The sequence below is a fragment of the Bubalus bubalis genome, chromosome 6, assembly GCF_019923935.1.
Source record: "Bubalus bubalis isolate 160015118507 breed Murrah chromosome 6, NDDB_SH_1, whole genome shotgun sequence".
NCBI classification, from domain to species: Eukaryota; Metazoa; Chordata; class Mammalia; order Artiodactyla; family Bovidae; genus Bubalus; species Bubalus bubalis.
In genome coordinates this window covers 3,519,484-3,663,662 of record NC_059162.1, presented here as the reverse complement: position 1 = coordinate 3,663,662, position 144,179 = coordinate 3,519,484, and the positions used below count along the sequence as shown (strand labels likewise).

Sequence of the window (144,179 nt, the reverse complement as noted above, 5' to 3'; positions counted from 1 at the left end):
GGGACCCCCAAAGTATTCCAGCCTCCAGAAGGCAGAGCCAGATGAAGTCCTGTGTTCAGGCCTGGTTTAGAAATCACACTCGTGATGTTCTGCATCATCCCAGTACTTTCGCATATGACACAGGTTGCCAAGGTTAGTAATGGTTAAACTTTGAGTTAGTATGACTTAGGATGGATTTTTTTCTTCTGCCGGTAACTTTTCTTTGAATACCAGGTTTTCATGTGTACATGTTGTCTTCAGAAAGAAAATATCCTTCCTTGGTAAAAAGAAATACATAGAGTTTAAGTTAGCTATGAAATGATTCCCTGTGTGTTTTAAAGAGATTTTCAGTGGTTTATTCCAAGTCTGTGCTATTTAAGAGTTGATACTTACATTTCAGAGGCTGACCCGTTTACTTGGAAGATCCGTGATTCAGCTCTGTGCACATCCGTCATAGACTTGCTCCCCTCCATCCACCTGAGAGGGAAGAGTGGTACCACCTCTCCCCTTCTTGGCTGGCTGTCAGCCACCGGCAGGGCAAAGAATACATGCCTCAGACTTGGCATGTTCTGTCCATAAAGCTCTCCACGGGAAATTCTGTAAGTTCATATTTTCCCTCCTCCTGAGAGATGCACAAAGGCCAGTCATAGTAATTTCAGTTTTTCAGTTGAGAAAATCCAGCTACTGGGCATGAAATCCCCTTGGATTTCCCCGTTATATGGAGCAGGTTTGTGCTCCCATCTTTTAAGACAGATCCTCCTGGGCTGTGAGCATCTGATAGATTTCCCAAACTCCCTTTAGAGTCGTCATGGGTGGACTCTATCAGCTGACAGGAGAGGGGCTGAAAACATATTTCATGAACGCTCACAAGTTAATCACCTTCCAAAATGAAATTACCCAAACGGACCACAAGATAAGCCTGGCAACAATTAGAGCTTGTTTCCTTTTGAGTCAATCACAGTAGCAAACATGTCTCCTTTGTTGTACTCACCTGGCGTGGCTGGGGTGTTGCAGCCATCCTGCCTGTCAAGAGGAGGAAGCAGAGGAGAGGGGACCATTTGGTTAAAGATCCTCTCATCCCACCCACCTCCCAGTGTGCCCCATCATCTTGAGCACCAGCCTATACACCCATTCAGTAAGCAGATGGTCCTGGGGCACTTTCTATGGCTCTGACCTGTGCTGCCTGATGGGCTGCAAGGTTGCGTCCTGCCAGTCCCTGCCTGCCCCCACACCCACAGACTGCTGGGGGAGACAGCCAAGAAAGCAGAGGTTTCAGAACAGAACAGCGGGTGCTTCAAGATCGACACAGGTGCGGTGGGAGCACAGAATGATGCCTTCAAGTATGACCCAGCTGGGGGTGCTTTCCAGTCATTCCAAAGTGAACGGAATGATGCCCGCAAAGAAATTGGTCATGGAATCCTTGAAACACAGCTTTGCCTTCTAGCATTTTGCCTTAAATCCCTTCCCTCGGTATTATATCTCCGTGTCTCAACTGCCCTATATGTCTATTGAGTTAAATTTGATAAGCCTGTTAAGCAAGGCTTTCAAACTTTATGGGTTTTTATTGTGCTTTGAACATTATCGTTTTTTAAAACATGAAATACTTGATTTGATCGGTCCATAATACTGCATAAATAATCAGTGGAAAACACACCATGGTAAAACGTTCTGACATGGGATGTGCAAGCCCATTGTCAGGACGAGCCAGTACAGCATCACAAGAATGGATGAGAAGAAAATCCCCAGTTGCATCCCTTATATTACCTTTCAAGGTAGTGCTTGAGCACACGCTGACTAATAATCAATAATATTAAAAACCAGTAGTAGTTTAATACGAATCACAGTACTCGGCGCCTACAAGAAGCTGTCCCACATCTGGGTTTGACAACAAACCTGTAAGCAGGTCGGGTTCTATCGCTCATATTTTACAGACACCGAAACTGAGGCTTGGGTGAATTGCTGACCCGCCTCTGGCGGGCTGAGCTCCGGCCCCTCCCCTCTGCCTCGGGCGGCTGGTGCGCCGAGGTCGGTGCCCAGCCTCTCCCGCAGCGCTCGGCCCTGAGCGCTCCCGAGAGGGGCCCTCCGTGGAGGACAGGCGCTGACGGAACTCGGGGCTCCCCGGGCGCTCCGGCCCCGCCCCGACGGCTCGGCCGCTCGGCCTTAGCGCGCGGCGTTAGATAATCTCCGGGACGCCCAGCGTGCTCTCCCTGCCAAACCGCAGGGAGGGACGTGGCCGATGGAGGGAAGGGGCTGGGAACCGTTTGTTGTTTTTTCTGAATTAAAAGAAAATTGGGGAACAGAGCAAGGGAGGGAGCACAGAGTTCAAGGGAGAATCTGGCGAGTCACCTTGGCAGACCCCTGGACCACTTCCAGAACTCTCTCTTGGAAAGGGTGAGGCTGCCGAGTGTGTGATGAGTGCTCAGTGAGCATTCATTGTGGATGATGGATGACTGGCCTGGAATCCTTCCACACCACAAATTTGTTCCTCTGTACACCCAGGCAACCGAGAAGCCAAAAGAGGTGGGGAATCGGGGTGCTGCCTGAACGGCACTTTCACTCTGCTGCTGGCACCGGCGCCTCCAGCGCTCAGCCTCGCCTGCTTGACTCCTCTTTGACGCCCCTCCCTCAGTCCCTCTGGTCCCTGCAAGCAGAGCTCGGAGTTAACTTCTTGTCTCCACCTACGCTCTCACAGTCCCGGCCGCAGCCCAGCCTCCGCAGGCAGCGATCTGCTAGAGAGTCTTCAGGCTAGAACTAGCGAGGACATCCTCCCTGCTTCCCTGCCTCCGGCCCGCCCCTCTGCTGCCCGAGGGGCCGCGCGGGCCACAGCACAGCTGCCAGAATCGCGTTTTCGTTGCCTGGTTTTGATCATGTAACATCCCCACTTGGAAGACCAGAGTGAGTCCCTGTGGCCTTATATGTTAAGTCTCAATTTCTAACCATGCATTCAGATCCTCCCCCACAGCCCCCCATCTTGCTTGCCCTACCCAAATCCTTCCAATGTAGAGCTGCTCAGATCCTGCGAACCTTCATAGCCACTCCCTTCCCTGCCCCGCCACTTGGTCATCTGGCCGGTATTTATCGAGCGTCTACAAAGTGAAGACACTGAACCATGGGCTGCAAATATAGACCAAGAAAAACAAGCTACCTCCTCCCTCACAGACTGTAGAGTCAAGGGAGCAAGACAGTTAAGACAAGAAATTTTCTTGCTCCCAATTGCTACTGAAAGGACATAGCACACTTTTAAACCTGAGCACAATTGTGTAAAATAAACCAATAAGCAGGCGTGCGCAGATGAAGGACTGAAAGGAAGTGCACTAATATAGTCGGCCCTGTTAAGTATCCACATTGAGGTAAGCATCTTCTTGCTCTGCTTTAGGTACTTTCCAAAATTTTAATACTGATCACATATTCGTTTTATAATAAGCAACTGCTTTGTGACAGCAGTTATCAAAAAATAAGGACTCATGTTGATGTATGCAAATCCAATACAATATTGTAATTAGGCTCTAATTAAAATAAATAAGTTTAAAAAAAAGAAATTACCTTTTTGTGATTAGAAAGGCCATGTCATTTCTTTTAAGAAAGTTTTGCAGCTGCAGAAAACATAAATAAGAAAATAAAAATCATTCACAATTCCAATACTAGCACATAACAAATATCAGCATTTTATTATGACCTAACCATTATATTTTTTCCTAAAATTAGCCTCATATTATGCACAGTGTTTCACAACCTATTTTTTACTTGATGTGTTATACGTAGTCTCCATGGCATTGAGATGTTTCACTTCAACAGAATGTTGTGAGTTTTTCACATCATTGTAATATATAACATATGAACCGTAATTGGTTTAATCAGTTCTTATACCTAAATGATGATATTTGTCCCTAAAGAGGGAGAATCTTTTGGAGTTTGGAAATAGGCTCAGACAGGGATTCGATTCCTGGCTTTAACCACTTGTGCAATATATTAATAATTTTAAGTACATTAACTAATTGTTCCTAGGTGGTGTTTTCCTCACAAAGCATGTATCTTCTATACAGGGTTATGGCGAGAACAAAATAAAATAATGCTTTTTATAAGAAAATTATAATAAATAATATTACTTACTTAAATACTTAGATTACTGTACTTAAATAATAAATTATAATGAAATCATTGCTTTGGCATGTCTGCACCTAGGTATTTGTTAACTCTGATTATGTCCTTGGAATACATTCCTAGAAGTAGAACTTGCAGGTGAAGTGGTTTGATCATTTTAAAGTTTTTTGAGGCATACCACCAAGTTGCACTATTGAAAAAAGTGTATAAATTTCACTTAAAAGAAGGAGGAGACAGGGGGAAGTTTTTGAAAATGAAGTTGCCTCGAGCCCTGTGCGCCTGTGCGGTCACGGGTGTGTTCCAGAACAGGGACTTGGATGAACCCTCCCAACTCTTCAAATGTGACCCTCTGCTGCTCCCCAGCCTTCTTCCCACCAGCTGCAGTCCCTCCCTGTCCTAAAAGCTCCCTAGATGGATCCTCTATGTCTTCCCCCAGGGAACCCTTCTATAAGATGCAGACACAAAGAACAGATTTGTGAACACAGGGTGGGTGGGAAGGAGAGGGCGGGCAAATTGAGAGAGTAGCATTAAAACACACACATTACCATATGCAAAATAGAGAGCCAGTAGGAATTTGCTGTATGACTCAGGGAGCTCAAATCCGATGCTCTATGACGACCTAGAGGAGTGGGATGGGGTGGGAGCTGGGAGGGAGGTTCAAGGGAGAGGGGACGTATGTATACTTGTGGCTGATCATGTTGATTATGACAGAAACCAACACAAGACTGTAAAGCAGTTATCCTCCAATTAAAAAGAAATAAATTTTTTAAAAGACTCTTTTCTACTTAACATTTAGCTATTTCTTTACTGTGTGTTGCTTGAGATTTTTGCCATCTCTGCCACATGCTCCCACTCTCTCCTCCACCGGACTGTCAACTTCCGAAGTTCAAAGCTAAGCTAGGAAAATGAAATCGATTTTAGCTCTTTAGGTAACCATTTGCTGTTTTGAAAGAGAATAAATCATCCCCAGGTCAAAACTATTCAGGAAGAGCTGAAAAATACGAAAACACCATATTTAAAGATGCCACTTTTCAGGTGAGGAAATTGGGGCTGCAATAGGGCCTGAGCCCTTCCAAAGGTCACAGATAAGCCATAGAGCCCCCTCTATTGACATTCGCGGTCACTCTGCATTCCTCCTACCACAGGGCCACCTCCCACCAGCTTGCATGCTTTATTGCTCATCCTGAGCCCCATGTTATCCAGCACACTATCTCAATTTGAAAAATCTTGCCCTTGACTCTTGTTTTCATGCAGCCCGCGGCCCTGCTATCTGTCCAGATCATTTCTGTGCTTGGACACCGCACTCCCACCTACCACCCTTCCTTGAACCGGGGGAGATAACAGAATCTGTGCCCACCCCGGCATTCCTGCGCATCCCAGACATGAAAGCAGTTGTGAAGCATGCGGAATCCTCCCCGATTTATTTCTTTTTACCTTACATCCTTTCCTCTTTGATGTCAAGAGACTATTTGAAAGAAAAGAATCTAACCTGACCTACTACCCGGAATGCCAAGATAAACAATTATTGGGCTGATGGAGGGCGGTCAGCAGACGGTGGACGAGGATGCACTGGACAAGGTTGGGCTGGTTTTCTAAACTCCTGTTCCACTTCAGGGCTGACCAGCAGGACCTTTACCTGGAAGCTCCCAGGGCTCCCTACTTAACAAGGTCCAGGGTCCCACAACCCACCCAAAGAGAGAGAGGCTCCTGTCTTTCCCTCAGACCCTCATCTCTTAGCAGAGGTCAGTAAGAGCCCTGGAAACTTCCCAGAAGTAAAGTAGATTCAAAAGCACTGAGAATTGTGAGGCTGTGTGGTACTGTGGGATGGGTAGAAATGAGGAAGGGAGGAAGGAGGATATGCCCTCTTCCCAAGCCAGCTACAGAGGGATGCTAAAATGCCTCCAGGAGACACTGAGGGTCATGTGGAGCTCCAGTCTCTCCTGCCTAGAGCCCCTGCCTGCCACGACCAGCATCTCCCCAGTAGCTTAAGGCAAGTTCTGCTTTGTGCAGCAGAATGGTGTTGGATGATGGAAGTCAGTGTGGGCTTTGAAAAGGGCCATACTTTGGTGCATCAGGATTTGAGTCTCGCCCTGAACAGCAGGCCACCCTCATACAGCCCTTTATCCCCTCCCTCTCCTCTTCTCACTCACTAGGTCACTGATACTTTCTTGTTGCTCTTCAAAAAAGCCAAGCTACTTCCTGTCTCAGGGCTTGGCACTTGCTGCCACCCCTGTCTGTGTGGCTTGTGGATCTTAGCACCCCAAGTGTATGCCAACCTGTACACAGTATGAAGGCTTATTACCTGCCCTGCCTGTGGACGGCGCTACTTCAATGCACACTCATACAGCTACACACACATCCTCTGAACGGGATACTCTGCCATATCTTAGCATTCCCGGCGCCTTCTTCTCATTCACCTCTCTGTCAGTCGTCTCCTCGTCAGGAGGTCTTTCTTAGCCACTCTGTCTAAGCAGCACTGGCCTCCTCAACACAGGTCACCCTCGTTTCCCTTACTTTGCACTATTGTCTTCCTCATGGACTCTTACCTGTGGGCTCCCTTGTTTGTTTTTCTCTTCTTTTCTCAGAATGTAAACTCCAAGAGAGCAGAGAACTGTTTCATTCATTGGCACATCCTGAAATCTAGGTCAAAAGTGACTTATAGCAAGAGCTGAATATAATACACACATATAATCAGTCTCGAAGAGAACTTCCACTTGTGTTTTTGATTCCTAGGAAAGACTCTTATGTAACCTGGGAGGGTCTCAGTTGCTGAATCTCATGCCTCTTCTCCCTGAGCTTTTTTATTTAATTTTAATTCATCAGTGTTTCAGTGGACCTGCCGTCAGAGCAACTTTGCAGGGCTGGGACGGCACTCCCCACCAAAATCCAGGGCTCCCTCCTGTGAGAATGGTGACGATTCTTCTGGAGGAGCCTGGTTGTAAGAGGAAGTCTTTGCAAATGACTGCTCAGGGACCCATAATGTAAACTTACACCCCAAGTCAAAAGCATGTATTGCAGAATGATAAATCTTTTGTAAGTCATACCTCAAATTCCATTGTTTACAGAGGAAGTACTATTGCTGACAAGCATAAGCCATTTAGAAATATGACAGGAGTTATGAACCCTGCAAGAAGGAACCATCCTTGAACTGGAACGCTTGACCGTGGAATTTCTTTCTATTTGCTCAGACATTTTGGTAACCCATTGGAAATGTTTCTCTTTGGCGTTTGACTAGAGAAGAAGCTAGTGACTCAGAAGGGAGAGGAGCTCGTGTAACAGGGAACTGTCAGCGGCAGCCATGTGGTGGGAGGAATGCGAGCCAGTCTCTGAACGGAGTCCAGGAGGCTGGGCTCCAGTCCCAGTGTGGCCAGGTCTCTTTCTGCCACCTGGACAGTTATAAGTCCTTGCATATAGGGGTGGGGATTACTAGTTCTCATCAAGGTTTCAGATTCTCTTCTCCTTCTGAGCATGTGTCCCTCTAAGTTAGATGTATTCTTGCAGCGGAAACGTGAATGGAATGATGTGTGTGAATTCTCGGGGAGAACATTTGAGAGCCTGTGATTCCCGTGTTCTGTGTACCTGCCTCTCTGAACTTCAAAGCCTGTTGCCGAGCTGGTTATGGGTCCCAGAGTGCCTTCGATCAACAGAGTCCCATGATCTACCACCCCTCCCTTGAGCAGGCAGTGTGTGGGAGAAACTAAGCCTTGCCTTATGCATTAAGATTTTGAGGTTTGTTATAGCAGCAAACCTAGCCTATCCTGACCAATACCGTGCATCTAATAAGCCAGGTGCTTCCACCTATATTACCTCCTGTAATGGCACTGTGACCCTCTGGGTCTCACTTTACACTTGAAGACATGGAAGCTCAGCGAGGCCAGACTTCAAAGCTCAGATTCAAAACCTGATTTGAAAACTCATTCCCTCTCCATGATTCTATGACATCTCATACTCTGGAAGTGGGGCTTCTCAGGTGACTTAGTGGTAAAGAATCCATCTGCCAATGCAGGAGACGTGGTTTGATCCCGGGGCCAGGAATATTCTCTCGAGGAGGAAATGGCAACTCACTCCTGTATTCTTGCCTGGAAAATTCCATGGACAGAGGTGGGCTACAGCCCATGGGGTCGCAAAGAGTTGGACACGACTGAGCACACACACACTGGAAGAGACTCAACTTTTACATTTCTCCAGACCCTGTGAGGCCCACAGCCCTTGCTCTGCAGCCATGACTGAGTTGGATTTGTTGTGGTCTGTGGCCTCATGGGCTTTATGATTTAATGTGGGAATCAGAGAGACAAGTAAACACTTTTTCTCCCTTAAAGAGTAGGTTAAAGAGCAGGCACAGCATGAACCCACGGAGGAGCAGCGCTGTGTGGCTGAGTGGGGTTGCAGGGGTCCGGGATAGTGGCTGGAGGCACCGTGCGGGTGGGCGTGCAGGCTCCAGCCAGGGCAGCCCGACAGTCACGGAGGATGTACGATTGGCCTGAGTGTCGGAAGACTCGGGCCCCAGGCCTGGGTCTGCCAGTCTTGGTGAGTCACCTTTCTGGGCCCACCGCCCAGATGTAGGAGAAGCATCTTGGATCTGGACGCTGCCTACACATGAGCATCACCTGGGGAGCTTTAAAAAGGCAAACATCCAGCCACCCTCAGAGATCATGATTCATGGGCTCAGGCAGCATTCATGCCTGCGTAGTTTTCTAGGTAAAGAATCCACCTGCAAGGCAGGAGACCCAGGTTCAACCCCTGGTTTGGGAAGATCCCCTGAAGAAGGGAATGGCCACCTACTCTGGTATTCCTGACTGGAGAATGCCATGGACAGAGGAGCCTGGCAGGCTACACTGCATAGGGTCACAAAGAGCCACACTGTCTCAGTCTCACAAAGCTGGTTTTCAAGAAAGGCTTTTTTTTAAAAAGGTCTTGATGCATGAGCGGACATGATTATTCCAGGACACTTTTCTGTTATTTTAGTGGCCACTGGACGAGCACTGTGGGTATTTGTTTTTGGTCAGGAGTGTTCCAGGCATTTTCGGAATTCACCTCAGACCTTGGGGAGAAATGGGTCTGAGGCCTTCCTCAGAACTTTGGGGGCCACTCAAAGTCAGAGGCTCCAGAGGGACAGTGGGATTCCTCAGGGCACCAAACCCACTTCCTGAGTGACAGCATTGTGAATAAGGCCTCCTTTTCTGGGACAAAGAGCTGATAGGACCGGGAAGGTGAGTAAGCAGAAGACTTCCTGGGGACTGCACCTCAGCGTGCATGGAAGGTGGGCTTCTAGGCTGGAGAGGTTTCATCCTGAAGATGGCCCTTGTGCTTCAGTCCTGGATAAGTCTTCTCAAATCCCATCCACCAGGCTACATTCTCCAGACCCACACAGAACTAGCAGCCAATCTCCAAGCTTCTGCAGATCTGGCTCTCAATAGCCCTGCTCCAGAGCCTCCTTCCCATTACATTTGTCCTCCTGAAACCAGGGGCATTAGCTGTGGACTTGGCTGGAGGAGAAACCACAGAAGCGCCAGAGAGACAGCACAGAGGACCTCCAGCTTCCCCGCAGCCTCTTGGCAGAGCTCAGGGTGGCTTCTCAGCTGGCATGCTGCAGCCAGGCTGCTGGGCACTTGCCCAGCCGTCATGCCACATCCCACGGCAGAGGGCAGGGCATGTGGTAGCTTTGGTGTGTGAGTATATTCCAGTTCCTAGGAGTCTAGTAGGATCACAATGCAAATTATCCATTCAGTTAAGGCAACCAAAGTCTCACACATGCTTCATCAACACAGGTAGAACTACTTAATATAACGGAGGAAAAGCCACACCTGGCCCCCATAGTGGCTTCCTGAGCCACACCAGAAATATCCAGGGCAGTGTCAGTAACATGGTCTTTCTCTCCAAGGCCAGTCTCTTGACTGAAGGTACTTAGGGCATCCATCAGCTGTCTTTGCTGCTCCTGGCATAGCAACATCATGCAACCTCCATCTCCTCCACACACAATGCCAGGGAGGTTCAGGTTTTGGACACAATCTTGGTGACACAAGCCACACCTATATCTTAGCCACCATCTCTGTGATGTGACTTGGGACTTGTTGATGAAGCCAGCTAGTAGTACCAAATAACTCAATTATCTGCCCTTCACAGTACTGAGGCCTATCTTTCTCATCCACTCACTTAGTTTCTACATCTTGCCAACCTTCAAAAAGGATTTGAAGAGATGCACCATGAATGACATTGTTACCCATCAAACTATTAAGAGAAAGAAAGGAGGCCAGATCAGATCAGAGATCAGATCAGTCACTCAGTCGTGTCCGACTCTTTGCGACCCCATGAATCGCAGCACGCCAGGCCTCCCTGTCCATCACCAACTCCCGGAGTTCACTCAGACTCACGTCCATCTAGTCAGTGATGCCATCCAGCCATCTCATCCTCTGTCATCCCCTTCTCCTCTTGCCCCCAATCCCTCCAAGCATCAGAGTCTTTTCCAATGAGTCAACTCTTCGCATAAGGTGGCCAAAGAACTGGAGTTTCAGCTTTAGCATCATTCCTTCCAAAGAAATCCCAGGGCTGATCTCCTTCAGAATGGACTGGTTGGATCTCCTTGCAGTCCAAGGGACTCACAAGAGTCTTCTCCAACACCACAGTTCAAGAGCATCAATTCTTCGGCGCTCAGCCTTCTTCACAGTCCAACTCTCACATCCATACATGACCACAGGAAAAACCATAGCCTTGACTAGATGGACCTTTGTTGGCAAAGTAATGTCTCTGCTTTTCAATATACTATCTAGGTTGGTCATAACTTTCCTTCCAAGGAGTAAGCGTCTTTTAATTTCATGGCTGCAGTCACCATCTGCAGTGATTTTGGAGCCCAGAAAAATAAAGTCTGACACTGTTTCCACTGTTTCCCCATCTATTTCCCATGAAGTGATGGGACCAGATGCCATGATCTTTGTTTTCTGAATGTTGAGCTTTAAGCCAACTTTTTCACTCTCCTCTTTCACTTTCATCAAGAGGCTTTTTAGTTCCTCTTCACTTTCTGCCATAAGGGTGGTGTCATCTGCATATCTGAGGTTATTGATATTTCTCCCAGCAATCTTGATTCCAGCCTGTGCTTCTTCCAGCCCAGTGTTTCTCCTGATGTACTCTGCATATAAGTTAAATAAACAGGGTGACAATATACAGCCTTGACGAACTCCTTTTCCTATTTGGAACCAGCCTGTTGTTCCATGTCCAGTTCTAACTGTTGCTTCCTGACCTGCATACAAATTTCTCAAGAGGCAGATCAGGTGGTCTGGTATTCCCATCTCTTTCAGAATTTTCCACAGTTGATTGTGATCCACACAGTCAAAGGCTTTGGCATAGTCAATAAAGCAGAAATAGATGTTTTTCTGGAACTCTCTTGCTTTTTCCATGATCCAGCAGATGTTGCCAATTTGATCTCTGGTTCCTCTGCCTTTTCTAAAACCAGCTTGAACATCAGGAAGTTCATGGTTCACATATTGCTGAAGCCTGGCTTGGAGAATTCTGCATTACTTTACTAGCGTGTGAGATGAGTGCAATTGTGCAGTAGTTTGAGCATTCTTTGGCATTGCCTTTCTTTGGGATTGGAATGAAAACTGACCTTTTCCAGTCCTGTGGCCACTGCTGAGTTTTCCCAATTTGCTGGCATATTGAGTGCAGCACTTTCACAGCATCATCTTTCAGGATTTGGAATAGCTCAACTGGAATTCTATCACCTCCACTAGGTTTGTTCATAGTGATACTTTCTAAGGCCCACTTGACTTCACATTCCAGGATGCCTGGCTCTAGGTCAGTGATCACACCATCGTGATTATCTGGGTCGTGAAGATCTTTTTTATACAGTTCTTCTGTGTATTCTTGCCATCTGTTCTTAATATCGTCTGCTTCTGTTAGGTCCATACCATTTCTGTCCTTTATTGAGCCCATCTTTGCATGAAATGTTCCTTTGGTATCTCTGATTTTCTTGAAGAGATCTCTAGTCTTCCCCATTCTGTTGTTTTCCTCTATTTCTTTGCATTGATCTCTGAAGAAGGCTTTCTTATCTCTTCTTGCTATTCTTTGGAACTCTGCATTCACATGCTTATATCTTTCCTTTTCTCTTTTGCTTTTCACTTCTCTTCTTTTCACAGCTATTTGTAAGGCCTCCCCAGACAGCCATTTTGCTTTTTTGCATTTCTTTTCCATGGCGATGGTCTTGATCCCTGTCTCCTGTACAATGTCACAAACTTCATTCCATAGTTCATCAGGCACTCTATCTATCAGATCTAGGCCCTTAAATCTATTTCTCACTTCCACTGTATAATCACAAGGGATTTGATTCAGGTCATACCTGAATGGTCTAGTGGTTTTCCATACTTTCTTCAATTTAAGTCTGAATTTGGCAATAAGGAGCTCATGATCTGAGCCACAGTCAGCTCCTGGTCTTGTTTTTGCTGACTGTATAGAGCTTCTCCATCTTTGGCTGCAAAGAATATAATCAATCTAATTTCGGTGTTGACCATCTGGTGATGTCCATGTGTAGAGTCTTCTCTTGTGTTGTTGGAAGAGGGTGTTTGTTATGACCAGTGCATTTTCTTGGCAAAACTCTATTAGTCTTCGCCCTGCTTCATAGGCCAAATTTGCCTATTACTCCAGGTGTTTCTTGACTTCCTACTTTTGCATTCCAGTCACCTATAATGAAAAGGACATCTTTTTTGGGTGTTAGTTCTAAAAGGTCTTGTAGGTCTTCATAGAACCGTTCATCTTCAGCTTCTTCAGCATTACTGGTTGGGGCATAGACTTGGCTTACTGTGATATTGAATGGTTTGCCTTGGAAACGAACAGAGATCATTCTGTCGTTTTTGAGATTGCATCCAAATACTGCATTTCAGGCTCTTTTGTTGACCATGAGGGCTACTCCATTTCTTCTGAGGGATTCCTGCCCGCAGTAGTAGATATAATGGTCATCTGAGTTAAATTCACCCATTCCAGTCCATTTCAGTTTGCTGATTCCTAGAATGTCGACATTCACTCTTGCCATCTCTTGTTTGTCCACTTCCAATATGCCTTGATTCATGGACCTGACATTCCAGGTTCCTATGCAATATTGCTCTTTACAGCATCGGCCCTTGCTTCTATCACCAGTCACATCCACAGCTGGGTATTCTTTTTGCTTTGGCTCCATTCCTTCATTCTTTCTGGAGTTATTTCTCCACTGATCTCCAGTAGCATATCGGGCACCTACTGACCTGGGGAGTTTCTCTTTCAGTATCCTATCATTTTGCCTTTTCATACTGTTCATGGGGTTCTCAAGGCAAGAATACTGAAGTGGTTTGCCATTCCCTTCTCCAGTGGACCACATTCTGTCAGACCTCTCCACCATGACCCGCCCATCTTGGGTTGCCCCACGGGCATGGCTTAGTTTCATTGAGTTAGACAAGGCTGTGGTCCTAGTGTGATTAGATTGACTAGTTTTCTGTGAGTATGGGACAGGTATTGAAAAAGGCTGGGGTGAAGAGGAAGTAAAAGATGCTTGCTCCTTGGAAGAAAATCTATGACAAACCTAGAAGTGAAGTGAAGTGAAGTGAAGTGAAATGAAAGTCACTCAGTTGTGTCCGACTCTTTGAGACCCCATGGACCATACAGTCCATGGAATTCTCCAGGTCAGAATACTGGAGTGGGTAGCCTTTCCCTTCTCCAGGGGATCTTCTCAACCCAGGGGTCAGACCCAGGTCTCCCACATTGCAGGTGGATTTTTTACCAGTTGAACCACCAGGGAAGCCCATGACAAACCTAGACAGCATATTTAAAAGCAGAGATGTTACTTTACCAACAAAGGTCCTATAGTCAAAGCTATAGTTTTTCCAGTGTAATGTATGGATGTGAGAGTTGGACCATAAAGAAAGCTGAGCACTAAAGAACTGATGCTTTTGAACTGTGGTGTTGGAGAAGACTCTTGAGAGTCCCTTGAACTGCAAGAAGATCAAACCAGTCAATCCTAAAGGAAATCAACCCTGAATATTCATTGGAAGGACAGATGCTGAAGCTGAAACTCCAATACTTGGCCACCTGATGTGAAGACCCAGCTTATTAGAAAAGACCCTGATGCTGGGAAAGATTGAAGTCAGGAGGAGAAACGGACGACAGACAGAGGATGAGATGGTTGGATGGCATCACCGACTCGATGGACATGAGTTTAAGCAAGCTCTGGGAATTGGTGATGAACAGGGAAGCCTGGTGTGCTGCAGTCCATGGGGTCACAAAGAGTCAGACATGACTGAGCAACTGAACTGAACTGAAATGGGGTGAAGAGGACAGATAAGAAGAGTGGTTGCACCAGAAGACCAAATGGAAGTTCTCACAATCTGGTGCAAAAGTTGACCTTAAGCATCCCAATGGCCAACAGAAAAGACAGGAACAAGGATATATCACAATGCCCTTTGTTTTCTGTGAGAGACAATATATCAGATGGTGTGGAATGGCAAGCATTTCCTAGCTCTGAAAGGATGAGAACATATTATTTTCAAGATCTTTGTATTAATATCACTGAACAATGAAATGGTATCTACCAAAGTAGTTTCACCAAAATAGCCCTGTCAAGAAAGAATAATGATAAATTGTCATTTTTGTGGTGATATTTCTATAAGAAGCTAGAGTAATATGTATTAAGATTATAGTCTGCAGTGCTTGGGTTGGATGTTTGCTATTGTGGATCTATATTTATGGCATTTATGGGGCATGAAATGGCTTCTAGAGGGGTCAAGCCAAGGATTGTAATGTGGGTTTCAAATTGCACAAACCGTTAGAAGCAGGAAGGTGAGAGTGGGCAAAGTATAGAACAGCTGAGGGTGGCTGAGGGAGAGAGTTCAAGAGCCAGGTTCCACTCCAACCGGGGACATGCCACCTTTGTTCTACTTGGGAAAAACTGCCAGCACACAAGCGCGTACGGAAGCAGCCCACAGTCATCTGGCTCCCCCGTAGCACCCAGCATTTCTTGCTCAACGTCCCCTTTGGGCGTCCCTGGCTGTATCACTCTTCCTTTACCTTCTTCGCTGGTTAGTCACATCTCCTCAAGGGTGCATATTCTCCAAATTTCTTCCTTGAGCCTCTGTTCTCATCCTGGGGGAGACCTTAAACCCCCGTGTTCTTGCTTTCCCCTGGGGTAGGAAGGATGCACCCTCAGCATCTCAGACTCACCATCCCCTCACTGCAATTCTTGACCTGCTTCGCATGCCCTGTGACTCTCAAAATCCCTCAGGCGTAGCATCTCAACCTCATCTGTGTCCTCTATCCAGTTAACTGCCCTCACCTGCCAGTGAAGTGAGGTGAATTTTACTGTCTCAAATTCTTTTTCCCATCCTCTCCCACTTCCTGCCAACATCCTACTTCAGGTCCTTAGGTCCTCTGTTGCTGTTTAGTTGCCAGGTCATGTCCGATTCTTGGCTAGCCCATGGACTGCAGCACACCAGACCTCCCTGTCCCCACCATCCCCTGAAGTTTGCCCAAGTTCATGTTCATTTCATCAGTGGTGCCATCCAGCCACCTCATCCTCTAATGCCCCCTGCTCCTTCTGCCCTTAATCTTTCCCAGCATCATGGACTTTTCAAATGAGTCAGATATTCACTTCCCTCTCAACCACGGGATCTACTCTTTTTTTTTATTGGAGTAAAATGCATATAACGTAAAATGTACCATTGTAACCTTTTTAAAAATAGACTGTACTTTTTAGAGCAATTTTAGGTTCATAACAAAATTAAGCAGAAGATACAATATCCCATATCCCCGCTACCCCCACACATGCATAGTCTCCGCCATTACCAACATCCTCCAGCAAACATGTATGTTTGCTACAATTGAAAAACCTACATCAGCACAGCATTATATGTCCATTATGTGTCTCAGATTCCATAGTTATTTTCAGTTCAGTTCAGTCGCTCAGCCGTGTCCGACTCTTTGCAACCCTTTGTTATTTTAGGGCTCACTTTTGGTGTTGACAAATGTACGTGCATTGTAACCACTTTTAAGTGTACAATTCAGTGGCGTTAACTATATTCACACTATTGTGCAACCATCACCACTATCTATTTCCACAATTTTATCATTACTCCAAATAGAAACTCTATCATCTTTAAGCAGTAACTTCCCATTCCCCAATTACCCCAGCTCCTGTAATCTCTAATCTTTCTGCCTCAGTGAATTTGCCTACTTTAGAGATTTCATAGCTGTGGAAACATATATTTTCCCTTTCGGGCCTGGTTTCTTTCACTTAGCACAATATTTTCAAGGTTCGTCATGTTGTAGCAGGTATCAGAGCTGCTTTCTTTCTTATAGCTGGATAATATTCCATTGTATGGATATACCATATGTTAAATTTATCCATTCATTTGCTAATGGACACTTGGGTTGCTTCTGCCTTTTGGCTATTGAGAATAATGCTGCAATGTACACTGACATACAAGTATGTGTTTGAGTCTCTGTTTTCAAATCTTTTGGTAGTATACACAGTGGTCACTTAGAATCTGTGGAGGATTGGTTTCAGGACCCCTAGTAGATATCCAAATATAAAATAAGATGCTCAAGTCCCTTATATAAAATGGTGTCATATTTGCATAAAACCGATCCACATCCTCTCATGTACTTTAAATCATCACTAGATTATTCACAATACCTAATATAAATGCTATACATAGTTGCTGGCATGTGACAAATTCAAGTTTTATATTTTAAAACTTTCTGGAACTTTTTTCAATAGTCTCAATGCATGGTTGGTTGAGTCTGTGGATGAGGAACCCACAGGTATGGAGGGTGGACCGTGCGAAGACAAGGAATTGCCCACTCTCCCCTTTCACACACCCGGTTTCCACTGAGTAAACCACCTACCAGTCCTTGACTGGTAATTTCCCGTTCCCAGCACCCCGTATATACTGATCTCTCCTCCACATCTGGAAGTCCTCTCCAACCATGTTAGGTAGAAAAATGCAAGATAAAGTCTTGTCCTAATCCCCAGAATCTTGAATATTACCTTATATGGCAAAAGAAGTGATAAGTAATAATCTTGAGAGAAGGACTTTATGAATGTAATTCCATTTATCCTTGTAAGAGGGAGGCAGAGAAGTATCAGACAGACACACACAGAAGCTAAGTCACTGTGAACAGGAGGCAGCGCTCAGCAAGCCAGGAAACGTCAGAACTGCCCGGCATCCAGGAGCAGCCAGAACAGTGAGGAGCGAGTTCCTTTGGAGCCTTGGGAGGAAGCACAGCCTTGTTGACATCTTGATTTGGGTCTTCTGGCCCTCAGAACAGTGAGAAAATAAATTTCTATTGTTTTAAGCCTCCAAATTGTAACTCATATGGTAAGCCCAGGACACCATGATATCATCTTTCAAAGCCCTTCTCAGACCTCACCTTCTCCATGAAACCTGCTCTAATTACCTCCTCTGGAAACTACAGCTTCCTTTCCTGAGCCCTGTTATTCTTTGCTTGTACCAGTTTACGAGACTTGTCATAATCTGTTTTGTAACATGGTTATAAATGTGGGTGTCTGGATTTTAAAATCCCTAACAGCAGGCACCAAGCCTTCTATACCAAAGTATTTATTTATTTTTTCTGAAGTATTCAATTTAAATGCACACATTAGGTACTTAGCATGACCAGGCTCTGTTCAAGAGACCTAAGCCCTCCATTTGGAGTACATGCTTTTCTGATTCTTTATTTTATAAATAATTTATTCATTCAAATCAACAAATATATATTAAACACTCTGTGCCAGAAACTGTTTGGAGTTCTGAGGACACAAAGGTAAACAATTTAGGTGCACCCAAGTCCTTGACACACCACAAATAATTTTCCTGTCTTCGTGAGGGAGACAGAAAATAAACACATATACATTTGTAAGTATTTAATGACAAAAAATGACAAATGTCTTGAAGAATTTCAGAAGTGATATATAAATGCATGCTCATTGTGAAAAGAAATAAAGAAGATGAAAAGTACACCTTAGTACCATCTCCAATTCCACTCTACTCTTGGTAGTAACACTTGTTAACAATGTACACTCTTTCTATCTTTTCCCCATGCATTTATGTACACCATATAACCCATATTCAGTTCAGTTCAGTTCAGTTCCTCAGTTGTGTCCAACTCTTTGCGACCCCATGGACTGCAGCACGCCAGGCCTCCCTGTCCATCACCAACTCCCGGAGCTTACTCAAACTCATCCATTGAGTCAGTGATGCCATCCAACCATCTCATCCTCTGTCATCCCCTTCTCCTCCTGCCCTCAATCTTTCCAAGCCACAGGGTCTTTTCCAATGAGTCAGCTCCTCACATCAGGTGGCCAAAGTATTGGAGTTTCAGATTCAGCATCAGTCTTTCCAATGAACACCCAGGACTGATCTCCTTTAGGATGGACTGGTTGGATCTCCTTGAAGTTCAATGGACTCTCAAGAGTCTTCGCCAACACCACAGTTTAAAGGATCAATTCTTCGGTGCTCAGCTTTCTTTGCAGTCCAACTCTCACATCCATACATGACCACTGGAAAAACCATAGCTTTGACTAGACAGACCCTTGCTGGCAAAGTAACATCTCTGCTTTTTAATATGCTATCTAGGTTGGTCATAGCTTTTCTTCCAAAGAGCGAGTGTCTTTTAATTTCATGGCTGCATTCACCATCTGTAGTGATTTTGGAGCCCCCCAAAATAAAATCTGTCACTGTTTCCACTGTTTCCTCATCTATTTGCCTTGAAGTGATGGGACCAGATGCCATGATCTTAGTTTTCTGAACGTTGAGTTTTAAGCCAACTTTCTCACTGTCCTTTTTCACTTTCATCAAGAGACTCTTTGGTTCTTCTTTGCTGTTTGCCATAAGTGTGGTGTCAGATTCAGTTATTTTTTTTAAAAAACAAAATAGCATTTTATGCATCACCCTGTTACTTGGCATAGAATTTCACATAGAGTAAATGTCTGTTCTACACATAACGTGTGTTTGATGAGTATTAAATTTCTTAAAGTTTTCCTAAGGCCCACCTAATGCTGAGCATCAGGGCCAGGTCCTTCTGGCCTCTCTATTAATGGGTTCAAGCTCTGGCAAGCCCTTTGAGTACAAAGAAGGGATGTGAACTGGGCAGCAGTCAGACACCTGGGGGGAGGTTGGCGGCTCCTCCCACAGGCACCCGAAGTTCATTGTGTAGACAGTCCTTTCTGTCCCAGTCTCCAGCACTCCATCACTCAGTACTCCCCGAGCTGAAGATTCAGGAGACTGCCAGATCAGAGCCCTTGCCCCAGTTCTGAGAAGTATCATTTATTCCCTCAGTAGACATTTGCAGAGTAGATATAGACTAATAGTATGCCAGGCTCTGGCCATGTTTGCTCGCAAAATATTCCCAAGAATGGAGCAGAGTGGTGTATGAGACAGATAAAGATCCAGGAGTCTACATCTTACTTGCCACTTGGTTTCATCTGCCCTGGTTTCCCTGAGGGAAAACAGTGCTGCGACATCTGCAGCTGCTACAAAAGATGCGCTCCTACCTGCGTGGGAGACCCCAGACAGCCTGGCTCCACCCTGTGGGAAATTTTCCTATGTCCGTCTAAGCCTCTGTTTGCTCCTCTGCTGTATCCCACAGGAGCCTGGCTGGCTAAATGACCACATTCTGTGTGTGCCTGTGTATGTGTGAGTACATGTGCACGGACTCGCCACATACTCCTTGCTGTGGCACCCATGATACGATGGACGGGCTCTCAAGAATCCTTGAGTTAGAAAGAACATGCCCAAAAGCATTTCTCTGCCTCCAGGAAGACTGTGTCTAGGTCATGGACAATAGCTGGGTGTTTTCCAGCTTTTAAATCTCATCAAGGAAATGGAAATATGTCTGATCCCATCCTGGACCAAATTTCAACATACACTTTTGCAGACAACTTCCTAGGGTGTCACCTGACTTCCTCCTAACCACACTGCCTCCCTGCATTGACCACATGCCCCTACATGCGAGATTTTGCCTTCTCGTCATTACTGAAAAATTTTCAACTTTGCTTCCAGCTCATTCCTCGTATAGGACTAACTTACATTAAATAGTTGACAACTCAGTTTTCAAAGGAGAACTGCAAGTCACTTTTCAAATCCACAGGAAATATTTATTCGTTTTTGTTCACCTTTAATCTTTGCACATTTGCACATTTTTTTTCACATGTGAATTGGTGCTCTGTAACCCAACTGAAGGGCTCCTGAGTCAGTGATCCTGTTTCTAATTACTGAACATCTAGAAGCAGTTCCAGACAACTGCTCAGAATTACGTTCCCACCACCAAAACCTGAGGGACAGAATTCTCGGTTACAAGACGCCGGAGTTAAGGGTTGAAAGACAACGTCTATTATAGCCTTCTGTTCTCACTCACTCATAATTGTCCCCAAATTGTCCTTTTGCTCCAAATCATTCCACGCTGTTTCCACCCCAGGGATGAAACTGCTTGGAAAGTTTGAGCAAAAAGTGGTTTAGCCAGTTTGGAACCAGGCATCTTGAGAGGAGAATATCTTTCTCCAGCTTTAAAATAAATAACGTGTGTCTATAGCTGTGAACAGCCCCTAAACAGCTGTCCCCTTACAACATTGGCTCTCCAGCATGGGTGGTCAGCTTTTTCCAAGGGAGGAAGTGTCTGTGAGTAGAGCAGAAATCCAGAATTTCAAGAGAGAAATCATAGGCAATGAAAGTATGGATTTGCGCTTTCTGTTCTATGATGTGGCAATGGGGGGCAGGGAGACATATTATCTGCAGAATGCACGCAGTCCTCTTTTCCCGGGATTAGCTGTCTTATTTGCAAAGGAGGCTACATAGTGGTGAATGGTATGTGATTTAAATGAAGGCGTTCTTGAGTTTGAGCTCCATCCCTTACTATGTGGCCTGGAGTTAGTAATATAACTTCCCTGAGCTTTGCTATCCTCATCATTAAAACGAGGCTCAGGTGGTACCCACCTCACAGAAGTGCCTGGAGGACAGACTGAGGTCCTACACATGAGACGCCAGGTCCGTGTCCAGTAGAGCATGCGTGCAGCAGAGGTCATCACAGACAAGTACACACGGGTGACTGCAGCCCGAATGTGCCAGTTGTGTTGCCATCTTTCCCTGTGGCCTTCCAGCCTCCATTCCCAACCGCTTTGGTGCCCATATCTCATTTTTCATTTCAGTTTAAGAAGCTACCCCTACACATTCTCAGCCCCTGTGATTCAAGTGTCGCTGTTTCTACCACCACCCCTACAAGTGTAGCTGGAACGCGATTCCAGTCAATTAGAGGCTGTGAATGCCTGCTTCAGGATTTACACTGGAATAGGAGGAGAGAGAAACACTCTTCTCTTTTTCCCGGGTTGCTGCTCTGCCAGGATGCCCAGTGAGAGCTCCTGGTAAGTCATCTTTGGTCAAGCTTACCAAGAATGGTTTCAATAGAAAGAAAGGCAGACCCGAGAGATGGCACAGGGCATTCAAAACCAGGTGTCTTGATCCTGCTGTGCCTGAAGCTGGACCTGCCTTTAGACTTTTCTGCTTGTGGAGACAATGTGTTCCCTTTTTTTTGCTTAAATCATCTTGAGTTGGGTCTCTGTTGTTTATACTGGTTCTCTTCAGAACAAAAACTCAAGGCTAAGAGCCACCAACAATGGCTGGAACTTCATTATATGTTTGGAAGACACTTGTCCTCTACCTCTGATCTGCTGGCAGCTTCAGACAAGTCCTTTTGCTCTCTGAGTTCTCAGCAGTCAGATCAGGCCACTGTGAGAAGTGACCACTGGGGCTCCAGTATCTTGAGAGGCAGTGATTTGAGGGAGATACAGCATGGAGGGGATCAGCGTCACAGAGGAGAAGTTAAGAGCTGGTTTCAAATTCTTGCTGTGGGACCATGGACAAGTTACTGACCTCCCCAAGTTTCAGTCTCTTCAACTGCATTATGAAGATATTCTATCTAGCGAAAGGAATTGCTCTCTTCCTAATTTCACATTTCCATCCCAGCCCAAAGCTGAAAGGCTTCTGCTTCTCGACCAGAGATGTAAACTGGGAAAACCTTTTAGCTTCCCTCTCTTCCCTGTCACTTGCTCCTCCTCATGGGAGGGAAGGTGACTAGCCTGACTAGCGGGAATGGAGCAAGTCAACACTCGCTCAGCCTTGTTACCTCTTGGGCGAGGTGGACCAGCACAGCCCGGCAGGCTGCCTGATGCCACTTATGTTCACGTGTATGAGCCACGTGTTGCCCAGATCCGTGGGATGGACTTTTGAGCAGGGCCAGTCTCACCACCCAGGGTGCCCTTTGCCAGCTTCTCCACCTGGGAAGGGGCTGGGGTAAATCGGGTCAGCCTGCACTGTGGATCTGGACATCTTTAATTCAGGAAGAAAGGCCTGTCATATTTCTAGTCCAAATCTACCCCTTACAAAGCAGATACTTGAACTCTCACTTGGCTCCTGGAGTCTGTGGTTAGGTTAATTTTCCACATACTTCAGAATGAGAACATGTTTCACTAACTTTGGGAAGAAAGAGATTTCTCCAAGACTCCAGATTTGCACACCATAAAATGGGAAATAGATTTGACTGCATCAAAATTAAAGATTCTGTTCAAGATAATAAATGATACTAGATTGGGAGAACGCACTTGTAACATCTATAGTTTTCAAAGATGTAATATATAAATTATTTAAAGAACCCTTGCCACTCAGGAGGGAAAAGGAAATGGCAACCCACTCCAGTATTCTTGCCTGGAGAATCCCATGGATGGAGGAGCTTGGTGGGCTACAGTCCACGGGGTCGCAAAGAGTCGGACACGACTTCACTTTCACTTTCACTCACTTGCCACTCAGGAAGCAACATCGAAAAACAAAATAGAACGTTGGACGAAGGACATATATATTAGGCACGTGCCAAAAAAGAGTGACGCAGGCCAGGCCTAATTGTTAATTAAGATAGGAAGCAAACCAGAAACGTTTGGATGCTTTCAAGTTTTAATTCAGTCACCTCCTTATTCTCCACCCAACACATTGTCATTCAACCCACAGATTTATCATCTATATGTCAGCCCTTTTCTTGTGATTTACTTCCCGTGCCCAAGCAAACCTGCACGCTTCCCCCAAACACTTTTAGGGGCCTTACCTGTACCCGTGTGTCCCCTTCAGAAGGGGAGGATGGTTACTTCAATACCCTCTTAGGGTAGCAATGACCGGCAGTGATAACAATTAGTCAAAATCCCATTGGTCACCTGAGGCTCTAAACAAGCAGCCTCCTTTCTGTTCTTTGGCAGCTGCGATGAGCAGCAGCCTGGTCCAGTTTTGAACCAAAATTTTCTCATAGGATCTGAGCATGCATGATATATTCTGTTTGTTGCCAAGATGTGAAATTTATCTTTTGGAGGAAGTTGCATATAAATCTTGTTGTAATTTATTTAAGTAAAAAGATAACAGGAACAACTTGCTTAGCCCCCTGGTTTCCTGTGAGAAAGAAACAAATAACCAATTTTCAGAATGTTGGGGGCCTAATCACTAAGGAGAATTTGGTTGCATCCCTTAGAACACTCAGAGAAGGCAATTACACCCCACTCCAGTACTCTTGCCTGGAAAATCCCCTGGGTGGAGGAGCCTGGTAGGCTGCAGTCCATGGGGTCACTAGGAGTCGGACATGACTGAGTGACTTCACTTTCACTTTTCACTTTCATGCACTGGAGAAGGAAATGGCAACCCACTCCAGTGTTCTTGCCTGGAGAATCCCAGGGACTGGGGAGCCTGGTGGGCTGCTGTCTATGGGGTCACACAGAGTCAGACACGACTGAAGCGACGTAGCAGCAGCAGCAGCTTAGAGCACTGTAAATAGGAAATTCATGGTAGAGGAAATCTGAATGGCTAATGGGAACATTGAATGGAGCTCAGCTTTTCCAGTAATAAAAGAAAAGAAATTCAGAGAAAGATCTCACTTGATGTGCAACATATTTGACAAAATTGAGAATTTGACCAAATGAAAGGAAGGATATATAGAAATGGGTCACTCAAGCTCGGGTGGTAGCATTTATTGGTGAAATTCGTAGAGAAAGAGGTAGAAGTATGAGTGAAATAAGCATGTGACTACTCTGCAATTAGGCAAGTCCTACCCCTTGTACATACCCCAGAGAAACTCCCATACGGGTAAACAAGGAGCTTTGAACAAGAGTGCCTGTCATGGGAAAGGATTCTAGACCAACGACGACTCTACCAGAATAATGTGCAGCTATCAGAAGGAACTGGCTAGAGTTACACAGAACATCACTGATGGATCTCAAAGATTAATGCTGAGTAAAACAAAGGAGGATAGATCAAAAGGAGATCGATAGCAAAAAAATCATTCTGTACATTTTTAAAACATACAAACAATACTGCATAATTTCCATAGATGTCATATGTAGACAGAACAAAACAGAAAGTGGATTTTCAGGGACCTACTAGAAATACATAAGGAGAAGCTACCTTTGGGAGGATTTCTCCTTGAGATAGCAGATGTGGGGGAAAAGAAACAGAGGTGCCGTGAATGGTTTGCTTTTCAATCGACTGAGAAGGATAAACAAAATTCTGTCCGCTGGGGTTAGGAACCAGCTACACTGCTCTATCATCTGACAGAACACTAAACCCACAGCAGGAACAGGTGTTCAATTAATAATTTAACAATCTTTAATGTGTTTGTTTTATACTTTAGATCCTGGACTTTCTAAGATAAAAGATCTTTCAGAATTTTCTCTAGAATCGGTGTTGAGAGATCAGGGTGATCTCCTACTACCTTACGAGGTCATGGAATAGAAGATCAATCAATTTCTAAGAGGTAGAAGGAAACAGAGTTCATCGCATCAAAATCTTTGACTTTGCCGAGAAGGGATCTGAAGTCCTAAGAGGTCCAGTGACTCCCCAAGGTCAGAAAAGGAGCCTGCTGCGTGAGACCAGAAGGGGACGCCAGGCTTCTCCCCTCTTGTCCTTTGCTTTTTCCACTAGGTGGCCTGACATTAGCATCGCTGCCTCCAGGTGTGCTGGGACTTCAGCTTGCCCAGAATGCCCACAGCTGGCTTGGCACACTTTGGAAGGAGTGAGCTAGCACTTTTACACTGCACACTGCAACTGGCTTGTGGCAGAGAAAAAACAATAGATCCTATAACACAGCCCCACTGAAAACTCACATTCTATCACCCTCCAAAATCTCCAGTTCTACCTCCGAGAAAGAAGTCTGTCAATGCTGCCTTGGAAACATCCGATGCTGCAGAGTAGTAGCCAGCTTTAAATCACCCCTGATGTGGCCTTGCCCTTGGACTTCATATGTAATACTGGTGGCTTAGCCGCTTACAGGTCTGTAACCCCTTTACCAAGAAGATGATTCCTTCCCAGCTTAGATGGACTCCTGTTTCTCAGCAATCTCCATGAGATTCTCGAGCCTTTCTCCTTTGAGATCTCTCTTCTAGGCCTAATTCTCCAAAGCGAAACCTCCATTGAGTGAATGTCTATTTGGCCTTCTGAGTCCATTTCAGGTTCATTTTTCAAACTGTTTTCTCTTTTAAAAGTCCCGCCCCTCCGGGTTGCCGCTTTCCCGGGAAAGTGCCTGTGATGCTCCGAGCCGGCAGCAGAGGGCGCGCAGGGCTAAACAATCTTGGCACCAACCTTCCAACTCGGGCTGAGCGGGTTGAAAGCGCTCAGCAGCCGCTCTGACTGCGAAGATCCTCCCCTGGGGGCCTGGACCTGGGCCAGCTAAGTGTGGTCGGAAGCGGCTTGTGCACTCCAAAACTGTCACGGGAGAGATTTTCATGGAGTTTTCCATGGAGAGGGGTGAAAGCTTCTCTTCCCTGGCTGGGAATGAGCTCGACCTCTTCCCGAGTTCGCACAGGGTCCTTTCCCAGATTCGGCTTTCCTGTCTGCCTTGGGGATAGTGGGAGGGAAGTGTTTTCTATTCTGCTCGCTACGCAGTCCCTCCTAGGAACGCCCTCAACTAATGCCGTATCTGGGGACCCAATCTCTCTACTGCAGGAAGGCATTTATAGATTTATTGTCTGGAGCCCTGAGATCGTTTAGGGGACGGATCCTCCAAGGTCTGAGTCCCAGTCTTTTGAATTACATCAGTCGTGGCAAATTAACATTCACAGAGGGTTTACTTGATTTTTTGTTGTTTTTTTAGAAGCAGCCAAAAGACATTCAGACCCAAATCTATTAAATAAAGGATGAAATAAACTTGGAGGTATGAAAGTACAGAGCCTGGTGTATAAGGAGCTCTGGGTAGATGAGGGTGACCTGTGACTCTGGATTCACTGGTAGTTATTGTAGTTGTTGTCATTTAGTGAGTTTTTTAAAGTAATTTTTATTTGAGTATAGTTTGCTTTACCCTATTGTGTCAATTTCTGCTGTAGAGCAAAGTACGAATACATTTCAGTTCAGTTCAGTTCAGTTCAGTCGCTCAGTCGTGTCCGGCTCTTTGCAGCACACCAGGCCTCCCTGTCCATCACCAACTCCCGGAGTTCACTCAAACACATGTCCATAGAGTCGGTGATGCCATCCAGCCATCTCATCCTCTGTCGTCCCCTTCTCCTCCTGCCCTCAATCCCTCCCAGCACCAGGGTCTTTTCCAATGAGTCAACTCTTCACGTGAGGTGGCCAAAGTATTGGAGTTTCAGCTTTAGCATCATTCCTTCCAATGAACACCCAGGACTGATCTCCTTTAGGATGGACTGGTTGGATCTCCTTGCAGTCCAAGGGACTCTCAAGAGTCTTCTCCAACACCACAGTTCAAAAGCATCAATTCTTTGGTGCTCAGCTTTCTTCACAGTCCAACTCTCACATCCATACATGACCACTGGAAAAACCATAGCCTTGACTAGAGAGACCTTTGTTGGCAAAGTAATGTCTCTGCTTTTGAATATGCTATCTAGGTTGGTCATAACTTTCCTTCCAAGGAGTAAGTGTCTTTTAATTTCATGGCTGCAGTCACCATCTGCAGTGATTTTGGAGCCCCAAAAAATAAAGTCTGACACTGTTTCCACTGTTTCCCTGTCTATTTCCCATGAAGTGATGGGACCAGATGCCATGATCTTCATTTTCTGAATGTTGAGCTTTAAGCCAACTTTTCATTCTCCTCTTTCACTTTCATCAAGAGGCTTTTTTGTTCCTCTTCACTTTCTGCCATAAGGGTGGAGTCATCTGCATACTGAGGTTATTGCATACTGCATACTGCAAGCTGAGGTTATTGCTATTTCTGCTTTGCAAATAAGTTTATGTGTGCCATTTTCCTAGATTCCTCATATAAGCGATATTATACAATATTTGTCTTTCTGTTTCTGACTTACTTTGCTCAGTATGACAATCTCCAGGTCCATCCATGTAGCTGCAAATGGCATTATTTCATTCCTTTTTATGACTGAGTAATATTCCATTGTGTGTATATACCACATCTTCTTTACCCATTCCTCTGTCAGTGGACATCTGGGTTGCTTCTGTGTCCTGGCTGTTTTAAGTAGAGCTGCAATGAACATCGAAGTGTGTGCATTAAGTTTTTGATGTAGAACCATGAGACCATTTTTTTTTTTTGGTGGCCTCTAAAGCAGCTCTGAAGACAAATGTAAAAGATAACGATCCAAACAAAATATCATTTCAGCAAAAATTTTGACAATTTCAATGTGATTTATTTGCCCAAGTTCCACATTTATTAAAAACACCTTTCCTTATTATTTTGTTTGCTTATTGTGTTTATTAGAGCACAGTTGGTAAAGAATCCACCTGCCAGTGCAGGAGATGCAAGAGTTATGGGTTCAATCCCTGGGTCAAGAAGATCCTCTGGAGAAGGAAATTGTAAACCATTCCTGTATTCTTGCCTGGAAAATTTCATGGACAGAGGAGCCTGGCAGTCTACAGTCCATGGGGTCATAAAGAGTCAGACACGACTGAGCCAGTGAGCACATGCATTGTGTTTATCAATCTCTTAATCTATGTAGACTTCTTGGCTATCAAATATAAAGGTAGTGCTGAAGAATTGATGCCTTTGAACTGTGGTGTTGGAGAAGACTCTTGAGAGTGTCTTGAACTGCAAGGAGATCCAGCCAGTCCATTCTGAAGGAGATCAGCCCTGGGATTTCTTTGGAAGGAATGATGCTAAAACTGAAACTCCAGTACTTTGGCCACCTTATGGGAAGAGTTGACTCATTGGAAAAGACTCTGATGCTGGGAGGGATTGGGGGCAGGAGGAGAAGGGGACGACAGAGGATGAGATGGCTGGATGGCATCACTGACTCGATGGACGTGAGTCTCAGTGAACTCTGGGAGTTGGTGATGGACAGGGAGGCCTGGCGTGCTGCAATTCATGGGGTCGCAAAGAGTCGGACATGACTGAGTGACTGAACTGAACTGAAGATAAAGGACCAGAGGTCTTGGAGTTCTGTGGCACTTGCTTTGCATCATCCTTGAGGGTGGCTGAGGCCCTCATTCTGCCTGCCTGTGGATCCTGGGGCAAGGCATGGGTCTACAGAGTCTGTTTCTTCATCTTTAAAAGAGAGCCAGCAAGTGCTCCCCTGCCTATTACCCTGAGGCCAGATTACAATCACAGATTTTTATGTGTTTTATGAACTCCAGAGTGCGGTAGGCATTTCATTTCTTAGTATCTTGTGGTTCTTGTTCTATTTTCTCAATTACAAGTTCTTGAAGGCAAAAACCATGCCTCAACTTCTTTGGTCATGTGCCATGAAGAGTAACTCAGAAGACAGTGGGGACACTATACCTTCTGTTAACAGTCTACCTAGGCTGGTTTTCTGGCTTGTGGCTACAATGATGGGGCTCCTGGGCTTGCTACAGGACTTCTATTTGCAGTGGGCTGCCATCTATTGAGAATGGAGTCAAAGGTACCAATTCCACTAAACATGTATTGAACAGCACCAGAAGTCTGCTCAGATCTGGTATGGATACACAGTTGAGTCAGTCAGGATCTCCACTCTCAAGGAGTTTATAAGTAAAGTTGATAGCACACACAAATGGCCAATAATGCCAAGTACCATGTTAGATGTACTCAGAAGGAGGCACAAAATAATGAAAAATTGCAAATATGGAGTGACCAGGACAAGCTTCCTAGAGATGTGGCCTTTGAGCTGGCCTTACAGGATGAATAAACTTGGATAAATGAATCTGATACAGTGGTCATGCCAGGCAGAGAAGATCATCTGAGCAAAGACATCACCAGCAGACTGTTAGAGAAAGGTTACGCTGGCAGGAGGTGAGTGCAGGGGGACATGTAAGAAAGAGAAAGCTAGCAAGTTTTGCTTTGGGGCCTAGCCTTGGGGCACATTTGTTGTCCTGCTAAAAAGAATGGGTTCATCTCAAATCCGAAATGAAATCATTACAGCTAATGTATTGGTCAAAGGGCTCAAGATGGGCCATCTGGGTTGGTTCCAAGGGGACTCCAAGGGGCAAGTGGCATGGTGTTTCGAAGGCAATCAAAAAAAGCAGTCAAGGTGGTGCATGTCTGAGTCCTGGTTCTGACCGGTGCTGTGGAGTTGCAAGGGCTTCCCAGGTGACGCTAGTGGAGAAAAACCTGCCTGCCAATCCAAGAGATATAAGATACACGGGTTTGATTCCTGGGTTGGGAAGATCTCCTGAAGGAGGGCACAGCAACCCACTCCAGTATTCTTGCCTGGAGAATCTCATGGACAGAGGAGCCTGGCAGGCTACAGTCCTAGGCTCACAAAGAGTAAGACACGACAAGCGACTTAGCACACACACACATCGTATTGCAAAATCTCTGAAGATAGACAGGGAAAGGTTTTCTTTTCTTCCATACAGCCCCCAAACTGCCCTGTGGCATCTTCATTCTTTCCCCATTGATGGTGCCCCAGGCAATGCTCAAAATACCTCATTTCAGTCGTTGAAACATCTGGTGGAATCTGAACTTCAATTTCACATTGAATTCAAGCCCCTTCCTGTAGCCGGACATGAAAACAGGGACATGAGCTGGGAGGAAGATGAAGGAAGACAGGAAGATGGATTCCTGTCTTCAGAGCACTCTGGTCAACAGGAAGGCATCAGTCTGTATGCTTACAGGTATTCCTCAGGCCTTCCAGGCACTCTCACTCCCATCAGGCTGGCTCTGTGTTTCTGCAACCTAGCCAGCACCCAGCTAGGAGCAAGGGACCAGGCTCCCCTTCTTGTAGATACCCATGTCCAGTCTCACTGAGGGCGTTCTTTTCTGTCTGTTTCATTAGGGTTGGATGTGCGGGTCCCTTCCCCCTTCCAGGCCCCCTGAAGTGGTGGGGTAAAGCCACAGGACTACCCCTGAGTACCCTTTATTCTCAAGAAATCTCCTCTTAAATTTAAATCTATGAATTTAGGCTCAAGAAGTATAAAGTAAAAGTTACAGAATCAGCTCATCTTTTTTTCTTTTATTAAAGTACAGTTGCTGTATATATTACATGTGTAAAATACAGTGATTCCCAATTTTTAAAGGTTTTACTCCATTGATTGTTATTATAAAACATTGGCTATTTCCCCTGTGCTGTACAATAAATACTTGTAGCTTATTTCATACCCAATAGTTTGTACCTCTTAATCCCCTACCCCTATATTGCCCCTCTACCCAACTAGTTTATCCTCTATATCCGTGTCTGCTTCTTTTTTTTGTTATATTCACTAGTTTATTTTAGATTCCACATATAAGTGATATCATACAGTACTTTTCTTTCTCTGTATGACTTAGCATACTTCACTTAGCATTATGCCCTCCAAATCCATTCATGTTGCTGAAAATGGCAAAATTTTGTTCTTTTTATGACAGATATACCACATCTTCTTTATCCATTCATCTGTTACGGACACTTAGGTTGCTTCCAGTCAGTCTGTTCAGTTGCTTAGTCGTGTCTGACTCTTTGTGACCCCATGGACTGCAACACACCAGGCTTTCCTGTCCACCACCAACTCTTGGAGCTTGCTCGAGCTCATATCCATTGAATCAGTGATGCCATCCAACCATTTCATCCTCTGTCAGTCATCTCCTTCTCCTCCTTCCTTCAGTTTTCCCAGCATCAGGGTCTTTTTAAGTGAATTGGTTTTTCCCACCAGGTGGCCAAAGTATGGGAGTTTCAGCTTCAGCATCAGTCTGTCCAGTGAACATTCAGGACTGATTTCCTTTAGGATGGACTGGTTGGATCTCCTTGCAGTCCAAGGGACTCTCAAGCGTCTTCTCCAACACCACAATTCAAAAGCATCAATTATTTGATGCTCAGCTTTCTTTATAGTCCAAATCTCACATCCATACATGACTACTAGAAAAACCATAGCTTTGACAAGATGAACCTTTGTTTGCAAAGTAATGTCTCTGCTTTTAATACGCTGCATAAGTTGGTCACCCCACTCCAGTACTCTTTTTTTTTCGTTTTATTTTATTTTTTAACTTTACAATATTGTATTGGTTTTGCCATATATCAACATGAATCTGCCACAGGTATACATGTGTTCCCCATCCTGAACCCTCCTCCCTCCTCCCTCCCCATTCCATCCCTCTGGGTCGTCCCAGTGCACCAGCCCCAAGCATCCCGCATTGTGCATTGAACCTGGACTGGCAACTCATTTCATATATGATATTATACATGTTTCAATGCCATTATCCCAAATCATCCCACCCTCTCCCTCCCCCACAGAGTCCAAAAGACTGTTCTATACATCAGTGTCTCTTTTGCTGTCTCATATACAGGGTTATTGTTACCGTCTTTCTAAATTCCATATATATGCATTAGTATACTGTATTGGTGTTTTTCTTTCTGGCTTACTTCACTCTGTATAATAGGCTCCAGTTTCACCCACCTCATTAGAACTGATTCAAATGAATTCTTTTTAATGGTTGAGTAATACTCTATTGTGTATATGTACCACAACTTTCTTATCCAGTACTCTTGCCTGAAATATCCCAGGGATGGAGGAGCCTGGTGAGCTGCCGTCTATGGGGTCGCATAGAGTCTGACACGACTGAAGTGACTTAGCAGCAGCAGCAAGTTGGTCATAGCTTTTCTTCCAAAGAGCAAGCGTCTTTTAATTTCATGGCTGCAGTCACCATCTACAGTGATTTTGGAGCCGCCCAAAATAAAGTCTCTCACTGTTTTGTTTCCCCATCTATTTGCCATGAAGTGATGGGACCAAATACTGAGTTTTAAGCCAACTTTTTCACTCTTCTCTTTCACTTTTATCAAGAGGCTCTTTAGTTCCTCTTTGCTTTCTGCCATAAGGGTGGTGTCATCTGCATATCTGAGGTTATTGATATTTCTCCCGGCAATCTTGAGTCCAGCTTGTGCTTCATCCAGCCTGGCACCTCACATAATGTATTCTGCATATAAGCTAAATAAACAGGGTGACAATGTACAGCCTTGATGTACTCCTTTCCCAATTTGGAAGCAGTCTGTTGTTTCATGTCCAGTTCTAACTGTTGCTTCTTGACCTGCATGCAGATTTCTCAGGAAGCAGGTAAGGTGGTCTTGTATTCCCATCTCTTGAAGAATTTTCCACAGTTTATTGTGATCTACACAGTCAAATGTTTTGGCATAGTCAATAAAGCAGAAGTAGATTTTTTCTGGAACTCTCTTGCTTTTTTGATGATCCAATGGATGTTGGCAATTTGATCTCTGGTTCCTCTGTCTTTTCTAAATCCAGCTTGAACATCTGGAAGTTCATGGTTCATGTATTGCTGAAGCCTGGCTTGAAGAATTTTGAGTATTACTTGGCTAGCATGTGAGATGAGTACAATGGTGTGGTAGTTGGAACATTCTTTGGCGTTGCCTTTCTTTGGGATTGGAACAAAAGCTGACTTTTTCCAGTCCTGTGGCCTCTGCTGAGCTTTCCAAATTTGCTGACATACTGAGTGCAGCACTTTCACAGCATCATCTTTTAGGAACTGAAATAGCTCAACTGGAATTCCATCACCTCCACTAGACCTGCTCATAGTGATGCTTCCTAAGGCCCCCTTGACTTCACATTCCAGGATGCCTGGCTCTAGGTGAGTGATCACACCATCGTGATTATCTGGGTCATGAAGATCTTTTTTTGTATAGTTCTTCTGTGTATTCTTGCCACCTCTTCTTAATATCTTCTGCTTCTGTTAGGTCCCTACCATTTCTGTCCTTTATTGAGCCCATTTTTGCACAAAATGTTCCCTTGGTATCTCTGATTTTCTTGAAGAGATCTGGTTGCTTCCATATCTTGCTAATTATAAATAATGCTGGTATAACACTGAGGTACATGTATCTTGAATTTTTGGGATTTTTGGTGGGGGAGTATATACCCAGGAGTGGACTTGCTGGATCATTTAGTAGCTCTATTTTTAGTTTTCTAAGGGACGTCCATACTGTTTTCCACAGTGGCTGTTTACATTCCCACCAACAGTGTACAACAGCTCATCTGTCTTAAGTCCTGTGTGAAAGAATTTGTAGTTGATCTTTAGACTATGAGGGAACTTCCTCGCCACACACTGGGACTTTAGCCAAATGTTTAACAGTAGGAAAATTCCATTCAATTTTTAATTCCATTAGTGATGCTTGAGGGCAAGGTCTCAATGTCAGTGCTATTGACATTTTGGCCCTGACAGCTCTTTGTCACAGGTCCTATGTATCAGAGACGTTTAGCAGCATCCCAGGCACCTACCCAATACATCTCTTCCAGTTGTGACAATCTCTTCAGACATTTAAACCTCCCATCCTCTGCGGGTGGGGCTGGGGGAGAAGTGGCAAAAAACTGCCTCACAGACAAAAGGAAATCATTGACTTTTTGAGCAAGGAAGTAAGGTAAGATTATCATCAAAAATCACTTTGTTGGTGATTTATCATCAACAATCACTTGATTGGTGATGATAAGAACAGGAGTGGTCAAGGCCAAGATACGCTTGCTGTGCAGATGGTATCTTTTTAATAATCCCTAACCATGTACAAAGCAGTGTCGTAACATGACCTCATTCATTTCCATGGCCACCTTCTGGAAGGTGGGGGACTATGTTCCACTGATGAAGTGTAAAGACAGAGGAAGGGGCTGCCCTGGGGAGCCTTCAGGTTGAGGAATAATGGTGTGGGAAGTGGGGAGGGTCCTTTTCCACGGAGTCTAGGACTTTCTTTTCAGAGCAGGAATCCTGTAGAAAATATTTGGATCAATGATAATAGATACTGTAACTGAAATTAAGAGCTAACCATGTGCTGTGTGTCTCACAGATCCACTCACTTAAGTCTCTCAACAGGCCCCTGTGAGCAGGTACTATTATTATTTCCAGTTTACAAAGTCAAAGACTAAAGTCTAAGAGGTCAGGTCATGTGTTCAAGGTCACTCAGTGATCAGAGATGGAATTTTAACCAAGGCTGCTGGGCTGACTCCAGAGCCCTTGTTTATAACCATGCGTTTGCATGCTAAGTTGCTTCAGTCGTGTCCGACTCTTTGTGACCCCATGGGCTGTAGCCAAGATCCTCTGTCCATGGGATTCTCCAGGCAAGAATGCTGGAGTGGGTTGCCATGCTCTCCCCCAGGGGATCTTCCCAATCCATGGATCAAACCTACGTCTCTTATGCCTCCTGCATCGGCAGGTGGGTTCTTTACCACTAGTGCCCCCCAGGAAGCCCGTTTATAACCACGGCAAATCCTAAACTAGTTTCCAGCATGTGAGAGACCAGGGGCACTACAGTTTCCAAAGCTCTTCCACTTCATTGTCAGCACTGATAGGTAAGCAAGGCCATAGTTCCATTTTACTGATGAAGATACAAACTAGAGTACAAGTGTTAAACCAAAACTAGAAATCAGAATGGTTTGATTCTTTATACAGTACGTTGGGTGATCCTGACCAGGATATGGAATGGAATATTATGGTAACTCTCAAAGCCAGAAAAGGTTTTAACTATTACAATCTCACACTTTAGAAGAAAATTAGTATTTATGCCCATCTTCTATGTTGGGTGCTGTGATAAAAGCTTTGTGCACATTTTCTATATAATCTTGACAAGAATCCTAGGGCAAAGAGCTTAATTATCCCAATTTACAGATCAGGTCATTGAAGCTTGGTGAGATTGATGTCCATCACAAATGGCAAAGACTCAAACTCAAATATGACTTGTGCCAAGGCACACGCTCCTACATTGGACTTTTTGTTTTATCTTTTACCTTACAAGGTAGGTATTATTATCTGATGTTTGCAAATTAGGGAAAGAAAGAAAAGCCAGAGAGGTGAGGTGACTTCCCCCAAACACAAGATCACCAGTTGGGGGATCTAAGAGCCAGTATCTCAAAGAGAGGGAAAGGGTGGGAAGATTTGGGAGAATGGCATTGAAACATGTAAAATATCATGTATGAAAAAAAAAAAAATAAGAGCCAGTATCTGGTTGACTGTGTGCAGAACCCACACTCCTCACCCTGGAGACTTGGGTCCCAGCTCTATGAGAACTCTTGAGAGCACAAAGACACAAAGCTGAGCACAAAGACACAAAGCTGACTCCTCCAATATTCCTGTATGTGTGAGTCAGCCTAGGGAGTATGGGGCTGTAACTCTCAGGGAAAGTTACTCAACATTGTTGGGACGATCTGTTCTCCCCAAAAGCTGACTTCTGTTAACCGTGACATAAATTGAATGAGCGAAATCTCTCTCTTCAGAGGTGTGGACTCTAGAAGCTTCCCGGGCTGCTATGGATCAGAACCTTAACGAAGTTTGAATATCTACTCAGCTGCTCATACTGGGGTGTGAGGGGAACCAGGTCAGAAGGGAAGTGGCCTTAGGGACCCCAAATGTCACGGGACCAGCCTGAGAAGAGATGCCTGTCCAGCTTTAGCCAAGTTCAGTGGGTTCTGTAACAACAATTCCAGGAGACACCGTGTGATGGGCATTTAGATGCCCTGCTGAGCCTTCATCAGCCTGGATTGTGCTCCAAGCAAGAGACAGGGTTAAATGAGGAAGGGATCAAAGATTGGAATAGAACTTGGGTTACCACACCTGGGGCCTGGTGGGTTTCCATGGAAGCCCCACGTTACCTGTTAAGCAGCTGAAAGTGTCCAGTGAGTTATTCTGGTGGAGGAAAGAGGTCAGGGAGCCCACCATTAAACTCTAGTCTCTTCCCACCCCAATTGTTTCCATCATGGTTTACAAATAAATATAGATTAAAAACAGCATAATTAAGATTTTAATTCCATTGTTTAATTGTATTAAAGGCAACTAAGCACACACAGATATGGCAACCATTCCAGTACTCTTGCCTGGAAAATCCCATGGATGGAGGAGCCTGGTAGGCTGCAGTCCATGGGGTTGCGAAGAGTCCATGCGGTTGCGAAGAGTCGGACACAACTGAGCGACTTCACTTTCACTTTTCACTTTCATGCATTGCAGAAGGAAATGGCAACCCACTCCAGTGTTCTTGCCTGGAGAATCCCAGGGACGATGGAACCTGGTGGGCTGCCATCTATCGGGTCGCACAGAGTTGGATACGACTGAAGTGACTTGGCAGCAGCAGCAGCAAGCACACACAAGGGATCCCTAAATTTTCTTTCCCAGGAATAAAGCAATTTTTATTTCTTCAAAATTGTATGCTCACTGACGGGACATATCTGGACTGGAGAGTTAGCCCTGGGTGTTTTCCTTTTTTTGAGAGGATGAGTTGCTGATGGGGAAGGAGGTATCTGCCGTCCACACAGCCTTTTAGGGAACCTTTCCACTTGTGTGGAACTCAGTTCAAAACACACTTTTGATATGTGCCTGTGTGCGTGTGTGCTAAGTCACTTCAGTTGACTCTCTGTGACCCTAGGGACTGTAACCAGGTTCCTTTGTCCATGGGATTCTCCAGGCAAGAATGCTGGGGTGGGTTGCCATGCCCTCCTTCGGGGGAGCTTCCTGACCCAGGGATGGAAACTGCGCCTCCTGTGGCTCCTGCATCGCAGGCAGATTCTTTGCCCCTGAGCTACTGGGGAAGCCCCTATTCGTGCATACTGCATGCCAGATCCTGAGTCAAGCTCTGGTGGCATGAAGAAGGTAAGGAGGCATGCCATGGGCAGCTGTTCAGATTGTACATTCTATAACCCTAAGGGACACAGAATTGTCTATGCATTAAGTTCTGTTCCTGCAGATGCTGGAAGGTGACTTGAAGATGACAGGCTGGCTGTGATGTCAGTTAGACAGTTTCTGCCCTCAATGAGATCACCATCCAGCAGACAGCAGGGCTGTAAGACACTAGGAGATTACAGGCTAGAAGCTGGAAGAGTCTCTCACTTTTTCCCTTTTAAGAACAGGCTACATATGTAGAGTTAGATAATGATGGAAAACACCTTTGGTGCACTCTGGTCTCCTTATGATTATTGCTGTGTATGTGGGCTTAGTGTGTGTGTGTGCTTAGTCGTTCAGTCGTGTCTGACTCTACGACCCCATGGACCACAGCCCATCAGGCTCCTCTGTCCATGGGGATTCTCTAGGCAAGAATACTGGAGTGGGTAGCCATGACCAGGGATTGAACCCAGGTCCCCTGTATTGCAGGTGGATTCTTTACCATCTGAGCCACCTGGGAAGCCTGTTATTATTGCTAATTAATGACAAAAATTCCATTCTTTTACCATTACCACCTCCCACGGACTCCCACGACCCAAGTATCTTCCCCTATCAAAAGAACATCTTCTCTAACCTAAATAGGAAAAGAATTTGAAGAATATATGTGTGTATAACTGAATCACTTTGCTGTATACCTAAAACTAACATTAACATTGTTAAAACAACTATGCTCCAATACAAAATATAAGTTGGAAATAAAAAAAGAACATCTTCTCTTGTCCTTATACTCCATTGCCCCCAATCAGGACAAGGCTATTAGTACTCATTATTCTTAGGAGTTAAAAAGCAAAAATACAAAAAAAACCAAGCTGACTCTGAAAGACAATGTTTCTTCCCAATCTCTCCAGAGGCTACCCCGGGGCAAAGCTGGCTGTGCCCAGCTTAGACTTGGGGCATCGAACTGTGAGATTTATGGTCTCAGGACCCCTGCCTCAACCCCTATTCATAACCTCCAATACCTTTCCTCCTGCATCTAAGATAACTTCCCTGCAGCATAATAATTCACCTTATGCTCCAAGCAGTGCCAACATCACATACGTTACTTTATTATGCATTCATTGGCTTTCCAAGGCAAGTGAAAAAATAATTTAAACCAATTATGTACAGAGGCTTGGTTAGTTTTCCCAATAACTTCCAGAAAGATCCCCATCCCCTTAGATAGCAAAGAAGGGTTACATTTAACATCTATACAAAACTCCACCTATAAAAGTCACATGTGTAGAAAGGTTTCTTTATTATAAGCATCACGTCTGGGGAATGGGCAGGGGTCAGGGTGGGAGGCGGAGGAGCATGTGCAGGGTGGGGTCCGCACACACCTGCCTGGGCTAGTCCTGTGCAGGGGGGCTGGGGGCTGGTGGGGCTCAGGTGGTCTGCAGTGGGGTCTCCAACATCTCCATGAGAAAGGTGTCAATGGGTGTGTCCCCGATGAGCTTGAAGAAGAAGAGGTGCTCCAGGCACTTCAAGCCGATAGAACGCAGGGCTGGGAGGCGCAGCAGCAGCTTGGCAAACCTGCAGGGAAGCGAGGAGACCTTAAGAACTGGGGGCTAGCTGCTGGCATGAGGCCTCTTATTTGGTCTTCTTGACCAATCTATGGTTAGAAGAAAGAGCCTGAGAGAGGAATCTAACACAGCCGGAGAATCTCTAATCTGGGGGAGCTTCAGAAATAGGCTTGAGGTCTCATTTAGCTTCTTTAGATGGAGGTTGGATCCTGTGACCTCCTGAGGAACTCTTGACTTCTGTGGTCACATCCCAGAATTGCCCTCCGCACCCCCATTCATGCCAAGTGAGAGCTAGTCTGCTTGCGATGACTCACAGCACCAATCCTAACCACGAGATGTTCCTTACGTTCTTTGTGTTCAGAGGTTCCTGGGAAGATCTGCCCAAACACTTAGAGCACAGCACACAGATGTGCTGAATCCACAGGGGTTGTCACCATCGGGGAAGGTGCTCCAGGCATTCAAGCCACTGGAGCGCGGGGCTGGGAGTACAGCCACAGCTTGGTAAACCACGCATCACGCACTGCAATAGGCTCTGGGATCCAGGGGGAGCCCCTGCTCTCAGGACCAACAGTTCTGATCGCCTCACCAGACTATGCATTTCTTCACGACACACTTACGTTAAGCAATGTGACCTCAGTGTGCCTCAGTTACATTTTTGTTACCACTTTATAACCACTTTGTACATCAGCTTCTTCGTCTATTGCTTACCTTTGTTTTATTTTTTGCCTAAGAAATGTGGCCTTCTTTTTTAAATTAAAAAAATTTTTATTAAAAAATAGTTGATGTACAATGTTGTGTTAGTTTCAGGTGTGTGCAGCAAAATTACTCAGTTATGCATATGTATATATACATGTATATTCTTTAGCTTATTTTCTGTTATAGATTATTGCAAGGTATTTAATATAATTTCCTGTCCTACACAGTAGGTCCTTGTTGGTTATCTATTTTATATGTAGTAGTGCATAACTGTTAATCCCAAACTCCTAATTTATCCCTCCTCCCCTTTCCCCTTTGACAACCATAAGTTTGTTTTCTACGTCTGTGAGTCTATTTCTGTTCTATAAGTTCATTGGTATCACTTTTTTAGATTCTACATATAAGCAGTATCATACGATATTTGCCATTCTCTGTCTGACTTACTTCACTTAGCATGATAATCTCCAGCCACCATGGAGAACACCACGGAGGTTCCTTAAAACACTAAGGATAGGGTTACCATATGATCCAGCAATCCCACTCATGGGCATATATCCAGAGAAAACCATAATTCAAAGAGATACATGCACCCCAGTGTTCATAGCAGAACTATATACAATAGCCAAGACAACATAAATGTCCATCAACGGAGGAATGGATAAAGAAGATGTGGTACCTATATACAATGGAATATTACTCAGCCATAAAAAGAAGGAAATAATGCCATGTGCATCAGCATGGATGTGCTTACTAATTAGGAAGAGAGGGAGATAGGTAATAGTGGTCTCTGCCCCTTGTGGGCCCACAGTCTGTTAAGGGAGATAATACACACATGTACACACACACACTTATTCACACATGCCTCCCTCACATGTGCACACACACACCCTCATCACTCTCACACACAGATGTGTACACACACACTCACTCACACTCTAACCCACCCTTGCACACAGAAGCTTGCACACACACATATTCTCCTCCATCCTCATCTGCCTTCACACACTGTACAAACACTCAGGCACACAGGCACATGTAGACACACTCACACTTTTCTATAATTAAAGACCTTTAGTTGCAGGGCTCAACAAAGGGAGAGAGACTAGTGTGTGAAGAATTAGCCTCATTCCAACATGTCCCTCAATCAAGCCACATTTCCAACCTGCTTCTGTGGCCATTCTTCATCTCTCAAAGTCCTTTTAGCCAATGAAGCTTATTTGTAATGTTATTTATGATAATGACCAGACATTAAATAACTTGACTCACAACTTTCAATAAAAAGTACAGGAACCAAAATCATGTTAGCCACTACAGCCTTAAATCAGCAACTTCTGGTTGGGCTGGATCCTCCCTGGCAGTCATAACATTATTTCATGAGAAATTTTCAAATTGGAATTTTGTTACTCCTTGAAAATGCATATAGGTCTATATTTGTGCCAAAAGAAGTTTTAAAGAAATGTGGCAATATAAGAAAAATAAAGTAGCACCATCTTAAGAGGTAAGAATTACCTTCTTATATGGAAAAATTAAAGGTCTATATCAAGGCCAGCACACACCTTCAAAATGTTTGATTAGGAAGCTTCTGAGTGCATCTGAATGGCATCGCCATGCTGTGAAGAGGCCATCAGATAAAGAAAAGGAGGCTGAGCCCCTGGTTGTGGCTCCGAATGGAAGTTTTATGGAATTAAGCAAAGGAAAAGGCTTTACACTTCTTTATAAAGTGTACAATTAGACAGATTATCTCTGAAAACGTATTTTTTTTAACTCTAAAAAGGCCAAAGTTTCACAATATGTAAAATACTAGGCATTTTAGATGCAAACTATTATAGACAGAATGGATAAGCAACCTACTGATTAGCACAAGTAACTATATTCAATATCTTCTGATAAACCATAATAAAAAAGAATATATATATACAAACGTGTATAACTAAAATCACTGTGCTGTACGCAGAATTAACGCAGCATTATCAATAAAATACATTTTTAAAAATGCTAACCATGCTGGAACACGGCTGTCTCTGCCTTCTGCCCAGGTTTAGAAGCTGAGATCAAGCCTGGAGGAATAAGCACGCTCGCTAACAGAGCCACCGGGTGGCAGTCGCATTTCTCTCTGACAAGTTTGGCAGGAAGGCCTTTGAGGGTCCCTGCTGTGTGAGAGAGAACGTTCCTGCAAGCTCTGCCCTTTCCTGAGTTTTGGTCTCTGCTTTCTGGCTACAGGAAGCAGAGCTCAGCCCTGCAAGGTGTACTTCTGAAAAGTCTCCACGGAGGGGCAGCCCTCCACCACCGAGAAAATGGCTGTGACAGGCCCTGCGTGCCAGGAACACCGTCTGCCATTTCACAAACCAGAGGTAAGCAGCCTTTGACACACTTCCTACCTGGTTGAGCCAAGTAACATCCTGATGGACCTGCTCGGTCTCAGGGTAGTCACTGTCTGTCCAGGCTGTACTGGACATACCAGAGGTACCCTCTGCACCCACTTCCTGAGCCCCCAGGCCCTACTTCAGGCCAGGCAAGAAGTGTTGGCACTTCTCACTCGTGCCTGGAGGCAACTCAAGCCCCTGGCAGTCCCTTTCCTGGGAAAACAGGCAAGTTCCAAAGTTTTCAAAGTGACATTCATCAGAAACAACAATATGTCAACCACAGGGCAATGACTAGACACATTAGGGTCCATCTATCCTCTGAAATATTACAAAATCACTGAAAGCCAGAATTTTGTGCTAAGGGAAGAAAGTAGTACACTGAACCAAATGATTTCAGATCTGTAACTATACGTTTCTAGGTATACATATATGTATAAATGAAGCTACTAGAACTAGACCTCTCAAATTTACAATCAATATTATCTACTTAATTTTTTAAATACATTCATTTTTAATAGAGTTAATGTATTTTTTAGATACATTCATTTTTAATAATAAAAATAAATACATTTAAAAATACATTTTAGATACATTCATTATTCAAAAAAGCATGCTTGGCTTTTATAATAAGACAAAAAAACGAGTTTTGTTTTTTAAAGAGGAAAAGGATGAGTATGAGCTGTCCTAGTTCTAATGCCTGGCACACAACATGTGCACACACACAAAAAACCATGTGTGATGCTGCCTTACAGCTGGGAGATCCAGTGAATGGCACCAGCATTCTTGTGAGTTTTCAGTCAGCTTCTAAGGTCCAGAGGCTGAGCTGATGTTGGCAGCCAGGCCCTGCTTGCTGGGTAGAGTTTTTTCAATCTTACCCACTTTAGGTATAGGAGAGACTGCCAGGCACCCTCCAAAATCCACTCTCCCCTTCTTCCTTGGCATCTAGCTGCGTACATTCTCCAGATGAGCCGTGTGACCGAGTTTTAGCCAATGGAAGTGAATGAAGGGAGATGGGCCCTTTCCAGGTCAAGGTGTTGCTCGTAGAGTCTCACCCCTGTGCCCCTCCTCCTCTGCCCCTCAACCATCAGCATACAAACACAACGTGACCAGGGGACCATGGAGCCCCGAGAAGAAGGAAACCTGGGTTCCCGAGCGATGGCGTGGAAAACAGTCAGTGCTCTAGACTGATTATCCAGCCAGGACTGATTTGTGAGGAGGAAATACATTTGTGTTCAACTACGGACATTGGGAAACCTGTTGTCACAACATACTCTCCCTAACACACAGGCCCGCACGTTTATTGTGCCAACAGGCTGGGTCCCACTCACCCACATGCATTCATTTCCTTTGACAAAAAAGCAGAGCTCAGCCTCTTCTAGACAACTGATAGGGGCTTATGATCCAGGACAAATGGGCTAAGAGAAATTAGATTTCATAGGGGAATAAAAGTCATCAGTGAGAACTGGGAACACATATAATTATTTCTAAAAACAAACTAATGCCTTCAAAGGAGTTTATTTAGGTTTCATTTTCAGTTTTCTGTGAGATTTGTGGATCTTTTTCTCTCTTTTTAACTAGAGTTAGCAGAGTAAGGAAACTTTTATTCAGTTGTACTTGGGGGAAACATTTGGGAAAAGTATTCAACGACTCAGGAATACTGGCAGATGGTCTGAGATCTTCTGACCCATGTCCTCCTTTTCAGACAAGAAGTTCAGACCCAGGACCTTGCCAGAGCCTACAGATGGCGCCCTCAGGGCCAGCGGTCACCCCTCTTGGCTGCCAAAGCCTGTACCTTCTACTGCAGTAGGGCTCCCATTGGGGCGAAGCGGAAAGCCGTGCAGTCACATTGGAAAACACAGGCTCTTTGAAATCAAACACGCTTGTGTTCACATCTCACTACACCAGGCCCCAGCTCTGTGATCCCGGGCAAGTTCCTCACGCTTTCTGAGCCTTGAGACCTCTTTAGAAATTAGAGATAAGGACTTCCACAATTATTCATTCATTTGCACGTTCACTCAACATTTAAAGATGAGTATTACTTGCCAAGAATGGTGATAGGCTCTAGAGTGCTAGAGTGATGCCAGAGTGGTGAATGGTGGATACACAAGAGAGACAAGACCTCCAGTTTCATGAAGCTAATGTTTGAGTAGCTTTGAGCTGGTTGTGAAAAAATCTAGACAGAGCCTGCTGACCATCACCATCCATCAACAGCTATGTTGTTAACATTCTTTCAGGACTCCCTCACCTGCCTGGTTGTTCTGGATACTTTTGCTTGGTGTAGGCCTCAAGGGTGGCATAGACCTTCTCTCGCAGAGTCTCTACCTCAGATGGGTTGGAGAGACCCTTGGCATCTGAAAAAGACAGCTGGTTAAACCTCTGGTTACATACCTCTGTGGAACACCCTGTTACAGAGGCTGTCCCCATTCATATAGGCCACCTCCAGTAGAGTTACTAGAGACACAGTGGATGAAGGACACTGTGAAATACACAGAGCTGGTGCTTTGTGCCTACCAATCTACCCAATAAACTCTTGAAGCAAAGGTATCCAGTGCTGACTCCTAGGAGAAGAGTTTCCTTTTATCTGGGCCATTGTACATATACAACCTTTACACATTTATTGACTAAGTGTGGGCTGAATGAAAAGACAGGGAACAAAAACCAGACATACCTATGTCCTGCTTCAACTGACTGATCACCTAATTCAAGAGATGAAGTGCATGCATCAGTTACTATGTAATTCTGAATACTCATCTTTCCTGACCCATGGCAGCCTCTGGTGAAAGCTGAGTCTTGCTCCTCCTTGCAATGCTTTTCCTCCTTGAGCCCCCAGGACATCATTCTCTGGTTCTTCCCTGTCTTACCCACTGCTCCCTTGCAGGCACCTTTGCTGTTTCTTCCTTTCCTCCACAAATTCTAAATGTGGCCATGCCCCAGGACTCAGTCCTCAGCCCTCTGCTCTGCCTCTGCTTACTCCCTGGATGAGTTCGCACCAGCCTGAGTTTTCCACGCTAGGTATAGGCTGACAGCTCTCAAATGTACATCTCTGGTCCTGCCTCTCCTCTGAACTCCAGAATCACATGAATAATTGCTTCCTGGACAGCCACTCTTGGACATCTACATCCATCTCAGAGTTTCACGTCCAAAGACCTGCTTCCTAGCCACCCACCCTTAGAATTTCCATTTCAGTCAATGAAAATTGTTTTCCAGTTGTTCAGGAAACAAAAATATTTAATGCCTCTCTTCCATATCCTATGTACAATCCATCAGCAAAATCCCATAAGTTCTGCCAAAAAATATATGCAGAACCTAACTACTATTTTTTTTTTTTTTTTTTTTTTTTGCATGGAAGTAGTTTACTTGAGGCAGTGACCCAGGGAAGAGGAGGGAGGGACTAAAAGAAGAAAAAGCAGAGAAAGAAGAAAAGCCAACACAAGAGTACATGATTGGACTGATCATGGCCATGGGCAGCTGGGACTCATTCTCACAGGGACCCTCTAAGGAGGTATGTGGAATGTACTGCAGAATTGTCCACCTAGGGAAGGAAGATGGAAGCACTTATTTACTCACTAGTTTCTGTCACCCCTGGAGAACCTGACCACATTTTACCACTTCCTTTACTATCCTAGGCCTCTGTGATCTCCCACCTTCCCCACTGACCCCCAACATGTACACTCCATGCCCGTTTGAGACACTTTTCAAGATGGCTCAAGGAGCAGAGGCCATGCAGAGGTGACTGTCCTCCCCACTGACAGGTCTCCTGGCCCTGCCTTCTCCCCTCTCTGTCTCAGCTGAGCTAGAGGGCCAAAGAACATCAGCGCACTGGGGGCTGACCAGGGAGGAGGGCAAAGCAAGACGCTGTCACCTGGGTTAAACAGCACGATGGCTCGCAGACACCCCAGCTCTGACTTATCCATCTGCATGTCCTTCATTTTGGAGACCAGCTCAGTCAGAACTCTGTTCACAGGAAACAATGACAGGTAATGAGAAAATCATGAGCACCAGACCAAAGGCTGATAAAATGAATGCAATCAATATTTATTATGTACCCACACCCCCCCCCCACATTTTCCAGTCAATGTGCCAGGTACTAGGGGCACAGAGATGAATCAGATGCAGTCCCTGATCTCAAGGAGCTCACAGTTTAATCGAAGCAACAGACACAGAAACAGCACATAGCAGCAACACCAAGCCAGTGACTGACATAATCAAAGTCCCAGGAGGAGGCAGGGAACTCAGAGAGGGGGCTGGAAAAGCAGCCTAGAGGTTTTGGAAATTGGTAGAAATGCAACAGGCAAAGCAGGGCGAGGGCACTGCTTTTCTGGTGTTCACTGACACAGTAGAAATCTCCAGGCACCATCAAGAGGACTAAGTCCACTGAAGACCACGTGTGGAACATGTTGTGGGAAAAGGCAGGGAAGGAGTAGAGACGTCTTAGATCGACATGCATATGGCCCTGGAAGACCACTTAGGGGTTGGAAAGGGACCAAAGGTCCCCAGCACTGGGTAGAGACCATCTTCAAGCTCACCCTTCCCTTTCCTAGTGCATCTCCATCCTGTCAGCCCAGTCATTCATCTCTACCCATTTCTCATCTCCTTAAATCACCTGGCTTAATTTCCCTGAGGGCACAGAATCCCAGACTGAGGCCATTACTCCCTCAGCAGGCTTGTCCCAGAGAGATGCAGAGTCCAGCAAAAACCCTAGCTCATCTTTCCTGGACTCCTAAAGTCAGATTCTAAGCCTTCATTTCTGTCCCAGCCCTCTAAGATAAGCAGTTCAAACTCCCCACCCCTAATTGTTCAGTCATGTCCAACTCCAGAGACGGTAGCCCGCCAGGCTCCTGTGTCCATGGGATTCTCCAAGCAAGACTACTGGAGTGGGTTGCCATTTCCTTCTCCAGGGGATCTTCCTGAGCCAGGAATAGAAACCAGGTCTCCTGCATTGCAGGCAGATTATTTACTGACTGAGCTATGAAGGAAGCCCAGTCTTACTAAGGTAATGTTAGTAACACCGTCTCTTCCTTGGAAACCCACAGGTTTTCATCTGCCAGTAACTCTGTTGGCCTCTGACCAGCTCTGCCTCCTCGAATCAACATTTCTTTTAATCACTTTCTCATTCCCCAGGTTTATGCTTTCATGTGCTTAATGGTCTCTGCTTCCAACCATATATGTACAGCTGCTTGAGCTATCCATTCTAAACACACATATGCACATACACACACACATGCTGGAAGCAGAAGAGAAACACCTGTCAAAGATGGAGCCAACCCCAGCGCTGTGGGCACTACTTCGGTGGACGTGTAATCCCGTGGCCAGAAGGATGCCATCCTGCACAGAAACCGAGCGGTGGGAAAAGGAGGCGATCAGCAGCTCATTCCACCCTGCAAGGATAAGGAGGTGGCCTTGAGGGAAACCTGACCGCACTCTCGCTTCATGGATAGTCATCCAAGGCATGTTTTATTATCCTTTGGAATAAAAGTAGAATCAGAAATCCAGTTCCAGACAATACTGCTAGTTAGTGAAGAAACAAACGATAAGACTGGGGTTTCCTGACTTGGGGCTATGCCCATCCCCCAGTTTCCCCCTATGCTGCCTAGAATGGTAGCTTGAGAACAAGGACTCTTTATCCCCCAGTCCATCAACAGATATGGATTGAACACTTGATGGGTAATAGTCACTATGTTAGCTGCCGTGGTGGATAAAGCAAGCATACCTTGCAGTCTCTGCCCCCAGGACCTGACAACCTACTTTTATTTCTTTGGCATTGTCTAGTGTCACCCAGCATGGCATGAAGCTTTCCATCGACACTCAGGGAACACTCATTATTTGATAGGAATGAAATGAGTGCACTGGCTTCCAAGGCTCAGCCAATCTTCATGAAATTTCTCTGCTGGCTCCGTGACAAAGAGGAGCTTTGGCATATGTCAACTGCAGTGTCCCAGAAATGGGAGGTGAGAGAGATTACAGCACATAGAATATTAAAATAGGAAGGGACCCTGGAATCCATCTAGTACCAGTCTGAGCAAAAATCTTTGGCTTCCCTCAGTTCATCTGTGAAATGGGAATATCTCTATTTTCCAATATCATAATAATAATGAGGCAGAGCTTCAGATTGTCTTCAGTAAAAACTATTTAACTCTCTTTGAAAATTAAATGCAAATTATAAAGGCTATGTGCAATTCGCATGGAAAAATAGTTCTTTCCTGGTCACTATAAGGATTCTAGGAAGCAGTTTAAGAACCCAATGGACAGAAAAGTCTCTGCTTCTTACTAACTTTCCTCTTTTTGAATTTTTATGTGTGTGTTTAAAAGTTATTTTTCTCTGATAATAAAATGCATGTCGAAACTAATACGAATTTCATTGTGTAAAAAAATTTTTAATATCAAAAAAGAAAAAGTCTTATTCCTCCATTAACAAACTGTTTTGTTTGGGAATGAAAAGTTTGGGAGAGGGCCATCTAAATTTAAGAGATTGTAAGTAATATAAAAAAGAACAATCGCACATAGTATTATCCTGTCTCAACAAGATGCACCAGCTTGGATGGGTTCAACTCCACCAGGTCACTTGTTTTAGAACCCCAGGGGCAAAATGGCAACCCAAGTGCTTGTCCCAAGAAGAAAGGATCTTTGGTATCACTTACCTGCCCGGAGCAGAATGACTTGGTCCTCCAAGGTGAGGTCAGAGAAGTGGGGAATACGCTTGGCCCATTCAACGAGAGTAAAAAGCTGCTTATCAGCAGCATGGCATATATTGGTGACAGGGTCATTAGTCTAAAAAAGGAACAAAGTAATCTGAAGGGACAGATTCGAAGACTCAAACACGTCCCTTGCCCGTCTAGCCCCATCTAAGATATGGCAGCTGGATGGAGATCTAAGACCACCTACCGAATTCTCCGTGTTCATGTCACCATAGGATTCTGTCTTTGGTTCAACAGCAAGTTCAGCTTCCAGAATCCTCTCCACGGGCATATCTTCATGGCCACTGTTGGCACACTCTGCCTCACTTTCAGCCCGCTCCCGGCTTCTCTGCCTTTCTTCCTGCACAGCTGGCAGGGACAAGCAAGTGCAGGTGTTACCATGTGCCCAGGACAACAGTGGGAAATTTAGTTACCTCCCTAAGCCTCCATTTCCTCATCTGTAAAATGGGCATCATCATGGTAGTGAATCAGGACATTGTCCTTTTAACAGATGAAACCAAGAAAGCAGAGTGTTTGCTTATGCCTGTGCAGAAGTGTGGATTTTTCAGTCCATATGTTTTCCAGTTCATAATGGTGACCTCTCTAAGAAGTATGCATTTTAAGCTTTAATTACCTCCAATTCTGCCCTTTCTTTAAATGAACCACCGTCTCCTTGCATGCTGTATACCCTGTCCTTTCTCCACCTGCTACCTCTAATAAACTATGAGCATGCAATAGTTAAGTAACAAGCACATTACTCTAAAAACTCCCTGTCAGATCCTATGCATCATCCTTGGCATTCACGTCCCATTAGGTCTGCCCCTAGTGCACCAGCCTGAACACAACATCACCTGAATCTGACTTGTCAGGGAAGATCTTTAGGGAGCCATGTGGGCATTTAGTAAGCAGAAGGGTGGAGGAATGTCACCTAGATGACATTTCAGAATCAGTAGATGATTTAGGGGATGAGGAAGGGTACACAGGCAGAGGGGAAGGCTGGAATTTTCTCAGATTCCCAAAACTTAGGGTTTTCATCTAGAACATTCTGGGTCTGTGCATGAGAATGTCAGCCAGACCCCTTCCCCAATTCTGTCCTCTTCATTGGGAGGACAGTCTCTATGAGGTTAGTTTCAATTCTCTCAAAAGCTTTTTTTTTCATCTTATTCCCAGTAGCAATATACAGAATTCAATATTAGCACACATCTTTTTAAATCCCAAGAATCAAGAAAAGTATACTCTAAACAGTGGCTAAGCGGGACCTCAGTGATAACTACTGCATCAGAGACTTCTACGTCTCATCCCCTCTTCTTCCCTCCCCATCATCCACTTTCCCAGGCACCTCCTACTCTCTGAGGGCAGAAGGAGCTGCAGAGACTGCAGAATGAACTGGGACTGGATGCTGGACCTTTAGTTTGTCACGCAAGGGATATTATTGATCTGTCAAAGTAGGTCAGAAAAGGGTCTGCCTCACAGACACAGCTGATACATCACAGTCTCAAATAGAGACGCACCAAGAAGCCTCAAGATGAGAATAATACTCAGGGGTTGAGAGGGAATGAGGGTAGGAAGGAAGGAGTAAAGGAAGAAAAGAGAGATTAAAGCAAGGGATTAAGAAAAAGAAGAAACAGGAGAGAAAGAGAACAAAGACGAGAAAATAGCAGAAGAGCAAAAAATCATGTACTTGGAGTCAAATCTTTTTCAAAATGGCCTGACCATTTCCTAGCTAGTAGCATCAGACATGTTACTCAGCCTATAAAGCCTCAGCCTCCCTATATGTAAGGCGGGGCTTGTAGTACTTAACCTAGATTGTTTTCTGTAGATTAAATGAAGTAATAATTTAAAAGTTAAAAAAGTAGCGTTTTTCCTCCCCTTGGTCTCCCTTTACACCCTTGGACTCTGCTCTGGTCCTCTCTCCATCCCCTCTTTAGACCTCATCCTCTCTCTCCTTGTTTCTCTTTTCCCCTCATCCTTTCTTTCTGTCTATTCTGTTAGCCCTCATTCACTGACAACATACAGAAACTCTCATATGTGTTTTTATATTCAGTTGGATTTGCTGGTTAAAGTTGAATGCCTCTTGTATTAATTTTTTAAGATAGGTTAATGGGCTTCTATTTGTCTTAATTTGAAAAGATGGGAAAGCAATATAAGTTCCTTTTGTGGTCCTCAATTGATTTCTTCTATAGATTTGTAACACTCAAGGAAAATAACTTTCAAGCTTCAAAGAAAATAACCTTGGCTTCAGGGAATTAGATCCTAATTCCAATTCTGTCATTAATTGAGTGATCCTTTTCTAGTCACTTCTTTTTGTGTGTGTGCCATGAATCTTCCTGTCGTCAGTAGGAGTCCAGTATCTCTGGTTGGAGGAAATTCTCTGTGGACAGACATTTTGAGCTACTGCTACTCCATACATCAGGCTACATTTAGAGGACAGAGGGATCTAAAACAGGATTATTCTTTAGTCCAACATATATCTATTGGGATGTACTAAAATAGTCAAAATTTATCAAGCTCTTTCTCTGTGTCAGAATTGTGCTCAACATTTTTCATAGATTATATGTCATTTAACCCTCTGAAGAGCTATCAACCACAGAGAAGTTAGGTGACCTGTCTAAGGTCACAGAGCTAGAAAATGATGAAGTCAGCATTGTAGATAGACCTAGGCTGGCTGGCTAAGCCTACCTCTAACTCCTCTTTACTACCTCCAAGGCTGTAGGCTGGTTGGATTAATAAATCCACAGGGATATCAAATGCTGCCTAAATTGCCTCAAAATAATCCATTATCTTACTACCCAAACCACATTATATGACCCAAAATTGTGGAAACAGAGTACCCCAGAACTCTGAGGACTGTTTGGTGGCCTGGATGCCAGAGGGTCCCAGGCCTATAGCAGCTCTGCCATTGGCTTGCTATGTAAGCTTAGGCAAGACTCTAGCCTCTCAGAACTTCTTCTTCTTTCAGAAAATAAATGTGTTACATCAGACAACAGCAAATGTCCATTTCAGCTTCACCCCAATATGTACCCTGATCCCAGACAGGTGAGTTCTGAGCCCACCCCAGTTTTATCTCTTCTATCTGTCCATCTCTCTAGTCATATAAATTCCATAGTATCACTCAGTTATCTGCTCCAGAATTTCATTATTCTTGTCCACAAGAAGGTGTATGAACTGAGCCCTAAATGTTGCAAATAAAGACCAGAAATTATAGTGGCAAAGGGAAAGCTGTCCAGTCACTTTTTTAAAGTGACATTTCATATAGTGAGATAAGGAACTGATTCATGTCTTCACCTTCTCTTTGTCAAGGTAAATAGTATGAATTCTTTTAGTAATTTCCAAAACAGCCCTTTTCCACTCCTAATTTTTAATGATTCAGCTTTTCATCACTCTTGTTTCACCACATTATTTTTTTAATTCAGGAACCAAAACTGGACCCAGTTTTCTAATAATGAATCAGAATACTAGGTTTAAAAGAATCTAGAGCCTATTATACAGAGTGAGTAAGTCAGAAAGAAAAGGACAAATACCATATATTAACACACATATATGGAATCTAGAAAGATGGTACCAACGATCCTATATGCAGGGCAGCAAAGGAGACACAGACATAAAGAACAGACTTTTGGGCTCAGTCAGGGAAGAGCGTGGAATGCGTTGAGAGAATAGCATTGAAACATATACATTACCATGTGAAAAACAGATGATCAGTGCAAGTTTGATGCATGAAACAGGGCATCCAAAGTCAGTGCTCTGGGATAACATAGAGGGGTGGGGGTGGGGGGAGGTGGGAGGAGGGTTCAGGATCAGGAGGACACATGTATACGTATGGCCAATTCATGCTGATGTATGGCAAAAACCATCAAAATATTGTAAAGTAATTATCCTCCAATTAAAATAAATAATTTTTGTATAAAAATGACAGCCCAGGCTGTTATAATCCACATGTCCTTGTTTGACTTACTTTTTTAAAATAAAGAATCACATTTCTCATAGTTTTCTCCATGAACCACTCTGACCCTAATTGAGCCAGAAATATTTAGGTTGAGTTTTGAGAGACAGAATTAGACTGTGAAGCAATAGAATCGAATGTAGGTGATTTTCAGTAGCAATCACACTCTATGCTTATGGGAGACACACTTTGGGGTCATTAATTTAATGTTTTGACTATCACAGTGGTGGAAGCTACAAAGAGTGAGTATCAATTCTATGCTTGTGAAGAGAAGACAGTCTCTACCATCTGATTTTTCACATCACTTGTTCCAGTCTAGAAAACTGTTGACCCCTCTACAGCAAGTATGACACAAACATAAAGTAGACACCCAGTTAATACATGATGATTGAATGACTGAGCAAATGAATCATTTAGAAGCATCTGAAATTACTAAAACATCTGACTCCAATATTTAGTTTAAACCACTCATTGATTCTCTCAACAAATATTACCTAAATATCTACTATGTGCTAGTCACTGGTGATACAGCAGTGGGGGGTAGGGAGGCAGGAAAAATACCCCTGCCTTTTTGGAGACAGGCAGTAGACAAAATTTAAAAATGTGCTCAGTTCAGTTCAGTTGCTCAGTCATGTCCGACTCTTTGCGACCCCTTGAATCACAGCACACCAGGCCTCCCTGTCCATCAAAAACTCCCGGAGTTCACTCAGACTCACGTCCATCGAGTCAGTGATGCCATCCAGCCATCTCATCCTCTGTCATCCCCTTCTCCTCCTGCCCCCAATCCCTCCCAGCATCAGAGTCTTTTCCAATGAATCAACTCTTTGCATGAGGTGGCCAATGTACTGGAGTTTCAGCTTTAGCATCATTCCTTCCAAAGAAATCCCAGGGCTGATCTCCTTTAGAATGGACTGGTTGGATCTCTTTGCAGTCCAAGGGACTCACAAGAGTCTTCTCCAACATCACAGTTCAAAAGCATCAATTCTTTGGTGCTCAGCTTTCTTCACAGTCCAACTCTCACATCCATACATGACCACAGGAAAAACCATAGCCTTGACTAGATGGACCTTTGTTGGCAAAGTAATGTCTCTGCTTTTGAATATGCTATCTAGGTTGGTCATAACTTTTCTTCCAAGGAGTAAGCGTCTTTTAATTTCATGGCTGCAGTCACCATCTGCAGTGATTTTGGAGCCCAGAAAAATAAAGTCTGACACTGTTTTCACTGTTTCCGCATCTATTTCCCATAAAGTGATGGGACCAGATGCCATGATCTTCGTTTTCTGAATGTTGAGCTTTAAGCCAACTTTTTCACTCTCCTCTTTCACTTTCATCAAGAGGCTTTTTAGTTCCTTTTCACTTTCTGCCATAAGGGTGGTGTCATCTGCATATCTGAGGTTATTGATATTTCTCCCAGAAATCTTGATTCTAGCTTGTGCTTCTTCCAGCCCAGCGTTTCTCCTGATGTACTCTGCATAGAAGTTAAATAAGCAGGGTGACAATATACAGCCTTGACGAACTTCTTTTCCTATTTGGAACCAGTCTGTTGTTCCATGTCCAGTTCTAACTGTTGCTTCCTGACCTGCATACAGGTTTCTCAAGAGGCAGGTCAGGTGGTCTGGTATTCCCATCTCTTTCAGAATTTTCCACAGTTTATTGTGATCCACACAGTCAAAGTCTTTGGCATAGTCAATAAAGCAGAAATAGATGTTTTTCTGGAACTCTCTTGCTTTTTCCATGATCCAGCAGATGTTGCCAATTTGATCTCTGGATCCTCTGCCTTTTCTAAAACTAGCTTGAACATCTGGAAGTTCACGGTTCACGTATTGCTGAAGCCTGGCTTGGAGAATTTTGAGCATTACTTTACTAGTGTGTGAGATGAGTGCAATTGTGCTGTAGTTTGAGCATTTTTTGGCATTACCTTTCTTTGGGATTGGAATGAAAACTGACCTTTTCCAGTCCTGTGGCCACTGCTGAGTTTTCCAAATTTGCTGGCATATTGAGTGCAGCACTTTCACAGCATCATCTTTCAGGATTTGAACTAGCTCAACTGGAATTCCATCACCTCAACTAGCTTTGTTCATAGTGATGCTTTTTAAGGCCCACTTGACTTCATATTCCAGGATGTCTGGCTCTAGGTGAGTGATCACACCATTGTGATTATTTTGGTCGTGAAGATCTTTTTTGTACAGTTCTTCTGTGTATTCCTGTCAGATAGTAATAAATGCTGTAGGAAATAAACTGGGAAGTATTAGGGGTGGTTGATGTGATTTGAGTCATTGTAGTCAGGCAAAACTTTAAGAAGCTGACAAGTAAAGATATGAAGGAGAAGTGAGCCACACAGATACCCGGGAGAGGGCAGTCTGAGCAGACAGAATAGTAAGTGTAAAGCCCTGAGGCTGGAGCAGAAAGACAGGGGGTAGCCAGACCATGTACAGACTTGACGTCATAACCAGGATTCTGCCTTTTTTCTAAGTAAGAAGTGAAGGCACTATAGCGTTTTGGCGAAAGAAAGGCTTCACCTGACCCACTTGCTCAAAGACTTGCTCTGCTTGCTTTGATAAGGAGAGACTGAAGGAAGATGAAGATGGAAGCAGGCAAACTTCTTAGGAGGATATTTGTATTATTACAAAAAAACAAAAAACAGTGGCTTGGCAATAACAGTAAAAATGGTGAGACATGGAAAGGTTCTTAACATATTTTGAGAAAGAGACAAGATTTCCTCACCCATTGAATGTGGTGCATGAAAAAAAAAAGAGGTGTTCAATGGCTTTTGATCTGAGTAGCTGAAAAATGGCTATTTCCTAAAATGGGGAGAACCATATGATGAACAGGCTGAGAGGGCAGGTGTGGGTCTGTCAATTTGAGATTCTTGACCGATATCAGAGTGAGATTCCCCCCTTCGTTCCATAGTGCCTTCTTGCCCTGGTAGGAGAAGAGATGTGAGATGAGCTCTGACCTGGAAGTAAGAAGTTCCAGTCTCTGTTTATCACCTGTCCTTGGGACCTTGGGAAACTCACTTCATCAATCCAAGTCTATTTCCTCAGCTATAGAATGGTTAGGTAAAGAAGCTGCCTTTAGTGCAGCAGACCCAGGTCCAATCCCTGTGTTGGGAAGATCCCCTGGAGAAGGGAATGGCTACCCACACCAGTATTCTTGCCTGGAGAATTTCATGGACAGAAGAGCCTGGTGGGCTACAGTCCATAGGGTCACAAAGAGTTGGATACAAGTCAGTGACTAACACTTTCACTTTCAGAATGGTTAGGGTTATTAAGTTATTCTTAACGGCCACCTCCATCCCAAACATTGTAAGAGTGCCATTTTTTCCTTGCTGGTAGGATTCTTTCCTATAAGGGGTCCAAACCCTTTTTTCACTGGATCTTTTAGCCAGCCTCCCCCCTCCTCATAGAAGAGAAGTTTTTTAAGAATAAAGAGTCACTTGGGAGAGACCAAAAAATGCCTTGTTCCCATTTCTGAGAGGCTCTTGACTCTTGAATCTATTAAGATTTACCATTTACACCCTGTACCTCTTGAGTTCACCAGCTAATTAACTTCTTGATTTGATTTATTTGTGTTACTTAATGGAAAGACTTTTTGATCTTGTAAATAAACAGAAAGCATGTTCAGATTTTTTTCCCTACGACAACCCAGCTAACCTACCCTGTAAATTTGAAACATTTTAAAAGTACACAATGATGATCTCTCTGAATGAGAAGGCTGTCTGATTATTGGTAATGCCAATAATCCCCAAACACTTTGGAATACACCAATCTCAGAGGATTTATAGCAGACCAAGGTTATAAAAGCCCAGAGAGATTAATCAAACCAGCAGGCTTCCCCAGGGTGAGGATTAGAGGGGAGAGTCAGCTCTGCCCAGAAGGTCAGTCTGATGCTCCATGGTGGGCCAGCACCCTGAGACCTCAGCTCTAACACTGCCTGGATATTGGAAGAGGAAGAGAGTGGGTCCCGTTTGGACCATCATCTGAGGTCCAAGACAGGTGAGAATGGTGAAGGAAGATGTTCCTGCTCAATTTGCTTAAGGATACACACTTACCAGGGCAGGAGGCATTCAACTGCAGCACTTGCAAAATCATGGCACCCAAAGTCATTCCCTCCTCTGCCTCAAACTAGTTCACATAGTCCAGCCTAGCAGGACTCTGTCCTATGTCCTGCGCTTGCTTCCATTATGTATGTGCAAACTGCTCCCTCCCCTGAGTGGAGAGCAGGGTAGCAGGAAGCCTTACCTTCCCTCTTCATGCCCATGACCAGGCACTTCTGGTAGCGGCAGTACTGACAGCGATTGCGCTGACGCTTGTCAATGAGGCAGTCTTTGTTATCCCGACACGTGTAGATGAGGTCTTTCCTTATGGTTCTCTTGAAGAACCCTTTGCAGCCTTCACAACTGTACACGCCGTAGTGCTTTCCTGGCCACAAGAGAAGGACATTCCATAAGCAGTTCTTGTGTTTATCTGGATCTTTCATTCAAAAGAAGCTCTTGGCTCTCCCCAGAAAAACTAGCACATCACCTTGGCAATGGGAACATAAGCAAAGAATAACTAGTGGAGAATGCAAGCTTGATGACAGGAACCAAACCAAGGCAGAGTAAATATGCCCTTTCTTGTGTCTACCCTCTAGAAGCAATTCTCTGGAATCACTAATTCCAGAGAATGTTATTTAAAAAGTCCTAACCTAAGACTTCGCTTCCATTTATTTAACAGGGAAATTCTTATTTTTAGTTAAGCAAAATGTTCTGCGTTCATTCAAGACATTAGTGTACATAAAAAATTAAAATATCTAGGATTGTTGTTTATTATCTAGCAGGGAAACAACCTCAGTTTCACTCGTATTTCTCCACAACTGAAGTCCAAGGACTTAAGAATCTCACTTCGAACTATTATCCTTTATCATAAACTACGTACAAGAAACTAACTTATAAATTTTTCAAATATTATTGCCTATCAGAGGAATAAACTGTTATATGATCTTTACGGCATAACATGACATGTAATCTTGAGATGTGACGTAAAGGTCTGATGGAAGGTGGTTTTACTTGATCCAGGATAATCTGTTACCTCTTTCATTGCCCTTATTACCTGTTCCACACATCCAGTTTTCCGTGACCCCAGCCAAGGATGGCTAATTTGTGTCAGGAGAGCCACCTCACACAGGACCACACAGGCATCAGGAATCAATCACCATTGACTTCCTGGGTGGTCCGGTGGCCTACGACTACTCCAAAAGCAAGGGGCTCAGGTTCAATACCTGGTCAGGGAGCTAGATTGCATATGCTGCAACTAAAAAAGATCCTGCATACCACAACTAAAAGGATCCCACGTGCCCAATTAAGACCCCGCACAACCAAAGAAATAAATATTTTTAAAAAGGAGTCTATCTAGGTAGACGTCTTCCCAATACGACACACCAGGCAGCTGTGCTCAATTGGTTGAAATTGTGAGACTTGAATAATATAATGAGACAAATTATGCAAAACAAATTTATGTCTGATTCTTGAGTGTGACATGTGATGCAGTTTAGCTATAGACCTGATATGACTTTCTAGTCTGGTGAATCTGAAGTCCCTGAGAACTAACCAGTGTTAATATCTGGATCCCAGGAGCTTATATTTCAGAGGAAGCCACTTTAAGGTGCAATGGTGGCTAGAGATAGCCTGCTTGATGAAGCATACTGAACTCATAGAATAGCAAATAATGCTCTCAGCTCTGAAGTATTTGTCATTAAGAAACATGGGACCAACTTATCATTTCCATGGTTCTCCCATATATGAATGAACTGCCCAACTTCAATTAAACCATAGCAGAAAAGAACTCTCTATCAGGGTGTGGCTGGGATTCTGCTGCTATGGCAATGGCCAAATCTGCACAATTTGGGAACAACTTTTTGAGAACAAGCAAACACTAGCCATGTAGCTAAGTTCCAGGCACTGGGAACTTTCAATGGAGTGACATTTTGCAGTGACTTTAGTGGCAATAAAAAGCAGAGAAAATATTGTCAGCCATCATAGACAGACATAGAAATCTTCCTCATCTTCTCTTTCATCAAATCAGAGATTCAATTATCATCAAAATTGTTGAGATGGGGAATAGAGGGGCAGGAATTTTGGAGAGGTAGGGAAAGAAGTCACGAAAGAAATAATTTGGGCAAAAGTGGAAGAAAATAAAGAGAATAAAATCAGGGAAAACAAGAATTTCCACCCAGGGAAACATGTTAAAATCCTAGAAGGTTGTAGAAGGAAATTTGCTAAAATATCAAAGGATTTCTCTTTGTTGGGAACATTATAGATAACTTTTTTAGTTTTCACTGATGACTTTCTAGTTCTCCCATATTTTGTACATTAAGATATTATTTTTAGAATTATAAAAATAATTTTTTTAAATTAAAGAGACTCTAGATTGACATACTTGCTCATCACAACCATTTCTTTATCCCAGATACACATGCAACCCAGTAACTCCAGAGAAGCTTCCTGAAATGTTTCCTATAAATCTAACAGCCTAAAGTGAAATCATGCTTTAAATTCATCAGGACTGTGGTGACAGAAATTTACAGTCTGGGCCCCAGCTTGGATCATCCTAAAGGACTCTTTTTTTCTTATTGGGTACAAAGGAGCCAAGTGGGAAGTAGAACAGGTGTCTTCTCTGGGATCCCCATTGCATGGGGCACTTGGGAGGGGTGTCTGCCTCTGTACATACCTGAGGATCTGTCCCCACAGATGGCACAGATGTGCTTAACCAGAGATCCCGGGCTGGTGGATGGGTAGTTCATGTTTCCAATGCCAGGAAGCCCTGGTAAGGGCTTGATGTCCTCTGAAATGCTGACACTGTTGACCACATTTAGCTTCATAAAAAAAAATAAATAAATATACAATAAAACACAGAACCAGAGTAAACCCAAACCCCAAGGCAGAAACTAACAAGGCCTTCCTTGGGGAAAAAATGTAGGTTCTATTTCAAGAAGTAGTTTCCAAGTACAGTGTCTAAAATTGCCTATGAAGGATGTGAATTTAAGGGAGAAAAAGAATAACATAGAGGAACTAAGTCATTTCTAAATGCCAAAACCTAAACTGAAAATCACAACACATCTACATCAGAGCTCTCAACTTTAACTCATTTTACTCATGTATTATTTGAGCTAGAAATCCGCACTGAAGAGCACATTTAGGACAAGTCTGGGTATTTCTAAATTTTTTATTAACTACCTCTTGCCTATTCAGCAGTGCTCCAAGAGGAGATATGGCCCTCGGGCAAAAGACTGAGACTCTGAGAGAACTAAGCACAATATGCAAATCCATTTGTTTAGTGAATCAACAGACATTCACAAGCACTCATTATGTCAGGCACCAAGCCAGGCTCTGTAGTACAAAGGTAAACAAAATGCCCACTTAAGATGTTTGCAATAAAATGGAAGCGGAGATAATGTGTGGTGGCCATCTCAGTGAACCTACTTAAGACACTAAGCCAAATGCCCAAATCATTGAAGTAGCACTAAAAATTAGCTTAAAAGCCCCTGATCATACTTTTGAACTTGTCTATAAGGAAAAAAATAACCTCCATGGAAATATAAAATCTTTAGCACCAAAAACCAGCACTTGCCAGTGCCTGTCATCAACCCAGCACGTGGTGGTGCAGTAGGAGAAAGATGGGCCTCTAGGCTGGAGAGCTGGTGTTTGTCAAGGGGGGTAGAAATCAAGCATTGTTCTCACCCAGGCTCCAAGGACAAAGTTATGGCAACAGCTGAACTCTGCTAAAGTAGCGAGGTAAGGTGCTCACTCTCGAGATCAAGGAGGACTTCCCTGTCTGCACATGTGCAGGAAGGCTCCTTGGGGTCAAAAAGGGAGGGGGCTCCATGGGCCCCATGCCATAAAAAGTGTAAACATGCACCCAACAGCCCTCTGCAGTGGGATCCATCTTAACAAAAAGTTGCGAACACATCTTGGAGGAGGGGGTTTCTAGGAGCAGTCCGATATGAAGAAAGTAAGATAATTGGCCAGTGTAAACAAAGACAAGCTTCCCAGGTGGCGCTAGTGGTAAAGAATCATCCTGCCAATGCAGGAGACAGGAGAGACGTCGGTTCGATCCCTGGGACAGGAAGATCCCCTGGAGGAGGAAATGGCACCTCACTCCAGTATTCTTGCTAGAAGAATCCCTTGAACAGAGGAGCCTAGCTAGCTATAGTCCATGGGGTCGCAAAGAGTCAGACATGATCGAGCATCTGAGCACACGCACAAAGACCCAGAAGGACAGTCCTGCATAAGTGATTTAAATCACCTCTTTACTGCTCTCCTCTTCATTCAGGATGCCTGCACTCCTCTCCGGGTGTGTATTTCTGCCTAGCTTCAGACTTCCTGTGCTCCTCCTCACTAGAGAGGACGCTCATACTCTTTCTTTCTGGGTGTGTATTTCTTCCTTACTTTTGTCTTAAATAAACTGTTTTTCTGTGTGCTCTCCCATACATGTTAGGCTGTGTCTCTAATAAACTTTGTAACTATTTTTACAGCTTTTGCCTCCATGAAACATTCTTGCTTTCCAACAGGGGAAAGAGCCAGGGCCACTTTGCTTCTAGCCTCTAGTCCCTGGTTGGCTAGGATTCCTGGTTTTCATCCAGGCGACCCGGGTTCAATTCCTGGGCAGGGAGCTAAGATCTCTTTGCAGGATCGCTCCCCACTGTCTCTCTGGGATCAGTAGGGAATGGGTAGAAGTGAATGGCTCAAAAAAGGAACATAGTGAGATGCCTTTCCTCACCGCTTAGCACAAGTTAACATTAGCTCTTCACCAGCACCAGCTCCACGTCTCTTGGTGCTCTAATGGAGATGACCGAGAAGCCCCTGCTACCTGTTTTCTATTCATCAAAGAAAAGTTAAATAAACATAAGTCCATCATCCAGTCAGCAGCATTTCTGTACCATGGGTACAGGTCAACATTCCAGACACTGTGAAGGGAGATATAAAATCTAGATCTGTCTCTCACTCCTCAAAAATGGTCACAATCTCAGAGGGGAGTCAGAACACACACAAACACTAAGAACACTTCTGAGTAAATGCAAACAAAGGTGATGCTGAGTGCTCATGTGCTCAGGGGCCCAGCGGCAGCACCCGGGAAATGCCTGGGGGCTTTAGGGAGGGCCCACTGACTTCTGCATGGTCTATATGAATTCTGAGTCACATTGCCCAACCGAAGTGACTGCAACTCCCAAACTGAACCAAAGGTAGGATTGTCTTCTCTGTTGAAGGCCTTTGAAACACAAGAAATGATCAATAAAACATAAAATATAACAGAGCCTGAGTTAGGTTCCTTCAAAATTTACTATCTTTTCAATTCACTAAACAAATATTTATTGAGCAGGAAATGGGCAAAGGTTCTGGATTAAATGCTGTAAGGGATGCAAAAAAGAAAAGATAGCATTCAGGGCCTTGCTTTGAAATCAAAGTCACCAGGAATTTTTAAAAATTAATTTGTGTGAGAAATGAAAACACATATGCGATGAGAGAAGTCTCCCTCCTCTTCCTCCTCCTCCCTCCTTTTTGCACAAGGCTACCAGTCCATTCTAAAGAAGATAAGCCCTGGGTGTTCTTTGGAAGGAATGATGCTAAAGCTGAAACTCCAGTACTTTGGCCACCTCATGTGAAGAGTTGACTCATTGGAAAAGACTCTGATGCTGGGAGGGATTGGGGGCAGGAGAAGGGGACGACAGAGGATGAGATGGCTGGATGGCATCACCGACTCGATGGACTTGAGTTTGAGTGAACTCCGGGAGATGGTGATAGACAGGGAGGCCTGGCGTGCTGTGATTCATGGGGTTGCAAAGAGTCAGACAGGAATGAGCAACTGAACTGAACTGAACTGAATTTATCTAGAATTTATGTTTAGTATTTTTTTCTCTTTTGGTATAATACCATGGTTCTCATTGCCGAATGTACTCCTGGGAGCTTTGGAAAAAATTTAATTCCAAAGTCCCACACCAAGAAATGGTCTGAGGGTCATTGGTGCTGGCATTTCTTTAAGTTGATCAGATAATGCTAATGGCAGTCCAGGGTTCCGAAACACTGATGTAGAGGAGGAAACTTGCTTTGAAATCACACAGCCCTGGGATTGACCCCCCGTCTACCCTTATTAGCTGCATGACTTCAAAGCAGTCCTGGATCCCAGGTCAACATTCCTCCTTATTTATCTTCCTTGACCCTCTGTCTCCTTGTCTGTAAAATGAACATAGTAATACCTAATTTACAGAGTCACTGGGAGGATTAGATGAGATGATAATGTAAAATGCCTGTCACAATGCCTGGTACACAGTAGATGTTCCATAAATTGGAGCTCTTATCATCCCAATAAAATCCAGTTAATTCAGATTTTGAATGTTTATTATGAACCAACATTCTGCTATGTGCTAGGAATTCTGAGCATCTCAAGGAAAGTTAGATCCATCCCACGAAAAAGAAATATTCTAGAGAGCTCCCTAACTGACCTTTGTCTACATATCCTGAAATGGATACGAAATATGGGAATAAGGAGGAAGACAGTATCACCTGGGGCTCAGGAGACTCTCACCCACCTTCCCTTCCCACTCCCATCTCCAGTAGGACCAGCTCCACCTTCTCCAGTCTGCAGTGATCACAGAACAGTAATTATTGTTCTTGCTACTCAGTGCTATCATCCAAGGAAAGTTTGCTCAGAGCCTATTAACTCTTTTAATCCTCACAACAACCCTATGAGGTTTTCCTATTTTTCAGCTGAGGAAACTGAGCCATAAAGTGGTTCATTTATTCATTCATTCACAGGTCCTACTGGGATACAAAAGAGAAGATGCAGGCACTGCCTCAGGAAACTGGACATTGAGATAAAAAGCTGGTTGGGATAATTTAGGAAAGAAAGATCACAAGCGAGATTAGGAAAGATGTCTTGAAGGAAGGAGCATTTGATCTGGGACTTGACAATTTTTAAAAAAGAATGGCATTTGAATGAGCCAGTGGGTGAAAGGTTTTGACAACAAAGACCTGGAGAGAAACCCAACTATTTGTGAGGATGGATGGGAAATAAGATTGAGAGGTGGGCTGTAACCAAGCTGAGGCTTGATTGCTCAGGGAAAGTGAGTGGATTTAATCTGAGAGGCCATGAGGAGCCATGAGGTTTCCAGCAAAGGAAAAAAGCCCTTAAAGTATGAGGCAGCAGCACAAGGAAGAGAAGAGAGACACCCGAGGCTATGGCAGCTGCCCATGTAGCAGGTTAGGCACCTTCCCAGATCTAACATGTTGGGGCTGGAACCCTGGGCTTCTGGATCCCAGCTCATCATTCTTCCTTCCCCACCTTGTCTGTGTTGTGCGGCAGGAGCCCCCAGACCGCCCTTGCCCTGGCTGTTTCCAGCCCCCACCTCATAGGCAATGAGCCCCCGGAGGAGCAGACTTGCATCTGGGTCACTGTCTCCTGGCAGCCCCTCTCCAAAACCCTTCCTCTTCCTGGGTTGGATGGTGGTGGGAGGCAGTGGTGGGGACAGATGGGTTGACACCCTCTCCTCTGTCTGTCTCTTTGCTGGCTTGGGGTTTGTGGGGGCTAAGAGCAATGGTAGATGAGATTGAAGGCAGCCACCAGAGCTCAAACCCATTAGCTGCCTGGTCCCAGTCCCACAGCTTCAGCTGTCTTGTTCCATTAGAAGCAGCTCTGCTGAAGTGAGCACTTCAGAGCTGGGATTTACCAGGCGGCTGGCTGCTCCTGAGAAAAAGGAAAGAAACACACTTGGCTGACCTGTCTTCCATTTGCAGACTCTCAGCCAAGGACTGAATGCATCCTAGATGCCCTGGAGCCATCACCAAACATCAGGTCCCACATTTCTGAGCTGCTTTCAGTCCAAATTATTCCATTCAAGGCAGATACATGGCCAGCCAGGCAGGATTCAGGCAGGCACTCCTCTTCCAGTGGGTGGAGTCCTGAGAGTGGCATATCTTTAGTCGAGTGAGGGTCTTCACCGTGAAAAGTACAGAGCCTAGACTTGCCACTTCATTGCTGTGTGATCTTGACAGGATGACTTCACTCAGAGACTCCACTAACTTATGCACAGACTAAAGCAGTGGTTTTCAAGCTGAGAATATGTGTGGCAGGGGGTGGGGAGGTTGAGTAAGAAGTTTTCATATCTCCTACCTAGAGTTCACCAGACCTGTTTTTACTTAATGTGCAATGACTTCCAAACATGCTTTCACTTGAAGACTTTATGGCTTTTTAAAGATCATTAAACAAGATGGTATTCAAGATCTGTTCTAGCTCCAACATTTTTAAATTTTTACTATATTTTTATTATTTTTTAATTTTTGGTCACACCACATAGCTGTGAGATCTTATTTTCCCAATCAGGGATCAAACATGTGTTCCCTGCAGTGGGAGTGCAGAGTCTTAACCACTAGACCACTGGGGAAGTCTCACATTTGCAACTTTTATGATCAAAGTAATCTCTGTAAAAATGCAAACATCTGAAAGGGCAACAATTCAGTTATCAGTCACTACCTGGGCAGGAATTGTCAGAGACAGAACCCAGATCAGGCAGCAGGGTTGGGACAGGCAAATCAGGTGGGGGCCTTCCAAAGGCTTGCAGATCCTGCTTCAGAGTCCAGTCAACAGACATCAAACTTACAAAAATACAGCATTATACAAACACACACACACAGGAAAATGTAATCTAGATCATCTGTCAGAAAGCTGCATAAATATCTCCTCAATTATATACATGTTGTTTTGGGAAACAGCTCACTCCACTTAGATCCTTCCCAGGCCAGGGACTGAGTCTTATACATTTTTAAAATCTCCAGTTCTTAGTGTAATGAATGCTTGTTGAAATGAACTTTTCTGGATCCTTTCAACAACAGAGAACACACACTTGCACTAATGACCATGTAGGTATATAATATTCATCACCTTGGTGCCTGATATGCCACCTGGGTATAATAATAATAATAATAGTAAAAATAATACCACGTTATGGCCATAGAGCATCATAAGTACTTAAGAAGGGATTTCTTAAGTCCACATCTTGTTTGATACATACAAAAAATCTCTGTCGGATAATCAGGGCAAAGTGTGTTATCCCACAATAGAGAAAAAGAAACTGAGATAAATATAAGTTCGAAGTGATGTTTTTGCAAAAGGTTACATGGTCCTTGCCTCCGGAGTAATCAGTTCACTTCTCTTTACTTCTCAAAACTGAAAATCCAACAAGAGCAAAAAGAGAAGCTCAAACACCAGAAAGGCAGAGCGCAGAACAGGACACCCCGCCTGCTCTCACCCCGAGCACCTCATTTCTCCCCTCACCCCTAAATCACACTCACCCGAGACTCAGGTCACAGAACACACATGTTCCCACATGAACTCCACTCAGCCTCAGTCCTGGGCAAGAAAGGCAGGCTGCATAGGAACCGTCTGTCTGGGTCGTTCAGAGCCCGGCCAACGGTGGCTAACTCTGAAGGCACTGGGTGTCCCGTGTCACCTAGTTAATTGGGCAAAGTGTCACTGCCCCGTGGCTCCAGAAACCAAGCCCCAAATGCGGCCCTGTGTCTGGGGCTGCTGAGCTCCCAGTGCTTGGCAAGCTTAATACAGCTCTCATAGCCAAACTTGGCTTTGGCCTCTGCACACAACCCAGTTGGCCAAGACCAGAGCTTCCAGCTGACTTTTCAACCCCAATCCCTCTGTACAGACATATGGTCCAGGAATAGCAGCCCTGCCACTCACACGGCTGTGGAGCTGAATTTATTGGCCAGATTTGGCTCACTGAGACTGGAGTGTGTCTAAAAGCAGGCTTGGAGGGCGGGTGGCTTGCCCCCTCCCCACCCACAAATCCTGTCACCGGTCATAACCTTACCCTGTTTTATATCTTCATGAATATAGTCATGGTCATTTGAAACTATCTGGTTCATTCATTTGGTTTTTGTCTGTCTTGCCTGCTGCAGTATAATTGCCATGAAAGTAAAGACTTATTCAGTGCTTATCCCTAGAACCTAGGACAGTGTCAAATAGTGACACAGATTAGGTCCTGCTAAATAGTTATTTGAATAAATGTGAGAGTCCTTTGCAAAATTTTACTTCCAGAACTTCAATCTCCCTCTCTGTCTCTAATCTATTGACTTTGACCTGCCCTCCTGAAATCCATTCACATGAATGAAAATGAATAAACAAATCTCGTCAAGATCCCACGTTCTAAAGGGTAGAGGATCACCAGCTCTGCTGATGACAGTGGGAGAGAGCAGCATAAATCCACGTCCCTTCCCACTGCCGTCTGGTCTCCACTCCTCTGAGTGGCTGACACTGTCATGGAACACAAGACTGGAAGTTCTCAGGTCCCTTTTTTATGCTCCCTTCGGTTCTGTCCCTACACCTACACAATGTTGCAATTTATCTGCGTGATGTGCCACATGCCCCACAGGACTCCTTGGGATCGCTGATTATTCATCTTTTAATCCTTGGCAGCCAACAGGAAGATCCTGGGTTCACTGTTTAAGACAGAAGACACCATAGCTGTGAGTAAATGCAGCATCGTGGAGATTGAGTGGGGTGTGGAGACTTGGGGTCTAACCCTGGCTCCGCTGTGACTAGCTGTGTGAAGCTGGACACATCACCTGAGCCCACTGAGCCTATATCGGATGAGAAGCCTGGACAGAATTAGTGGTTCTCAGCTGGGCAGGGATGGGGCAGTTAGAATCCTCTGTGGGGCTTTTACAACTCACACAAAGGCCAAAATATGGGATGAGGGAGAAATGTGTATGCTGAGAAAGATCCTACAGGTGAGGGCCATTAGATTACAAATTAGGGTTAAAGGGACCGGCCAAATGGGACCCACAGAAGTACTCTCCTTGGCCATGAAATACTTCAAGTCTCTGAATTTGAATGGCTTCAAGTGGGGAGGGCAGCTCTCTTCAACCCCCACCCATCTGATTCACCCCCCTGTGTTACCTGTCTGGCCCCTGGCTCCTATAATCCCTACAGTAGAGAACTGATAAGGTCTTCTCCAGTTTCTTTAATCCACACATGAAAAACTTTCTGATGTCCTTACTGGCTATAAAATTCTATGACTTCACATGGCTTTGCTTTTAGACTCTGAGCACACACTCTCTGTCTAGGGAGAGTCTCTGAAATTCTCTTTGTAGCAGTAAGAAATGCTAAACCAATGGGGGCCTTGTCTCTTCTTCAAACTATAAATTCAAAAGAGACTATAAGACCTACTAACTCTACTGTTAGACGTGCTGGTAGGTGGGACAAGAGGGACCCTGACCCTAGTCGTGAGGTACCAGCACAGTGAGAGTGCGGCAGACAGGGTTATTATTCCTAATGCTTCACTCTTCCTAATTCTTCACAACCTTTGCAGAGTGTCTTTGTAGTTCCTTACACTAAAACAGGCACAAACTATTCCCCTGTCCCACCAGTGTTGGAGTCAGTCATACAGTTTCCTTAGACCAATGGGATATCAATGGACATGATGTGAGCAGAGACGTCACTGTATTTTCCTGATTTGGTTTAGACTTTCGCACTCCTGAGGGATACCTTGAGAAAAGAAGGTAGCTGCTCCTGTAGACGGGACATGAAGAGCTGACTTGCACCCAGGCTGCAGCCTAGACCAACTCCCCCACCATCTGAAACAGAACCTTCCCCAGTTCAGTTCAGTCACTCAGTCGTGTCCAACTCTTTGTGACCCCATGGACTGCAACACGTGTCTTCCCTGTCCATCACCAACTCCCAGAGCTTATTCAAACTCATGTCCATTGAGTTGGTGATGCCATCCAACCATCTCATCCTCTGTCATCGCCTTCTCCTCCTGCCTTCAATCTTTCCCAACATCAGGGTCTTTTCCAATGAGTCAGTTCTTCACAACAGGTGACCAAAGCATTGGAGCTTCAGCTTCAGCATCAGTCCTTCCAATGAATATTCAGGACTGATTTCCTTTAAGATTGACTGATTTGATCTCCTTTCAGTCCAAAGGACTCTCAAGAGTCTTCTCCAACACCACAGTTCAAAAGCATCAATTCTTTGGCGCTCAGTTTTCTTTATGGTCCAACTCTCACATCCATACATGACTACTGGAGAAACTATAGCTTTGACTAGACAGACCTTTGTTGGCAAAGTAATGTCTCTGCTTTTTAATATGCTGTCTAGGTTGGTCATAGCTTTTCTTCCAAGGAGCAAGTGCTTTTTAATTTCTTGGCTGCAGTCACCATCTGCACTGATTATGGAGCCCAAGAAAATAAAGTCTGACACTGTTTCCACTGTTTCCCCACCTATTTCCCATGAAGTGATGGGACTAGATGCCATGATCTTAGTTTTCTGAAGGTTGAGTTTTAAGCCAACTTTTTCACTCTCCTCTTTCACTTTCTTTTTTTTTTAATTAAAATTTATTTATTTTAATTGGAGGCTAATTACTTTACAATATTGTATTGGTTTTGCCACACATCAACATGAATCGGCCATGGGTGTACACGTGTTCCCCATCCTGAAGCCCTGTCCCACCTCCCTCCCCATACCATCCCTCTGGGTCATCCCAGTGCACCAGCCCCAAGCATCCTGTACTGGCAATTCATTTCTTATATGATATTATACATATTTCAATGCCATTCTCCCAAATCATCCCACCCTTGCCCTCTCCCACAGAGTCCAAAAGACTGTTCTATACATCTGTGTCTCTTTTGCTTTCTCACATACAGGGTTATCATTACCATCTTTCTAAATTCCATATACATGTGTTAGTATACCGTATTGGTGTTTTTCTTTCTGGCTTACTTCACTCTGTATAGTAGGCTCCAGTTTCATCTACCTCATTAGAACTCATTCAAATGCATTCTTTTTAATGGCTGAGTAATACTCCATTGTGTATATGTACCACAGCTTTCTTATCCATTCATCTGCTGATGGACATCTAGGTTGCTTCCATGTCCTGGATATTATAAACAGTGCTGCAATGAATATTGGGGTACACGTGTCTCTTTCAGTTCTGGTTTCCTCAGTGTGTATGCCCAGCAGTGGGATTGCTGGGTCATAAGGCAGTTCTATTTCCACTTTTTTAAGGAATCTCCACACTGTTCTCCATAGTGGCTGTACTAGTTTGCATTCCCACCAACAGTGTAGGAGGGTTCCCTTTTCTCCACACCCTCTCCAGCATTTATTGCTTGTAGACTTTTGGATCACAGCCATTCTGACTGGCATGAAATGGTACCTCACAGTGGTTTTGATTTGCATTTCTCTGATAATGAGTGATGTTGAGCATCTTTTCATGTGTTTGTTAGCCCTCTGTATGTCTTCTTTGGAGAAATGTCTATTTAGTTCTTTGGCCCATTTTTTGATTGGGTTGTTTATTTTTCTGGAATTGAGCTGTAGGAGTTGCTTGCATATTTTTGAGATTAGTTGTTTGTCAGTTGCTTCATTTGCTATTATTTTCTCCCATTCTGAAGGCTGCCTTTTCACCTTGCTAATAGTTTCCTTTGATGTGCAGAAGCTTTTAAGTTTAATTAGGTCCCATTTGTTTATTTTTGCTTTTATTCCCAACATTCTGGGAGGTGGGTCATAGAGGATCCTGCTGTGATATATGTCAGAGAGTGTTTTGCCTATGTTCTCCTCTAGGAGTTTTATAGTTTCTGGTCTTACGTTTAGATCTTTAATCCATTTTGAATTTATTTTTGTGTATGGGGTTAGAAAGTGTTCTAGTTTCATTCTTTTACAAGTGGTTGACCAGTTTTCCCAGCACCACTTGTTAAAGAGATTGTTTTTAATCCATTGTATATTCTTGCCTACTTTGTCAAAAATAAGTTGTCCATAGATGTGTGGATTTATCTCTGGGCTTTCTATTTTGTTCCATTGATCTGTATTTCTGTCTTTGTGCCAGTACCATACTGTCTTGATGACTGTGGCTTTGTAGTAGAGCCTAAATTCAGGCAGGTTGATTCCTTCAGTTCCATTCTTCTTTTTCAAGATTGCTTTGGCGATTTCAGATTTTTTGTATTTCCATACAAATTGTGAAATTATTTGTTCTAGATCTGTGAAAAATACCATTGGTAGCTTGATGGGGATTGCGTTGAATCTATAGATTCTTTGGGTAGTATACTCATTTTCACTATATTGAGTCTTCCGATCCATGAACATGGCATATTTCTCCATCTATTAGTGTCCTCTTTGATTTCTTTCACCAGTGTTTTATAGTTTTCTATATATAGGTCTTTAGTTGCTTTAGGTAGATATATTCCTAAGTATTTTATTCTTTTCTTTGCAATGGTGAAAGGAATTGTTTCCTTAATTTCTCTTTCTATTTTCTCATTATTAGTGTATAGGAATGCAAGGGATTTCTGTGTGTTGATTTTATATCCTGCAACTTTACTATAGTCATTGATTAGCTCTAGTAATTTTCTGGTGGAGTCTTTAGGGTTTTCTATGTAGAGGATCATGTCATCTGCAAACAGAGAGTTTTACTTCTTCTTTTCCAATTTGGATTCCTTTTATTTCTTTTTCTTCTCTGATTGCTGTGGCCAAAACTTCCAAAACTATGTTGAATAGTAGTGGTGAAAGTGGGCACCCTTGTATTGTTCCTGACTTTAGGGGAAATGCTTTCAATTTTTCACCATTGAGGATAATGTTTGCTGTGGATTTGTCATATATAGCTTTTATTATGTTGAGGTATGTTCCTTCTATTCCTACTTTCTGGAGAGTGTTTATCATAAATGGATGTTGAATTTTGTCAAAGGTTTTCTCTGCATCTATTGAGATAATCATATGGTTTTTATTTTTCAATTTGTTAATGTGGTGTATTACATTGATTGATTTGTGGATATGGAAGAATCCTTGCATCCCTGGGATAAAGCCCACTTGGTCATGGTGTATGATCTTTTTAATGTGTTGTTGGATTCTGATTGCCAGAATTTTGTTAAGGACTTTTGCATCTACGTTCATCAGTGATATTGGCCTGTAGTTTTCTTTTTTTGTGGCATCTTTGTCAGGTTTTGGTATTAGGGTGATGGTGGCCTCATAGAATGAGTTTGGAAGTTTACCTTCCTCTGCAATTTTCTGGAAGAGTTTGAGTAGGATCAGTGTTAGCTCTTCTCTAAATTTTTGATAGAATTCAGCTGTGAAGCCGTCTGGACCTGGGCTTTTGTTTGCTGGAAGATTTCTGATTACAGTTTCAATTTCCATGCTTGTGATGGGTCTGTTAAGATTTTCTATTTCTTCCTGGTTCAGTTTTGGAAAGTTGTACTTTTCTAAGAATTTGTCCATTTCTTCCACATTGTCCATTTTATTGGCATATAATTGCTAATAGTAGTTTCTTATGATCCTTTGTATTTCTGTGTTGTCTGTTGTGATCTCTCCATTTCCATTTCTAATTTTATTGATTTGATTTTTCTCCCTTTGTTTCTTGATGAGTCTGGCTAATGGTTTGTCAATTTTATTTATCCTTTCAAAGAATCAGCTTTTGGTTTTGTTGATTTTTGCTATGGTCTCTTTTGTTTCTTTTGCATTTATTTTTGCCCTAAGTTTTAAGATTTCTTTCCTTCTACTAACCCTGGGGTTCTTCAAATTTCTTCCTTTTCTAGTTGCTTTAGGTGTAGAGTTAGGTTATTTGTTTGACTTTTTTCTTGTTTCTTGAGGTATGCCTGTATTGCTATGAACTTTCCCCTTAGCACTGCTTTTACAGTGTCCCACAGGTTTTGGGTTGTTGTGTTTTCATTTTCATTAGTTTTTATGCATATTTTGATTTCTTTTTTATTTCTTCTGTGATTTGTTGGTTATTCAGCAGCGTGTTGTTCAGCCTCCATATGTTGGAGTTTTTAATAGTTTTTCTCCTGTAACTGAGATCTAATCTTACTAAATTGTGGTCAGAAAAGATGCTTGGAATGATTCAATTTTTTTGAATTTACCAAGGCTAGATTTATGGCCCAGGATGTGATCTATCCTGGAGAAGATTCCATGTGCGCTTGAGAAAAAGGTGAAATTCATTGTTTTGGGGTGAAATGTCCTATAGATATCAATTAGGTCTAACTGGTCTATTGTATCATTTAAAGTTTGTTTTCCTTGTTAATTTTCTGTTTAGTTGATCTATCCATAGATGTGAATGGGGTATTAAAGTCTCCCATTATTATTGTGTTATTGTTAATTTCCCCTTTCATACTACTACTACTAAGTCCCTTCAGTCGTGTCCGACTCTGTGCAACCCCACAGACAGCAGCCCACCAGGCTCTGCCATCCCTGGGATTCTCCAGGCAAGAACACTGGAGTGGGTTGCCATTTCCTTCTCCAATGCATGAAAGTGGAAAGTGAAAGTGAAGTCGCTCAGTCGTGTCCGACTCTTCGCGACCCCAGGGACTGCAGCCTACCAGGCTCCTCTGTCCATGGGATTTTCCAGGCAAGAGTACTGGAGTGGGTTGCCATTGCCTTCTCCGTCCCCTTTCATACTTGCTAGCATTTGTCTTACATAATGTGGTGCTCCTATGTTGGGTGCATATATATTTATAATTGTTATATCTTCTTCTTGGATTGATCCTTTGATCATTATGTAGTGTCCTTCTTTGTCTCTTTTCTCAACCTTTGTTTTAAAGTCTATTTTATCTGATATGAGTATTGCTACCCTGCTTTCTTTTGATCTCTATTTGCATGGAATATCTTTTTCCAGCCCTTTACTTTCAGTCTGTATGTGTCCTTTGTTTTGAGGTGGGTCTCTTGTAGACAACATATGTAGGGGTCTTGTTTTTGTATCCATTCAGCCAGTCTTTGTCTTTTGGTTGGGGCATTCAACCCATTTACGTTTAAGGTAAGTATGATCCTGTTGCCATTTACTTTATTGTTTGGGTTCGAGTTTATACACCCTTTTTGTGTCTCCTATCTAGAGAATATCCTTTAGCATTAGTTGGAGAGCTGGTTTGGTGGTGCTGAATTCTCTCAGTTTTTGCTTGTCTGTAAAGCTTTTGATTTCTCCTTCATATTTGAATGAGATCCTTGCTGGGTACTGTGATCTGGGCTGTGGGTTATTTACTTTCATCACTTTAAGTATGTCTTGCCATTTCCTCCTGGCCTGAAGAGTTTCTATTGAAAGATCAGTTGTTATCCTTATGGGAATCCCCTTGTGTGTTATTTGTTTTTTTTCCCTTGCTGCTTTTAATATTTGTGCTTTGTGTTTGATTTTTGTTAATTTGATTAGTATGTGTCTTGGGGTGTTTTGCCTTGGGTTTATCCTGTTTGGGACTCTCTGGGTTTCTTGGACTTGGGTGATTATTTCCTTCCCCATTTTAGGGAACTTTTCAGCTATTATCTCCTCAAGTATTTTCTCATGGTCTTTCTTTTTGTCTTTTTCTTCTGGGACTCCTATGATTCGAATGTTGGGGTGTTTAATATTGTCCTGGAGGTCTCTGAGATTGTCCTCATTTCTTTTAATTAATTTTTCTTTTTTCCTCTCTGATTCATTTATTTCTACCATTCTATCTTCTACTTCACTAATCCTATCTTTTGCCTCCGTTATTTTACTATTTGTTGCCTCCAGAGTGTTTTTGATCTCATTTATTGCATTATTCACTGTATACTGACTCTTTTTTATTTTTTCTAGGTCCTTGTTAAACATTTCTTGCATCTTCTCAATCCTTGTCTCCAGGCTATTTATCTGTGATTCCATTTTGATTTCAAGATTTTGGATCATTTTCACTATCATTATTCAGAATTCTTTATCAGGTAGATTCCCTATCTCTTCCTCTTTTGTTTGATTTGGAGGGCATTTATCCTGTTCCTTTACCTGCTGGGTATTCCTCTGTCTCTTCATCTTGTTTATATTGCTGGGTTTGGAGTGGCCTTTCTGTATTCTGGCAATTTGTGGAGTTCTCTTTATTGTGGAGTTTCCTCACTGTGGGTGGGGCTATATGAGTGGCTTGTCAAGGTGTCTTGGTTAGGGAAGCTTGTGTTGGTGTTCTGGTGGGTGGAGCTGGATTTCTTCTCTCTGAAGTGCAATGAAGTGTCCAGTAATGAGTTATGAGATGTCAATGGATTTGCAGTAACTTCGGGCAGCCTGTATATTGAAGCTCAGGGCTGTGTTCCTGTGTTGCTGGAGAATTTTTGTGGCATGTCTTGCTCTGGAACTTGTTGGCCCTTGGGTGGTGCTTGGTTTCAGTGTAGGTATGGAGACGTTTGATGAGCTCCTGTCGATCAATGTTCCCTGGAGTCAGGAGTTCTCTGGCATTCTCAGGATTTGGACTTAAGCCTCCTGCTTCTGTTTTCAGTCTTATTTTTACAGTAGTCTCAAGACTTCTCCTTCTATACAGCACCATTGATAAAACATCTAGGTTAAAGATGAAAAGTTTCTCCACAGTGAGGGACACCCAGAGAGGTTGACAGAGTTACATGGAGAAGAGAAGAGGGAGGAGGGAGTTAGATGTGACCTGAATGAGATGAGGTGGAATCAAAAGAGGAGAGAGCAAGCTAGCCAGTAATCACTTCCTTATGTGCACTCCACAGTCTGGACCACTCAGAGATGTTCACGGAGTTATACAGAGAAGAGAAGAAGGAGGAAGGAGACAGGTGGCCAGGAGGATAAAAGGGGGGAATCAAAAGGAGAGAGACAGATCCAGCCAGTAATCAGTTCCCTAAGTGTTCTCCACAGCCCAGAACACACAAAGAGATTCAGAGAGTTAGGTAGAGAAGAGAAGGGGGAGGGAGGAGACAGAGGCGACCTGGTGGAGAAAAAGGAGAGTCCAAAGGGGGAGAGAGCAGTCAAGCCAGTAATCTCGCTCCCAAGTAAAAATGGGTACTGAAGATTGGGTTCTTAAAGGTACAAAATTGATAACAAATACCAAAAAGCAAAGATTAAAAATCTAGAGTAGAGGTTGGATTTTCAAAAATACAATATTAAAGAAAAGAAGAAAAAAAAGTCACAAAAATTATAAAATATATATATATATATGAAGTTTGCTTTAAAAATATAGGGTCTTTTTGATATTTGGCAAATCTAATACAGTTATGTAAAGTTTAAAAATAAAATAAAATTAAAAAAAAATAAAAATAAAAGAAATACCAAAAAAAAAAAAAAAAAAAAAAAAAGATGTTAAGGTTGATGTGCTATTAACAAATGAATAAAAGATGGATGTTGAGCAGGCAAAAAAAAAAAAAATATATATATAGGGTCTTTTTTTTTTTTTACAAAGTAATAGTAGGTTATAAAAATGAAAATTAAAGGAGTAATAGAGGACTTAAAAATTTTTTAAAAATTTAAAAAAAAAGAATATCGTAAAAATAGTAAAAATATATCTAGGACTTTCTCTGGTGTTGTCGTGGGCAGTATGGGGTCAGTTCATTTTTGGACAGTTCCTTGGTCTGGCTTATATTCTCAAGATCTATAGGCCCTTTCTATGTAGTCAGTACTAACTACAGGGTTTTAATCTATTGCACCAGTCACTTCCAAGGTGGTTCCCTCTGTTTTAGCTTCTTCTGTTTGCTGGTCTCTTCAGTGTCTGATTTCCGCCCTGACACAAGGGGGCGGTGGTGGACACTTTTTTTAGGCTCACTTGTTCTGTCGCGCTGTGGGGAGGGAGGGACGCTGCAAACAAATAACACTGGCGTGTGCTTGCAGTGTCTCAGCCACACTGGGCCTGCCCCTGCTCACGGCACATGTGCCCTCCCTGCCCACACTGCTCAGGCACTAGGTTGCTCCGCCAGGAACCGTCCGAGGCTGGCCCTGGGCTGCGTGCACCTCCCAGGTCTAAGCTGCTCAGGTTCAGGCACTCGAGTAGTCCTCAGAGGTGCAGACTTGGTTGGGCCTGTGTTTTGTGCCCTTCCCAGGTCCCAGCAGCTCAGGTGACCAGGTGTTTGGCGAGCACGGTCATTGCGACTTATCGCCTCCCTCGTCCCTGCTGCTTGGTTTTCTGGGTGTACAACTGGCGCACCTTCTCAGGTGGACATTGACCGTCCAGAACCCCAAGAAGTCTTAGTTAGCAAAGAAGCCTGCTTGCAGTTTGGTAGATAATGTCTCTCTGGGGCTGCGATTGCCCCCTTCTGGCTCTGGCTGCCTGTCACCAGAGGGGGATAGTCTGCAGCCAGCCAGTTCTGTTCAGTCCTTTGTTCTGTGCATGGGCCTGGCAGTGTCTTAGGTTAGGGCTTTTCACGTGGTAGCTATCCCACAGTCTGGTTTGCTAGCCCAAGTTAGTTCGTTCAGATTGCCCTTGGGGCATTCAGGCCTGGTCCTTAATCTAAGCAATGCAGCCCACGCTTCCCTGCCCAGCCCCTGCTTGCTAGTGGTGGGTGCAGGCGTCTGCGCTGCTTCTCTGCTGGGGGAGTTACCGTTGGGCTCATAATCTGTGGGTTTTAATTATGTACTTATTTTTCCTCCGTTATGTTGCCCTCTGTGCTTCCAAGGCTCGCCACAGACTTGGAAGTGAGAGTGTTTCCTGGTGTTCGGAAACTTCTCTCTTTTTAAGACTCCCTTCCCGGGACAGAGCTCTATCCCTACTCTGTCCCTACCTCTTTTGTCTCTTTTTTTGTCTTTTATATTTTTTTCCTACCTCCTTTCGAAGACAATGGGCTGCTTTTCTGGGTGCCTGATGTCCTCTGCCGGCATTCAGAAGTTGTTTTGTGGAATTTACTCAGCATCTAAATGTTCTTTTGATGAATTTGTGGGGGAGAAAGTGGTCTCCCTGTCCTATTCCTCCACCATCTTAGAACCGCCCCCCTCTTTCATTTTCATCAAGAGGCTCTTTAGTTCTTGCTTTCTCCCATGAGGGTGGTATCATCTGCATATCTGAGGTTATTGATATTTCTCCCAGCAATCTTGAGTCCAGCTTGTGCATCATCCACCTGGGCATTTCAAATGATATATTCTGCATATAGCTAAATAAGCAGGGTGCCAATACACAGCCTTGATGTACTCCTTTCCCAATTAGGAACCAGTCTGCTGTTCCATGTCCAGTTCTAACCATGGCTTCTTGACCTGTATACAGATTTCTCAGGAGGCACGTCAGGTGGTCTGATATTCCCATCTCTTGAAGAATTTTCCACAGTTTATTGTGATCCACACAGTCAAAGGCTTTGGTGTAGTCAATAAAACAGAAGTAGATGTTTTTTCTGGAGTTCTCTTGCTTTTTCAATGATCCAACAGATGCTGGCAATTTGATCTCTGGTTCCTCTACCTTTTCTAAATCCAGCTTGAACATCTGGAAGTTCACAGTTCATGTATTGTTGAAGCCTGGCTTGAAGAATTTTGAGCATTATTTTGCTAGTGTGTGAGATGAGCCAAATTGTGCAGTAGTTTGAACATTCTTTGGCATTGCCTTTCTTTGGGATTGCAATGAAAACTGACCTTTTCCAGTCCTGGGGCCACTGTTGACTTTTCCAAATTTGCTTGCATATTGAGTGCAGCACTTTCACAACATCATCTTTTAGGATTTGAAATAGCTCAACTGGAATTCTGACACCTCTACTAGCTTTGTTCATAGTGGTGCTTCCTAAGGCCCACTTGACTTCACATTCCAGGATGTCTGGCTCTAGGTAACTGATCACACCATTGTAGTGTTACCTCGGTCATGAAGATCTTTTTTGTATAGTTTTCCTGTGTATTCTTGCCATCTCTTCTTAATATCTTCTGCTTCTGATAGGTCCATACCATTTCTGTCCTTTATTGAACCCATTTTTGCATGAAATGGTCCCTTGGTATCTCTAATTTTATTGAGGAGATCTCTAGTCTTTCCCATTTATTGTTTTCCTCTATTTCTTTGCATTAATCACCGAGGAAGGCTCTCTTATCTCTCCTTGCTATTCTTTGGAACTCTGCATTCAAAGGGTATACCTTTCCTTTCTCCTTTGCCTTTAGCTTCTCTTCTTTTCTCAGCTTTGTAAGGCCTCCTCAGACAACCATTTTGCCTTTTTACATTTCTTTTTCTTGGGGATGGTCTTGATCATGGCCTCCTGTACAATATCTCCTGTATAAAACCTCTGTCCATAGTTCTTCAGGCACTCTGTCTATCAGATCTAATCCCTTGAATCTATTTCTCACTTCCACTGTATAATCCTAAGGCATTTGATTTAGGTCATACCTGAATGGTCTAGTGGTTTTCCCTACTTTCTTAAATTTAAGTCTGAATTTGGTAATAAGGAGTTCATGATCTGAGCCACAGTCAGCTCCCAGTCTGGTTTTTTCTGACTATATAGAGCTTCTCCATCTTTGGCTGCAAAGCAAATAATCAATCTGATTTTGGTATCGATCATCTATTGATATCCATGTATAGAGTTTTCTCTTGTTTTGTTGGAAAAGGATGCTTGCTATGACCAGTGCATTCTCTTGGCAGTTCTCAAAAGCCAATTCTGTTAGCTTTTGCCCTGCTTCATTCTGTACTCCAAGGCCAAATTTGCTTGTTATTCCAAATATCTCTTGACTTCCTACTTTTGCATTCCAGTCCCCTATAATGAAAAGGACATCTTTTTTGGGTGTTAGTTCTAGAAGATCTTGTAGGTCTTCACACAACCATTCAACTTCAGCTTCTTCAGCATTACTGGTTGGGGCAAAGACTTGGATTACTGTGATATTGAGTAGTTTGCCTTAGAAATGAACAGATTTCATTTTGTCATTTTTGAGATTGCACCCAAGTACTGCATTTTGGACTCTTTTGTTGACCATGATAGCTACTCCATTTCTTCTAAGGGATTCTTGCCCACAGTAGTAGATATAAGGGTCATCTGAGTCCATTCCAGTCCATTTTAGTTCACTGATTCCTAAAATGTCGATGTTCACTCTTTCCATCTCCTGTTTGACCACTTCTAATTTACCTTGATTCATGTACCTAACATTCTAGGTTCCTATGTAATATCGCTCTTTACAGCATTGGACTTTACTTCCATCACCAGTCACATCCACAAGTGGGTGTTGTTTTCACTTTGGCTCTGTCTCTTCATTCCTTCTGGAGTTATTTCTCCACTGTTCTTCAGTAGCATAATTGGGCACCTATCAACCTGGGGAATTCATCTTTCAGTGTCCTATCTTTTTGTCTTTTCATACTGTTCATGGGGTTCTCAAGGCAAGAATACTGAAGTGGTTTGCCGTTCCCTTCTCCAGTGGACCACGTTTGGTCAGAACTCTCCACCATGACCTGTCCATCTTGGGTGGCCCTACACAGCATGGCTCATGGTTTCATTGAATTAGACAAGGCTATGGTCCATGTGATCAGTTTGATTAGTTTTCTGTGATTGTGGTTTTCATTCCAATAGACTATACAATCCATGGAGTTCTACAGACCAGAATCCTGGAGAGGGTAACCTTTCCCTTCTCCAGGGGAATCTTCCCAACCCAGGGATCATATCCAGGTCTCCTGCTTTGCAGACAGATTCCTTACCAGTTGATCCACACAGGAAGCCCAAAAAGAAAATGAAGCGCCTCAGTCGTGCCCAACTCTTTGTGACCCTATGGACTGTAGCCTGCCAGGCTCCTCCATCCATAGGATTTTCCAGGCAAGAATACTGGAGTGAATTGCCATTTCCTTCTCCAGGGTGTCTTCCTGACCCAGGGACTGAACCCAGGCCTACTGCATTGCAGGCAGACTATTTACCTGAGCCACCAGGGGATCTAGAACTTTCCTAGACAACACATAAACTTGTAAGAAAATAATTGTGTGTTTTTGTAAGCCATGGCAATTTGGGGATTGTCTGTTATGCAGCATCATTGAAGCAATAGCTGAGCACTACAAGAAGTGAGGGTTGATGATCTCAGTATAACATTGCTAGAAGGAAATAAGCAGCATCTGGCCAACCTGTAGTTTTCTTAGAGCAGCAAAGCAATGTCTACCACACATACACATCCTTGCCTCTGTTGCAGCAAAAGGCACTAGGAACTAAAGTTAGGGTTTTATCCCCCTGAGTTTTTGCAATCTTTGCCTCTATCTCAGAGATAACATGTATGCAACACAGTCTGCCTTGTTTTAGATTTATCCATGTGCAACACCTGCTTCTCAATGGGGAGCAAAGACCACATCCTGATCATTTCAGTATCACCTGCAGGATATAGAAAAGGACCAGGTAGTTCACTAACTTGAAAAATACCTAGTATTGAGTTGAGAAGGATCAAGGGGGTCCATCCCATGGAAGACAAACAGGCCCAAGAGCTGTTGAAATTACAGCCAGGACTGAACCATCAAAACTCTTGGACCATGAGGCATCATCAGTTCTCTGCAGCTGCCTGAGGATACACTCAATGAAGGTCTTGCAGGAGGGAAGCCTACACAGACAACCCAATTCCTTCACCAGCATGCATTAAGCACCTACTGAGTGCTGGCTCAGCACCAGGATGAAACTATTAAAGATGTCTGGAAAGACATTGAAGAAAATGGACGCACACCTACCTGAGAGCTAGGCGGGGCAACCAGATTGATTCCTGGAGGAGCTGCCAGTGCTCCCGAGGGTGGGCCCATGGCAGAAGTGATGACTCGATATGGAGAGCCCAGGGCATTGAGGGGGGTCCCCACTGCACTCAGAGTTCGCGGGGCACTCACTGGGGTGTCAGTGTAGCTGGGGTGGCTGTCCATGGGCTTCCCTGTGGACAAGGCTGCCGATGGACTCATGGATGTGGAGCCAGTATGGCCGGGAGAACCTGTAAGGAGAAAAAAAATCAAAGGTGATGGGAGGCCAGGGGAGCACAGGGATGGTGTGTGAGGACAGAGTCCCATCCTTTTGTCTCCTGTATCATTCCCCTTCTTCTAGCCATACCTGCACACCTGTGAACTCTCACAGCTGGTAGAATAAAGGCCAGCAAAGACCAGGAAGGAGAAAGGACTTGTTATAGGACAGGTTCTCTGGTGCGCCACATGGAATGTGCCTTGAATTGTATCAGAACAACAATCGGGGCCATGGGGGACATAATCCACAAGTCCCCAGGCCGGGGGGACTGTGACCTGAGCCAGTCAGACAGGGACGGTAAGTCTATACCAAACTCCCAGGTGGGGGATGGAGTGGGCAGGTGTATGGGCTGCTCCCAGAATCCCCTGTTCAAACTCATTTTGCTCTGAGAACAAGGGTAGGGCTGAACCTCTATAGTCAGGAGAAATTCATTCATTCATATGTAATTACGAATTAATATGCAGCATCTATTATGGTGCAGGTACCACATCAGATGCTAGCGACCACATCAGATGCTAGCGATTCAGAATTGAACAAAGAAGGCAATGGCACCCCACTCCAGTACTCTTGCCTGGCAAATCTCATGGACAGAGGAGCCTGGTAGGCTGCAATCCATGGGGTTGCGAAGAGTCAGATATGACTGAGTGACTTCACTTTCACTTTTCACTTTCATGCATTGGAGAAGGAAATGGCAACCCACTCCAGTGTTCTTGCCTGGAGAATCCCAGGGGTGGGGGAGCCTGGTTGGCTGCCGTCTCTTGGGTCGCACAGAGTCAGACATAACTGAAGCGACTTAGCAGCAGCAGCAGAATCAATGGGAACACTGTGCCTGCTGTCAGGAACACATTCCATTATGATCACAGGGAAGGCAGAGGCTATTATCATGCCTTTCACTGTCTGTAGCTTTTGCAGTTTTAGTCCCATAAGGTTCTTATCCAATCTCTAGAGCGTAGGGTTAATCACTGCTTAGGGAAGAAGACTCAGGATGACTGGGCATAGCTCAGCGGCCACAGAGGCCCAGGAAGGCAAGTGCGACCAGGCCTGCCCAGACTGTTTCTCCTCTGGGGATAGGAAGCTTTGGCCACAAGCGTCTGTGAAATGGGCTCTGGACAGATGAAATCTGGTACCTTTTTCCTAGAAAAGTTGAGCCCAAGTTCCCTCCTAGATGCAACTCAAGATAAAAGAAAAGAAGCATACCCAACTTCCATCTCAGAAGCCCAGCGTGGAGCACTCTCTCCAGAAGAGAGGAGCTGTGAACTTTAGAGTCCACAGCAGCAGGGCAGAGACTCAGAGAACAGCAGAGCAGCCCACCAGGACTCACAGTGCCAGCTCCCTGTGTGGCTGGCATGCAAGAACAGATTCAGAATGAGCAGGTGCTAGGCTTCAGCTCGGCACCCATGCTGTCCTCGTGGATGGAACATGAGAGGGTTATGGGGAGAGGTGGTCAGTAAGCCTGGCCTGCCAGAGAAGTCATCCAACTCTCCACTTTCTCCTGGAGCCAAACTACAGGGCAGTCTTAAGCCTTTCAGAGACTTTTGTGGTACTTACATAGTACCAGGACTAGGATGCAGAGAGGGGGTACTCCCTTCACATTCTGGAGGGGAACGTGGAGCATCGGAGGTGTAACTGTGCAGCGATTCTTAAACATAAATATCTCACTAGAAAAATGTCAACCTGGAGTTTCCCTTGGAGCTTCTCCTAGCTTTATTGCTGTTTCATTTCCAAGTGGTGTCCAACTCTCAAGACCCCATGGACTGTAGCCTGCCAGGCTCCTCTGTCCATGGGATTTCCCAGGCAAGAATACTGGAGTGGGTTGCGATTTCCTTCTCCAGGGGATCTTTCTGACCCAGGAATCAAACCCGTACGTCCTGCCTTGGAAGGCGGATGCTTTACCTGCTGAGCCATCAGGGAAGCCCACTCTCCTAGCTTAGTTAAGGTCTACTTGTAGAGAGAACAGTCACTCCTGTGTCTGAGGAGGCCAGAACCTTCCAGGAGTTTCAGTCTATCAGGGACACTTGTCTCATAAACAGATGAATCCCAATTGCCATGTTCCAAGTACCACAACTGAGGTGAACCACATGCTGTGGGTCCACAGAGAAGTGGCCAAAGGGTTTGAAGGGACAGGTGAGACACTTCTTGTGTGTCCTAAATAGCATCAGGCATTTTCCATACATTAACTTATTCTACCAATTTCCATACTTTAACTCATTCTATCTTGACAATAGGGCTATGAAGATCATCTCAGCCTTCTACAGATGAATGACAACTTAGGCTTAGCCTCACCCCCAGGCTGCTCCAAGTTCTGGGATAACTTGCTCCCACCTCCTTTGTCTAGAAGAAGTTTTTATTTCTCCTTCAAGGTCTAACTCAAGTATCACCTCCTCCAGGAAGTCTTCCCTGGTATTCTTAATCCGGTTTGATGCCCTTTTCTGTTGTTTATTTCCTTGTATTTTCCATTAAACTGAGAGGGAGAATGGTGTCTGTTTTTGTATCCTCACCACTAGCACGTTTCCCTGCACTAGCCAGGTAGCAAGCGCCAGATCCTAGATTCAAACTGTCAATCTGAAGCCCATGCTGTCTCCTGTGTGCTCTGTCAAGGACAGCAGAGACGATTTGGAGAGCCACCACATCACAAAGTACAGGCTGACTCAATGATGAAGTGATCTTGAGCTGAAAGTTCATCTGAAGGAGAGAGAAGGGGGCAACTTCCAAGAGCTCAAGCCAGAGAAACCAAAAATCTTCCCAGATGGTCACTGATCAGAAAGAAGAATTTTAGACTCCTCAGCAGCCCTGGAAGACTGTGATATTTAAAGAAGACAATGTGTACCTTGAGCCTGCCACTAAGCTAACATGTGTCAGGTGAGTTAGGAGCCAGCCCAACCTGATGCGCGAGGAGCCGTGAACTTGGCTGGGATGACAGCTGTCCTTCCCTAAGCCATCTGAGGGAAACCGACTTTTCCTTCCCTGCGTGGACTTTCCAAAATGATCCAAGGACCCTGCATATTCTACTCAAAATGGACCTCAGGGACTGTGCTTTTCATTTCTACGTCCCCAGGCAGATGTCCAGTGCTTCACACCAGCCCAGAGCTATGGGATAGAAGGGAACAAGATTTTCCTTCACACAGTCATCAATCTGAGAGTTACCAAGGTATGCAGCCTGTAACACTGGTGATACGGAACACCTGAAGTGGTGTTTTAAGTGATACGTAGGCAAACGTTTAAAATATATTAATTGTTTTATATTCATTTTTACTGTCTCCCTCTGTTTATAGCAAGTGACTCTGCTTCCATCTTTTATATAAAACTATCTTCCTAAAAATCACTATTTAAGTTTTCAAAAAAAAGTAAACTGACCTCAGAAAATTTCTATGTACAAGAACATGTGATATGTTGAATATCATGAAAACAGTATGCAAAGGAATAATGTTTAAGAAACATGAACGGTAATTTGCTGTAGACAAAGGAGGGAGACATGGAGAATAACACAAAATTTCCAGTTCTGTTTTGTTTTGTGTTCATGAATTAAGTTTACTCTTTTTAAATTTTATTTTATATTGAAGTATAGTTGATTTATAATGTTGTGTTTGTTTCAGGTGTACGGCAAAGTGATTCAGTTATGTATAGACACTGATTTAATGTTTTGCAGGTATTATTATATGCAGTTATTTGTAATATCTAATACATATAGACAGATATGGAATTTAGCTTTTATTCCACATATAAAAATAAAGTATTGACTAGCTTGATCATTTACTTAAAGAAAAAAAGAAACATGAGCTGTACAAAATATATGAAAATATGGACTTGGGGAAACTCACAAATTGTTTACAGAATAAAATGAGAGGATGTGAGAGAGATTTGAAATTTAAACTACATTATTTTTATTATATTTAATAATAATACAAATTAAGACAATGAGAAGATTCCTTGATTACTCAGTGATGGCAATGGCACATTGAGACAGAATGCAACAGCCAGTTAAAGTCAGATTTACCACGGCCTTTAAAATGTCTGCTGAGTCAATGGCCCAGAAGAGATGGGTATGTTATAACCATATTTTTATAAGAAAAATTCAAAAAGAAAAACACATCTTCACAAATTTTTATTCTTTGCCTCTCACAACGAATGACCACTGTTGCTTAGAAATAAATAGCTTTGCTTTTAGAAAAGGTGGAAAATAAAGATGAAAGTGTTGTTTAATGGAAAATGAATCCATTCTCCCAAATAGACACTAAAACATTCCTATCTAGGACATTTTTTATCAGTTTCTTCAGCTCTCACTTTTTTTTTTCCCCGTGGCCATGTGGGAACTACAGCTAGTACACATTTTCCAGAAGTTTGGTTTCTAGTCCAAATCCAAAGTCAAGGTTTTCTCTAATGCTTCTATCTGGCTCCTGTGAAGAGGCTGGGAGCCCAATTTTCCCAGCCTCCGCAGCCTATCAGCTTTGTTTGCTCCCTGACCACATGCCCTCTAGATCCTCATCAGTCCCTCATATTGTGCCCACTCTCAGATGTTCATTCTCTTTGCACAGCAATAATTTTTATAGAAATTAATTCATCTGATGGGAGAGGGATAGTTGACTTTCTCTGGACCTTCTCTTCTCTCCTGGCAACATACCAAAGAAATGCCTTTCATCTTCCAGGGCTCACTCTCCCCAATAAGAAGGCAGCACCTAGTGGCTTCTAAGATCCCTCCCAATGCTGTTCCATGAACACTGAGGTGGGTAGGACATAGCTCACTGGCATCTAAAAGAAGGACGTGCAGGTGGTGGTGGTCTGGAATGGCCAAGTAGAGGCCACTTGCCAAGGGGCCCCTGTCATCATCAGCTGGACTGTGTTAACCCTTCAGGCTGTTTGGGATTCCAGATTGCAGTTTGAGATACTGACAGTGTCACCAGGAACCAAAGAGGTTATGGAATCTGCAAAGTGTTTGATTTTTGAAGTCCATGTGTATATTGTATGGGCATCTGGAGTGACATCTGTGTGGAATACAAGACTCTGAAGCTGCCCAAATGCCCTAGGTTGGATGGAGGTTGCATCACTTTCCAGTCACGTAGACCTGGGCCAGGAACTTGACCTCTCTGATCTAGCTTCCTCAGCCATAAATGGAGGTATCCATATCTAGCTCAGAAGTGCTAAAACCATATGAGACCGCTAGCCCAGGGGTAGCAGTTACAATTACTTACCGCACTATAAAGGTGGTGAGAGAGACCTATGTCTGGCTTGAATATTGTTGTAGAAGATTATGTAAATAGAGTTTAACCCAAGCCACACCAAGAGTAAATGTTCTATTAAGAACAGCTACCATCAGCCACTAGTCCGAACATACCAGTTGTTTATAATATTAACCACTCCTCTGAGCCCAGAGTGCCCCTCCATCATCCCAGCAGCCTCAACCCTTCCCCTTGGACCCTCCAGATCTCCCCATTATCCATCACAACATGGAGATTTCCTCCATGCTAACTTCCATTCTGAATGCCTGATGCCCTACTGGCTATCACATATTTTAATTTTCATCACATTTATCATTGTGGTGTCTAGCACTGTGCCTGGAACACAGTAGATGCTCAAAAAATATTTGTTGACTGATCAATGAATGAGCTTCCCTGGTGGCTCAGATAGTAAAGAATCTGCCTACAACGTGGCAGACGTAGATTCGATCCCTGGGTTAGGAATATCCCCTGGAGAAGGGAATGGCAACCCACTCCAGTATTCTTGCCTGGAGAATTCCATGGACAGAGGAGCCTAGTGAGCTATAGTCCATGGGGCCAAAGAGTGGGACACTACTGAGAGATTAAACACCTTCAATGAATGGAATAGTTATTTTGTTAACTGATACAACCATATAGGGAGTTCATCAGTAGAAATAATTTGCATGAGAAATCTATGTTCCTTATGTTTACCAAAATGAAAATCTCTGAAGTCTCTAGATAACAAATTGCATCTGTGTGTTGAGGGGGCACTTATTGAGAAAGAAAAGCCCAGGTACTTAGAACTACAGAATTCAACCAAGGCAAGGAAGTTGCTTAGCAACCTCATCCTCAGCCAGTAAACATAAAATGTCAAGCATGAGTCTTTCTGATTGGCCAGACAAGGGAACAAATGGCTTGGCATTTCCACCCCTTAACTCCTGTGCCTGGGTAGAGAGTTCACTGTCCCATCCTCTGGATGGAATGGAAATTTAGGATAAATCATCAATAATGGTAACACTCAGCCACAGGGAAGGGGACAGAGGTTAAAAAAAAAAAAAAAAACAACTTGCTATTTCTAAGAGTCAGGACTCTCCATTAGAAACCAAAGGAACGTCACGGGGCCGTATCCCAATCTACTTTCTGTCATGGTGGACACAATCTCACAACCAACTTGCCTCCTTTTCGCTAATGGAGGGATGTGTTACATAAGCCTAACAATCGTAGAATATTCAGAAACCTGACTTGTTCTTCCTAGTCAAAGGGAAACTTGTTCACACATCTTTTCCCTACTTGGCTCATAATATACAGACAGGCTGCAAGGGAGGTAGGGAGGCCTGCAATATGAAGACACTCTAGTGACACTTAAATGTCATCTCCCCCGCTAAGTAAAAACAACAGATAATATTTATTAAGCAATTGCCATGAGCCAGACATAGATCCAAACACTTTACATATACTGACTTAATTCATCCCTACAAACCCCGTTAAGGTTACCAACTTTCATCCCTATTGTACAAATGAAAAACTGGGGGACAGAGAAATTAAATCACTTGCCCGAGAGAACATGGCTAGTACATTATACAAGTAGCATCTGATTCTAGGGCAAAGGCAGCAGACCAGGATTTTAACCCCAGCAGCACCATATACTATACTGGCTGCATGGCTCCTTACAGCAGTTACTCAGGAGTACTCCTTCCTCTAGCTTCCCCGGGCCCAATTTTTGTCCCCAGCTCTGCCCTTCCTAACCCAACTGTGGCCTCTCTCAGGATTCTGGCTTGGTATTCTCTGTTTTAGATTTTTATTGGAGTATAGTAGATTTACAATGCTTAGTTTCAATTGTATAGCAAAGTGATTCAACTATACATATATTCACTCTTTTTTAGATTCTTTTCCCACGTAGGCCATTACAGAGTACTGAGTAGAGTACCCTATGCTATACAGTAGGTCCTTATTAGTTACCTATTTTATATATAGTAGTGTGTACATGACCTGGTACTTTCTGACTAAGATATATCCCTTCTGATTCTAGCCCCTCATATCAAACCCAAGCCCTGGTTTCCTTCATCAGGTAGGAAACCCAGACCTCAGTTCAACTCAGCTTTTTCCTCTCTCTTTCTTCCACAGAAGGGGCACTCAGATGCCCAGGATTGGCTGATATACATTTCTTATATTTAAACTGCTGTGGCATTTTCAAAACCACTTTCACATACTCGTCTGAGCTGTACCACCACTCTGAGACTGGACGGGAAAGTATTTTACAGGCACTGAACTCCACTTTTTAACAGATGTGGACATCACATTATTAGCTGAATTCTTACTGAGCGAGAAGCACAAGTAGAAACTGCATTTTTTAATGGGAAGCCTTCTCTGCTACCAACGTCCTTTCCGACTTTCTCAATGGGGAAAATGAAGACACATGATGGAGGTGGGAGCATGTGGGAGAAGAGACACTCCCTCGGCCCAAGTGGCTCAGCCTCCTTGGCCTCTCAGCAGGAATATGAGGACACAGGATGCAGCAGCTGATGAGCTGCGTGCAGCTCCAACCAGCCTGCCAGCCTGAGCCCACACAGCCTGACTCCTGCAAGCCCCACAGGAGGGCTGGCGGGTTGTTCGGGCTGGGGGCAGGGGCTTGCTTCTTCCAGTGCTTGGATGAGGGGGAGGGTGAGATTGGCGGCCCCTCCTCCCTCTCTGCCTCCACTCTCCCCTCCATCCCTCCTTCTCCCTCCATCCCCACCCCTTTCCCTAAAACCTGCAATGATGGAGGTAGTGAAAAGCAGCAAAGATTGATAATCAGCCTCATTATTACCAGCATTATATATAATTATAGCAAAACCTCACTCATTTGGATCAATTGAGAGAAAAATCAGTCTAAATTCGTGACAAGTTGTCAGATTACTTTTAAATTACAATTTTATTACTTCTAAGTAACACACGTGAAGAGTTTGTGTTTCAAGTACCACAAGCTAATGGTTATTAAGTGGGGATTTTATAAAATCTGCTTTAAAAGATTCTTTTGTAATTAACACCCCATTAATATGCTAATGAGATTTCTACTATGCTTTCTTTTTAAATTGCTTAGAAACCAATGTAACTTAAAGAGGCTCAAGACTTCCAGTCTTACTTGCTTAACAAATCTTTTTTTGTTGTTATTTTTCATGAATGTGCAAATACAGACTAGTTCCAGCCATGATCAATTTAATCACCATTCCAAATTAATAATATCACAAATTAGTAAGGCCATGTTGTTTTGGGGTAGAAATCAGACTTTCAGGACTTGAGGAACCACTTCATTTTCTAGAGAAGTTGCATGACTTGGTCGTGCAGTCAGGGCAAAAACCCTGGGCCTTCTGCTCCCACGTCCAAGCTTATTCCATCCACTACATACTGCCTTGCATTCGTAAAACTCTTTATAATTGTCTGCTGTGTATTCCCATATCAATTATTGGTTCTGTCAGTCAAAAAAATGCTTGTTGAGGGCTCCTAACTGTGTACCAGGCTCCCTGCTGCTGTTGTTCAGTCACTCAGTCGTGTCCGACTCTTTGTGACCCCATGGACTGCAGCACGCCAGGCTTCCCTGTCCTTCACCATGTCCCAGAGTTTGCTCAAACTCATGCCCATTGAGTCAATGATGCCATCCCACCATCTCGTCCTCCCTGCTAGGTGCTACAGATATAGCAGGTCCTTGGAGGCCACTGTCTATTCCATCCAAGCTTCAGACTGACTCAGAGTACTTGGAAGGGAAGAAATTATCCTCATTAGACAGATTAGAAAACTGAGGTTTAGAATGATAAAGGGACCCTTTCAAGTAGTTGTTGTGAACTATTAAAGACCTAGAATCTGAGTTTAGTCTGGCACAATTTCTGTCAGCCTCTCTGCACATAATTAATGGCATTTTGCTTACATACCACCCTTCCCACCCAGGACCAAATTTGAACCTTGCTGGTACAGATGGATATTGTGCCATCCCCAACGTATTGGAGGCACAAGGGGTTACTAGAGAGTAGGGGCTCCACCAAACAGGACCAGCTGTCTGTCCCTTTAAACCAAATCCATGCACTGGTACTTCCATGTACCAGCCCATGAAGACAAAGGCCAGGAAGTGCTCCAGGCATTGACTTACAGTGCCCCCTCTAACCCCTTGTTCCTGAAGTCCTTGAACACCAATTCTGCCCACACCCAGCTCTTGAATCCATGACTTCAATCTCTTTCTCTGTATCTGTAGGCTTCTTGTTCACATTCTGAGGGGATCTTCCTTACCCAGAGATCAAACCCTGGTCTCCTGCATTGCAGCAGATTCTTTACTGTCTGAGCCAAGAGGAAAGTCTCAAACAAATCATCAGTTCAGTGTGTCATTAGAGCATGCTTAGTTGCTCATTCATGTCCAACTTTTTGTGACCCTTTGGACTGTATCCTGCCAGGCTCCTCTGTCCATGGGATTTTTCAGGCAGGAATATTAGAGTAGGTTGCGATTTCCTCCTCCAGGGTATCCTCCTGACCCAGGGATCTAACCCGCATCTCCTGTGTCTCCTGCATTACAGGCAGATTCCTTAACCACTTGGCCATTGTAAAGCCCATGCTCTCCCTAGCCTCTCGATATGAACTGTCATCTAAAGATTGTATAGTTATTTTAAAATATGGTGAACCATAGAGCAGAAATAGAGACATAGACATAGAAAACAAATGTATGGGTATAAAGGAGAAACGGGTGGGATGGGAAGAATTGGGAGATTGGGATTGACTTACATAAACTATTGATACTGTGTATAAAACAGAAAACCAATGAGAACATACTGCCTGGCACAGGGAACTCAACTCAATGCACTGTGGGGACCTAAATGGGAAGGAAATCCAAAAAGAAGGGATATATGTTTATGGATAGCTGCTTCACTTTGTTGTACAGCAGAAACTAACACAGCATTATAAAGCAACTGTACTCCAATAAAAATTAATTTAAAAATACAGAGAACCATATCCTCTCCACTGGGTAATGGACATGGTATTATTTGTTCTCAGGTCCTAAATATCTAAATTCCTTGGACCATTTTCAACTTCAGCCCCAAAAAACATCTCCAGGAATAAATCATCTCCAACTGTCCTACAGACTTCAGAACTTGTAACTGGTTTATATACTCCTTCAGAACAGAGGATGAGTCTTAATTCTTGGACCAATTCTTGGGCCAATGTTTGCTGCTAAGTCTCCATACTCCTTACCTACTGTGTCCTTGGCAGTGTATTGATTGATATAATGGGTGTATAGAAATGTAAGTAGTAACCTCAATGTTTGTAACCTTGGACCCTTGAGTTAATTCTTTTCTTGATTGACCCCACCTCACCTTTGCCCTATAGGAATGCAGCTTTGTCCAATGCTTTTTTGGAGGCTGGTGCCTGACTTTGGAATAATCACCTTTAGAGAAAAATAAGTTTCTTAAAATGTTAACAGGCCTCCTGGCCAGAAGATGATGTAAATCACCTGAACTTTTGCATATGATAAGTTTGAAAGCCTGGCTTCGATTAGAACCAGGAACTGCTGTCCTTGCATGACTCCACCCCTTCCCCCATTATCCTCTATGCACAACTTTAGGTATAAAAACTACTTTGGAAAATAAAGTGCGGGCCTTGTTCACCGAAACTTGGTCTCCCCATGTCGCTCTCTCTCTCAAATTCTGGCTGAGTCTCCATCTGGAGTGCGGAACCCGCCATGCTTGCTAATTATGCCTGGGCTTCTAAGATCCGACCAGGGAGGCCTCAGTGTCTCCTCTCCTTCGGGAGAACGGAAGGACGCCTGCGGCCTACGTAAGTGGTGCAAACTTCTTATCTTGAAGTTTTATTGGTCTCCCGTGTAAACCAAGCTATTCAGCCTCTTTTCTCCACCGAATTTTCCTACTGAGCTATCCTCATTCTATTACTCTTTATATCTTGGATAAATATTTATAAATAAATAGGTCGCCGACGCCGTCCCTGCTTCGAATACCCTGGATCAGCCGGGGCTGGACCCCGGCAGTGTCCTACACAACCCTTGCATAAACCAGATGCTGAGGCAAAATGTGCTACCTGAAAGACTGATAGGCCCTCCTGGAGCGGTCTGGAATATTATTTCCCTCCTGGTGATCTCTAACTTTTGCTCTGTTCCCTATGTCACTAGGACTGAGAAAACACAGGTATCATGAGCCCCAAGCTTTCCAAGATTGCTTCCCCATGACATTAGGGACCAACCAAAGGAGAGACAAAAGAGATGCTGAGTCACAGAAATGCAACCTAGGCAACCAGCCTAGAAGGAACATCCCAACATATTTATCAGGCACTTTCTTTACTGCTCCTCTGACTACTTGTAAATGTATTTTGAGTAAAAGATCACAAGCTTTTCCATTTTTTAAGCTCAGATGCTGAATTCTAAAATCCCAATAGAAATTTGAGCTTGGTCTTGAACCTGCAGACTCTTGCCCTCTCCCTCACTCCTTTCTCAGTTGCAGTATCTGATAAAAGGAGCCAGCAGGCCCAGGCTGTGCAATTTGAAGTTGAGGAAACTCAGGGGAGTATGAGTCACTAAGGACACTGGGCTGGGGTGAGGGCATCCTAAAGATTATAGGGATGGGAGGTCCCAGGCCACTGCCCTCTTTCTGCCACATCTCATAAGTGTCTGTCCTGGAATGATTTGCTAAAATACAATTTTCTGTAACTGGCCCAGAATTGATGCCTTATTAACTTCACTTTGTCAGCCTCTCATAGTACACAGTCTGACACTTTAAGAACAGGCATGCCTCCTCTAAGAAAAACCTACATACAAAATTTAAGCTGAATATACTACCATAGTCTCCACGTTTTCTGAAGTAGGAAAGAGAAACAAACTTTTATTGTGTGTTTACAATTTTCCAGCCTTTGTTTTATTGAATCCCTACACTGTGGAATGTTAACCGTTGACCCTGTATAGTTGGTAGTATTGTTATTTCACCAAGACATGAGGCGAAGGCTCTCTGTGGCTTAGCCTCCCTCCACGTTTCTTTCTGCCACCCCAGGTGGCCCCCAAGGGCGCTCAGGAGAACCCAGTTTGTAGAGCATAAGTAGCCACAGGTCCCAGGCAAGCCCCACCTGCATTCCCTGGTGTCCTCATCTGTAACTGATGGGTCCATTCAGATGAGCTACAAGTCTTTTTCTGGCTTTAAAGATTCAGCTCTTGCAGGGAAGCCGGGGTGGGAGTAGGGGGTAGAGGAGGGGTGAAGAGCTGTTCAGAGCTAGTGTTGTTATTCACTGCTAACTGGGAGACAATCAAAATAGTACCAAAACTTCTCTGGAATGATCCTCTAGGAGTAGGCCAACATAATCAACACAGCACATCCCCATGCATTAGCTTATACGTTTGACCACAGCCACTTCCCCATCACAACAGAGGAGCTGAGCAGTTGTGACAGAGGCCATAACCAGCCACTGAACCAAGACCTGGGTCAGTCTCAAGACAGCCACCCAAACCCAGGCCTTCTAGAACAGTCGCATCTTAGATTCCCTGGGCCTCTGTGCTTTCTACTTTCCAATAAAAGAAAAAAATAGCAGCTTCCTCTGGGAGCCCCTGGCACCCCAGCCACCCAACTCTGGTGGCTAAGTTCTCTGCAGATACAGAAGCTACATAATGAGGGGAAGGAAGAGGTGGAGAATTTTGATTACTCTTTGCATAATTTCTTCCCCCAGTTGCTATTCAGCTCTCTATCTCTTGGTAAGATTGTAAATGTTTCAGAAAATAGTTTATACTAAATATACTCCTTCCTAAATCTCATAAACATTTATTCCTTCCTACATAAACCCTAACCACTTACCTCCATGGTAAGTCCCTATTAGTCACCCACACATTTGTGGAGGGGAAAAATATGTTCTGGCATACACATAAACACACACACACACCCTCCTCCCACATCCTCATATTGCCCTCCACACACAGACACACACACACACTCACACACACACACCTCCAACTCAACCCCTCCTCTACGGCTATTCTTACGTAAGAAGGGGACTATTCTACACAAGTGGTCAGACTCAGTAGATTCGGGCTCTTACAAATCATTAGACCCCCAGGGAAAAAGTGAAAGTGTTAGTTGCTCAGTTGAGTCCAACTCTTTGCAACCCCTTGGACTGTAGCCCACCAGGCTCCTCTGTCCATGGGATTCTCCAGGCAAAAATACTGTAGTGGATAACCATGCCCTTCTCCAGGGGGTCTTCCTGACCCAGGAAGATCTCTTGCATTGCAGCCAGATTCTTTACCACTGAGCCACCAGGGAAGACCCAGGCCCCCAGAATAAGCCAGCAACTAATTCTCCAGAGGCCACCATTGCGCCTGAGTGACTGCTAAGTTACCGTGTACTTTACTCCTCAAGGCCAGGCTCCTGTGTCTACAGCTGCTAGGCAGTGGCGTGACTGGCTTGGGGTTCCTCATCCCTTCAAGGGATGTCCTGCTGCCTTAGCTTCCTGTGGCAACTCTGTGGCCAACAGAAGTTGTGAGAGGCAGCTCAGCACTGCTTGGACTCAGGAACAGACTGCCTGGGTTCAAAGCCTTGGCTGTGCCATTTTCCAACTCTGGGACCTTAAAGTGAGTTATTGCAGCTTACCATGCCTCAGTTTCCTAATCTATAAAGGGAGTGTAATAATGATGGTAATAATACCCACTCAAGGAGTTGTCATGAGGATTAAATAAGATGATAATGGTGAAGTGCTTACAATGGTAGTGGGCACTTAGTAAGTGCTACTGTGTGCTTGTTAAATGAAATGAGACAAGTCCCCTCTCCCCTGATCTCCTTTTCACCCTGAGGATTACTGCACAATTGGAAGGGGGATTACAGGATTTGTTCTGCCATCTTCTTAGAGGCTGCAACTGTCTCATCCAGGCAAACAAATCTCTTACTGGGCAGCTGGCAGAAAAAAAGAAGAGAAAGGTTCTTACCTCATCACATGGGAGAGACTAGAGCTAGGCAAGTGGGCACCTTGGTGGGGCCAATGCAACCCAGCTAGTCCCCACCCTGTGGCCAGTTTTCCCAGTATCTTGTTCACTGATGGGAGGATGGTCTGATATCTGGTAAGCACAGCCCAGACACAAATCCCAGGTGTTATTTCCCAAGGGTGACATTGCTTCCCTAGAGATTCTCAGAAATCACGGGAGCCCTCTGCGGTTCCACTTGCTAATACATAAAAGGGCAGAGGTTATACACTAAATAATTTAATATGTGTGGTGCAACTTGCCTTATTGGAGCAAAAGGAGTGAGAGACTGTAGGCTACGTCTGCTTCAGACTTCAGGTCTCCCCAGCACCTGCAGGGGTGCCCTTCTCCCTCCCACCACCCCCCTCACCTCTGCAAGTTCTCAGGCAGACCTTCCTACAAATGGGGCCCTTACCTTTGCTCAATGTTTCTGCCTCTTAGCTGGCAAATACAAACACAATGGAAAACCTCAGTACAACTAAACCAAATAATTGTTCTCCTCCCTCAGGAATGGGGAGGAAAAGGAGCATCAGGGCAGACATTTCAACAGCCTAATCCTTCCCCTTCCCCCCATGGTTATATCAGCCTACTCTTGCATGGCCCAGCCATTGTGTTTCCTTTTATCTGAAACCTAATTACACTAAATACCAGAGCCCCCACAATTATGAAAATTTAAACCAGCAACGTATGAGGGTCTTTATGAATTTAATTTTATTTCCCCAGATTCCTAATTCGTTATTCTACAGTAATTTTTTATTTTTAAATTAATTTGCATGTTAGTACTTGGGCAGAATAGAGGGGACAAAAATATTAACTTTTATTAAACACCAAATATATAGACAACACTCTATATCTGCTTTTTCAAGCATTTGCATGTTTAATGCTCACAACATGGTCTGAGATGGGATTTTAAACTACATTTTAGAGATGAAGCTCAGAGAGGTTCAATATCTTGCCTAAGGTCACACAGCTAGTAAGTAAAAACCTGGGAACCAAACTCAGTTCTCTCTATATATATAGATAGAGAGATAGATAGATAGATATCTTTCATGCTCTTTTCACTGCATCAGATAGAAGGAATGCTATTAGAAGTTTGACTCAGGGGCTTTTCTAGAAGGGCTCTCCTCCTCAACCCCATATAACCTTAGCCTGCTACTGCCTTCCTTGAGGCCTCAGTTTACACATCTATATTAGGAGAAGACTAAGGCACTCTTTGAGGTCTCAGGATATTACAATCCCAAGATTCCAGACAGCAGCTCCCAGAGAATTTTGGACTAGACCTTCTTTCCTCAGACTGTCTCTTCCTACACCTGTCCACCTTCAATCCTTTTATTCACCCCAACCATCTCAGAGGGTCTCCTTGGCAGTTAAGAAGCCATAACCTCACAGACATCGAGGGTCCCAAGAATCTCATGGATAGGTATGTTCTTCAGACAACTGAACTCAGAAGGAAAAGGAAAAAGCGCTTCTCAGCTGAGAATGGGACCAAGATGGGAGTCAGGAAGGCTTTTCACAGCACCCAACTGTCTACTGAAGATCAGAGGTCCACTTCACAGCCTTGGCCACCACACTCGCTGGGTCACATCACAAGACTGGCCCCAGTAACTTCAACATTGTCTCCCCCAGAACGTGTGGCCAGGGTCCCTCACCCATCGGATCCAAGCAGCAACCTCCTTCTTCATCCAATGGTACACACACCATGCCGTATTACAATGTGTCTACGCGATGACAAGCTTGCCCAGTACAAATAGTACAGACTTTATCTCATGAATGTCTGTGTTACGAGCACCTAACTTCATGCTTGGTCCATAAAAACTGTCCAATGCATCCTGAATAAATAAGCAAACCCCATGGCTTAATGTCTCCAGGACAGGGACCCCATCCGCTTCCAGTGTCCCACCACACCTTATGGAGGGGCATGTCCAGTGGAATAGGCAAGCTTTGCTCCCAACCCTTCAGATGAATTGCCTATCTGTCCTCACAGGAGGTGGGGAGGGCAGGGACTTTTCAGTCCTCAAGACCTAACAAGAATTTCTGCTTTGTCGTGCCTGCCAGCATCTGCTCTCCCCTTTGGCTCCTAAGAACCCAAACCTCCTGCCACCAGCTGACAAGTCAGAGGCAGTTGGTCAGCTGTTGGGCCCATTTACCCGAAGCTGGGCTACTGTGCTGCTTCTGTCACTGAGTCAAAGGAGCCTTGGGACCAAAGTGCCTGGGTGTGAGGGCGGCCCCTGGGAAGTGCCACCTGGCTGCCCTGCCTGGCTTGGCAACCTGGAGCTCCAGCTGCCTGTTCTCTCCTACGAGAGCCCAGATCCCCCTCCCACCACGCCCAGATCTGGACCCTCAGAGTGGAGGCGGTGGCAGTGACCCTGGAAGTGGAATTGGGGACAGCAGCAGGGGAGGGGACAAGAGGCTATTAGCAAATCAAAGGGGGAGAAAACAGAGGAAGGAAAACACGGTAGCAAATTAAAGCACTATGTTTTCTTCTTAAAAAATGCAATTCTAGGGAAATCTGCTTTTAAATAAAACAATCAGTCTGTTGTTGTGAACTATCCCAGGTACCCTTAATATTGACAAAACCTTTTCCGTCTTTTTTTTTTTTCTCATGGCAAGCTGGGTATTAGGTTCATCCCAGTAATTTCCTCTTACCTCTTCCATTCTTCACACCCCCACAAACCCACTGAGTTAGAACAATGCTCTCAGTCTACCTTTGTCTCAGACATACTCCCAAGCATGTTGGTTCAGGCTCTCCTTAGAATATCCCCATATCCTCCCATCTGTTCACTCATTCGAATGTGCAAACAGATCCTCACCTACAGACCGTTCTCTCCCACTGTCCCTCCCTCCCTCTCCCCATCCGTGCCCCTCACTCCTGCCCGCGCGCTCACACACACACTCACACGGAAACACACTATAGACGCCGATAAACACATATGCCTTCCTTCCCAATTCAATCCTAATCCAGTTATCCGGATCTCCCCACCTCCGCTCGGTCTCTCCAGACGGTCCCGGCGTTGAAGCCGTGTGAAATACTCACCTCCAAAGCCTGTGGGAAACTTCATGAAGTGAGAATAATTTCCATACATGTTGACTCTTCAGTTCATAGTCCTCCCGGGCGCGTCTGCTCAGTGGCTCGGCCTCTCCCTGCTCCCAGGCGCAGCCGGGCTCCCTTCAACTTGGGCTAACAAGAGTGGTCATCGCTTCCTAGCAGCCCGGGCAGCTCGGGCTGGGCCAGCCCTCTGGGATTAGTCAGGAATCTGCCTCTCGATCTGAGCGTCCACATCGTGCGTCGAGCCGGCGGTGGCGGCAGCAGCTGGTGCCTGTCAGTAATCACGCATAATGCCGCCGCCGCCGCTGCCACACTGCCACCGCCGCGCTGCCGCGGGAGGCAGATCCTGTTGCTAGTTTGATTAAGTCGGGGCAGGGCTGCTGCGTGCGACTCTTACAGCTCCCGGCTGGTCCCCAGAGGTCCCCACCGGTGGCACGATCTGTTATCTAGGAAGCCAATCGATGTGTGACTGACCCAGAGTAGGTCAGGACAGAGGAGGGGGAAGTGCGGAGGGACTCTTTAGATGTCTTTTCTTTGACTTGCACCCCCTCCCCCAAATCAATGGGGTTTTATTAAAATGGGTTTCTTCCCTATGGCTTCTAGCTATCCAATGCGCTTGGTGTTTGATCTGGGAAAGGAGGTGGGGATGGGGCGAAGAGGGAACAGACCCCTTCATAAACCCAAGATTGGCCAAGAGTGAGAGGTCCTCCCCAACTCTGGAAAAACTAATCCAGAGTGGCCCTTAGACTTGGGGTAAGCACCCCCTGCTCTGGTAGCTGGAAGCATTAGTCTGTGCTCAAATGGTCGAAGCTTGAGAAGGGCAGTTAGGAGCCAGAGCTCACTCACACAGAACACAGTGCAGGTAGGGAAGGCAGGCAGGTGGTCCTCTGATGTGTTCCTGACGGGAAGCGTTCACCTTATATACCACTGTCAGCAGGCTGCCTGTTCAAAAAGTGCCATTGAGTCCTCACTGACACAGAGCTTCTTCGGTGGAACCGACCCACAGATCATAGAGTCTATGCATCCCTTTGATGTTTGGATCTGCTATATGGTTTTCCTGACAAGCCACTGCTACACCTATACTTGTATACCTCCAGTAATGGGAAGCTCACTATCATTTCATTCCATTCCATTTCTGAACAGCTCATGAGAAAGTTTTCACTGAGCTAAAATCTGTCTCTTCCCTGCTGCTTCTGCCCACAGGTTCTAGGCTACTCCCTGGGGCCACACAGGAGAAGCCTCTGGGGTCTTTCACAATAGGATCATCTGCAAATTTGGAGCGGAGAAGGCAATGGCAACCCACTCCAGTACTCTTGCCTGGAAAATCCCAGGGACGGGGAAGCCTGGTGGGCTGCCATCTATGGGGTCGCACAGAGTCGGACACGACTGAAGTGACTTAGCAGCAGCAGCAGCAGCAAATTCGGAGATAAATCTCCCAAGGCCATAATCTACATTCTCTAGGCATTCTTGTCTTTATTCATTTCACATATCACCAACTGTTCAAGTCTATTCACAATCTATCCTTCTATGAATGTACTTCAATTTACATAGATACCCTTATGGTAGGGAAAGGGGTCAGCCAGACTTGGATACAATACTCCATATATGGTCCAAATCTTCTCCTCATGGTGTATGTATTGGGAGGGCAATGGGGGTGCTATCAGCATACCCACCAGAGGTCAGGGTCATAATCTGAGCTCTGAGGGTTTTCTTCAGATGCAGCACTGCACATAGACAGCCATAGAGGCAGTCAAATCAGAGTCCCATGGTGGGGAAATAAAAAGCAAGGTTCACATGGTAGGAGAGCCCAGAACAAAAGCTAAGAATAAAAGGCTAGAGGCAGGAACAGAATCGGGATGGCAAGAGGGGAGGAGGCCAAGAGGGAGGGTCAGAGCAAAAGCAGGTCAGGAAGGAGGAAGAAAGATCAGGCCAGTACTGTGAAGAGTCTTGTTGCCCAGAGCTCCCCTAGCAGGCCTCTGGTCTCAGAACATCAGCTGAGACCCACATGGACGTGACCAGTGAGAAACATACATGGAATATCATTTGCTAAATTGCATTAGCTCTGGGCAGCCTCACATGCTTATTCATGTAGGAATTGATAAATCCCTCCCCCCAAGTTGTATTTTATGCACATCCCCCATTGCATTTTTGGGCAATTGGTTTGAGAATCAATAAGCAGTATCTTCCTACGTTCCTCTGAAATGAAAATGTTTAAATTCATCATCCCAGAATTTTTGAGATCCTGCTTCCTTTGTCCAGTGTATTTTTTAATCCTCTCCCCATATAATGACTTCTGAAGATCTGATGACCTGCTTTCCATATTTTATCCAACTCATGGATAACAATGTTGAAAAGGACATAACAAGGACATCTTACAGCCTACCACTAGAAAGTCCATTCATTAGTATCATTGACACTTTGTTCTGTCACTTGGTAGTTTTATGGCCTGGAGAAGCTGTACCTAAAAAGAAAGAACCAATTCAGGAGCCAGTCTTGCTGGGTACAAATCCCAGGTCCATTGCTTATAACCTCATGATATTGGCAAGTTACTAAATCTCCCTGAGCCTCCATTACCACATAGGTTTGTTGTGAGGGTTAAACCAGCCATGCATGCATACTCAGTCACCCAGTCATGTCTGACTCTTTGCAACCCTATGGACTGTAGCCCTCCAGGCTCCTCTGTCCGTGGGATTCTCCAGTCAAGAATACTGGAGGGAGTTGCCATTTCCTCCTCCAGGGGATCTTCTAGACCCAGGAATTGAACCCACGTCTCCTGCTTGGCAGGTGGATTCTTTACCACTGAGCCATCTGTCAAGCCAATATGTATTAAACACTTAGAATATGCCAGAAACATAGTAAATGTGCAAGCTATGTGTGTAAACTATTTTGATGATGATAATGATAATGATGATTATGATGATGCTATAGCTCAAAGCAAGCCGATTAACCCCTTGTTTCCCTTTTCTCATCTGTAAAATAATGGAGCAGGGTTAGATATGTTTTAAAATTCCCTTCAACTTTAAAATTCAGTGCAAACTATAATATATACCCACTACTATATTTAAAATAGATAACCAACAAGGATCTATTGTATAACACAGGGAACTACACTCAATACCTTTTAATAAACCATAGTAGAGAATAATCTGAAAAGAATATATGTATGTGTGTGTGTGTGTATATATATATATATATATATATATATATATATATATATATAAAACTGACTTACTTTATGGTACATCTGAACCTAATACAACATTGTATGGAGAAGGCAATGGCAACCCACTCCAATACTCTTGCCTGGAAAATCCCATGGATGGAGGAGCCTGTTGCAGTCCATGGGGTCGCTAAGAGTCGGACACGACTGAGCAACTTCACTTTCAATTTTCACTTTTCACTTCCCTGCATTGGAGAAGGAAATGGCAACCCACTCCAGGGTTCTTGCCTGGAGAATCCCAGGGACGGGGGAGCCTGGTGGGCTGCCATCTATGGGGTCCCACAAGAGTCGGACACAACTGAAGTGACTTAGCAGCAGCAGCAACAATATTGTAATTCAACTATACTTCAATAAAAAAAATCAAATAAAATTTGTAAAATAAAGTAGAAAAATCCAATGCAAATTAATTCACTACCCATCCATTATTGTCCATTTTCTCCCGAGAGGTATCTGAAGGAAGCATCTCGCTGAAGTACCAACAACATTTTCTATGGTACTCCTGTCAGAGAAGAAAATGAGTTGCTCCAACATAATTGGCTTTCTGGTGAACAGGTGCTGGCAAGGGTTCTTCCAAGTCCTATAAAGCCATTCTTTAGCAAGCTCGCTGTAGAGCCTTGTCCAAGGTCAGTGTCAAGATGATCTGTTGGCAGTTTGTGGTGGACTCCGCTTTCTTCCCCTTGTGCTAAATTAGGTGTACTGTCTATTTCCTTTCCTCCCAGAATAAAGACCAGATTCCTTAGTCTGGCATGGAAAGACCTACCACGCCATCTCATCCTACCTTCTGAGCTTTACAGAGGGAAAGTGTGCTGGTTCAGTTATGTGAGGCCCCCGCTGTCCAGCTGTGTGGTCTTGGGCAAGCTCATTTATTCTCTGGGAAAACACCCACACTGCCAACCTCACTGAGGTTTCTGGGTTTGGTTTTGTTTTATGGATCAAATGTGATGAGAGCTGTGCATGCATTTTGGTTTAGTTTGGGGTTTTGTCTGTTTGTTTTATACTAAGAAGTTCTATGCAAACAAGGAAGTCATATTTTCTTGCTTTTCTTTCTTCCCTTTCTCTGATGGTCCCTTCTGCTCTGGCTAACTTGCTTACTCACTGTGGGAGCCCAATATGCTCATTCCAACTTCTAGTTCATTGTTCATACCCAGTTACCATCTCCCAACAAAATTTTTCCACATAAACACTAAAACACACAATAGGTGCTCAATAACTATTTTTGCATTAAAAAATGCTTGACATGATCAGATCAGATCAGATCAGTCACTCAGTCGTGTCCGACTCTTTGCGACCCCATGAATCGCAGCACGCCAGGCCTCCCTGTCCATCACCAACTCCCGGAGTTCACTCAGACTCACGTCCATCAAGTCAGTGATGCCATCCAGCCATCTCATCCTCTGTCGTCCCCTTCTCCTCCTGCCCCCAATCCCTCCCAGCATCAGAGTCTTTTCCAATGAGTCAGCTCTTCGCATGAGGTGGCCAAAGTACTGGAGTTTCAGCTTTAGCATCATTCCTTCCAAAGAAATCCCAGGGCTGATCTCCTTCAGAATGGACTGGTTGGATCTCCTTGCAGTCCAAGGGACTCTCAAGAGTCTTTTCCAACACCACAGTTCAAAATCATCAATTCTTCAGCGCTCAGCCTTCTTCACAGTCCAACTCTCACATCCATACATGACCACTGGAAAAACCATAGCCTTGACTAGACGAACCTTTGTTGGCAAAGTAATGTCTCTGCTTTTGAATAAGCTATCTAGGTTGGTCATAACTTTCCTTCCAAGGAGTAAGCATCTTTTAATTTCATGGCTTCAGTCACATGATTAGACCCCAAATATCCCAGCCTGCTGTCCTTACGGGTTACCTTCCATCTGGTTTAACATTCCATAACAAGCCATAACGTACTAAGCCTAAAGCACAAAAAATATGAATGTAGCTTTTCTTTCTAATCCACATTTTTTGCTTGGCACCACTGTGCCTTGTTTAAGATCGTTATTGATATAACAACTTTATCCTGAGCTAAGCCCTTCTCAGATAACCCTGTGTCTCACTCACTCCAGTGTCTCCAGCTGGTCCTGAATTTCCACTAGGATGTCAAACTAAAAACCAAACACTCAGTGTCCATAGTGGGAATCACCAAATCCATTCATGAGAATTCTGAGCTTACTTCTTGTTAAGGCTAATAATTTTTTCTCCTTAAACGATATGTTCTGCTTTTATGAAAGCCATTTGTGCCTTTGGATAAATGAAAAGGGCATGTGTTTTCACTAATATGTTCAACACAGACTCAATTTAACATCTTATATTCACTCTGGTAATGAAAGAATATAGATTTAACATTGGTCTTTATTTTTCTTTTTTTTTTTTGCTTTTGAGTAAATGGTGATAGAAACAATATTTTGCAATGAACACAAATGAAACGCCAAAGTTACTTATTGGCCAATTGCCGACATTAAATATAAGATTTAGACACAAATATCTCCACACTGATGTTATGGATTAATATTTTTATATTTGTGTAGTACTTTGCCTACATGACTGTATATTGTTTCAGTTATTTTCCTCAATACTGAAGATAAATAGGGCAGGTTGTATTATCCCAGTTTTATAAATGAGGAATTTGAGACCAAGGCTGTGACAGCAGAGAAGGAAAAATAGCTACTCTAACAAATTGGATTTTGGATGTGGCCTCACAGTTAGGTAGTGACAGAAATGAGTATAAACACTGGGCCCCAACTCTGACTCCTAGCTGATGTATCTTGCACTAGACCATAATCTTTCTCTTATTAATGATACGTTTCTATTTTATGTGCCTTTCTGTGTATGTAAGGGGATTTCCATATATATTGTCTTTTCTCTTTGCTGTCCCTCATTCATTTGCTTATCATTTAGCCAACACTTATCGAGACCTTTTTGCCTGTCACTCACTGGGGATACACTAAGAGACAAGATAGATAAAGTCCCTGACCTCATGGAGCTTATGCCAGCTGATGGGAGAGGTGGATGTCAAACAAATGGTCACAGACATAAATATATCATTATAATCTGTGATAAGTACAAGGAAGGAAAATAATTGGATGAGATGAGAGACTATAGCAGAGGAATCTAATTTCAGTTGAAAGGTCAGGGCAGACTTCTTTGAGAAAATGACAGTTATACTCAGACCTGAAGGATGAGTAGGATTCAGCCAAGGTGAAAAAAAAAAGCAGTGGGTGGGGAGGGTGTACCAGACAGACTCTAAGAGCCTAAGAGACTCTAAGAGCCCTGACAAGGGAGTGAGCTTGGTGCATTTGAGAAGCTAAGGAATGAGAACGTTCAGGTCTCACCTTTAGATGACCTAGCCGTCAAGATTTCCATCATTCCGTTGTCCTATCACAATCCAATGTTCGACACGCCATGTCAGCTGTGAACTACTGACAGCCTCCCTTCTTTTCTCTCCTCCACATGCTGGTCAAATTCAGATGACTTGCCGTTTTCCCAAGGCACCACCCCAGTAATCCATCTTTGTTCTGCTCCTCTGCGCAGAACAGCCTTCCCCTCTTTCTGTTCTCCATCCAAATACCACCCATTCCCCCAGGCCATTTTCATGGCACCTTTTGGGTGCTCTTTGGTTGAACCCCTCTCTCTCCTAGACTCCTGTAGTCTATGGTTGGGCTGGGACCACTCTTGTGTCACCAGACATTGTTATTAACTCCTCATGTTATTTTAATCATGAATGCAGCTGAAAACCTGTCCTACTAGAAGCAAAGCTTAAATAACTGTCAACTTGGTCTAAGTCATTCTTGTAGCCCCATAAGCCTTTACAACAGAGTCTAACACATAACAGAAATCTAGTACATGTGAGACTAGTGAATAATTAAGTTCACTGATTACGCTGAGATCTCCAGGGCATTGGACAAAAGGGGGCCAGTGTTCCTACCCCAAAAGTCTTTACAGCCCACATTTCATTTTCATGAGTTCCCTTTTCTGGAATCACAGGCTCTTGTGTGGACAGGCTCCATAATGGCATACTACAGGACATCAGTCCTGATGACTGAGATCCTTTGAGGAGAGAAATGAGGTGCCTAATTCAGAAAGAGTGATGATTAGCTTTAAGTTAGAACTGTGTCAGTTATCATAAAAAACTGGGCCATAAGGCCTGAAACGTGTCCAATAGTACACACTATATTTACAAGGTGTCACCCATGGCTCTGCAACCAGCCACGTTAGCATTGTAGCTAACTGCTCTAATCATTGATAAAACCAGCTGACTGAATTAAATGTGCCTTAAGGGAGGTATTCCCAAACTTGTCTGTGCATTGGACTCACCCAGGAAGTTTGAAAGATTCAAAAATTAGATACTTAGACAATCTACCTCCAGAGATTATTTAGTTGGTCTGGGGTTACGGTCTGTGCTTTAGAACTATTAAAAGAATGCCAGGAGATTCTAACACGCAGACGAGCTTGGGAACTATTGACTTAAGGAAAGAGAACCGTTCCACGATGAGAGGAAGGACCCATCAGCAGAAAATGAGAAACCACTTCCCAAGATAGTTCCAAGGAACCGATAAGATCCACTTTGCCCATCTGCTAGTACATACAATTGGGGCTTATGAACCCAAGGAGCGCTTGCTTAGCAGGAGATGTGGTGGCTGAGGCCATCTGCTGTGTAGACTTGCATATACTGACTTGAGGTTTGCTGGCACTGTGTTCTCAGCATGACATGCTCACACCCCACCCTGTCTGCTGTCAAAATCTTACTTGTTAAAGGCACTATCTAAAGGCCGTTTTCTCTGTCAATCTTCCTTTGCAAATAGTACTTCCACTGCTTTCCAAAAAAACTTGCTTAAATATTTATTACAGCACTAGCTGAATTTCCTTTCGTATCATAACTCGTTAAACTGGAATCTTCTTCCTGAGTGTAGGGGGAACCTCTTATTCATCTTTATATTATCAAAGAATCTAGCATTTTACTTGGTACACAATAAGGGTTTGATAAATGCTTATTGAATGGATGCTGAGATTATAACCGTGAACATAACAGGCTCTCTCCCTGCTCGCATGGAGCTATGAGCTGAGAGTTTAAGGGTAACTTATAATGACCCTTAACTCCAAACTAAATAACATCGTCATAAAAATTTCAAGGTAGAAGGCACATTTATGGATATGCCTCCATCTCTTGGTTCCCAGTCAAATGATGATCATAAAACCCTCCCTGTCATAAACAACTCAACCACAGCTGCAAAGCACATGGGAGCTCTCAGGATACAGAACAACTGTGATCCTGCTGAGAGAAGAATAGGGCTGAGACCAGAGGGAAACATCTGGTCCCTAGCAGAGTGAGGCCAGCCATGCAAATATGGGACACTCTAATCCAGACTGGGTCCAGATCCAAGGAGTCCCAGCCAAAGAGGTGGACGTCAGCCTCAGACCTCAGAAAGGCCTGTTTAAGTCCCTTTGAGGGAGGGAAAATACTCACCCAGAGCCCAACCCCCAAGGCCAGGCCACTGTCCCTTGGATTCTATTGAACCCACGTGTGTTGAGCTGGCTACCACCTACGCTTATTCAGGTATAGAGCTGGAGGCTGCAACCCAATCACACACAAGCCAAGCAATCTATTTTCAGATCACACTTACTCTTGGGGAAGAGGCTCTAAATATACCGTCCAGTGACTGCTGGAGGCAGACGATCACTGCTAGCAGCTGAGCAGGGCGGGGCAGACAGGGACGTTAGGAAGCTCACCATTAACCTTGGCACAGCCCAAAGGCCCCACCACTTGTAGAGCTATATTTACAGAAGGGCAAGTGCCTGTTATATTTGACTGGGTTTTCATTTAGGAGCGCCTAGGCATAGATTTGGAGAAGGCAATGGCACCCCACTCCAGCACTCTTGCCTGGAAAATGCCATGAGCGGAGGAGCCTGGTAGGCTGCAGTCCATGGAGTCGCTAAGAGTCGGACACGACTGTGCGACTTCACTTTCCCTTTTTGCCTTCATGCATTGGAGAAGGAAATGGCAACCCACTCCAGTATTCTTGCCTGGAGAATCCCAAGGATGGGGGAGCCTGGTGGGCTGCCATCTATAGGGTCACACAGAGTTGGACACGACTGAAGCGACTTAGCAGCAGAAGTAGGCATAGGTTTGGTATGGCAGTAAAAATCTCTATTTTGCCCTCCGCAAGATCCACTGAGCAAAACGTATAAGATGCAGCAAAGGAGGGTCTAGGTGAAACTGACCCTGTTCTGTTCAGGCATTCATATCATAGGAGGGTCTTACAATTATATAGGCAGTAGTAATGAAATTTCCCACAGGTATAACACCTCATACTCTATAATGTGTTTTTATAGCTTATTTAAAAACAAGCACAAAATATTATTAAAAGCAAAATCCAAGGGAACTGCAGTCAGAAAGAATGCTGGATATTAAAACATGAGAATGCATCTTGCTGTAATGATTTTCTCCAGAGTGGGGAAGGTCTTCTGAGTTAGTGGTCAGCTGAGAAGTAGTCCTCTTCCTGCCAAAAGCCAAACACACTGTCACCACCTTTATTTCCAGGCAGCTGTTCCCAAAAAGCCAGAAAGAATTTAGTTTCAGAAGGAATTGTATGAGAACTGCATTAACCCCCAGCATTCAGGTAACTCTGTTTAGTAGCAAAAATGAATAGAAACAGCTAAAGACAGAAAGATGTTTAACTGGGGTTGGGAGCAGGGAGGGTCCTGGGTTGTGGCACAAGGAAGGTCTTAAAGTCAGAGTGTTTAGCAATATCAGACGGAATTTGAGTAATTGCTGTATTTAGTGTATCATGTTAGCCTTATGGGCTTCCCTGGTGGCTCAGATGGTAAAAAATCTGCCTGCAGTGTGAAAGACCTGGGTTCGATCCCTGAGTTGGGAAGATCTCCTGGAGGAGGGCATAGCAACCCACTCCAGTATTCTTGTCTGGAGAATCCCCATGAACAGAAGAGCCTGGCAAGCTACAGTTCATGGGGTCGCAAAGAGTCAGACATGACTGAGCAACTCAGTACACACACACATTAGCCTTATGGGAGACTGCTGTGCCACTTTCGCTAGTATCAACCATGGAACTGCCAGGAGAGAAGAAGCTGTTGCAGGGTTGCTCAGAGGGTCCAGACACATCTGCATCGGATTCATATGGGGTGGCAGGGAGGCAGTCTGTTGAATACAGAGACTTCTGAGCCCTGCTTGGGCTCTCTGAATTAGAATCTTTGGGATCTGGACATGTGTCTCTCTTTAAAAAAAAAAAATACAATGTATTTTTTAATTCTCTTTTTGTATTTATTTATTTATAGGAAAAGGAGTACATCAAGGCCGTATATTGTCACCCTGCTTATTTAACTTATATGCAGAGTACATCATGAGAAACACCAGGCTGGAAGAAGCACAAGCTGGAATCAAGATTGCCCGGAGAAATATCAATAACCTCAGATATGCTGATGACACCACCCTTATGGCAGAAAGTGAAGAAGAACTAAAGAGCCTCTTGATGAAAGTGAAAGAAGAGAGTGAAAAAGTTGGCTTAAAGCTCAACATTCAGAAAACTAAGATCATGGCATCTGGTCCCATCACTTCATGGGAAATAGATGGGGAAACAGTGGAAACAGTGTCAGACTTTATTTTTCTGGGCTCGAAAATCACTGCAGATGGTGATTGCAGCCATGAAATTAAAAGACGCTTACTCCTTGGAAGGAAAATTATGACCAACCTAGACAGCATATTAGAAAGCAGAGACATTACTTTGCCAACAAAGGTCCGCCTAGTCAAGGCTATGGTTTCTCCAGTGGTCATGTATGAATGTGAGAGTTGGACTATAAAGAAAGCTGAGTGCCAAAGAATTTATGCTTTTGAACTGTGGTGTTGGAGAAGACTCTTGAGAGTCCCTTGGACTGCAAGGAGATCCAACCAGTCTATCCTAAAGGAGACCAGTCCTAGGTGTTCATTGGAAGGACTGATGTTGAAGCTGAAACTCCAATACTTTAACCACCTGATGCAAAGAGCTGACTCATTTGAAAAGACCCTGATGCTGGGAAAGACTGAGGGCAGGAGGAGAAGGGGACGACAGAGGATGAGATGGTTGGATGGCATCACTAACTCAATGGACATGGGTTTGGGTGGACTCCAGGAGTTGGTTATGGACAGGGAGGCCTGGCGTGCTGCGGTTCATGGGGTCGCAAAGAGTCAGACATGACTGAGTGACTGAACTTAACTGATTTATTTATTTATCTATGTATTTATTTATTCTCTTTTTGGCCATGCAGCATGCAGGATCCTAGTTTCCTGACCAGGGATCAAACCCATGCCTCCTGCAGTGGAAGCACAGAGTCTTATCTGTTGGACTGCTAGGGAAGACCTGGACACATGTCTCTTTAACAAGATTCACAAGTGAGTCCTATGAGCAGTGAAATTTGAGAATCACAGCCTTACAGAATGGTGTTGAAGAAGGGTAAATCTTGACTGGGTGTGTGTGCCACCTTTTAGCATTAGAGATTATTCATGCACCCCTCCTGGTTACTTCATAGGCCAGCATGATTGCCTTTTCACAACCTAACTGATTTCCTAAAGACACAGTTTTTAAATACTGGAATCAAACTCAAGAACCAATTCTTTTGATTCTAAATTCTGTGCATTTTCCCCCTATGCTCCACTTCACCTTTGGATGCAATTCTTGAACTGTCCCAACTTCTGTCCCTGGCAAGCAGGAAGTCCAGCCTCTGGTCAGAGAAAGGTTCTGAAAAATAGGTTGCGTGTGGGAGTGAGGTGGTGCTGGCCTGCAGCTACAGGTCTTAGAAAAACTTGGTTGGGAGAAATAAGCCCAAGAGACAAGAAATATTTTGAAGCATTTATTATACAGGGAGCAGTCCCCAAAGATCTCCAGTTAAAGAGACTGACTTAGAGAACTGAAGGGTTGGCAGGGACTGGGGACAGATAGAGAAGCAGTTTGCTGATGCAATGGCACGCAAAGTGGAAGGCTATGCTGGCTGCCTATGACTTCGTCCATGCGCAGCTGCTAAGGATGCAACGCTATTTCTGAAATCACCCAAGCATCAATGACTCCCAAGGTGGAATTTCAGCACCATCAGCAGCCTGGGGCACAGATATTTAGGGACTGGAGCCTTTCTGATGCCAAGTCAAGACCTATGTGTGAGCTGCTATCATCCCTTCCCCCTTTGGCCTGGGGTGATGCACTGGGTCTATCTAGCCCTTTGCTGGCCTCCGCCAGCCAAGACTGGAAGGACTGTGAAATCAGAGACAGAGAAGGCAGCTGCAGCAGAGAGGACTTCCCCTTGACATCCTGGCAGGTAAAAATAACTCCCAAGGACTTCAAGCCACAAAAAGCAAAATCAAAAAAGGAGGGATCTCAATAAATCCAACAAGTAGTTCTTGAACATCCATTATTTCCCCAGCTGTTTGAAGGCCAGTGATATACCCTCTCGGTACTTCAGGGAGGGATCCGTCATGCCTGGCAATTAAGAAAAGCAATCATGATGAGTGCTAAAAATGAATCACCCTTTTCCCATTGGAGGGTAGGCAGAGGACTGCTTTAAAACTTCCATTTATTGATCAGTTTGCCAGGGTAGACCAGGAAGACACTGTGAGTGAGGTGGAGAGGAAGCTCCCCCCCACCCCCCCACCCCCGTCCATCCATCCTGTGCTCTCCTGGCAGATTAATCATCCTAATGCACAGTGCCAAGGTGACTCCTCAGACCGAACACTCTAAACAGCTCCACGTTGCCCACAAAGGTATCTACACTGAGTCCGATCACACTTCCCCAGCACCTCCAGCCTCCTCTTGCCTGAGCACATGCCAGACTCTGGAAATACACACAGCGAACTCTTTCCTCAAACACACCTTGCACGCTCCTTTGCCCCCAGACTTTTGCTGAGGCTGCTTCACTCTCTGGGATAACATCGTCTCTACTGCCTATCCCCTTTAGCTGAATCCTAGCTTATCCTAAATGCTGCCTCTTGCTGATCCTCCCCAGCTCGTGGTCTCTCCGCCTCTTCTCTGTGGCTCTCTGTAGCTCTTTCTCTCTCTCCCTGCCCTTGAAACGTCCACCTCCCACCCCCACCTCCCAGCCTTTTGGATTTCTCGGTTCTGATCCATAACCAGCTCAGTCATGTGACCTCTGAATCTTCTCGGTGTGAGGCATTCCTACCAACTGATATCATGGAACTTGCTGCTACTAAAAACCCATCCCTCCTGCCCTTTGCTTTCACCTTTTTAATTCACGCTGTCTCCTGAGCCTCCACCACGGACTCAGCCTAATTTTGATGAGACCAGGATCTCACTTTCCTTTCAGGGCAGAGATGGGGCAGGGGCAAGGCATATCATCCCACCTCTTTGGATTGAATTCTTTTCCTGAGGAAGTTTCCCATGTGGCAACCCCCAGTTCTTCCACCCAGCCAAGTCAGAGCCTCATTTCTATGCTCTTATTGTGCACCCAGTCTTCCTCTTCAGCACATATCACGATTATCATTAAATAATTGCATAAATGTTTGTTTAACACCTGCTCTCTTCACAGACAGAAGCTCCAAGAGTGCAAGGCCCACATCTGTTTTTGTTTTCTCACCAGTGAACTCTAGGACAAAGTTGGTAGTCAAAAAATAGCTGGTGAATGGATGAATGGCATTTATTACAAGCTATGCTGGATGACAAGATTTCGCATCCCCTCTTCACTGTCTAAGAATAAGGAGATGAAGGACACTGTTTGTCCTTCCCCAACACTTCCACCAGTGCCTTGTTCATAGAATGTGCCAAAAAAAGGAAGGGAAAGGGATAAAGATGGGAAGGGAAAGGAAGGAATGGAAGGGAAGGGAGAGGAGGAGAGGAAAGGAAAGGAGAGGAAGCTAAAGGGGATGTTACTGATGGTGGGTCAGTAACATCACATTTGAATCAAAAGCAAACACATTAGTCAAAAAATCAACAAATAATTGCTAAGCATCCTTTCTGCAAAAAGGCTTAGAATATTTGTCTATCTGCTGATCCCCTAGAAGAGAAGTAGTTGTAGAGACAGCAAAGAATCAGGTTTTGAGCCCTCGCTTTCCCCTGAGAGTCTATACAAACTGCATCAGTCAGACTGCCCTGAAAGGTCAGTTTCCAGTACCCTCAGCCTTCAAAAGACTTCCCAGGTGGCTCAGTGGTAAAGAATCTGCCTGCCAATGCAGGAGATGTGGGTTCAGTCCCTGGGTTGGGAAGATCCCCTGGAGAAGGAAATGGCAAACCACTCCTGTATTCTTGCCTGGGAAATCCCATGGACAGAGGAGCCTGGCAGGCTACAGTCCATCGAGTGGCAAAGAGTCAGACATGATTTAGCAACTGAGCATCCACGCACAGCCTTTAAAAATGAACACAAAATTCTTAGCTCACAGAGATATTGTGAAGATTGAAAGAAGGGATGTGTTTGAAAGCCTTTTGTAAAATGTGACATGTGATAACATGTATAATTATTATAAGTGCATGATGAAAAGGAAAAGGCAACGAAATGAGACTTGGCTGGGAGCATCTCGAGACAGCAGAGTACAAGCCAAGAGAAGGGCGTGAGGTCTGAGCTCTCTGGGCCCCTCTGTCCTGCCCCCTGACAAACCCTTAAGCCTCCTGAGACACAGTTCCATCATCTTGTCAAATGGGCTCCAAGGTGCCCAGCTTCCAGGGAGGAGCAGGCTTACTAATAAAGAGATTGTTTTAATAATGTGAGGTACTGGGTGCTATGGTAACGGGCATTACATGATCTGGAGAAGTGGAATAGCTTTTGATAAGAATAGGGAGCCTGCAGTTGCGAACCAGGGTGCGGGGGGATGCACACAGTATGGGGGTGGAGGTAAATGCAAATGTAGACAGACACAGAGTAGGCACCAAAGGGAAGGAACAAACTGTGTTGGGGTTCCTGCCTCTCAGGCAGCTTCTCCTGTCTGGGCCCTGCTAGCTGAAGAGTATCTTGAGCATCTCCAGATTTTCTGCTCATATTGCAGTTTAGGATCTCCCCATGTACTTAAGCTGGTAGCCCCAACTTTTTTAAAAAAGATTTAAATACATGCATAAGTGCAGATAAAATCAAGCTTTTGGTGATTTTTACCAAAAAATAAGAAACATGAGTTTTTTGTTTTGGGTTGTTTTTAATTCACCAACAGATGGCTTTAAGAAGTTTTCTTATAACTCTGTTTGGCATGACCTCTTGGTTGTTGATGTTCTCCATGAGTCCTAGCAACTTGGGGGGCTAGAAAGCTTGTACACTGTTAATAGGTCAATTGCAATGCTGAAGTCCAAATCATCAAACTTAATTACCCTGTCCATCAGGACTCTGCACAGCATGGAAGGCTGCCAGCGCAATGGAGAGCATATTAGATGGGCAAGGAAGGAGATTCATGCCTAATGAGTCGTCTATGCTGCAGGCGCTGGACAGGATACTTTATCTGCCCTAGCTTCCGCCAGGGAGTCTGATATCTCGGGTTCTGGGCCCAGCTTGGCACTAGCCAGCTGTGAGATCGTTGGGTTTTCTCAAAGAGAAGAACATCTGCTCACGGACACTTTTATGACCTCGTTATTAACTGAGCTTCCTCTTCCGGTGGTCCCTAAATGTCTGCAATTTAACCTTTGCTTTCTCCTTACCTCTTGCTAGTTCCTCACTTATAACTGAGATCCTGAGACAGTCACGATGGTGAAGAGAGCTTAGTCCCTTCTTGATTTTATCTCATCTTATGGCTGAAATATTAGCCACCTCAATGGTAAACTGAGTGTTGCTATTTTTGTGTTTACATAGATGTTTGTATTGTTGCCAGGACTAAAGGAGATGGGTAGGAGAAAGAGGAGAGATTTAGATTGGAAACCTGAAAGAGCTCCCTGGCTACTGGGATGTAGAATGTGGGGTCCACAGGAATGGTACCAGGGTCCCAGTAGCATGGCTGGCTAAGAACATTCTTTTCTATGAATTTTTAAGAAAAACTAGGCTTCCTGTCCTGCAGTAGTATAAGATCAAATGTGCCTGCAGGAAAAAGAAGGAACTGCCTACTGGTTTCTTTAAAGATTTTATATGAATTTAAAAGAGCTCTGGATTTTTACAAAAATATTCTTTAGCCTGAAATAGAGCAGAATTTGAACAATGATTAACTTTGGATCATGGAATTTTGAGATGACTTCTATTTTCTTCTGCAACCCTATTAACCTTGCCTATTACCTATTATATTTACAATGAGAAAAATAATTAAAATATTTAACATTTTGAACAAAAATATTCTTCAGTCTTCAGAATTGCTTGCTTTTGCCATTGGTATGTAACAAATCACAGCCTCTTTCCTCCTTACATTTGATTTCATAAGGCAAATAGCTAAGAAACAACAGAACAAATAAACAAAAGGAGCCTGAAAGCCTTACCTTCCTAAAAAAGCCACAATGTTGGAGACAAAAAGCAACATTTTATGAGCATCCCTTTGGCACAGCCTCTCAGGGTCCCCTCACCTGAATTACATTAGACTATCTCATCCCATTAATGAATCAGTCTCTTCAGTTGCCCCTCCCCCTTCTCTCTTCCACTCTCCCCCCATCCATGATTATTTAATTACCATCTGTTTTTCATGTCCCTCGAAAGTCAACTAAAAGATACACCAGCAAGATTCATGGACGATTAAAACCCATCTCATTCCTTTTCTATCCTGCTGATTTTCCATATGCCTTTATAAGGTGTGTGTCTTACGAAATCAGAAGACCTAGGTTCAAATCCTAAATTTGCTGTATGATCTTAGAAAATACACTTACTCTGTCTGAGTCTTCCTGTTCTTATCCATGAAAGGTAAAGGATAGTTGTGAGAATGAGAGAGTCATGAAACGATGAGAGGACTTCTGAGAACACAGGGCACGGTCACTGTCGCGTAGCAGGCACTCAGTACCAATGACAGGGCCCTGTTCTTATCCTGAGAGGACCATTCAACTCCAAATCCAGTGCCTGGGGTTACCCAGCAGGCCCGCCAGATTTTTTTCATCTTTTCCAAGTATTAATAGAAGCTTCAGCAGCTTAATCCCCAAGAGACCGGGCTGACAAAGACAATTTACACAAGTCATAGCTATCAACGGGCTGCTTTACGTGGACCTGGGGTCAGTCTCAGCAACAGTACTGGGGACTAAGCGTTGAGCCAGTTCTGCCTTCCATGAAACAGTAGAATGGCTCTCTTTTTTACTTTTTAAATTTTTATTCAATTTTAAAAGGTTACTTTCCATTTACAATTACTATAAAATAGTGGCTATATTCCCCGTGTTGTACAATACATCCTTGAACCTATCTTATACCTAACAGCTTGTGCCTCTCACTCCCCTACCCATGTATTCCTCCTCCCCTGCCCACTGGCAACCACTCATTTGTTCTCTTTATCTGTGAGTCTGCTTCTTTTATGTTATATTCACTAGTTCATTGTATTTTTTAGGTTGCCCATATAAGCAATATCATAAAGTATTTACCGTTCTCTGTCTGACATTTCATTAACATAGTGCCCTCCGAGTCCATCCATGTTGCTGCAAATGGCAAAATGTTGTTTCTTTTTTATGGCTGAGTAGTATTCCGTTGTATGTATGTACCACCTCTTCTTCATTCATCTGTTGATGGACACTTAGGTTGTTTTAGAGTGGTTCTTCTTATAAAGTCTTTGAATATTCTAGTAGATTTGATAAACTTGGTTTGGTCAACTACCATGTTCCACTATTGGGAGAGAGGAGAGAAAGAAGTATAAAAAGAAACTGTCCCTGCCCTTCTATAGTTCACAGTCTACTGATGTGGAAACACGTATTACACTGCATTCCTTTAGCTGTTGTCCTTTCTTACCCATCACAGCCAGTCTCCTCCAAGCGGTTGTCTAAGCATCCCTCCTCCACTCCCACCCTTGTCTGTCTGCTCTCCTTCACTTGCTTCTCAATCCACATGAGTCTAGCCACCCCTCTAACAAGATCACTCTTTCTAAGGTCATCAAAAATCTCTGTTTTAAGCTTGAACTAGCATGTCTCAGCTGTTTCTTGGTGAGCACGAAAGCACTCTATGTGCGGACCTTTCTCTTCCTTCTTGAAGCATGCTCTTTGGGCCTCCATGGTACCATTTTATCCAGATTCAAGTATTCAGAAGCCTACTGGACATCTACACTTGGATATCTCACAACCATCTCACACCTGACATAACCCAACTAAACTCATGATCTTCTCTCCAAATGTGCCTCTCTCCCAGGGTCTTCCTTCCCACACAGCATCTCTGTGTACCACTTTGCTCATGCCAGAAGTCCAACAGTCATCCACGACTGCTTCCCTCCTTGCTCCTTACTGCTCTTTCACCATCTAACCCTGTCAGTTTTTCCTCCTCATCTCTAAAGTACCCATGGTGGTCTACCATCTCCTTCTGCCTGGACCACTACAAAAATGTCCTTATTCTTCCCCTGTTTCCACTGTTAGCCCCTCTATTCCATTAGCCACACAACAGCCAGGATGTTTTTAACACGAGTCTGATCATATTACTACCATGCCTAAACTCATTCAGTGATTTATCATTGCACTGAAAAATAACCTCCCACTATAACTTGATCTTCAAGGTCCCATGACCAAGCCTCTGGCTACTTCTTTACCCTAAAATAATGGATTCCTGCCCTTGATCGCTGTGTGTGTCATAGATACACAGCTCTCCTTTCAATGCTTAAAATATGCCATATCTGTTTCTGTTCTCAGGGCCTTTAAACATGCTGTTTCCTCTGTTTGGAAGGCTCTTATATCCACTCTGCCTGGCTAAAACTCCAATCCATATTTCAGAGCCCAGTATGGATGTTACCTCCTCAAAAAAGCCTTCCCTAAAACTTTTCCAACCTAAATTAGATCTGCCAGCTATGCTCCTTCATAAAGCCCTGTTATTCTCATCAAATACTATAAAAAATTTATATTGACTTATCTCATTATGTATATGATGATATGTAGTCCCTTCCCTGGCTCAGAAGGTAAAGCGTCTGCCTTCAATGCAGGAGACCTGGGTTCGATTCCTGAGTCGGGAAGATCCCCTGGAGAAGGAAATGGCAATCCACTCCAGCACTCTTGCCCAGAGAATCCCATGGACGGAGGAGCCTGATAGGCTACAGTCCATGGGGTCGCAAAGAGTCGGACACGACTGAGCGACTTCACTAATCCCTAAGATGACAACTAACATGAGGGCAGCACTTGGGCTCTGACCTTAATTGTTCTCTGTTTAAGAAAGAGCCTGATAAGAAAATTGGATCCTACATTCACCAAGGAAATTCATACTGGCTTCAGAAATTAAATGTATTCTTTCATTCAAAAAATATGAGTAGACTTCCAAGGATCACTAGGTATTTGAAAAAATCAGCATCACAAAAGAATCTTGATAAATTAAGAACCCCAGAGGAAACAAAATAGAAACTTTTAAAACAATTCTAGCTAGTATGTTTAGAGAGACTCAGGAAGATATTATTCATAAAGCAAAAACAGTTCCTATAAAAATAAAACCTTCACAGAGCAAGAGATAGTTATTGGAAATTAAAGACAATTGCTAAAGAGAAAAGGTCAATAGAGTAGGTGGAAGACAAATTCAAAGAAATCCTGTAGACCATAGATTTAAAAAGACAAAGAGATGGAAGATATCAGAGAAAAATCAAGGGACTTTGTCACTCATCCAGTAAGAAAACCATCCATTTGGTGAGCACTCCAGAAAATGAATACAGAGAAAATAGAAGGGAAAAAATAGTAAAAGAAAGAAAAGAGGACAAATGCCTTGGAACTTACAAAAACCACAAATTAGATCCACCACCCAGATATGTCCCGGTCAAAATTTAGAAATTCCAAGGACAAAAAAGATCCTAATAGGTTAGGAAAAAATAAAATCGGTTATCTATAGAACAACACGTAACAGCTTGTCATCACTAAAATTGTGTACTAGAGGTTAAAGCAGAGAGAAAAATCATCTTAAACCTAAAACTCTAGCCAAACAAATCAGGGACTCGGGTGGCAGTGCCGGGGCAAACAGAGACTCAGAAAGCTGGCATCCGGTGCAGCTTTCTGTAACAATCGTTTGAAAGCATACTTCAGCCAAGCAGAACGGACATCTAAGAGTGGCGAACGTGGGACCAGAAAGAGTGGACATAAAATGGGAAATGAAACGAAACCCTAGACTGACAGTTCTTCAGAGGATCTAGAAAGTAATGAAGCACATTAGAAATGAAGGACAGAGCTTTGGAAATACCTTAAAGAATCAAGGAAATGTCCTGTAACAACTCATTGGCGTTAGAAGCTGGATGATCTTATTGAGAAGGTAAAAGAATATCACTGAACAACAAGAAAAGTAATTAGAAATGCCAGAAGAAATAAAAGTAGCAAAGAGCTGTCTAAGAAAGTCACAATCCAAATATACAAAAATGAAGATGTTATGATTCTGAGCATGGATAGAATGTATGAAAACAGGAACTTCTCTGGTGGTCCAGTGACTGGGACTCTGGGCTCCCAATGCAGGGAGGCTGGGTTTGATCCCTGATGGGGGAACTAGACCTCACAAGCTGCAACGAAGTGTTTGCATACCACAACAAAAAAGATCCCACATGCTGCAACTAAGGCCTGGCACACCCAAATGTGTATGTGTGCTTAATTGCCCAGTTAGTGTCCGACTCTCTGCGACTCCATGGACTGCAGCACACCAGGCTCCCCTGTCTACGAGATTCTCCAGGAAAGAATACTGGAGTGGGTAGCCCCTCCCTTCTCTAGGGATCTTCCCGACCCAGGGATCGAGCCCCGATCTCATGCATCGCAGGTGGATCCTTAAATAAAAAATTAACTTTTTAAGTGCTCGCTTCGGCAGCACATATACTAAAATTGGAACGATACAGAGAAGATTAGCATGGCCCCTGCGCAAGGATGACACGCAAATTCGTGAAGCGTTCCATATTTTTAGCAACTGACAAACAACTAATCTCGAGAATATACAAGCAACTCCTACAGCTCAACTCCAGAAAAATAAATGACCCAATCAAAAAATGGGCCAAAGAACTAAATAGACATTTCTCCAAAGAAGACATACAGATGGCTAACAAACACATGAAAAGATGCTCAGCATCACTCATTATCAGAGAAATGCAAATCAAAACCACTATGAGGTACCATTTCACGCCAGTCAGAATGGCTGCAATCCAAAAGTCTACAAGTAATAAATGCTGGAGAGGGTGTGGAGAAAAGGGAACCCTCTTACACTGTTGGTGGGAATGCAAACTAGTACAGCCACTATGGAGAACAGTGTGGAGATTCCTTAAAAAACTGGAAATAGACATGCCTTATGATCCAGCAATCCCACTGCTGGGCATACACACTGAGAAAACCAGAAGGGAAAGAGACACGAGTACCCCAATGTTCATCGCAGCACTGTTTATAATAGCCAGGACATGGAAGCAACCTAGATGCCCATCAGCAGATGAATGGATAAGAAAGCTGTGGTACATATACACAATGGAGTATTATTCAGCCATTAAAAAGAATACATTTGAAGCAGTTCTAATGAGGTGGATGAAACTGGAGCCTATTATACAGAGTGAAGTAAGCCAGAAAGAAAAACACCAATACAGTATACTAACGCATATATATGGAATTTAGAAAGATGGTAACAATAACCCTGTGTACGAGACAGCAAAAGAGACACTGATGTATAGAACAATCTTATGGACTCTGTGGGAGAGGGAGAGGGTGGGAAGATTTGGGAGAATGGCATTGAAAAATGTAAAATATCATGTATGAAACGAGTTGCCAGTCCAGGTTCGATGCACGATACTGGATGCTTGGGGCTGGTGCACTGGGACGACCCAGAGGGATGGAATGGGGAGGGAGGAGGGAGGAGGGTTCAGGATGGGGAACACATGTAAACCTGTGGCGGATTCATTTTGATATTTGGCAAATCTAATACAGTTATGTAAAGTTTAAAAATAAAATAAAATTTAAAAAAAAAAATTAACTTTTTAAAAAAGAATGTATGAAAACAGAACGCATCTGGCTGATTCTGGGATCAGTCATTTTTGAATGGAGGAGTTTCAATAACACAGTGTTAAAAAGATGAACTGAGGCATGTTAAATTTTTGAAGAGTTTATTTGAGCAAATGTAAATTTGAATTAGGCAGAGATAAACTGAGAATGGTCCGGGGTGCAGGGCCGACAGGAACTATGGGAAAGGCTTTTATAGGGCAGACACAGAAGCAAGGAAATGATTTAACTGGCTAAGGCTTGAATGGTTGACTTATTTGGGAAAGCCTAGTTAACTGTGATTGTTGTCTTTGACTTTCACTTTCTCAGATACAAGCACACTTACAGGGGTTGACTCTGGCTTAATCTTGGTTTGTTTAGTAGGCTGCCAAAGCATTAGGGTCACCTCAGTCAAATGCCTCTTTGTTCAATTACTTCAACAATAGATAGAACTGTATCTTTTCTATGGATCCAATCACAAATACCTGATTCTGAAGAAAATAATAATTACATAATCATCATGGAATGAGCTTCCCAGGTGGCTTAGTGGTAAAGAATCTGCTGCCAATGCAGGAGATGTAAGAGATGAGGTTCTGTCTGTGGGTTGGGAAGATCCCCTGGAGAAGGAAATGGCAACTCCATTCAGTATTCATGCCTGAAAAATTCCATGGACTATGGAGCCTGGTGGGCTACACAGTCCATGGAATCGCAAAGAGTCAGACACAACTGAGCACCCATGCAAATTACCATGGAAATATTAGTTGCTTTTAATTTATGAAATCAACATATAAACAAAACACAGAGGCCCTAATGGTAGTTACAGAACAATGTAAATATTTCATGTCAACAATGTAAAAGTGATAAAACACAGAAGTTAGAATGTGGCGGGCACTGAAGTCCTTATTTTACAGTTTAGAATCAGGAAATATTGTCTAAAATTGAGATATACTGAATCATAATCTTTTAAAAACATAAACTTAAATTATTTCAAATTACATAAGAACAACAAAAAAGCAAAATTTGGAAGAGAGATACAGTTACTACAAATGAGTTGTGTTTTTACTCTATCATAGTGAAAAATCAGTAAATATTATTTCAAGTTGAAAAAGAAAACAAGAAAAAGACATTAAAAGCATTTAAAGTTTGGAAATAGTCACGAGAAGAGCTAGACACAAGTAATTAAGTGTAGGCATAAGTGAGAGAGGGGGAAGAAACACTTTCACTCTTCATTTTCAGGTGTTCTATATTGCTCGAGTGTTTATTTCTCTGCATGTATATTAGTGGGTGAAGAACGTGCAAAACTAAACAAATAGGACTTCTGGGGGAAGGCATATTGAATAGAGCAGTCTTATGAGTAATGAGCCACCTAGGGAGCACCTTTAGGCTCCTCCCAGTGTGAGCACCCCTCCAGCTGTGCCCTTCTTACATCTGAAATACAAACGTCTTGCAAATTTGGCATTTCGGGAGAATAAGGCCTAATGATTTTAGCCAGCCACAGATAAAGAGGAACCAATCGTGAAAAGTGGCTCTAAGCTGAAGACTCTAAAGCAATGGCAGGCTGGGTGTAGCCCATATGATTTAGTGGTCACAATGTTGGGAAGCGATTATCCTCCAATTAAAAACATATCCTATGATAAACCATAATGGGAAAAATATTAAATATATATATATAACTGAATCACTTTACTGTATAACAGGAATTAACAACATTATAAATCAACTATGTGCGTGTATGTGTTAGTTGCTCAGTCATGTCTGACTGTTTTCGACCTCATGAGCTTTAGGCCACCAGGCTCCTCTGTCCATGGAATTCTCTAGGCAAGAATGCTGGAGTGGGTTGCCTTTCCTTCTTCTGGGGATCTTCCCGAACCAAGGATCGAGCCTGGGTCTCTCGCACTGCAGGCAAATTCTTTACCATCTGAACTACCTGCCAAATGAACTATACTCCGAAAAAAATTTAAAAATAAGAAAAAAAAAATTAGAGACACCCTTATCTGGACTGTCGCTTACTAGCTGTGTGACTTCACACAAGTGATGAAAATAATTATATCCATTCCCTAGAGTTTTGTGTGGCTAAAATGGGCTTATTCAGCTTAAAATGAGTGTTAGCTGCTACTATTATACAGAGATGCAGATTCTGGCTTAAGGGAAACCCTTATGTTGATAATGAATATTTTGGTGATTCTCTTAGGTAATGATTCCCTATAGCTTTTTCCTTCCCAAACTACTACAGGGACAACTTGATTTTGGCCTAGGAAAAGAGAATGCCAGTCTTGGGAATGACAAACTGTTAGTACTAATAAAAGCTAACATTTATCCAGCTGAGTGTTTACTCTGTGCCAGGAAAGCACTTTATACACATCATCTTAGTCCATCTTCACCACCATCGGGTGAGACAGACTTTATTATCTGTTTTTTTTTATTTATTTTTAATTGAAGGATAATTGCTTTACAATGTTGAGTTGGTTTCTGCCATACAACAACATAAATCAGCCATAAGTATACATATGTCCCCTCCCTCTTGAACCTCCCTCCCACTCCCCACCCCAACCCCACCCACCCCTCTAGGTTGTTACAGAGCACAGGTCGTCGTATGTAAAATAGATAGCTAGTGGGGAGTTTCTGGATTTTTTTTTTTTTTTGCGGTAAAATACACATTAACAAAATACACCACTTCAAGTGTACAGCCTGGCCGTGTTGTGCACTGTTAAAAACAAGACAACAGGCCTTAAATGAAGTTGCTAATGCTAAGCCTCGTGTCCACCAAACCCAGACTTTACTCGGTTACGGTTCCCACTCTCCCAGAAATGGAGTCTTCACCCATCCAACCTGATTAGCATTAAGTAGGTAATCTGCCTTATGAAATCCTGCCACCCCCTGCAGGGAAAGTAACCTCACCATAATCAGTCTGCTTTCTGCCTAATGTAACTTTCTCACTCCTGTCCCCTTCCACCTATAAAGTCTTTCACCTTGTACAGCAGCTCAGAGCTCCTTTCTGTCTGCTAAACTGGATGCTGCCTGATTCATGAATCACTGAATAAAGCCAATAAGATCTTTAAAACTTACTCTGTTGAAGTTTGTTTAACAGGAATTTAGAAAGATGGTAACAATAACCCTGTATACGAGACAGCAAAAGAGACACTGATGTATAGAACAGTCTTTTGGACTCTGTGGGAGAGGGAGAGGGTGGGATGATTTGGGAGAATGGCATTGAAACATGTATAATATCATATATGAAACGAGTCGCCAGCCCAGGTTCGATGTACGATACTGGATGCTTGGGGCTGGTGCACTGGGACGACCCAGAGGGATGGTATGGGGAGGGAGGAGGGAGGAGGGTTCAGGTTGGGGAACACATGTATACCTGTGGCAGATTCATTTTTATATATGGCAAAACCAATACAATATTGCAAAGTTAAATAAAATTAAAAAAAAAAAACCAGTACATTCATTGTCAGGCAACTAATCTCTGGAACCCTTCTCATTTTATAAAATTGAAACCCTACACTCACTAAACAACAACTCCTTCATCATCTCCATTTTGGAGAAGAAACTCAGAGGACTTGTTATGTCAAATCGTGGGAAAATGCTGGTATCCCATCATTTTTTACCTATGAGTCAAGGGCAATTTAGGATAATTCCATTTAAGAGGTCAGTAGCCCAAGCCAGCTATGAGAAGAGCCAGCTTTCTAGGCTGACTTTTAAGTCCTGATGTCTTCCAAGCTGACAAGAATACTTCTAGAGGGATGACGGAGGAGAGCACTCAGGGCAATGAACCAAGTTATACAGGAGAATATACAAGAAATACATGGACTCGGACTGTTCACATCATTGACATTAACATTGACATTGAAGTCGCTCAGTCATGTCTGACTCTTTGCAACCCCATGGACTGTAGCCCACCAGGCTCCTCCGCCCATGAAATTTTCCAGGCAAAAGTACTGGAGTGGGGTGCCATTTCCTTGAGGCATTAACAGCATTCAAAATTATTCTAAGGCAGAGATTCATGTTTGTAGGACCTGATGCTGATTCAGTTGAGGGAACCATCTTTTTATTTTTTAATATAAACAAAAAGATCCATTTATTAAGTGATTCAGATATTCAAGGACATTATAGAAACCACACTATACTTTTTTTCTGTTTTCCAACTCCCATCAACATGCTTACTGTTCTGTACTTAGAATCTACCTCAGCAGGAACAGAACTGGGCTTGAGTGATCCCCTCATGGGCCATGAACTGGCATGTTGATCTCATTTGCTGTTGTTTCATTTGCTCCAGCTGGGAAAAAATGACAAAAATAAATAATTAAATGTACAAATATAGTATTTTCCATTTCTTTCCTTCGAACTCATCTCTGCATATGACTTTATAGATGCCTGATCACCATGGGTGCCCTCCTCAGAATTTTTATGAGCATGACATGCGTCAGGAGGCAGAAGAATAAAGGGAGTAGAAACTGCATGCCTGTCAGGGCAGGGGGACACTTGTGCCTCACCCTGAAGCAGAGGCGAGCTCAGAGCCCTGACTCCCTCGGCCTCTGTCCTCCTGCAGCGAGGCGGTGGCCTCAGTAGAAACCCTAATGTTTTATTTCCCCGTGTGCACCTCCCCTGAACACCGATACACAATGGAAGGTCCCTTCAGCCGTCAGTGTATTCACTCAGGGATGTCTTTTAGCTTCACCCCCTCCTTACCTGCCTGGCCTCACCTTCTCCCCGCCATCCCTCTTCTCTCATCACCTCTCAATACATCTCTGCTCCCTGAACCCTTCAGCACAGACTCAGGCTTCCTCTTCTTATTACTTTCAGAAAATTCTGTAGGTGGAAAGAAATTTAATCAGTAATAATAAGGCTTTCTAATTTTAGAGCTTCTGCCTTCTGAGCAACCCTAAGAATGCCTGCAGCATAACCGAATCGGTTAAAGGGTTGAAAGGGTCTTCTAAAGGTCTTTTAGGAAAGTCCCCTGCGGGGAGGCAAAACTTTCTTTAATCATACCTTGCTGCTGACCTCCCCTAATCAGACCCTGGCGTCAAACTCAGCTGCACATCTGGTGGTCTTGACCCCCAGACCCTGTTCCCAAGACCAGCCAGAACCCTTCTTTGCATCACCACCTGAGTTTCTCTCTAGAACAGTTAAAGCGACTCCTAATGTTCTCTGAGACTTTCATCTCTCATCCAACCCATCTCCATGCCACCAATTCAGTGACTGTTCTAAAATGCAGCTCTGGTCATGCTTAGAATGCAAAAGTTAGATGTGCAAAGTGTTCTGGGAAGACAGGGTGATGGAGGTTAGGGAAAATGTCACAGATTGGGACACAGGCGATCATAGGAGGTCACCCCAGTGTCCCAGCATCTTCAGCACTAAAATACAACAGACGTACCTCCTTCCTGGTATGGCTAAGAAGGTCATAGAAAATGATGTATGTGAAATACTTATGACACACAGAGCCCAGTAAATGCAATTTTAATATACATTTTGCTGTTTTCTTTGGGGGTCCTCTCTAAAATTACCCCAGAGCACTAGCAAGTCCTGTGTTCCCAGACTTTCAGGGAGATGTGCACAGCTCCAGTTAACCTGAAGCTGTGTGGAGTGCCCCCAGAAGTGCACTCTCTGGACTGGGTTAGAAGAGGCTGACACAGAGTGGGCTTACGGGGTGATCAGAGTGTGTGTGTGTGTGTGTGTGCAGGTGAATCTGTGTATGTCAGTCCTGCTGGTGATACAAGGGAAAGAGAATCAAAAAGGCAACGAACACAAAGCAGTGGTGCCCAAGCCAGCTGTGCAAGAAGAGAGCTAACAACGCGGCTAAGAGGCTGGAGGTCCCAGGAGAGGGCACTGGGGTCCAGCTTGCTCGGTCCTCCATTCCACAGACCTGGGCGGGCGTACGTGGGAGTGGAGAAGATGGCAGAGCAGCAGGCCCCTCAGCGGACTATCCCACACAAGCCACTTCGGGAGTATTTCCCCGGGGCACTGCCTCCAAGCTGCAGAAGTTCTCCAGGGCCCGGGGCTGGGGGTTGGGCAGATAGGGATCGCCCAACAGTTTCCAGCACTCCTTCCGAAGACAGACTCTCTTGGCCACATGCTTTTCCGTGACATCACTGTCAGTGACCTTTGGAGGCCAGCAGGGTGGAGTCCAAGGGGACGGGTACAGGCCACGATTCTCTGGTGGTCACAAAGGTTGGGATTGTGAGCCGCCCAGAGCTGGAGAGGCGCCTCAATGGGGACAATGTCTGTGGCTGCACTGGGAATGGTTCCCCTGCCCTGGGATATTGCAGGACTATAGTGGACCTGTTGTCTCTGCTACTTTTCTAGACTAAAAAGCACATTGTTGAGTACAGAGGCTGTGTATGCGTGTGTATGTGTGTGTGCACAGAAGTGTAAAGACTCTCAGAAAATTGCATTTTGCTTTTAGAACAAATGATGATGATGTGGAGTGGAAAACTTGCAGCCCAGCCAGCAGAGAGAAGCGTGCTTTTGCTTTTAAGAAGCCTTGGGAGGGAGAAAAGGGTGGAGGAGAGGTGGAGGGGGAGAGTTTCGCCGATGTTTTAAGAACACCAGATAGTGCTGGATGATCAATATGCCCAATGAGTCCACAGCTGATTACAGCAAACACAACCAACGGCCCTGTGTCCACTCAAAGTAATAGCCTTAAACGCTTCACGGAAATAACTCAGTTACCTTATTGATTGGGGATTTCAGTCACCTCCTCCAACATACGACACACATGAACACTACCACAGACCCATGCATCTTATTTATTTTCTCTTTGCTTCCTTTTAAAACCTCATGCAATTGGCATGACCTGTACCACCAGCTTGGAAAATAAAGTTACATCTGGTTCCTATCTGCACATATATCGCTGAGGTCCCCACCTGCCCAAATTGAAGGAAGGCCAATAGCATCTCTCTTGGGACCTCCTCCCCCACCCAAACTAAAGAGCCCAGGTGCTCACTAAGCCCGAACTGGTTAGTGTAAAGGAGTAATTGAGAAACCTGATCAGTTCCCCAGCCCCCTCCCCACCTCATTTTCTGCTGCTGTCACTTCAAGCCCCTGCCACATGGTGCTGTGATGAAATCACGCAGCACAGATGGACACTGCTGTGCCAGAGCTGGGCTAGCCCAGACCGCACGGAGGCGGCAGGGTTTCCTGAGGGAAGACAAGCCTGTACGCGCCCACTCACTGGTCCATTTACACTCACGTGTGGATCGCTGTCCCAAAGCCCTGTCCTCCACAGCAGGATAGGAAGAGGCTTCCACTGACAGCCAGAGCAGCTCTGCCTGAAGATTTTCCCCTGGAGTCCCTGATGCTTTCTCCTGCCAGCAGACCTCAGCCAGGCCACTCAACCCAGCAGAAGCAACTATACCATTGTCTCACAATGCTCAGTGGGCTACAGAGCCCCTCACACATCATCCAACGCCAACCAACTCATATGAGGAAAATGAGCATGGTCAGGTCACTTCCAAACTCACACCTCCAATGTGGAGAATGCGCGTTTGTTGGGGTGGAGCTGACATGGGGTGTGGTCTGGGTTCACATCCTGTTGGGCTCTTAGTAACCTGTTCTTAGTCTGCAACAAAGCCACTCTTGGCCACTGCCTGGCCAGCCCTGCTGCACATCCTGGAAGAAGTCCCTGTTTGCTTCTTCCCACAGCCCAGGACATCCCTTCATCCTGGACAAATTGGGGTTGGGATCAGCCTGGACTCTGCTCTAGTTAGTAGCCTTTTTTTTTTTTGCCTGTGTTTCTGTCTTTTCAAACTCTCCCTCTCTACCAGTTCAAACCCTCCTCAGATCTAATAAAAACAAAAAGTCCTCTGTCCCCACATTTCTCTCTTCCTTCCTCACCTTCCCCCTTTGTCCTCCCTGTGGCTTTGCCTTTCCCTCGCCTTTCTGTTCTGTCTTCTCCCACTTTCCTTGTCTCAAAAAATTTTTTTAATGAACACTCTCTCCCACACTCATACTCACACCCATATCCACACTTCTTGTGCCTACACTGGGCAAGAACGGTCACAGCTTTCATGGTTTCCTCTGGGGCCACTGTGCTGACCGTGACCAAGACAGACCCAGGAAGGGTGAAGTCTGGTGCTCATTAGGCACTGGGAAGACAGAAGTGGGCACAGTGGGGGAGGGGGGGCAAGACCGGGCTCCTGTCCCCAGAAATGCCACTCTCCTGTTGCCAGGTGGGTACAGTCCAGACTTGGCCTATGACCTGGAGATCCCAAGTGACCAGCTGCTGAGGCAGAGGATAACCCCAAACCAATTCATTAGATGGAAGTGGGGCATTTGTTCTGCTGCTTCAGATGAACAGGTCACCCGTACCTGCCCCTCCCCACCATCCACTGATCCTCCTCTTTCTGGAGGAAAGGTTTTATAGTGTAGGAGCCTCTTCTTGATATGTGCCTGTTTGGACCTTCCTGTCATCGCAGGAGCTTTCTTTGAGGTTAAAAAGAGCCTTTATCTTCCTGACTCGGAGACCAACAACATGCTATTTACTGAGAAAGGGAAAGAAAAGAAACCAGAATTGACTAAACATCTACTGAGTGCCAGGCGTTTACCTATGAGTTAGGGACACAATGGTGAATGAGACTGACACTGCCCTCATGGGGCTTACGTTCTACCAGGGAAGCAGACACTATCTGTGCATGTACACAAATAAAATCACTGTAGATGGAAGACGGTCTAGGAAGGTAATTAACAGGGCGCCATGGTTTATGACAAGACCAGAGCTTTCTTTGGGGTATAGGGAAACTCTCTCTAAGAAGGGGTCATTGAAGCAGAGCCCCGAACAATGGCATTGAAGAGAGAACTCAAGATGGAATTTAAAGCCATGCTTACTACAACCTAGGAATGTCTGGGTTATTGTTATCCACAATATACACAATATTTCTTAAGAAATCAAGGCTCTAAGAGATAAGGTAACATACCCAGTGGCATGTTTGACACCAGAGCCATACTTTCTCTGTTACCGCCCCTCTTTGGGGGTACTTGTGCCTTCATTCTGAATAATAAAAGGCACCTGGGAAACTCTGGAATCTAGGTGTGAAGATTTCAACTGACTCTTCTTCTTTGAGATCAATATGCAGTCCTAGTAAAGTATAATAAGCAGCTACTACATGCCCATGGATGATCATGGCTGCTCTATCTTTTCAAGGTTTTTGGAAGATAAGCCAAAACATAACCCAGCACTCAGATATGGCCTGGAAAGGAGTGCAGAGTAGGGCAGATGACTTGGACAGAGTCCTTGGGTAAGGAGCTCTGCTGGGGGTTGGCCCTGCAAGAACAGAGTGGTCTGGCCAGACAGAAGTGGGGTGGTGACAGCTCCAGGCAAGCATGCTGTGAGTGCTCCTGCAAAACAGCTGGGAGCTGCAGGAGGATGGCTGGAAGGGCTGCCAGGCCTTCCCATGACCTGTCACAACAAGAGAAAATAGAGGCATGGGTCCAGTGCCCTGGATCAGTCCATCAGTCAACATTTTCTGAGTGTAGCACTCGTGGGTCCTGAGTCCTGCACAAGGTACTGTGAGGACAAAGAACACAGAACCATGATCTCTGCCTGCAAGACTCCAAAACCTCCTTGAAGAGAAGTGCTTGAGCTTATGAAATGACTGAAGAGCACTTACACCCAGCAGCCCAGCAGCATGTTGGAATCCACATGGCATGGCCAGGGGAGGCTGCAAAGGAGAGTTTCCTGGAGGAGGCAAACACATTTTAAAGGTGGGGAAAGAGCCAGATTGGCAGAGAGGTGGCAGGGAGGACATTTCAGATAATGAATGTGCCATTTACAAGATCAAAAACAAGGCTAGCTGGAGAGAACAGTAATAACAGAAAGCACAAAAGATGGATCTTGAGAGGCCAGAGTCTTCATTTGGGTCAGGGACGAGTAACTCACTGAAAGTTCTTGACCAAGGGAGTCACAGGAGGAAGGCAATACCTTCTAAACTGTAACAGTAATTCCTTGCTTGCACGGAACAACCTGCAATACTCAGATCACTCCACATATATTATTTCACTAGAATCTCACAACTTCCAATAAGGGATAGAGTTATCATTGCCTTCTGTGGCTGAGAAAACAGGTGGGAGAGGTTTAAATGACTTGCCTAAGAGCATACATCTAAGGCAAGGAGCTAAAGCTAGAGCCCCATCCACTGCTCTGTCATGTCATGGAAAGGGCATGGCTTTTTAAACTGGGTAGATCTGAGTTCCAATGCTGGTTCCACCAGTTACTAGTAAGCTGTGTGGCCTGGAACAGATTATTAACTTCTCTGAACCTCAGTTTTCCCCTTTCTAAAATAAGAATAACCTACCTTAGAGAGACACAAGTAAGTCATGGGGCCTAAAGTAATGATGGTCCAAAGTAATGATGGCCTAAAGAGAAGTCTTACCAATATGAGTTTGCTTCCTCTTTTCTACTGCTGCCCACTCAGATCCTGAACAAACCAAGTTATTGACCCAACATCCCTCTGTCTCCTAGTGGGGTCAGTGAAGCTCTGGAGGCAAGTGATTTCAACCTCATGACCAAGGGGTGTGGATCCCCATCACAGCCATGCAAGGGGTCGTGCCAGCTGGAGGGTGCTCTGCCAACCAGCATGTCCCACCTGGGAGCAAGCTGCTTCAGAAGAGAAGGGCCGAGTTGCAGAGAGACTAGTGATGGCCTGAAGCTGTGCAACACACTTCCACCCTTCATTGACAGGGCAGATGTGGAGTGTTTTTTATTTTAAAAAAATAAATAAACAGGACTTAAAAGAACAGCCCACACAAATGACTTATTAGAAATCTCACCCTTGACTTATCATTTGGAATAAAACAATTTTGTATCCTGGCAAAGCTCTTTATTCTTTTTGGAACATTTTCATATACATTATTTCACTTGATCCTCAGATGCTGAAAGGGAGACAGGCAGGCTTTACTGTTCCCTTTGAACAGATGGAAAATCCATGGCTTAGAAGTAGGGTTGAGGGGCCCCAGAGCTCTCCCGCCTTTCCTCTTTGTTCCACTCAGAGCCCAGACCCACCCTCGGACAAGCTCAGCTCTGATGTTTTAAATCCTCCCCCACCCTGCTCAGCCACTGAATCGTCAGGGATGCCCCCCCAGAGACTCATACAACTAGTGGGCATGGATGGGGGCTGGGCTTTGAAAAGAGAGAGCTACCCTGGTCACATCCTACAGATGTGATGAACTCAGGGCAAGCAGGGGTCCCTAAACCACCAACCCACCCAGGAGCCCTTCCGCTGCTCCAACCACCTTTCCCACCAACACTGTTTCAACCTGGGGGCCTCAGAAAAGTGAAAGGTTCATTTGGCATCAGCTCACCTGAGGTCCATACTGAGCTGAGCCTTCAACTTCAGCTTGAGAATTTGGGGAAGTCAGTTCACTCCTGGAACCTACCTCAAGGGAAGCAAGGGGCTGCAACCCAGGCCACCAATGGGCTCCTCCGTCAGCAGATCTTCTCTGCTGTGCCATCCAGCAACAGAGAGGGGCTGAGGGTGAGAACAGCAAATGAATACTTATCCACAACCAGGAAGTGTTCTGAGCACCTGGATTCCTCGTGAACACAACTGAGAGAGTCACTTGCTTTCTTTTGGCTTATGTTTCTAGTCAAGGGAGACAGAAAAGCAAAAGTGGACATAATCAAGAAGTAGGGACTTTCCCTGGTGGTCCAGTGGTTAAGACACTGTGCTTTCACCGCAGGGGACACAGGTCCAATCCCTGGTTCAGGAACTAAGATCTTGTAGGCTATATGGTACAGCCAAAAGAATAAATAAAGAGAATATTTTTTAAAATAAGAAATAAATGAAGAGATAGGGTGGGTGATGAGTGTGAAAAGAGTATTGCAGGGTATCGGGGACAGAGCACGGTGGGCGAAGACAAGGAGGTGTGTGGTTCCTATTTTAAATATAGGATTGTCACAAGTTTTGTTGAGAAGTTGACATTTGAGCAAAGATTTGAAGGAATGAGGGAGTTAACATAGTGCTATCTGGAGGAAATGCTTTCCAGCCAGAGCAAAGGCTCTAGGGAACAGGGGGAGGCCCAAGTGGCTGGAGCAGAGGGCAAGATGGGTAATAGGAGACGGAGTCAGGGAGGAAACAGAAGCCCGGTTCTGGGCTCACAAATAGTCTTGTAGGATATTTGAGGGACCCTGAACTTTACTCTGAGAGAAATGGGGGCATTTGAAGAATTGTAAGTGGAGACTGAAACGATCTAACTTTTAGCATTATGCCCTACTGGGGACAGACTGTATGGGGTGGGAGGGAGTGGCAGGAGCAGAAGCTGAGAGACCAGAGAGGCTGCAGCAATAATTCAGGTGAAAAGCGGAATTCCCCAACTAGGGTCAGCAATGGAGGTGGTAACAAGTGCTTGATACTGGCTGCATTCTAAAGGTAGAGGCAATAGGATCTTCTGAGAAGTTGGATGGCAGAATAGGAGCTGAGAGAAGAAGAGAGGAGTCAAGGCAACTTGCAAGATTTGGGCTTGAGCAACTGGAAGAATGGAGATGCCATAGCCTGAAGGTGGAGCCGGTGGGTGTGGAGTTCAAGAGCCCAGGTTTGGATGTACCGAGTTTAGAGGTTTGTTACATGTCCAGGTGGAGATGTTGAGGTAGCAAGCCACCCAAGCCAGCTGGGGTATCCTTGTCAATGCCTGCCAGGCCACAGAAACAGTGCCACTCTCATTACCCAGCCCCGGGAGTAGATGACCCAGGAGGAGGGGCTACCCAGCAGCCTCCTGCTATAGTCAATGGGTACTCAGCTGCCTAGGCCCTGCCCCATGTCCCACTCTGTCTACAATATGACTGAAGGCTGCAAGGCTCACGCACAAAAAGCAGTCTCAGGGAAGCATTTTCAAACTGAGGCTATTGGTGCCTTGTAAATCACCAAGGGCTGGTCAAGTTCCTATCCACTCCTTGGATCCAACTCCTGCCCAGCAAAACCAGGTCCCAGCCTTGAGACAATAAATGCTTCAGACTCCGCCAACACTGATTGAGTAGCCACTACATGACGGGCACTCTGTGGAGCACTTTCCCTTATATTCTCCATTTGATTCTATCACAGCTGTAGATATTATCCCCGTTTTGAAGACAAGGCAACTAAGGCTGAGAACGCTTTAAACGTGCCCACAGTCATAGAACTATGAAGTGTAAACACTAAATACTAGTGTTCCAAACCCATCGCCATCACTCCATGTAATATTTTCTGATGACTTGTTTCAAGGCCAAGGGCAAACCATACCTCTTTCATGGAATCTCTCCAACTCTCCAGTCGAATTGTCCCCGCTCTAGCAGTTTGCTTACATCTCCCCCATGGAAACTATGAGCATGGGAACCGCTGTTACCACTGCATGTTCTGCAACTTCCTGCTGGGTCACAACTTTCTTGAGAGCAGAAGCCATATCTTTCCATCCTTATTCCTATAAAATGTATATGATTTCACACTTTTTACACACTCTCACATAGAACATTACATTTGACTCTCATACAGTTTGTTGTTGTTTAGTCACTAAGTCGTGTCCAACTCTTTCGACCCCATGGACTGTAGTCTGCCAGGCTCCTCTGTCCATGGGATTTCCCAGACAAGAATACTGGAGTGGGTTGCCGTTTCTTTTTCCAGGGGATCTTCTTAACATAGGGATCAAACCCAAGTCTCCTGCATTGGCAAGGAAATGGCAACCCACTCCAATGTTCTTGCCTGGAGAATCCCAGGGATGGGGGAGCCTAGTGGGCTGCCGTCTATGGGGTCGCACAGAGTCGGACACGGCTGAAGCAACTTAGCAAGCCACCAGAGAAGTATTAGACACTCAAATCCTATTAGTCTCATTTATGGTTAAGAATATCTAGAGTCAGAGAAGTTGGAGGACTTGTCCAAGGCCATACAGCTGGATGATGGGATGGGAAGCAGGCTCCAAGCTTGTGACACTCAACTCAATGCCCATTGCAAGTCCAGGTGGTCACTTTTGTCCTAAAGTTCCTGGGGCATACCCCAGCCTTGGGTGGAATCTTAGAAGTATGTAATCTTTTTCTTTGACTCTTTCCCTGGCTTCTCTTCTTTTGTCTCCTCATCACTGTATCCTTCCTCCTCATCTCTGATTATCATCCCATTGTCCTTTCCCTGCCCAGGTTCCCAAATCCTGAGCAAGAGGAGGAGATAAATCCCAATCCAGAGGGCAGCTCTGAGGAGACAGAACCCTGCAGCACACCTGGGATACAGGGTGAGAGGTTAGACATCTTGTTATAATCTCCTCTTATCTGCCCCATTGGTAAGGGGTGGAGTCCACCCTGGGTTACAGGGATGACTGAACATATGACAACTGATACTGGGCAGACGAGATAGCTTATTAATCACATACACGCACGGTCCTGGAAGGAAGGACGCCACATACCACAAAGGACCACACGGGAGTTGCACTTGGGAACTCAGGGGTAAGCAGGAAGTGTACCTTCTTTATTGGATAAGAAGGGTGGTTTGGTTACGAGACCTTATCTGTGGGAGCAGAGTGGGGAGGGGAACTTGCAGTTAGGCCATTTAAGACTCTACCAGTTTCACCTGATGTCAAGGTAACACATAATACTGGGCCTTAATTTGGGGGACTTAACTTCCCTGGTGGCTCAGACAGTAAAGCGTCTGTCTACAATGTGGGAGACCCGGGTTTGATCCCTCGGTCGGGAAGATCTTCTGGAGAAGGAAATGACAATCCACTCCAGTAGTACTGCCTGGAAAATCCCATGGACAGAGGAGCTTGGCAGGCTACACTCCGTGGGGTCGCAAAGAGTCGGACACGACTGAGCAACTTCACTCATTTCACTTAACACTGCACACTTTCACCAAGCTATCTTTATTTTTCATACATTTTTAATCTGAATAATTTTAGGCTTTCTTATTATTGTTAGACTTATTATTATTATTTAGACTATTATTACAATAGTAGAACAGAGAGTTCCTGTGTACCCTTCACTTGGCCTCTCCCAATATTAACATCTTATATAACCTACTGCATTTATCAAAACCAAGAAATTAGTATTGATACAACACTATTATCACACTTCAATTTTATTGGGATTTTACCAGCTTTTCCATTTATGATCCCTTCCCAGCCCAGGATCCAACCCAGGATATCACACTGTATTTAGTCATCATGCCCCCTTAGTCTCACCGATCTCTGACAGTTTCTCAGTCTTCCATTATTCTTTGTGACCTTGACACTTTCGAGGAGTACTGGTCAGATACTTCATAGAATATCCTCTATTGTGGGTCTGTCTGATGGGTTTTCATGCCTAGACTGGGATTTGGGGAATTGGAAATAATACTACAGAGGACTGGTGCCTTCTCATTATCATACCAAAGGCATGCCATACCCATCACTAATGGTGTTAACTCTTATCACTTGGTGTCTGCAAGATTTCTCCACAAAGTTACTATTGTTTTATCTTTTTTTTTTTTTTTTTTGCTTAAGTTTTTCTAGATCTAGCCATTGGAGCTCTTTCAGGTTGGCTCCTGTGTCATTTTGACATGCACTTTTCCCCTCTTTCTGCAGTGATGGAAATATCCTGTAGCTGCACTGTTCAGGGTGGTAGCCACTAGCCATAGCTGGCTTCTGAGGACTTAAAACGTGGCACAACTAATAAACGAAGTTTTTCATTTTATTTTAATTAATGTAAATAGCCACATGAGGCTAGTGGCTACCATTTTGGATCCCATAGTTGGAGATGATATTCGCCACTCCTCCCTTAACCCTTAAAGGACTAGTGCCCATGTCTCTAACCTTCCTTCTCTTCATGATAAGAAATAGACCTCTCCTCAGTTCTCTCACAGTCCTTTATACTTATTTCTAATATCTCAGTATACAGGAACAATGTGGTTGTATTTCTAGTCCCTAATAGACTGTGAGCTTCTTGCAGAATGGGATTGTGACTTTCTCATCTTTGTAATTCAGATGACCATTATATCTACTACTGTGGGCAATAATCCCTTAGAAGAAATGGAGTAGCCCTCATAGTCAACGAAAGAGTCCAAAATATAGTACTTGGGAGCAATCTCAAAAATGACAGAATGATCTTGGTTTGTTTCCAAAGCAAACCAGTCATGCTGAAGAAGCTGAAGTTGAATGGTTTTATGAAGACCTACAAGACCTTCTAGAACTAACACCAAAAAAGATGTCCTTTTCATTATAGGGGACTGGAATGCAAAAGTAGGAAATCAACAGATACCTGAAATAAGAGGCAAGTTTGGGCTTGGAGTACAGAATGAAGCAGGGCAGATGCTAACAGAGTTTTGCCAAGAGGGTCATAGCAAACACTGTCTTCCAACAACAAAAGAGAAGACTCTACACATGGACATCACCAAATGGTCAATACTGAAATCAGATTGATTATATTCTTTGCAGCCAAAGATGGAGAAGCTCTATATAGTCAGCAAAAACAAGACTGAAAGTTGACTGTGGCTCACATCATGAACTTCTTATTGCAAAATTCAGACTTATACTGAGGAAAGTAGGCAAAACCACTAGGCAACTCAGGTATGACCTAAATCAAATCCCTTACAATTATACAGTAGAAGTGAGAAATAGATTCAAGGATTAGATCTGATAGACAGAGTGCCTGAACAACTATGGACAGAGGTTCATAACAGTGTACAGGAGGCAGTGATCAAAACCACCCCCAAGAAAAAGAAAGGCAAAATGGTTGTCAAGGAGGCCTTACAAATAAATCAGAGAAGAAGAGAAGGAAAAGGCAAAGGAGAAAAGGAAAGATATACCCATCTGAATGCAGAGTTCCAAAGAATAGCAAGGGGAGATAAGAAAGCCTTCTTCAGCAATCAATGCAAAGAAATAGAGGAAAACAATAGAATGGGAAAGACAAGCAATCTCTTCAAGAAAATTAAAGATACCAAGGGAATATTTCATACAAAGATGGGCTCGATAAAGGACAGAAATGGTATGGACCTAACAGAAGCAGAAGATACTAAGAAGAGGTGGCAAGAACACACAGATTTTGTTGTTGTTGTTGTTGTTATGAGTCACTCAGTTGTGTCTGACTCTTTGTGACCCCATGGACTGTAGCCTTCCATGCTCCTCTGTCCCTGGGATTCTTCACGCAAGAAGAGTGGAGTGGATTGCCATTTCCTTCTCTAGAATACACAGAGGATCTATACAAAAAAGATATTAATGACCTGGATAACCACCATGGTGTGATCACACACCTAGAGCCAGACATCTTGGAATGCAAAGTCAAGTGGGCCTTAGGAAGCGTCACTACAAACCAAGCTAGTGGAGGTGATGGAATTCCGGCTGAGCTATTTCAAATCCTCAAAGATGATACTGTTAAAGTGCTACACTCAATATACCAGCAAATTTGGAAAACTCAGCAGTGGTCACAGGACCAGAAAAGGTCAGTTTTCATTCCAATCACAAAGAATGGCAATGCCAAACAATGTTCAAACTACCATACAATTGCACTCATTTCACATGCTAGCAAGGTCATGCTCAAAATCCTCCAAGCTAGAATTCAACAATACATGAGCCAAGAACTTCCAGATGTACAAACTGGATTTAGAAAAGGCAGAAGAACCAGAGATCAAATTGCCAACATCTGTTGAAGCACAGAAAAAGCAAGAGAATTCCAGAAAAAAATCTAGTTCTGTTTCACTGACTACACTAAAGCCTTTGACTGTGTGGATCACAACAAACTGTGGAAAATTCTTAAAGAGATAGAAATACCAGACCACCTTACCTGTCTTCTGAGAAACCTGTATGCAGGTCAAGAAGCAACAGTTAGAACCAGACATGGAAAACAGACTGGCTCAAAACTGGGAACGGAATGCATCAAGGCTGTATATTGCTACCCTGTTTATTTAACTTCTTTGCAGAGTACATCATGTGAAATTTGGGCTGGATGAATCACAAGCTGGAATCAAGATGGCGGGGAGAAATATCAATAACCTCAGAAATGCAGATGACACCACCCTTATGGCAGAACAAGAAGAGAAGCTAAAGAGCCTCTTGATGAAGGTGAAAGAGGAGAGCCAAAAAGCTGGTTTAAAACTCAACATTCAAAAGGCTAAGATCATGGCACCCGATCCCATCACTTCATGGAAAATAGATGGGGGAAACAGTGGAAACAGTGAGAGACTTTATTTTGGGGGGCTCCAAAATCACTGCTGAGGGTGACTACAGCCATGAAATTAAAAGACGCTTGCTCCTTGGAAGAAAAGCTATGACAAACTTAGACAGCTATTAAAAAGCAGAGACATTACTCTGCTGACAAAGGTCCGTATAGTTAGAGCTATGGTTTTTCCAGTAATCATGTGTGGATATGAAAGTTGGACCATAAAAATGGCTGAGCACTGAAGAATTGATGCTTTCTAACTGTGGTGTTGGAGAAGACTCTTGAGAGTCCCTTGGACTGCAAGGAGATCAAACCAGTCAATCCTAAAGGAAATCAACCCTGAATATTCATTTTAAAGACTGAAGCTCCAATACTTGGGCCACCTGATGTGAAGACCCAAATCATTGGAAAAGACTCTGATTCTGGGAAAGACAGAAGGCAGGAGGAGAAGGGGGTGACAGAGGACAAGATGGTTGGATGGCATCACTGACTCAATGGACATGAGTCTAAGCAAGCTCCGGGAGATGGTGAAGGACAAGGAAGCCTAGCGTGCTGCAGTCCATGGGGTCACAAGAGTCAGACACAACTGAGCAACTGAACAACAACATCTCTGTAGTTCCTGCACCTGGGAAAATGTCTGGCACATAGTAGGTGTTTAATATTTGTTGAATGAATGGATGAATGAATGAGTACACATTTAGGACTTATGCCCAATTTTTCTTATTTCTACCAGTAGGGAGAAGCATAGAAAAGGTCAGATATGGGAGACTGTGATACATCTGATCTTGTCATTACTCTCTTCTTCCTCTGATGGCGAAGAAAGGGAGGAAAAAGAACAAGTAAGATTAGGACAAGGACCAGAGACCACTGAACCATTTGTTTAGGAAGGCTTGGAGGTATTAACTTCAACAAAACTTCACAGACTTTAAAATCAGAGCAAGCACATAAGAGAGAATTTCTAACTTTGAAGCCAAAAGAGGGGGGGGAATTTTTTTATGCAAAAACACAGCAAAATTGTATCTTGTCAATAAGCTATTGCATTTTTACCTAGGCATTCACATATATGAAAACTACTCTTTATGATTGTCTGTTTTATATGTTTGTATCAAAAGAAGTTATAATTATTTTTTGGTTGTCTGTTTTTTAAATAAACAACACCTTTGGCTAAGTTCAGTCGTTTAAATTGCATCACTGAAGTAGCTAACACCCTACTCATGGTTTAGAAAGCCCACTGAGGAGCTTAACAATTTTTTTTAAAGATGCTGTAGGCCTAAACCTCTTAGAGGATAATATTATGCTTAAAAGGTTTATTGCTTTCTTCCAAAGTGTTTGGAGTATTCCTATGTGTAAAGAATTGTACTAAGGGTCATGGACAGTACAATATGGTCCCCATTCATGAGAAGTTAATAATCTAGGCAAGAATTACAAGAAAAGAGGAATGTGATTGGGCTTAAGCACTTTGATGTAACTGTTAGTTTGGTAAATACTCATTTTTTGATAGGTCAGACATTCACTGATAAAGACTCACTGTCTTCAGACCAGATTCCCAAACTAAGCCTTGGAAGGGATAAGATTGAGAGTATGGAGTGTTGGGGGAGATTACTTGGGGAATGAGCAATAAAATGGAGAAAGAGTGCAAGAAAGAGAGAGGAGAGGAGAGTTTTGGACCAAGATGCCTCTGGCTGTGGTTATTTTTTGCGCTCCAAACAACTGGCCGGGTGTATGGAATGACTCATAATGTAGAAGGAGCACCGAGGGAAGAAGAGAGAATGCACAGAGGAGGGGAGCCCCCTGCAGTCCCAGGGGTGTGGCTCTAGCGCTGTCTCATGGACTCGCACAGGCCAGCTGACAGCATGGCCTTTTGTGCCAAAGAGGCCATTTCATGGGGTAGTTTTAAGGCTTCCCCCATCTCCAACCAAATCCCCAGGGACTCACCCAAGAACCCAGGGACTTTGGTGTCCTTGCTTATGAACCTGAGCAACCACAGATGAAGAAATCTCTGCAAAGGAGAACAATTCACTTTTCAGAACAGAGGTGCTAGCTTGAGTTTTCCTCCCAAGAAGAAGGGAGGGAGGGATAAGAGGAGGGAAGATTGATGTTGAGCATAAAACCTCATCGCAGAGCTAGACTGCAAAGCCCCGCATGGCCCTGTGATGTGCACTCCTCCTGCAGGCTCAGTGAGTTTCTGGGAGTTGTGGACTGAACTCTGTCTAGGTTGAAGTCCTAACCCCAGTACCCCAGAGAGTGACTGTGGAGATGGGGTCTTTAAGGAAATGACTTAGTTAATCCAATCTGACCATGTCCTTCTAAGAGGAGGAGATTAGGACACACCAGGGTACATGTGCATAGGGAGATGGCCAGGAGAAGCAGCGGCAAGAGGGGAGCCGTGTGCAAGCCAAGTGGAGAGGCCTCAGACCTACCCTGCCAGCACTCTGATCTTGGACTTTGAGTCTCCAGAACCATGAGAAAATAGGTTTCTGCTGTTTGGGCCACTCAGTCTGTGATGTTTTGTCATGGCAGCCCCAACAAACTAATACAGAGAGGACAGACACTCATCACAGGGTCCAAATGAGATGACTTAGTAGCTCAGTTGGTAAAGAATCCACCTGCAATGCAGGAGATCCCGGTTCGATTCCTGGGTTGGGGAAATCCCCTGGAGAAGGGATAGGCTATCCACTTCAGTATTCTTGGGCTTCCCTGTGGCTCAGATGGTAAAGAATCCACCTGCAATGTGGGAGACCTGGGTTCGATCCCTGGATTGGGAAGATTCCCTGGAGGAGGGCATGGCAACCCACTCCAGTATTCTTGCCTGGAGAACCCCCATGGACAAGAAGCCTGGCGGGCTACAGTTTACTGAGTCACAAAGAGTCAGACGTGACTGAGCGACTAAGCACAGCACAGGAGGTTCTCAGCTGTAGCTGCCCTGAGTCCCTACTGCTTTGTTGCTGTCAGCTCTGACCACAGATGCCATTACAAGAAACAAACCTTTGAGTTTTTCCCACATATAAGATGCTTTCTTATCTATTACCTCACTTAATTATTTCTTCAATAATTTTATTTATTTATTGTTGACCATGTTAGGTCTTTGTTGCCGCACGGGCTTTTCTCTAGTGGTGGAGACAGGGGCTACTCTCTAGTTATGGTAGGCAAACTTCTCATTGCAGTGACTTCTCTTGTTGCAGAGCCTGGGCTGTACGGCGTGCAGAGTTTAGTAGTTGCGGCACGTGGGCTCAACAGTGGCAGTATATGGATTTAGTTGCTCCACAGCATGTGGGATCTTCCCAGATCAGGGATCAAACCCATGTCTTCTGCATTGGCAAGTGGATTCTTTACCACTGAGCCACCTGGAAAGCCCTGCCTCACTTAACTGTTAATGCAAACCTGAGCCTCAGAAGTTCATTGGTTTCCCCAAGGTCACCCAGTTGGGACATGCTGGGCCCAGGTGAGAAGCCGAGGTCCAAGGTTTCTGATGTCAGGTCCAGAGTTCCCTCTGTCCCACACACAAAGGGCTCCCTTAGAGCTTTTAAAGACCAACAATGTTAGGGATTGCACCCCATTCTGTCTTTCAAAAGGCAGCCTGGTCCTCCCAGAAACACAGTCACTCCTAACCCTTCACTGGGGTTCCTGTATAAGTCCTATGACTTAGAGAAGAAAAATATTTATTAAGTCTTAATTCTATTTTTACTGAACTTTTCAACCTGAATACTTCCCTGACCACTGTACATTATGTAGTAGCTAATTAAGAGTTTTGCTCCTGCTGCTGCTAAGTTGCTTCAGTCGTGTCCAACTCTTAGCGACCCCATGGACTGCAGCCTACCAGGCTCCTCTGTCCATGGGATTTTCTAGGCAAGAGTACTGGAGTGGGGTGCCATCGCCTTTTCCGAATTAAGAGCCTTATGCAACCCCAAAGATATTACTAAGGAATCATCTAAGAAAGAATGGTTGCTTTCTGGATAATACACTACTTTCCACCCTCCATCCCAGCTTAGCTTACTGAGCACAACTCTGGCTGAGGCTCCTTGTTGATATCTATTTTTAATGGGATATATTTATAATTGGATACACGTATCACCTCTTCCTCATGGGCACTTGCTTTCTTTCTGGAATCACAGAGGCATCTTAATAGATTGGCTGTGACAGCAAAGAAGTGACTAGAAACAGGTTGGGCCTGGTTGTCTACGGAGCCTGAGAATCCTGACTGTTCCTATGCCAGGCCCTTGAAATACTTTATGAAGACATCTGCTCCGGTTCTTACTTTTACAAGAGAGACAGATCCTTCCACAGAGAGACAGGACATCCAGGTGATTAAAAGGTTTACTGACTGCTAAGAGAAACCTTCAGTGGAAATCCCTATGATTTAATACTATTTGACAAATATTTATTGTGTATCTATTACACGCTAAGCACAGATTCATTGCTTGAGACATGGTGTTTTTCAGCAAAATTATTGAACACAATTGTCCAGAGCTGGAAGAAATTTTAGAGATTGTGTGGTCTGATCCCCTCACTTTAGAAATGAGGAACAGTTTGTTTAGTCAGGGAAAATGACTCGTCCAAGGTCAAACCATGGGTTCTTGGCAGGCAGGGGACTAGGGTTTCCCTGATTCCTAGTTCAGTGGCTCCAACACCCCGGGGAGAGTCAGACCCTTAGGAGAGTCTTGTGTCCAAGTGGGTTTTTACCACATTGTGAAAACTGTGTGCACATCTGGAAAGGATCCATTAAAAATAACCGAAATGGACAGGGAATGGAAAGTAGGCTTTTAAATTAAGTAGCAAAGATTCCAGCTGGACATGAGGAAGGACTTTTTTTTGCTGTCAGTGTGATAAAATATAAAAATGAGCAAATCAAAGAAAAGGAAAGGAAAGCACACTCAGAAATTCTCAAGAGGACAGGAGACAAGCATCTGGCTTTGATCACTGGAGGGTTATCTGCCCCAAAACAGGGAGCTGCAGCAAATAATCTCTCTGTTTCACCCTCCTCAACTAGAATTTGTGATTCCAGTGCCTTCTGTAAGACTCTGGCCAAACAAACTGCTATTAGTGAGTCCTGCATCAGTGATCCTATAATTTGTTTGAAATTTCCTCTCAAATGCACTTCTTTGCCTTCTGGTTGTGTGTGTGTGTGTGTGTGTGTTTAAGGTCTTCTTTTTAAACAAGTTTGTAAGTGGCCAGAGAAAAATCTGGAACATCGAATCTCAGAATTTAGGGATTTTTTTTTTTTTTTTTTGGCCAGAGGTGACAGGCTTGAGGAATCAGAATCTTGGCAGTAACCACAGGTCCGGGCAAGCAAGAGGCCAAGTGCAGGACAAAGTCAGTTGACAGACACCGTAGAGCTTGACAGGCAGGGTCCCGGAGATCAAAGCAGTGTTATCAAGCAGGACCAAGCTCTGACCTCAGTGCAAAAAGGCCTTTGCTTTTTAACCTTTTTACATAATCTAAATATAGGTCACCTGAAGTTCAGGATATATATCAGAAGCAGAACAAAGTCAGAAGCTTGACAGCAGGATGGTCAGAGATGCTAGGATGACCTTGAAAGGGGTGGTCACTGTTCATCTCCCATTGCCTGTGGGGCCACTGTAACACCCCAGAGTCGCCCTGGGTACACTCAGAAAGAAAGCTCGCGATATTTAGGGGGTATCCACCCAAAGTTATGAGAGACCCATGTGTATATAGGAAATGACCTAATAGCAAACCCCCCAGTTGTAAAGGGGTCTGTCCCTACTCCTTCCCAATGTCTTTCAAATATTTCCTCAAAAAGCAACTCTGCAATGGCCCTAAACAAAAGTCAATAACCACCTCAGTCCCTCTCCCCTGTTCCTCCCTCTGGGACCCAGCGCAGTCAGTCTCTGGTTCCCAATGAGATTGAATAAGAAG

General features: G+C 44.1%; 1 protein-coding gene and 1 non-coding gene across 3 annotated transcripts; one reads left to right on the top strand and one right to left on the bottom strand.

The window, feature by feature from the left end:
* Positions 1-38,315: 38,315 nt before the first annotated feature.
* RXRG (retinoid X receptor gamma) lies at positions 38,316-98,426 on the bottom strand. 2 transcript variants are annotated; one of them, XM_006057285.4, is made up of 10 exons: positions 98,048-98,426; positions 80,589-80,836; positions 58,981-59,125; positions 56,515-56,694; positions 48,539-48,699; positions 48,295-48,424; positions 46,902-47,034; positions 45,519-45,610; positions 43,902-44,007; positions 38,316-38,607 (listed from the first exon to the last, which is right to left on the bottom strand). In XM_006057285.4, the coding sequence occupies exons 1-10, from the start codon at positions 98,094-98,096 to the stop codon at positions 38,460-38,462; spliced, it is 1,392 nt and encodes a 463-aa protein (XP_006057347.1). In that variant the 5' UTR covers positions 98,097-98,426; the 3' UTR covers positions 38,316-38,459. The 2 variants fall into 2 exon arrangements, with proteins under 2 accessions (XP_006057347.1, XP_006057348.1); XM_006057286.4 differs by lacking the exons at positions 80,589-80,836; positions 98,048-98,426 and adding an exon at positions 65,595-65,771.
* Positions 98,427-119,065: 20,639 nt separating this feature from the next.
* LOC123334275 lies at positions 119,066-119,172 on the top strand. Its single transcript, XR_006552102.1, has one exon. It is a non-coding gene; the product is annotated as a U6 spliceosomal RNA (small nuclear RNA).
* Positions 119,173-144,179: the final 25,007 nt, after the last annotated feature.

Excerpts from the sequence above, each read along its gene's own strand:
- RXRG (XM_006057285.4), bottom strand. The coding sequence starts at position 98,096 with ATGTATGGAAATTATTCTCACTTCATGAAGTTTCCCACAGGCTTTGGA. Across the intron at positions 48,700-56,514 it reads CATGGGCATGAAGAGGGAAG|CTGTGCAGGAAGAAAGGCAG; the intron begins GTAAGGCTTCCT and ends TGTCCCTGCCAG. Across the intron at positions 45,611-46,901 it reads GTTGGCTCCATCTTTGACAG|AGTTCTGACTGAGCTGGTCT; the intron begins GTGTTTCTCTTC and ends TCCTGTGAACAG.